At 41.4% G+C, this 144,179-nt stretch overlaps 1 protein-coding gene across 1 annotated transcript; it reads left to right on the forward strand.

Moving 5' to 3' along the window:
* The first annotated feature begins 40,415 nt into the window (after nt 1-40,415).
* On the forward strand, nt 40,416-115,703 carry LOC124775457 (arylalkylamine N-acetyltransferase 1-like). Its single transcript, XM_047250290.1, has 4 exons — nt 40,416-40,535; nt 70,894-71,098; nt 109,915-110,081; nt 115,542-115,703. Exons 2-4 carry the CDS (start codon nt 70,918-70,920, stop codon nt 115,701-115,703), a joined length of 510 nt encoding a protein of 169 aa, XP_047106246.1. The 5' UTR covers nt 40,416-40,535; nt 70,894-70,917.
* The last annotated feature ends 28,476 nt before the right edge of the window (nt 115,704-144,179 follow it).

Consider the following 144,179-nt stretch of genomic DNA (forward strand, 5'->3'; position numbering starts at 1 on the left):
AAGTTCGGGTCTGTTTGTTATCAGTAGGTCCAATATGTTATCTCCACGAGTCGGTTCTCTGTTTAATTGCTCGAGGTAATTTTCGGATAGTGCACTCAGTATAATGTCACTCGATGCTCTGTCCCTACCACCCGTCCTAAACATCTGAGTGTCCCAGTCTATATCTGGTAAATTGAAATCTCCACCTAAGACTATAACATGCTGAGAAAATTTATGTGAAATGTATTCCAAATTTTCTCTCAGTTGTTCTGCCATTAATGCTGCTGAGTCGGGAGGTCGGTAAAAGGAGCCAATTATTAACCTAGTTCGGTTGTTTAGTGTAACCTCCACCCATAATAATTCACAGGAACTATCCACTTCTACTTCACTACAGGATAAACTACTACTAACAGCGATGAACACTCCACCACCGGTTGCATGCAATCTATCCTTTCTAAACACCGTCTGTACCTTTGTAAAAATTTCGGCAGAATTTATCTCTGGCTTAAGCCAGCTTTCCGTACCTATAACGATTTCAGCTTCGGTGCTTTCTATCAGCGCTTGAAGTTCCGGTACTTTACCAACGCAGCTTCGACAGTTGACAATTACAATACCGATTGCTGCTTGGTCCCCGCATGTCCTGACTTTGCCCCGCACCCGTTGAGGCTGTTGCCCTTTCTGTACTTGCCCAAGGCCATCTAACCTAAAAAACCGCCCAGCCCACGCCACACAACCCCTGCTACCCGTGTAGCCGCTTGTTGCGTGTAGTGGACTCCTGACCTATCCAGCGGAACCCGAAACCCCACCACCCTATGGCGCAAGTCGAGGAATCTGCAGCCCACACGGTCGCAGAACCGTCTCAGCCTCTGATTCAGACCCTCCACTCGGCTCTGTACCAAAGGTCCGCAGTCAGTCCTGTCGACGATGCTGCAGATGGTGAGCTCTGCTTTCATCCCGCTAGCGAGACTGGCAGTCTTCACCAAATCAATGTGCTAGGACCAGAGTTACTTGACCAAGTCACCGTCTATGCTGATGATTTACTGATAGCAACGACTTCCTGGGAAGAAAATTTAACTCTCCTACAAAAGATCTTTCAAGATTCTCTGATTTTGGTGTTACCGCAAATTTACAAAAATCCAAATTTGCCAAGAAAGAAGTCAGGTTTTTAGGATATATAATTTCCTCGGAAGGAATCTCACCTGATCCCAGCAAGTTAACAGCAATAGAAAATTTCCCTGTGCCTTGCACTAAAAGGCAACTAAAAGGTTTCATTGGATTAGCTTCATTTTTCCGTCGCTTGATTCCGAATCAATCAATGAACAATCCCGCATTGTTAAATTTGCTCAAGAAAAACGTCCACAGGATGTGGACTTCTGAATGCCAAAAAGCCTTTGACAAGATCAAAGAAGCTCTTCTAAAAAGCAACATTTTACGTCATCCAAACATGAGTTTAGATTTCTGCATTTCTTGCGATGCTTCGTTTCAAGGATTAGGTGCATGGTTATTTCAAATAGACATAACTGATGGGCAGGAGGAAGTCAAAATAATCAGTTTTGCCAGTCGGGTCTTAACCGAATGTGAGAGATCATATTCGGTAACCGAATAAGGGGGATTAGCCGTTGTGTGGGCTTTTCGCCGCTTTAATTACTATATTTATGGTCACAAAATCGGAGTATACTCAGATCATCAAGCACTGAGCTTCTTACTCTCTTGCAAACTGTATCATCCTCGACTTACTCGATGGTGTTTATTTCTACAAGAGTATGATTTTGAAATTATTTACGTAAAGGGCAAGAATAACATTATTGCAGATGCATTGTCACGTATGCGGGAAGGATTGCCGGAGCCTAATGAATTAATAGAACAGATTTCTAATCACAAAATTCTTCTTATGAAAGATTCTCTACATCGGAGTTACTTTTTGCGTCTTTGCCGTCAAATGAATACTCTTCAAGACACAGATCGCAATTGGCTAGAAATTAAACAGCTTCTTCAAAACAACCCTGATCACTCGTCAAAATTTTATAAAGTACACAATGGAGTTTTGTTTCATCGAACTTCTCTGTTGGCAGGAAGGTGGTGTGTCTGTATTCCTAAGGATTACATTGAACATCTCATTTGCTACACTCACCTCTCCTGGGGTCACTACGGCCCAGAAAAATGCAAACGCGAGATTTCAACATACTGCTATGTACCTAATCTTCACAAGAAGGTGCACCAATTATTAGGAAATTGTTCCATTTGCCAAAAGGTGAAACCTTTCATCTTGTCAAATGCCTTACCTTTAAACCCGATACGTACAGAAAGACCAAACCAAATCGTCAGTTTGGATTATACAGGTCCACTTCCTCAGGGAAGAGGAGGTGTGAAGTATCTGGTCGTATTGTTAGATCTTTTTACCAAACACGTGAGACTCTATGCAATGAAGTCATCTAATATACTTCCACTAATTAGACGTATTGAGAAAGACTATTTTCCTCGCTTTGGCAAGCCTGAAGCCATGTTATCTGATAACGCATCAACTTTCGTGGGGAAACGATGGAGAAATTTCCTTGTAACCAACAACATCAGACAAATTTTGATATCCCGGTATCGACCGCAAAGTAATCCCACAGAAATAGTATTCAAAGAGTTCAATCGTTTCATACGAACGTATAATTCAAACCAGCAGACATGGTGGATTGATTTCGTCACACCCTTTGAAGAGATTGTTAATAATTTACCTCACACATCAACTGGTTTCACACCATCAGAACCAGTCTCTAAACGACTAGAAAGAAATAAATGGGTAGACCCCATCTCAAAATTACAACACCCTGAAGTAACATTAGACAACAAGTTAGACAAGCTCTCAAATCTTTAACCACTCATGCCAACCTAAGAAAAAAGGCGCATGACAAACACATTAGCAAAGTCTTACCGTATCGTACAGGGTGTTTCAAAAATGACCGGTATATTTGAAACGGCAATAAAAACTAAACGAGCAGCAATAGAAATACACCGTTTGTTGCAATATTCTTGGGACAACAGTACATTTTCTGGCGGACAAACTTTCGAAATTACAGTAGTTACAATTTTCAACAACAGATGGCGCTGCAAGTGATGTGAAAGATATAGAAGACAACGCAGTCTGTGGGTGCGCCATTCTGTACGTCGTCTTTCTGCTGTAAGCATGTGCTGTTCACAACGTGCAAGTGTGCTGTGGACAACATGGTTTATTCCTTAGAACAGAGGATTTTTCTGGTGTTGGAATTCCACCGCCTAGAACACAGTGTTGTTGCAACAAGACGAAGTTTTCAACGGAGGTTTAACGTAACCAAAGGACCGAAAAGCGATACAATAAAGGATCTGTTTGAAAAATTTCAACGGACTGGGAACGTGACGGATGAACGTGCTGGAAAGGTAGGGCGACCGCGTACGGCAACCACAGAGGGCAACGCGCAGCTAGTGCAGCAGGTGATCCAACAGCGGCCTCGGGTTTCATTCGCCGTGTTGCAGCTGCGGTCCAAATGACGCCAACGTCCACGTATCGTCTCATGCGCCAGAGCTTACACCTCAATCCATACAAAATTCAAACGCGGCAACCCCTCAGCGCCGCTACCATTGCTGCACGAGAGACATTCGCTAACGATATAGTGCACAGGATTGATGACGGCGATATGTATGCGGGCAGCATTTGGTTAACTGACGAAGCTTATTTTTACCTGGACGGCTTCGTCAATAAACATAACTGGCGCATATGGGGAACCGGAAAGCCCCATGTTGCAGTCCCATCGTCCCTGCATCCTCAAAAAGTACTCGTCTGGGCCGCATTTCTTCCAAAGGAATCATTGGTCCATTTTTCAGATCCGAAACGATTACTGCATCTCACTATCTGGACATTCTTCGTGAATTTGTGGCGGTACAAACTGCCTTAGACGACACTGCGAACAGCTCGTGGTTTATGCAAGATGGTGCCCGGCCACATCGCACGGCCGACGTCTTTAATTTCCTGAATGAATATTTCGATGATCGTGTGATTGCTTTGGGCTATCCGAAACATACAGGAGGCGGCGTGGATTGGCCTCCCTATTCGCCAGACATGAACCCCTGTGACTTCTTTCTGTGGGGACACGTGAAAGACCAGGTGTACCGCCAGAATCCAGAAACAATTGAACAGCTGAAGCAGTACATCTCATCTGCATGTGAAGCCATTCCGCCAGACACGTTGTCAAAGGTTTCGGGTAATTTCATTCAGAGACTACGCCATATTATTGCTACGCATGGTGGATATGTGGAAAATATCGTACTATAGAGTTTCCCAGACCGCAGCGCCATCTGTTGTTGACAATTGTAACTACTGTAATTTCGAAAGTTTGTCCGCCTGAAAATGTACTGTTGTCCCAAGCATATTGCAACAAACGGTGTATTTCTATCGCTGCTCGTTTAGTTTTTATTGCCGTTTCAAATATACCGGTCATTTTTGAAACACCCTGTATAAATGAACGACTGCTATTAAAGACCCACTTCAAACCATCTTCCATTCATCATAAGAATCGCAAGTGGCAGCACTTGTATGAAGGACCATATAGTATATTAAGAAAGCCGCACATTGGTTGCTATCTATTAGCTGACCCTGTATCTGGACGAATAAAAGGATTGTTTCATCACGCAGACTTGAAGAAATACGGAGTCAACTATTGAAGATATCTGTTAAGTTAAGCTGCTAAAATAAAATATACACACACTATAAGTTGTCATACTATGTGTGAAGTACCAACGTATGTAAGAGTAATGCACAGGACTAACACCCTGTTGACCTGCCACAACAAGATAAGTAATTTATTTGAGCACCTTAAGTAAAACACATTTATTGTAAGAGAGCAAGATTTGCCTTAGATGTAAGTTAGTTTTAAGTTAATTGAGCCATGAACGGCCACAGCCGAAAGAGCTGACAAATAAATATTATAGTAGGGACGTGCTAAGTGCCACCTGCTACCACTAGTTTTAAGTATAGCAAAGCTCTCTCCTCTTGATTGAAATAAAAAAAAAGTAAGAAAAAAATTGATTAAGGTTGGTTACTCTAATGAGGTAAATATTATGTTATGCATAAGGAGTGTGTGACAACAAATTTTATGAGACCACCTAAGAAACGCAGCAGACAAAAATCAGCAGCTTAGCATATAAGAATCAAGTAAGTCAATAACGATCCAGGTAGCAGGAAAGAAGTGCGCAACTCAATTATTTTATTATAATACGGAGAACACCGTATACGCTCATAACAATTTTACGGCACAGTGCAGCTGAAATACTTACAAAGATCAGGTCCTCAAGATACGACGTTTTGTTTTTTAGAAAACCAATTTTACGATACATGGAACAGAAGATAGTTAACAGACACAGTTCACTGCTAATGCATGGTTTAAGTAATTTTAGATAGGCCTATGCATAGAAAATTGCTTAGAGAGCTGGATCAGACGACACTGAAACTACTGTATCGATTTAATTATACTATTTGTCATGAAAAACTAAGGTGATAATAATTTATGTTAAGCTCATCATATAATACGGCATTAACACTGTGCCTTCAAATCTCTTCACTCCATAAAAGTCTTTTGTCTTTTCCTCTAACCAATATCCTTACCATCCTACCTTATCCAGTAGAGAAGTGAATTTTACGAGCTGGTTGCATGATTGATACATACAGGCTATACGAATGGATGGTCGTGACACATTGGTTGTCGACGGGCTGTGATTATTCTCCGCAAATTGCGAGTTCAGTTAAGATTTGTTATGTGCAATTGCACGACAGGGAACACCAAGCTTCCCAATTTCCCTAATGGTAGTTTGAACACGAACTGTTCATCACGTAAACGAAGCCACGTTGACTATGTCTTCAAACTAACGATGTAATAGAGAGAAAATAAAAGAGCTGAACTTGAGAAAAGAGTGACTATTGTAAAAAGAAAAGAATAACAAGATTTCGAACAAAGTGTGAACCTAAAGTGCCTTGGAAGCACAAACTACGAACAAGAGACACGCTTTTCGTCAGGCCTTGTAGTCACAGAGACTAAATATTTCTTTGTAAATAATTTTTAGACATGATATATACACTAAACGTTAACTGTACTGTGTAGTAATAATGCAGTCAGTAATAAATGGACACGTATATGCTGCTGCGTGTGAACCGACTATAGACAAGTAATTAATGGACACGTACAAAAGTGGTGCGTGTGAACCTTAACATGACGACCAAATAAATGTGAACACGAACTAATAATAACGTGTGAACTGAAAAGGTGATAACTCCAAGGACACGTGTGAAATACCCTGTGTGAAGTAATGTTATAAGTACTTGTACCACGAAACCACGATGTAGAAAGCCGAAGAGTGAAAGTGAATAAGTGTTGTACTTACCCCAAACGGTACTGTACGCCTTTCCACGGACACATTCTTCGAAACAGCTGCGGGAGTTGCCGCATCTGGCTGCTTCCGTAAACTGTGTAAAAACTCACACCACGGCTAGTAGACACCAAACGCTCTGCTTCTCGCAGAATACTGCTGCTAGCGTTGTGGAACTGTCAAGTTGTTATCACGTGATTGTGACCAACGGACGTAACACTGTGTACGCTGAGCGCTCAACAATCAATTTTTCTTTGCACAACGAGCGCGGATGCCAAATGTGTTTGAAATGCATTCAAAATTAAACATGATAAAGCAATGAATTAAGCACTCATGTACCTTGTGAAATTATAAAGACACTAATCGGAAGAGTCTTAAGCTCGATTTTGACAATTGCTACCGAATTTACTGACCAGGTCGAGTAATGACGAAAACGTGTCGAAGCAAATAAAACCAGAAAAATAGATAAATATGAGAACTAAGCATTCCTAATAAAATGAGACCTTATGTACATAAACAATTCTTATCCTTACCTAACCCAATTTCCTTTTAGACTAAGTTATTAGTAAGTAAGCACATTCTAATACAGAATTTTTTCTGTATTTTTCATGTACGAAAACATAAATGGAAGCACGGACATGTGTCAAGTGAAATAGAGACCGCCACCATACGGCTCAACATGTTGCAGAACCAATCTTCCAGTTCCTGACCCACGACGTATTTCCAACGCAGCATCACACCCCGACAACTACTTCAACTTCCACAGTGAAAGTGATGCCCTACTTTTCCTCCACTGTGAAAGTGTAATCAATTTCCCCACTCAAGTGCAGTGCTATCATTTATACCCGAAGTTCTACCACTCCCAGTGCAACTCATACCTACCCAAGTGTAGTGAAACATTTTTTTTTGCCGGTCATGAAAGCCACAAATAAGTAAAGTGCTACGTATTTACTGCAAGAAATCTTCGACGAAACAACGACAAAAATATTCCTGTAATAAGTCATTGTAAAACAAGAATGTCAATTTTTTGTAACATATTTTTTCCACGAGTGCACACAGCACCCAGACTTCCTGCGAAGTCAAGTAATTTATTTCTTTGTTATTTTATAATGTTTATTATGCCATGTATAATGTATCTATGTATGTGTATCTTTATCTTAATTTCATTATCTTTTACCGAGAAATGAACATTTGTTATCCTTGTACAATACATTAGAAAGAGCACAGTTCAATTGTCATGTAGTTACCCTATTGACAAATTGCTATCAATTTCAGTCGTACGAATATACTTTCCTGATACTCTGTATGTTAACGACTTTGCCTGATGTAGTGTGTAAAATCTATTGTAAAGAATTTTTGCAAGTAATACTACCTTGTTTCACGAAAGCAATAATATCACGACTACGCGTGAGTCGCGATGATCCTGACGGAGTCATCGCTCCTCACGCGGGAAGCAATGTGATATTATTGGATTTCAGACATTTTGCATATGAGAAAAGGACAGCCACCGAGCTGTAGTTTGTAATGATACTAAGCATGACAACGTGAGAGAAAAAGAAACGAAATCTGTTTATAACGTGCGCCTATACCAAGACGCGCGGCCTGCGTTTATAAGGTACTTTTAAACACTATGACTCGCTGGGCGCAGATATTTAAAATCATTGCCGCAGCGCAATGATAGCAAGAAGCTGCGAAACAGAAGAAAGAACAATTTATCATTCGTTAGGAAAATTCTAGAGCCTTTATAGTTAGTTGTACTTCTGGTCGCCGATATGTTAACATGTACTTCATTACCTTTGAGGTTTGGTCGCCGACTTGTTAAGACGTGTTGTGTAGCACCGCTACAAGTTATATTTCATTTTGTGTGAAAAACCACGTTATCACCAAGAAAAAAAACCCTTTTGTAAACCTTGTGACGATAAAAAATACTTACGCGCACGCCAGGACATTTAATTTTTCCAAAATATCACACATACAAAAGCAGCGGTTGTTGGACTGCTCCATGTGTGAGAAAAACATAGAAATGTAAGTTTTGTATTCATTGTAAATTTGTTAAGGTTTATAGTTTAACGCCTTTGTTCTTTAAGAATATATTGATGCTTCACTGTACAGAAAATCTATGCTTATTCTTTTCTTTAAATTAACCACAAATAAAGTTTATGTTTAAGTGAACTTTGTTACAGGTTCGCTCTTTATCACGGTGTCTCGATTGTATTTGGGAGACCATTAATGTGTTCAATTTCCGATCTGACAACTTTTTTTTTACAAAATTTCACTGTTTTGCTTTCATTTCCACTTTTTTTAATTATTCAGATAGGTCCCTTACGTAATTTCATTGAAGAGTCTGCTTGCGTGAAAGCAATCCGGGTTAAGAGGTCATTTGAGAAACTATTCTCGCGCAATCAATCTGTACGTCTCCCGAACAAGATCGAGAACCGACGCATCGGCGATCATTCATTAATTTTTCTCTCTTTCCAAGTCGTACCAAAAAACGGCCAAGGAGAACTGCCGTGAGTACGCAGTCTAGTGTTAAAGGTTGCATTCTTTATCTTGTCGGCAAACATTGCCATAAATTATCATCATCAATGTTATATTTGGTTAAATGTGAAAAGCAAAACCTTTTAACGCTAGAATGCACAGCAAAATTAGTTACTTTGCATAGATTAAGTCTCTCACTACTAAACACCTTTTTACTTAGGATGAAAATTAAATGGAATTCACTAACAGATTACTTCTCACTGTTTTTTTAATAAAGAAGTTACAGTTTTCATAGATAGTTGTCTTTCTGTTAATCGTTATATAGCATGAGCACAATAGACAAACTATGGATCCTGTTACAACATTAATATGCACTCTTAATACAGACGAGGTACCCAATATTGTACAGAATTTAACGTGAATTAGCAAGAGTAATTGAAATTTTCTATAATTAAGTAACTTTGTGCATTTGAGCTACTTTCAATGGGGGGGCGGCTTAATCTTGACCACTGTAGCAGAGCAAACTAAACACACTTCCATTAGATCAGTGAAGAACTTAGCAAGCATGAACATATAACTCTCAACAGTTGCAGTTCTGAACTTTTACTGCAGTGAAACACAAAATTGAGATATTTGTTAGCTTGTATCAACAAATATTATCAATCTCACCACATTCTATTGCCATATTAATTTTAATATGCTGTCAATAAAGGACACTCAGTAATTATAGTTCAAACGGAGAGGAACCTGAGAGGTGTTGTGATAAGGAAAAAATCAAGGTAGGTACATAAATTCAGTTCTAAATTACATTATATTTGAGCACATTAACACATCCAATGTGCTGATCCTTCACTGAACATTACTATAGTGTTCCATTACAGTGATTGCACAATGTGGTGGCAATTGCATTTTGGTAGGTGGTTTTGCAGGTAGAACTGCTGGACTCCATCATTTCTTGGTGGCGATGATAGATACGAATTCCAGAATAGTTCCAGCCCTTTATCCATCCATTCGAGGCATTGGAAAGCCCCTGGAAAAGCCTCTCTCGGAACCAGCACAATACACAACTTTTACATGAGCAGTTGATAGTTTGGTAGCTCATCTCCGACTGACTCTTTGTTCCACCTTTTCTACCTAGGCCAACCACAATTTGTGCACGCTACACAGTTCCGTTCCCGAGGGGAACCACAACACCTTTTACATACTAAATAACTAAGAACCCTAAGTGGAGGTCAGCAGTTTACATAACAGCAAACAAACATTTTAAATAAAACAGAACATTTTCATATATTGGTATTTCTACACAAAATTATTTAAATAAAATTATTTAATTTTAAAGATAACCAAAGAGATTATATGACGAAGACAAAACATATAATTTGCTCAAATTGTATATATTACAGAGATTACACTTCCTACACTCTAAAAGACATCAAAGTTTTTACAAAGAAAGGTGTATACAATTTTGTGTTATTAATTCAATCAAACACATTTACAGAGGCTCAATGATGTAACATTAAGTAAAACAAAAGGCAAAATAAATCAATAGAGCATTAGAGCTGTGGTGTTACAAGTTGCAATGATGTTTATTGCATATCTTGATTTTGGTCATTGCATGTCCACCTTCAGTGCAGAAGTGTAAGTTAAAACAATAAAACCACTTATATGCACATGCACACTGAGTGTGAACTCAACCTCTAACATGAGTAATCCAGTTGGGACTACATGCATATACAAGTGTTTTCACGTTTTAACTGACACTTACTGTACTGAAGATCGCCACACAGTGGCCAAAATCTAGATAAGCAATATATATCATTGTGACCGATTACTGTACCCTTTACTGCTTGCTATAAAAATTAAAATCGCTTGAAGGGTGGGTAGCTGAGCTTGTGCACCATTGGCTACTACGCACTGTTATAACACATTTATAGCCATTTTTGTTTAAGGGGCAGTCTCATGGTGATATTATATATTAATAACGCGTAGTTATGCATTTTGGTAGCGATAATTTAGTCGTTACACTCTGATAGCTGCTCAGTGATGGAGTATTTGTAAAAATCACTTTAAATTAAGGTCAATTATACTGGGAACTGGAGTGCCTGTAGAAAGAATACTCAATACTTTGCATATTGGTAAATTGTAGAAGTGGCTGACTGGCTTGTAGCAGCCACATGTCTTTACTGTGCGGCATTTGTGTGGGCGTATGCACTGTGTAGGTCAGCAGAAACATGAAGACCTGCTGAGTGACAGTGCCAGAGAGCTGTGCAGGTGAGCGCCCGGCAATGCTTCTAAAGCAGTTGTGTTTCTTAATTTCATTCAGATGGGATATAAAGTTATTGTTATTAATATTATTATTATTACTATTATTATTGAAAATATGGTAACAATTTTCTCACCTACTTCGTTAGGAGTTTCTGGAACTCATAAATTGACTGCATTTCATGCTGGAAGCTGATAGTTACAGATCTGTCAGGAATTTCCATAGACTGTCGATCCTGCTTAAGTAACATCTGTTGGTAGATCGACATGTTAATCTGATTGCATATGTATAGTAACATGCTTACTGCAACACAGCCCACATTCCAAATGTGTTGTAGATATAAAGTTCTTGACAGACTGAAACCACTGAACAGATAGTTGTAGGCTTTTTTTCATAGCTGCAGGCTCTATAGGAGTTCAATGTATCACTAATCATGTGTAGCGCTGTTTGTACTATTCCATGGTAATAGACCCTATAGTTATAAATTTTGCATAAAAGAACATAGCATTTCATTGTTTGACAACAAGCTTTATTTTATTCACATTCATTTTATCATAAAGAAATATCACATATCCACCATAAGAGAAATCTTATGATCAACAATCACACCGCTAATGCTCAAACAATATCATATTTAGCTCAGCAGTCACTAATTCATATTTTTCAACAGACATTTTCACTCAGAGTGTACGGAGTGAAGAGCACCTCTTGTCCCCAAGATTATAGACATCATATTCTGGTAACAAGTCATTAACCAACTTCACTTTCCCTGAGCTCTTCATGAAGACACACGTATTGGCTGAAGTAAGAAGGTATGTACAATTCTGCAATGTCTCCAATGGCATCCTAGCTGAGTCCATACTGAGCTGCTGATGCTTCTCCATTCATCATTTTCTGTAATTTACATCGAATTCATAGTATGGCATTGTTAACTCCAGCATAGAAACATCCAGAAGCAATCATGCTACTCCAACCACCACCCAACGTCCGAAATGCTATTTGTATTGAAACAATCGATTGTCTGTAGTACAGAATCCCTGACAATCATGTCGTACCTGGTGGATTTTTCTACTTAGCTTCCAGATGCGGCCATGTACTTCATGCCAACCAAAGATCTCTTCCTATGAATGAGAAAAGTATTGTTCAGCAAGATTTCCGACAGAATTGCTATCGACTTTCAGACTAACACTGACGCTGATGCTGCTGCTGCTGCTATTAGAGCCGGAAAACTGGATACATCTGCAGTGTATGCAGCACAAGACTAACAGGAATCGTAGCTGGGTAAACATATCTGCTCCATATTGGCTTATAAAAACGGTGAGAGGCATTTCTCCCACATCACCTGTATCCCGAGCTAACCACCTTGTATCCTAATGTCTTGTATCTCCATTTTGAATGACTAGGTGTTGGATAGACATAATTTGTTTTGCAGACAATTAACCCTCCTCCAGTATATGACAAATTCAGCTTGTAAGCATTTAATACTTATGAAAGTGGTCGAAACCGACTTTGGTGCTGTGTTTGTATTTACACACAATGTCATCTAATTACTAGTCAGAAGTGATGCTTTGATTCTTTTTATTATGCATATCTAAACACCAGCAAAATCACAGTATGTTACAATATGCTGTACTTTGCACCAATCACCTGCTTGTCATGTTGTAAATTATAATGCACATTCTAACAAAGATGAATGGGAGTACAGGTAGTGTTGAAACTACACATAGAACGTACTTCTTCTAACAGCTCACTAAGAACTCACAAGCTAATTTGTTAAGTTATAGTTCAACTGCTAGCACACAGGTTCGTTGGTAAGTAGCTATATATTTGAAAAAATAATGTAGATAACTGGATATGACATGGGGAAATAACCACAATCGGTTATTTACTTATATACATTTGTTAAGAAATGCATTGTGCACTACACAGATGTCTCAGTATATTTTGTAAGAGAGGATTGGTTTCAGTCTACAATAAGATCATCATGGTGTCCAAAAAACATCTCAGCTATGTATTTGCGTAACTGGAATAATAGTTATCAGATGTATATTGTACCATCACTAATAGTAGCTGTATATACCATATATGTCCATCTAATCTCAAATGCTCAAACGTCTTTGAGGTTAAATGGAAATATATGTGACATATATATTACTACTATTGGTGATGGAGCAATATACCTTTGATAACCATTATTAAAATTACTCAAAAGCGTAGCTGAGATGCTTTTGGACCTAATGATGGACTAATTGTAGACCAAACTTGATCATCTATAATAATAATACTGATACAGCTGTGTATTGCATAATGCAGCTCTTAACGTTCATTAAAACTGCACAGTACTTCGTCCATAATGTATGTATACATTTATTTGTATGAAGGGTGAATCGCTTAAGACTTGTACCACCAAAAATTACAGAAATGGAACGTCCTATTGAAGTGCAGTTTTCACAGAATTGGTTCTCAGGAACTAGTATTGTTAGCCAATCAACAGATTGTAATAATACTTAGAAAGTCTATTTTTTGTGCAAACATTCACAGTTTTAAATGACAAAATTTCATTCATACTCTCAAACTAAAAGTAGGGTAAATCAGAATGTCAGTGGCGTTTTCTCCAGGATTCTAGTGCTAGTCGTTTGCGAGATATCGTATTTTGAAGAGTTTCGACACCGATTCTTGTACAATATTTGTGGTAGCACACACTAAAGAACAACACAAGTGCATAGACTAGTTACGTGGATCTTACCAGCAACGAGACAACTGACCATCACAGGTTGTATTAAAATGACCACTGGCAGTGGCAATACACACTTCCAGTCTGGTATGGGATTACTCCGTACATGCTATCATTTCAGCATGGATTTGCGGGCGGGCTGCTGTATTACGTCGTTACATATCAATGGATTTAGCTGGTATGTCCTTGTACACAGCGTCTTTCACCTATCCCACAGGAAAAAGTCTACAGGTGTCAAATTCAGGAAATGAACAGGCAAATGTACAAGTCACCTGAATCCAGTCAAACGATTTGGAAATAATTCTTGAAGACATGCTAGAGTGCTTTGTGTGTTATGGGTTGGACAGCCATAACGTTTGCACAACAGGTTCCTACTAGTCTGCATAGTAACATCTTCTAGCACGAATGGAATATGGTCTGCTAGGAGGTTACAATACTTGTCAGTGTTCAATTTTCTGATTATGAAAAATGGGTGTTTGGACTGATGGTCACTATCCTATGCCACATATTTACACTCCATGGATGCAGACGCCCCAGCTGATGATGCCAATGGAGATTGTCAACAGCCCAATAGTGTGTGCTTCAGCAGTTTACCAGGCCTTGATTGATAAATGTGGCGTCATCACTAAACAAGATACATCTGGAGTATCCTGTCTTTATACCCATGTATGACAGTTAACACGACTCTCATAGCCCTTTCCATGCAGCTCTTGATGGGGAGAGATGTGATGGGGACGAACCTATGTCGCTGAAGAATCTGTGGGACAGTTGCCTGACTCCCACCAATTCCTCGTGCGATTGCACTGGAGCTAACATGTGGATCAACTGCAACAGCAGTAAGAACGTTAATTTCCGCCTCTTCTGTCGTCACTTTCTTGCTTCTGTTACGTTGTCTAGCTGTTACACTACCACTTTCACGTAATTGGATGAAAGGGTTGACAAATAATTGCCAAGATGGTTGATGTCTGTTGGGATATCCTGCCACATACAACATACACAAACAAACTGCATTCTTCCTATACTCTCCGTACACCATGACCATGCTGGGTTTCTCTGCTTCGGTAAATCCCATCATCCGCTCATGACCTACTGCATGGACTGTCACACAGCAACTAGTAAGTCACAGTGCACTCACGGAACACGGAAGCACACTGTAAGCAAACATTATAACATCATATCTAGCAGCTGTGCAGCTTGAAGGGCACAGATGTATGTCAGTGTGGAAACTTTTCAAAATACAATGTCTCATAAATAAACCGCACTAGAATTTTGCAGCAACCATCACTAACATTCTAATTTATCCTACTTTTAGTTGGTTTCTGTCAATAGGCATTGTTCCATTTAAAAAAGTGTTTGTCTGCATAAAAACTACACTTGCTAAGTATTATTGTAATCTATTTTATTGGCTAACGATACGGGCCCTTAACTAGCAATTCATTCTGTGAAAACTACATGTCAATAGCACTTTCCATTTCCCCAATATTTGCGGTACACGTTTTAGGTGTTTCAACCTGTATACATGTTTATTTACAGTCATAAATTGTATAATAGTATTTCGTAAACATCTGTCTTATGTAAGCCATAAATTCAACCTGTAGTGTATAAAGTCTAACAGGCATGAGCACATACACTCAGCCATCATGGACTTGATAGGTTCGACGCTTTCACACTTTATCTTTGGGAATACAAGCATTTATGCATTGCTGCACTTCGTCTATGTTTATGCTGTTGTAGTGCAAATACTCAGCAAATTCATAGTATGTCCCCTTACTTACGGGCGCCAACGGCGCACAATCTATCTGCAGCAATTGCTAGTGCAAGGTACAGATCATCTAAATTCGCAACAATCGAATGTTTTAGGTATGTGTTCATGTCCCATTAGGTTAATTCAAGCACTGTCTCTCTGTATATATCAAATACTCATAACTTTATTCGGTCTTCACCCTCCTCTTTATAAAACCCATCATGCTGCATAGGTAGTCCCACTCGTACCATGAACACTGTACTTTGGCACCGATACATTGTGGTGTATCATGTTTGGTAGCTGTTGTGACTGTGCTACAGCATAGTCGAACGACGCCACGACAAATCGACAAGCCTGCCCATTCCTCCGACTTAAGTCACATATTCAGCAAGTGTGGGATGCACTGAGGAGATCTATTGTTACACGACTGCATGCAGCAATTACCATCCAGCAGTTGTCAACCACGCTGGTGGAGGAATAGAACGCCCTATCACAAGAACACCTTACTACCATGTCTCCACTATTGGAGCACATTGTAAAGCATGTACTGCCATCCCTGGTGATCACATACCCTATCAAGAACTATGCCCCTCCCTTTCTAATGTCCAAAAGACAATCATAAATCCATAAATCGCAGTGACTTCAGTGTCTTTGAGTAAAAGTGTCGTGTCTGTTCGTCTCATTACGTATTTCTTTCAGTTTCTTCCTGTACTCTACTGTATCAGATCTTCCAATGCATGGTCCAAGCTTCATCGAACTGTGTTACTTAGCAGCGGCACATCATGACATCATGATTTTGTCGTCAATTTTTGCACCCCAGTGTATTACTTCTTACCACGTATGTTTCTTGAAATGACCACAACGAGAAAACCAGGGCAATTATAGCTCACACAGAGAATTCTCGACAACATTTTTTTCACACGGCATTAGCGAATGGACCAGGGAAGGTGGATGAGTGGTACCAGGAGTATGGTACCAAGACTACCCTCCGCCACTCACCGTAGGTGGCTTGTGGAACATAGATGTAGATGCCTAAATGGGTATGTAACATAAATGAAGACAGAAGCGTGTAATATCAGGAATATTAATAGCGATTATGATAAAAACATTTACAACAAACATACCACGACTTCTAAATTAGCAAAAAAATGTTCAAATGTGTGTGAAATCTTATGGGACTTAACTGCTAAGGTCATCAGACCCTAATCTTACACACTACTTAACCTAAATTATCCTAACGACAAACACACACACCCATGCCCGAGGGAGGACTTGAAGCTCCACTGGGACCAGCCGCACAGTCCATGACTGCAGCGCCTTAGACCGCTCGGCTAATCCCGCGCGGCAAAATTAACAATACTAGAAATTTCACTAAGACTTTGAACAGCAACTGAAGTTAATATTCTCCTCCAAATCTTTGTTCCAAAGGCTAGCATGGGAAAACAACACATAATAAGCAAGAAAACTGTGACATTTTAGCAAAGTATTCTGAAAATTTTCTAAAATACGAATGTACCAAATCAAGATTTAACTGTAAAAAAATATCGCCACAGTACCTAAAGTCGCATCTACGAACAAAAGAAGAAGTCATAGAAATCATCAAATCCCTCAATGAAGCTTTGAGGAAGATTGGATAACTGCAGAACTTTGGAAATATTCGAATGACAAATTTCTTGACAAGCTAACCGAAATCGTCCCAAATATTTGGTTAACGGAAGAGCTTTCTGAAGATTGGAAGACAGCATTGATCCACCCACTGCACAAAGCACGTGATAAAATCGAATTGAATAACTCCAGGAGCATTTCTGTCCTACCGGTTAACCACAAACCCAGCAGAAATGTTATGGTACCAACTGGGGTGGGACAACCAGTTCCTCGAATTGGTGAACATCAATGTGGTTTCAGCAATTTAAAGTCCATAATAATGTCTGTGAAAAGAAAATCAATAGTTTCGTAACCACTTCTGTTGACAGCAGAAAACATGACTGAAACTGTTTTGCACAAGTTGTGGAAAATGTATAATTTATCAAATACAGCATATTTCACGACTACAATAGCCCACTATCAAGTGCTATAAAACAAGGAAACACAAATCATTACTTCGCATTACTGCACAAACCAACATAGATATAATGTAAATCTATTTATATTGCTCCATGGTATACCTTACTTTAAAGTTAATATTCATCAGGCACAGACAAAAATAAGAAGCAAGCAGGGAACATGCATTGTCAAACATGTAAGACTGTACCTTTTACATCTAATGTTGATGCATAACGCTCTCTCACAAAGCGCTGCTTATTGACTAAAGTCAACTGTCCTCATGTGCGAAACATTGTACTACCATGTTACGTAAAAATCATAGCCCCCAACGACGTTGCTGTTGACAGTACAATCTTTAAATGCTGTTGTGTCAAGTCGTAGCAAATCCTAAAAATAATACTGCAGCTGTTTTACACAGTTTGCATCTATTGAGAACAACCAACAGGAAACATTGATCCTTAACAACTGCTAAGGGGATTAGTGTGATGTGCGTACTGTAAGACCTTCGGCACATACACCATCAGATTAGTTGACTTGTCGCTCTAACGAAGTAGGCGAGTGTCAGCAATATGTCTCATGGTCTTATTGTGGCGTGTTTATCTTCTGCCGTTAGATCAGACGATAGAAGTGCCACTTGCACGCTTAGAGTAGCAGATTGACGGTGACCAACTTTAAACAGAACTTGATTAATTTTCACACACATTTATTAAAATAATAAAAATCACAGATATCACGTAACTTGATTCGGGATGCTGTTTACAATTGACAATCTGAAGTCCCTTTGGGCTTGGTACGTTAATCTTATTCTCACATATCTCTGATACTTGACAAAGTGTCTATACATTTCTCTTCATGACTTTGTACAGGAATATGATAATCTTATTAGGCGCAAACTGAAACTTGACTACAGACTAATGCACACTAACGCAGACTAATGCAGACTAATGCAGACTGGCTAATCGGAGGTCTGTACACTCGTTATAATACCTCGAGCGCTCAGGTATCACTGCGCGAGTGTGATCCGTGAGGAGAAAAGGTTCTACGTTAGCAGCAATCTCATTGGCTGCGTTACATATTAATACGCGGATCGGCGGAAGCAGAATTTGGTCCGTCTCTAAGACAGCACCATCTCGTAATGCGGAGACGGACGAGCGCTGCGCCTGCGCTGTTGTGCTTAGTGGGGCGTGCTCTATTGGGAAAGTTGTGTACGCGCTGACTACGCGGAACTATGTACACAACAATTAGGTTGGTGGTTGTTTCTCATGAGAACGCAATGTGCTGCTTGTGATACTTCCTATCGAATGCTGTTCATTCTGACGGCCCTTTGTTTACTGCCGATGAACCATTCCCCTTATTATTACCCTCTTAAAATCTTATTTTGATGTTTCTTCCTGTCTGACCTGCATACTTCATCTCCTTATCTTGACACTTTATTTCATGCACTACCGCTTTCCCCACAATCTCTCGCATTTGTCAGTCTTATGCTTCAACTTCTGCTCCACTTTGTTGTCCGTTCGCGATGCAATTCTAACTCACTTGTTGAATAACTGCGTCATTTTATACGAGACTAGCGAACCCACCAATGCTTTGCTGTTGCTAAATATGTATTGGGGTTGGATGTACGTCTTGATTTCCCTCTCCTCTTTCTCTGTCCATCTCCTACTCGCCACCTCTCTCTGTCCAGCTCTTCCTCCCCCTACCTCTCTTCTCCTCCTCCTCCTCCTACTCCTCCCCCTTCTCTCTGTCCATCGCCTCCTTTCCATTCTCCCCCCGCCATCCACACCTTTCTGTCCAAATCTGGATTGGGAACTAAAGTCGGTTGAAATAAATGCGTAAATCAGTTTAAAGACCTCTTCTACCGCTAGATCTGTCAGGATAGTAGCTTCTGCGACAGTATTTTTCATAGTTTTAATCTGCAAAAGGATTGCAAAGTTTCGGACGATTCAGATTCCATAGTGGTATTCTGATCGTAAGCCGATAAGCCATAAATGTAACTTCACTGGTTCGTGTTATAGTAGAACCGACTACGAGAAAGAAAACAAAACAGCACAGAGTTGTGTATACAATTTATGTTTAAAATTATATTTAATGAGAAAGAAAATAAATGGGAGAAACAATTTGTCATACACTCACGCTCATAAATTAAGGATAATGCATGGTGAAACAACGCTCTGGTGGGCGGCTTGCGGGTTTAAATCACTTCGGGGTATGACCATGCGGTGCATTTGACCTGCGGTCGTCGCACGGTGGCGCTGGCAGCAGTCCACGTACGCAGAGGTGTGTTGGTGCATGTCAGAGTACGGTGCCGCGAGTAAGTGTGCAGACGTTTGCAGGCGTGCTACTGGTACCTGTGTGTTGAAAATGGCTCAAAGAACACATATTGATGACGTTATGAGGGGTAGACTACTAGGGCGATTGGAGGCTGGTCAAACACAGCAGGTCAGAGCACGGGCCCTCCGTATGCCACAAAGTGTGATCTCAAGATTACGGCAACGATTCCAGCAGACAGGAAACGTGTCTAGGCGCTACAGTACTGGACGTCCACAGGGTACAACACCACAAGAAAACCGATACCTCACCATCAGTGCCCGCAGACAGCCACGGATTACTGCAGGTAGCCTTGCTCGGGATCTTACCACAGCCACTGGAACAGTTGTCTCCAGACACACAGTCTACAGACGACTGAACAAACATGGTTTATTCGCCCGGAGACCTGCAAGGTGCATTCCACTGACCCCTGGTCACAGGAGAGCCCGAAAAGCCTGGTGTCAACTCAGTAGATGGTAATTGGAACAGTGGTCCCAGGTTATGTTCACAAAAGAGCCCAGGTATAGTCTGAACAGTTATTCTCGTCGGGTTTTCATCTGGCGTGAACCAGGAACCAGATACCAACCCCTTAATGACCTTGAAAGGGACCTGAATTGGGGTCGTGGTTTGATGGTGTGTGGTGGGATTATGATTAGTGCATATACACCCCTGCATGTCTTTGACAGAGGAACTGTAAAAGGTCAGGTGTATTGGACGTCATTTTGCACCAGTATGTCCGCCTTTTCAGGGCTGCAATACCATCTTCCTCTCGATGGGTGATAACGCACGGCCCCACCGAGCTGCTATCGTGGAGGAGTACCTTGAAACAGAAGATACCAGTCGAATGGAGTGGCCTACCTGTTCTCCAGACCTAATCCCCATCGAGCACGTCTGGGGTGCTCTCGGTCGACGTATCGCTGCCCGTCTTAAAACCCCTAGGACACTTCAGGAGCTCCAACAGGCACTGGTGCAAAAATGGGAGGCTATACCTCAATAGCTGCTCGACCACTTGATCCAGAGTATTCCAACCCGTTGTGCGGCCTGTGTACGTGTACATGGTGATCATATCACATATTGATGTCGGGGTACATGTGCAGGAAACAGTGCCGTTTTGTTGTACACGTGTTTCGTGACGGTTTTCTCGACCGTGGACTTACAGATCTGTGTCGTGTGTGTTCCTCATGTACCTCTGCTATTAGCGCCACTTTTGTGTAGTGCCACGTTGTGTGGCACCACATTCTGCAATTATCCTTAATTTATGAGCATGAGTGTAGTTCAGATGCCCTGTCGTCGCACAGAAAGAAAGATAACGAAAGCACATTTGTTCACGTTCCGATAGGCGCGCCTTCTAGTCGGACAAGGGCGGTCGCTCGTATCTCGCAGGTACCATCCGTTGTTAAAAAGCTTTGTCTTTTAAACGCTATATTTTTATCATAAAAGTAATATTAGGTATTATTCATGGGTTATACAAACAAAAGCAAGGTAAAAAACTATTTAAAAATAAAGTTATGTTTCAAAACAAACATTTTCTTCCCACAGTTCCTCGAGGTACTGATACTTACTTTTGGTGTACGAATGTCAAATTTATACAGGATTATGCTTGAAATTTTGGTTTCTCAATATACTAAAGTTTTTTAGAAGTCGAAATACAATCGATGCAAATATTTCTTGAATGATGTAAACAAAACATACCGTCTATATACCTCACATTTGAAACGGGTGATTACTTAGAAGCTGAAATACAATGATTGCAAACATTTCTTGAATGTTGTAAACAAATAAACTGTCCAGATACTTCACATCTGAAACGGTTGATTCGCGTTTTCTTACTAACTAAACATGGCCTACATCTTTTCTTCAGAGGCTCCTGAGGTTCGTCCGCTTCTACTCTTCCTTGCTGCTGTTGGTGTTCATCTTCTGTGTGTGACGCATTTACAACATTTGTACCGAGGTGTCCAGTTACTTTAGTACTTCTCCTTTTTACATGTTCCTGCACAAGGTCCTTCGAAAATATCTGAGATATTTACTTCTCTTGAGATTATTGCTGGTGTCGCCTTTCCACGTTGTAAATGAATTTATGGCAACAACATTCATCATCGAAAAATTCCACCGGGGGCTATCACTATGTGTTTCCCACAACGTTGAAAGACCCACAAAGTTTGTCGACAATGTCAACGCCTCCTTTTGTGTAATTGTAAAAAGTTATAATTTCTGGTTTCTTGAAATCACCTGTTCGTTCATCGATTTTTCCATCGTTGTTAAAGCTGGATGTCAACAAAATATTCTTGTATGTTTTTGGCACGTATGAAACAAGTACTGCCTCTTTGCCAAAACCACACCGACTTGACTGGTGCTCTCTCTTTCTGGTCGCTGTGAATTCTGGAATAATCTGAGGCTTATTTTTACGTAAGGTGCCAACATATGAAATTTTTTTATGCCAATTCCTTTACCAAATCGTAATCCTTAAATCAATTGTCGGCCATGATATTTCTCCCACTGTAAGAAATGGGTGCTGCAAACCTTTATACAACGTAAGATGGTTTATTGCTTACACTAAATGGACCTTCTGGTTGGGTTCCAGCGTGTATTTCCGTATTATATGTACAATATATCCGAGAGCTGACCACAGCATAAATTTTATCCCATATTTCCTTGGTTTTTTGGCATATATCGTATGACATCCTTGAGTTTTTCATCAATTGTGACAGTTTCAGCAAGTGGATAGCATTTGTGACAGTTCACAAAAGTCTTATAGCAGCTAGGCGGTCAGTTTTGCTTCATTTTCCTCGTGTTTCCACATCATCAAAACGAACAGATCGTATTAAAAACAGAAACCTTTTTATACTCATGACGGTTAGGAAGTCATCCTTCCACCCTAAGTCGTCGAGATTCAGACGATTCGCGTGGTACACCCCAGCGAGGTAAAGCAGCCCGAATAAGACTTTCATTTCCATTGTGTCTGTCTGTTGAGCTTCCCTTGAACGAGAATAGTTATCTTGTATTGTAAGAATAAATTTGTCTGTATTTTCTTCAATACGTTGAATCATTGTGTCAGAGACATTTCCATGAATGTGCAGCAAATGTCTGTCCGAATGTTTGTTAGAGTATCGTTTAAAAATCTGAAGTAAACTGTGTGACGTCGCGAGTTAATGCGCGATAACAGTTATTGCAGTAAGCTACATTGCAGTAAAGCCCGCAGTATTGGAGCCGGAGGCTGTGAAGGAGACCGCAAGTTGTGTCCTATGAAAAAATCGTTCAAATGGCTCTGAGCACTACGGGAGTTAACATATGAGGTCATCAGTCCCCTAGAACTTAGAACTACTTAACCCTAACTAACCTAAGGACATCACACACATCCATGCCCGAGGCAGGATTCGAACCTGCAACCGTAGCGTCCTCCTCTGAGTCATATACACATGCTGCTACTGCAGTGTGAGAACGGCTCCTGTGTCACTTCGAGCGACTGTATATTCATGCCACCTATGAACCTAAATAAATGATATTAAATATTATTCAATCATTTTCAAAATCCGTACACAACCTTTTGTTATTCAAGCGAAGACTGTATAAAAATTTCAACATTGAAACTATCATAGTTTCGGAGATAAAAAAATTGCTAAAAAAGTCAAAAACCGACACTTAGGGAGCTGAATTCAGATAGGAAATATAATAGTTTACGTTTTGGTATAATTGGTACACATAAACAGAACTCTGAGTCATCAGAATTAATTAATTGAGATTTTCAATTATAACTTTAACTATTTTTCGTTTTCCTAATATGAAAATGAGACAAAATTATTATTTGTGTCTAATATTGTTGTAGGAATAAATGTGAGTGTGTACGTGGGACATTCGTCAGATTTAAATGTTGCATTATATACCATCTTAAGTAACCTGCAAGAGTTCCACAAGCCTGTCGTGGGAAAATGATCCTAGGGAATTTACCCACTTTGATGATGACGTATGTGTAGGTGTGATTGCTACTGTAACAGAGCAGCCAGAAAGTCAACTGAAGTAAAATCTGTATCTAAAGAATATTTTCAGAATTATTGCCTTTTCGTTTTCATTTATTAAACATTACTTTAATATTTGCATGTCAGATTGACGCAAATGCGTCTGTGTATAAGGATTGGTGTAGGTCAGTTTTGGCGCGAGGATGATCATGAGCGAGCATTCTGATTTGCAGCAAGTATGACCAGCCAATCAGAATTGAGACGGTTCCTGATCGTTACCTGTTAGTTATACTGGGAGTGAGGCGGCGAGAAGGAAGTCGCTCGCCAGTTTCGGTCGTTCATTATGTGTAAAATGAAGGAATATTGAGTTCCTAGCGTTTGATACATGTCGTGACTAACGATGATGTGGTTATGGACAGTTTTGTGAAGCTTGGAAGTTTTGGAATTGTTTTGTTGGAATGATATTCGCGTGTGAAAATTTGTCCTTCATTGTATCTGCGTGGGCATGTTTCAGTATTCAGCCACTGTGCATTTTTGGCGAGCATTTTCTTTTTATTAGAAATCCACAAGAAGGACCGAATGTAATAACTCATGATAGTGGTGGAATTAATGACTGTGAAAACGTGGTTTAAATCGGGTCGGGTTTGGTCAGATTTCTGACTGCTGTGCATGTGAAATGTATGTATGAATCAAGAACCGGAAGGTAATAGTCAATAGTTTAAGTGTGGACTGATTAGTACCGTTTCTTTGGCTATATGGACAAAATAAACATTTTTGTGTGGAAATTTTGGACATTATTTTCCAGAAGCTAATCCATTTTCTTACTGCCCGATAAAATTTTAATGACAATTTTTTACAGAACTTTATTTCTTTACTAGAGTTGCGCAGCCTCAGTAATTGTAGATATTAGATGTTTTTTTATCAACGCTGCTCTTACATCATCTTGTAAGTCTCTACGTTGCCGAGTGGAGGGACATCGAGCTGACGCCGTTCTGAGGTAGATGAATTTTAATGTGCAGCCTGCACAGAGAACAAAACCCCGCCCTGCCGTAATTGGTGCTTAATCAGCCGAGAAAAACAACAATGAAGTTCGAATGTGTAGGAACTTTATAAGAGCAGCAGTGTCCATTGAACTCGTGAAGTTTTCAGACATGAAGAACTGGCAGCCAGTGGAACGAGGTGGCAGACTATGTTGGTGACCACAGAACTTCGAGAGATGTCATTGCAGCTGCAGCCGACTGGCATCTGGAGCAGTTGGAGCCCTGGCGGAAACGGTGGCCCATAATGTGGTCAGACGGAAGCGGAGCTTGGACGACAGACCCGCTGTTTCATCTCGCTGCGCAGTCAACTGGACGAGGCCAAAGACAAATAGTGTTCCATTTAAAGTTTTGTGCGTGTGTATGTCAAGAAACTTTGCAGAATGGATGAGAAACTGAAGGTAGATTTAGGTAATGTAAATTATGAAAATGATTCAATGATAGGTAATTTCACTTTTGATGTATCGCAAATAGAGGACAGTGGTTTACCTGAGTCAGTATAGTCTTACTACGGGGTAGATAATGAACTGAGTGCGGTAGAAGCCAATGTTAAATATATACCTGTTCCTGTTAAAGGAATGAAACAGGAACGAATGTCAGGGGCTTGTGAACCAAAAGATCGTGTTTCAGATATGTTTGTGAATATTCTCAAATGTATGAAGGAGTTGGGGTCAGATATTAAATCTTCAGTAAGTTCTGATATTGACACAAAAATTAATAAAATGGGTAATGACATTGATACCAAAATGAATACATTAGGTATGGATATGGATACCAAAATGAATAAATTAGGTTTGGAAATAACTGAGTTACACACTGAAGTTGATCAGGGATATACTAACTTGTCAGTAGAAATGGAAGCTAAAATGGATGATGATGATGATGATGATGAGATCCCATACTCCGAGGAGCGTAGGGGACGATGCGAGGGACCCACACCACTGTACTACGCAAGGTCCTAGTGGAGTTGGTTTGCCATTGCCTTCCTCCGACCGTAATTGGGATGAATGATGATGACAACGACACAACACCCAGTCATCTCGAGGCAGGAAAACATCCCTGACCCCGCCGGGAATAGAACCCGGGACCCCGTGTGCGGGAAGAGAGAACGCTACTGCAAGTTGCAAAGAGAAAATAGAGGATAAAATTTGAGATGCTTGGATAAATGACCTGACTTTGTTGAGTAACAATGTTAAAAAGTGACAATCAGGTCAGACGAGAATGTAATATTGCTATTGTGACAGTGAAAACTGAACTAAGTACACAGATCGGGCAAGTTGCTGAGGGCAACCAACAGTCAAAGCAACAGTTACGTTTAGAATTAGCCAAAGTTAATGAACAGGTCTATCTTGTAGGAAAGCCCTGTGAGAAAAGTCACACTATGTTAGAAAGTCAAGTCAAAGATGGAAAAGATGTATGTGCGACGTTTCTCGTGCAAATAGCGAGTAAAATTACTAACATTGAAACTAACCTCCAACAGTTTAGTACAGGTGTGAATGAGCAGTTTTGTGAGCATGAAAGTAGACTAACAAAAGTAGAACGAAAAGCTGTCAACCATAATGGCTGTATAGTATCTAACAGTGTTGTAGATTCATCTGAAATTGCTTATGTTACTCATCGCCAGTATTTACGATTTGATCCCCTTAAAAACGTTCACACTAAAGACTTTTGGAGTGATTTTGATGAGGTTCTGCCAAAAGAATGGAGTGATAAACAGAAGATTGGATTCCTTACTTCAAATTTGATGGGAGAGGCGAGAATTTGGGGAAACTTGGCCTCAGATAAATACAATAAACTAGCGGAATTTAAGCAAACCTTTTTTTTGAAGCGTATCTGGTAAAACGGAAACAAATGGAGGTTTTAAATAAATTTTGGTCAGGTGAAATGTATGATCCAAAGAGAGAGGACATTAAAAGATTTGTACAGAAATGGGTAACTACTTTGTTATATTTAAATGCCAAGGTTGAAACAGAACAAATTATTATAGGAATTGAAAACAAGTTGCCGTTGTATTGGAGGAACAAGATAATATCGGCACCCAGAGATGACACTGACCGGTTTATCTACTATTTGGAAAGGGTGGAAAATATTTTAAAAGAGGAATAAAGTACTAGAAAAGATTTTAGGCCTCCTGCTAGACCAAATGACAATAGAGTCGAAGTTAATGTAAGCAGAATAGGCATGCAGCGTACGAAACATTTATAGAGGCAGATACAGGGGGAGAGAGGGCTCTGTTGGAAATAGGTTCAGTAACCGAGTACAATACTTTGATTGCCGTCAGCTGCTGTCTAATGACGTAACGGGTAGTCGAGGCCCGAAAGGTGACAGAAACGTCAGAGGCAGTGACGTCACACAGGAGGGAAACTGAAAGCAGTCTGTAATGGCGCTAGCCTTTACAGACTGAAATCCCGATAGCGACACCCTTTATAAAGAAGGCACCAAATAATCAGCAGGGGGTGGTGTCATAGAAAACAGTAGGCAGGGGAGAGTGGCACTGTAACAAATATTGTTTATTTAGGAAATGAAGTAGCATCTTGTGAAAGGAAAAGTCAAAATAGAGATCGTAGGAACCATATTAGTGAGGAACCAAGTACAGAAAGCGAAGATTCAGATCCGGAGGTGGGGGTGAATCAGCACTGCAAAACAGATGAGAGGCCTACCAGAGACGGTGGAAGTAGCATTATTATCGGGGAAACAGTTGTCGAGGTACCCAAGGAAGAATATAATAGAGCATAGGAGATTGTATATAGATTGAATGAATTAATTTCAAATACTGAGGAAGAAAGGTCATAAGAAGAGGAAGGAGTAAATGATTTTGAAAATTCTGACAACGCGTTGGAGAGGGTTGCGGAATTAGAGGTTATTAAAGAGGGTGAGAAGCATGAGAAATATTTTGATTTATCAATGGTGAACAGGATAGTTAAAACTGCCACTACTAACAAAGTGAAAGAGGACCCAGTTAAGGTATGTGTACTTTCCACACAAGGGGTAGGTTTTGAGAGGCGTTAAGTATAGTGCAGGATTTACTCGATGAACCTGAGTCTGTAGTCAGAAAAGAATATATTGGACAACGTATAATTGAGGTGACAGTGTTTGAAGAAAAGGTTCCTTGTCTAATTGATACTGGTTCTGCAGTTTGTGCAGTGTCCCAGAATTTTGTGAATGCTCTCCCTAAAAGTAAGTAAATTGTTATAATGCCTATGAGTGGGCTGAAAATCGTGGTAGCCACTGGGAAAAGTAAGAAGGTGGTTAACCAGGAAACATTGCTACCAATCAAAGAATCAAAGTAAGTGGAGTACAAATAGAATCAAATTTTTTGATTATTAATGGCCTCATTGTTGAAATGTTGGCAGGTGTTGATTTCTTACACAAATATGAAGGGTGGGTTAATTTTGGGACTAACGATGTGATTATTTGAGTACATGAAAAATCTGTAATTACTCCATTCATTGGAAAAACACAAAGTGTAAACAAAGAACAAAGTAACATTCCAATACGGTACTGCAGAGCAGTTACATTGATCGAAGGCTATAATGAATATGGTAAAGAAAGGAAGTGGATCCTTCTGAGCTAGAGAGTGTCAGAATTAGGACTGAGGAGAAATTAGACGAACTTACAGATTTAACTGACGTACAGAAGGACGATGGAGACAGCAGTAACTAGGAAGCCTCTGAGGGTGTTGCACTGTATGCAGTGATGAGTGTTTGACGAACACTAGGTGCTCGAGTTATTGACAAATACTATTTACATTTCTTTTCATATTGTCAATCTTTCTCTTCTTCATTCAGAACTTTGACTATCGTCTTTCCTTCTTCCCTATGAGTAAATAGTGTGCTAAAGAAGAACAAAGTGTACACAGAGCGAGAGTCCCAGTAGAAACTAAGAAGTGACTAACAAGATGAGAGAGAATTGCCTATTAATGACAGAAAACATTACTTTAAGGGTGACTATACGGTAACATGAAGAGTAATATGAAGGTTTTTGTAACCTGTAAAAACGTTGCAGTGTAAGAAATATGTTTGAGGCAAGAGAAGGCCTGTTCAAGGAAGTAAAGTCTAAAATGTGATGTGTTTTGAAAGCCACAGAGGTGAGCTTAAGATGTTTAATTTTCCCGACGTTTTATGTAACTGGTAGAAATGTTGTTGTAAAGTTAATGTGTTCAGAGGCTCTCTGCCTAATGGATAAACAGAAGTTTTGTATTTGACATGACTTGAAAGCCACTGAGGTTGGCTTGTTTCAGTAGTATGTTTTCTTGAATATAGTGAATGAGGTGTGTTGGAAAGCCACACAAGTTGACTGGAGTTAGTTTCAGTAATGTGTATTAAAGAGGCACAGTAATTGGCCAGTAGTTTCAGTACTTTACTATAAGGACTTTTTGTATTTTTCTTTAATATTGTGTACAAAAAGTACAGAGCCACAGAGGTGGCATGAGTTATGTTCAAATTTCTTATACAAGGACTCTTGGCAGTATTTGTCAGTACGGTAATTTACATACTTTATAAAAGGTGTGTCTAAGGTGTATTGCTGGAAGCCACAGAAGCTGGCGTAAAGGATTTTCAGTCTGTTACCACAATATGGTAAATTTTGAGTATAGGATAAACGGAGGGACTTTGCTCAAGCCACAGATGATGGTAAGGATATTTTTCAGAGATTTTTATGAGGACTTTTCTATAGAATAGATGTTCTTTGTAAATAGTGTTATGTAAGATGTGAGTAATATTTCAGTGATTTCATAAAATTGTTTTTCTCTTTTTGTAAGATGTATATAGAAGGAGCAGCAGGGCTGCAGGAGTTGGGCTGAATGATTTTCAGTGCGCAATAATTTTGTATTTCTTTATGTAATGTGTAATGATGTTTTTCAGAGCTGCAGGTGGTGGCGGAGATGATGTTGTATAGTCAGCAGAATTTGTAACAGTAACTAGCTTAATGATTAAAACAGAGTTTGGAGAAAGATTTCAGTAGTAGTGCCAATACTGGGTACTGTTGTTGTTTTGAGGGACAGTTGGCTCTGAGCACTATGGGACTTAACATCTGTGGTCATCAGTCCCCTAGAACTTAGAACTACTTAAACCTAACTAACCTAAGGACATCACACACATCCATGCCCGAGGCAGGATTCGAACCTGCGATCGTAGCAGTTGCGCGGCTCCGGACTGAGCGCCTAGAACCGCGACACCACCGCGGCCGGCGAGGGACAGTTCATTCACTTTTTACTGAGACGATTAATATTGAATTTAACTATTGTATATAAGATGTTGAGTTTTGATGAACTATAAAATTGTCTGAGAAAAAGGCTTTGTGTAAATAAGAAGTAAAATGTGGAGTACAGTAAAGTTTTCGATAAATTTTTCATGGATTTCTTTGCTTTTGAATTGAGAGCAGCAACTGCTGACTCAAGTATGTATGTATGTTAGGTTAGGATGTAGATACTAAGCATGGATACTTAGACATGGTTCATGGTGTGGGTTCCTGTTGTCATGTCCTAGTTCATGAACCACGGGCAACGTATGAGTGGCCAAGTAAGTGGTCCTGACAGTCAGGATACCAGTTACTTTGGAAAAAGACTGGGCATCTCGGACATATTCTGAGTCGTGATCACCTTTGTGCTCAGACGGCAAAGACTACCAAATCCACCGGTTCGTCCTTCAACCGTTAGGGGTAAAACCCAATAGGACCCGGGACAAGTAAGGCTAGCAATCTGCTTCCCTGGTACTTTAAATATGATGCTGGCAACAATCAGAGCAAAATGCCTCGGACCTTTGGAGGTGACGGAGCCCCACCTCCAATTGACAAACCAGGGACTCCTAAGATACGACTCGGCAAACGAATGGTAACGAGATGGGGAGCTATTAATATCAATGGGGGCTACTCTGGGAAGAAGGTAGAGTTAGCAGAGGCTGCAAGTAAGATGGGGTTGGACGTTTCAGCTGTTAGTGACATTCGGGTAAGGGGTGAGAAAGAAGAGGAAGTGGGAGAATACAAGGTTTACCTGTCAGGAGTCAAAGCAGGAATAGCACAATGGGGTGTAGGGAAAGAAATGGAATCCAGCGTAGTTGCAGTAAGATACGTAAACGAACGACTGATGCGGATAGATTTGACAGTGTCTAACAAGAAAATTAGGATTGTGTCAGTATATTCGCATTGTGAAGGGACGGATCAAGATAAGATGGATAGTTTTTGTGACGCACTCAGTGATATAGTTGTTAAAGGACAAGGACAGTGTTTTGCTCATGGGTGATTTTAATGCCAGGATTGGAAATCGAACAGCAGGGTATGAAAAGGTTATGGGTAAATTTGGAGAGGATATGGAGGCCAACAGGAACGGGAAAAAACTCTTGGATTTCTGTGCCAGTATGGGCTTAGTAATCACAAACTCGTTTTTTAAACATAAGAACATTCACCGGTATACTTGGGAAGGCAGGGGAACCAGATCTGTCATTGACTATATAATAACAGATCAGGAATTCAGGAAGGCTGTGAGGGACACACGTGTATTCAGGGGATTCTTTGATGACACTGATCACTATTTAATCTGCAGTGAAATTGGTATTGTGAGGCCGAAAGTGCAGCAGGTCAGGTCCATATGTAGGAGGATAAGAGTGGAGAAACTTCAGGATAAGGAAATCAGGCACAAGTACATAACAGTGATCTCAGAAAGGTACCAGTTAGTTGAATATAGGCAATTACAGTCATTGGAAAAGGAATGGGACAGGGACACAGTACTAGAAGTGGCTAAAGAATGTCTTGGAACAGTAGTGAGTAAAGGTAGGATGAAGCAAACAGTTTGGTGGAATGACACAGTCAAGGCAGCCTGTAAAAGGAAAAAGAAGGCGTATCAAAAATGTCTACATACTAGAACTCAGGTAGACAGAGAAAGGTATGTTGAAGAAAGAAACAAAGCCAAACAGATAATTGCAGCATCCAAGAAGAAATCTTGGGAAGACTTTGGAAACAGGTTGGAGACTTTGGGTCAAGCTGCTGGAAAACCATTCTGGAGTGTAATTAGCAGTCTGCAAAAGGGGGGTAAGAAGGAAATGACAAGTATTATGGACAGGTCAGGAAAGCTGCTGGTGAATCCTGTTGATGCCTTGGGCAGATGGAGGGAATATTTTGAAGAGTAGGTGAAAATACGATGAGTAATGTTTCAGATTTCGAGGTAGAATGGGATAGGAATGATGATGGAAATAGGATCACATTTGAGGAAGTGGAGAAAATGGTCAATATATTGCAGTGCAATAAAGCTGCTGGGGTGGATGAAATTAAGTCGGAACTCATCAAATACAGTGGAATGTCAGGTCTTAAATGGCTACACAGGATAATTGAAATGGCGTGGGAGTCGGGACAGGTTCCATCAGACTGGACGAAAGCAGTAATCACACCAATCCTTAAACATGGAAACAGAAAAGATTGTAACAACTACAGAGGTATCTCTTTAATCAGCGTTGTGGGTAAAATCTTCTCAGGTATTGTTGAAAGGAATGTGCGAGTATTAGTTGAGGACAAACTGGATGAAAACCAGTGTGGATTTAGGCCTCTTAGAGGTTGTCAGGACCAGATCTTTAGCTTACGGAAAATAATGGAGCAGTGTTACAAGTGGAACAGGGAATTGTATCCATGCTTTATAGATCTAGAAAAGGCATATGACCGGGTTCCTAGAAGGAAGTTATTGTCTGTTCTACGAGATTATGGAATAGGAGGCAAACTTTTGCAAGCAATTAAAGGTCTTTACATAGATAGTCAGGCAGCAGTTAGAGTTGACAGTAAATTGAGTTCATGGTTCAGAGTAGTTTCAGGCGTAAGACAAGGCTGCAACCTGTCTCCACTGTTGTTCATATTATTTATGGATCATATGTTGAAAACAATAAACTGGCTGGGTGAGATTAAGATACGTGAACACAAAATAAGCAGTCTTGCATATGCAGATGACTTAGATTTGATGGCAGATTCGATTGAAAGTTTGCAGAGTAATATTTAAGAGCTAGATCAGAAATGTAAGGACTATGGTATGAAGATTAACATCTCCAAAACGAAAGTAATGGCAGTGGGAAAGAGATATAAACGGATTGAGTGCCAAATAGGAGGAACAAACATTGCATTAAAAAAAGCGTTCAGTGCATAGTGCTGTGGAATGCAGAAAAAACAGCAAACTGACGCTCATAGGAAGAAGAACAAGACCAAAAATGCAACAGGAGCATAATATGTAAGAAACTGTCTACGCAACCTGCCACTGATGATGCCTTGCAGAAAATAAAGGCGAAACGCGTATGGCACTAAAATTGTGTTTTATTCAGTTGCTGTCAGACGGTCCATAAGTGAAAATCATCAACATACCGTAGTATTACGCGCAACTGAGGAGAACAGGACCAAAAAATTGAAGGAGGAACAAAGTTAGAATAGGTGGGCGGTTTCAAGTACTTAGGATGCATATTCTCACAGGATGGCAACATAGTGAAAGAACTGGAAGCGAGGTGTAGCAAAGCTAATGCAGTGAGCGCTCAGCTACGATCTACTCTCTTCTGCAAGAAGGAAGTCAGTACCAAGACTAATTATCTGTGCACCGTTCAATCTTTCGACCAACTTTGTTGTGTGGGAGCGAAAGCTGGGTGGATTCGGGTTACCTTATCAATAAGATTGAGGTTACGGATATGAAAGTAGCCAGGATGATTGCAGGTACTAGTAGATGGGAACAATGGCAGGAGGGTGTCCACAATGAGGAAATCAAAGAAAAACTGGGAATGAACTCTATAGATGTAGCAGTCAGGGCGAACAGGCTTAGATGGTGGGGTCATGTTACACGCATGGGTGAAGCAAGGTTACCCAAGAGACTCATGGGTTCAGCAATAGATGGTAGGAGGAGTCGGGGTAGACCAAGGAGAAGATACCTGGATTCGGTTAAGAATGATTTTGAAGTAATAGGTTTAACATCAGAAGAGGCACCAATGTTAGCACTGAATAGGGGCTCATGGAGGAATTTTATAAGGGGGACTATGCTCCAGACTGAACGCTGTAAGGCATAATCAGTCTTAAATGATGATGATGATGATGATGATGACTTAGACATACTACATTTTGAAGGTACGGAAAAGCTGTACAGAACCCGACACAAGACTGGGTGAGACTTCCCATCTGTAACTAACAGTTGGAATTATCTATCCCAGCGACGAGCCATGATGTGACCCATATGTAAATGTTGATTAGAAGAGATCCGAACCCATTTTGTTCATCGGAGACAATTCTCAGAACCCCATCGTGTTGTCAGAGAAACGTTAGGTTAAACGATGACCCCCATATCAAAGTGAATATATTCTGTTAAGGTTCAAGAAAGGACACCCTACACAGTGCCTAAATTGTATTTTAGTAAATTTTTGAATGTTGTTGAAGCGACTTAACAAAATTACTATTTTTGCTTAAAGTCAAAGTGAAAGGTCAAGTACTTTGTTCAAAGAAGATTGTAATTTCAAGAAAAGTTCAATGTAAATAGTTTGCTAATTTAATTTAGAGAAAAATGTGATTTTGAAGAAAGATGGAAATTTTCTGAAAATTAATTTGATTGTATGCTATTCAGTCCTAGCCTTTGATATTCGATGTAATTGTATATAATACTGTCATGAAGTTTAGACATTTGGTTAATTGAGGAAAACAAACTTTGATTAACAGTGTCATGGTAGTTAAAGATTCAACTTTTGTTTGCAATAAGAACCATTAAAAACGCTCAGAAGAAATTTTAGGTTCTTAGTGGGTGTGTGAGGTTGCGAGTTAATGCGCGATAACAGTTATTGCAGTAAGCTACATTGCAGTACAGCCCGCACTATTGGAGCCAGAGGCGGTGAAGGAGACCGCAAGTTGTGTCCAACTTATGAGTCATATACTCCTGCTGCTACTGCAGCATGAGAACTGTTCCTGTGTCACTCCGAGAGACTGTATATCCATATCACCTATGAACCTAAATAAATGATATTAAATATTATTCAATTATTTTCAAAATTGGTACACTACCTTTGTTATTCAGGAGAAGATTGTACAAAAATTTCAACATTCTAAGAAAGTTTCGGAGACAAAAAAAATTGCCAAAAATGTCAAAAAACGATACTTTGGGAACTAAATTCAGATAGGAAATATAATAGTTTATCTTGGGTATAATTGGAAAACAAACAGAACTCTCAGTGTGCAGAACTAATTAACTGAGATTTTGATGTTATAACTTTAATTACTTTTCGTTTTCGTAATATGAAAATCAGACAAAATTAGTACTTGTGTCTAATATTGTTGTGGGAACAAATGTGAGTAAATGAAAGTGTGTATGTGGGACATTCATCAGATTTCAACGTTGCATTATATACCGTGTTAAGTAACCAGCAAGAGTTACACAAGCCCGTCGTGGGAAAATGATCCTAGGGAGTTTACCCACTTTGCCGATGACGTATGTCTAGGTGTGATTGCTGTTGTAACAGAGCAGCCAGAAAGTCAGCTGGAGTAAAATCTGTATCTAAAGAATATTTTCAGAATTATTGCGTTTTCGTTTTCATTTATTAAACATTACTTTAATATTTGCTTGTCAGATTGGCGCAAATGCGTCTGTGTATAAGGATTGGTGCAGGCCTGGTTTGGCGCGAGGATGATCATGAACGAGCATTCTGATTTGCAGCGAGTATGACCATCAAAACAGAATTGAGACGGTTCCCGATCGTTACCTGTTAGTTATGGTTCAAATGGCTCTGAGCACTATGGGACGTAACTTCTGAGGTCATCAGGCCCCTAGAACTTAGAACTACTTAAACCTAACTAACCTAAGGACATCACCCACATCCATGCCCGAGGCAGGATTCGAACCTGCGACCGTAGTGGACGCGCTGTTCCAGACTCTAGCGCCTAGAACCGCTCGGCCTTATTAGTTATACTGGCAGTGAGACGGCAAGAAGGAAGTAGCTCGCCAGCTTCGGTCGGGGAAGCACATGTTAAATGTGATGCTCATTATGCGTAAAATGAAGGAATATTGAGTTCCTAGCGTTTGATACGTGTCGTGACTAACACTGATGCAGTTACAGGCAGTTTTGTGAGGTTTGGAAGTCTTGGAATTGTTTTGTTGGAATGATATTCACGTGTGAAAATTTGGCCTTCATAGCATCCACATAGCATATGTCAGTATATTCAACAACCGAGCATTTTTGGCGAGCAGTTTGTCTTCTTTTTTTAAAAAAAATGCACAAAAAGGAGCGAATGTGATAACTCATGTTCATGCTAATGTTCCGCTCTTCGTCGTTCATGTTTAGGGGAGTTTTATCAGCATCGTATTTTATTTTTATTTTCTAGGTCATTGCCGCTCCCATCATTTAAAATTTTTTTTAAAAAGATTTTTAAATTTTAACTACCGCTTTCACCAGATCACGGTATATTTGATGTGAATGGTGGGGAGTAGATACAGGGCAATGTTCAACGTTATTACGTTATAAATAGCGTATGTGAGTACTTTCTTGTTTCATTCAAAAAACTGGCTATTTAAAAGTTTAATTTATACCTCAGAATTGGGGGATCGAATAGTTTATATGAGCTCTTATTATATTATTTTTTGTACAGATTGCCTGAGGATGCACCGATAAGTGGTGCGAAACCGGTCGCAGATTTAATAAAAATCATTCACACATTTTCTTTGAAAAAATGGCTAAGTTTGGCTATGGTTGTCCGCCCTACAAAACATTAAACAACAGCTTGTCTTTATACAGTAATATCGATAGTTTCCCAATATGGCCTGACACTATAATTCTTTCCATTTTTCTCGTTTTTTCGGTTTCTGTGTCTTGATACAGCACAAACGTATTTGTTAAACTTGTTTGAAAGCCACTTTCTACCGCTATCCGTCTGTTTTCATTGATTCTTTCTTATTCTTATAGCTTAATGGGGTGGTATTAGTCCAATACACTGCCTTTTTATGAATGTTAAAAATCGAGGTCATTTAATAGTCCCTCTTTTCCTCATGCTCTACTGTAAGTACGATATTCTTTTACACCTTGTTAAGGTCCGTAACCATTTCATTTATTTCTTCCTCTGATGCTCGAGATACTATTAGTATTCTGGCAACATAGCTTCTGTACATGCGTAGTGTATAGCTGTACTTGGTATTTTTCAATAAAAATGCTCTTTCATTGGTGTTGAAAAAGGTGGCAGTCATCTGCAATGCTTCTGCTCAACATATTGACAAACAACTTTCTTGTACGTAAGACTTTAGTTTAATGATAAGACAAACTTTAACAGTTCTATAAACCGATATTTTTCCATGCTCACTTAAGTTGATTTCTGTAATGTCTATCATTTCCTCAACCACCGAAGATATGCGAGCAGACAAATTTGTTAGTTCTAACGAAGCCAGCCTTGTAGCCCCATTTAATTTGCGCCCTTGTATTAATTTGCCACCTCCTGTTTTTAACCAAAAAGATTTCACTGTAGAAATATCATTTACGAAGCATCTCTTAATCGTTTGATTAATTTTGCTCCAGGTACAGCAGAAACTCCTCTGATAACCGTAAATGTACTGTAAACAACTCATTGCTTAACATGGAGTGCTTACACAATGCTCTAATTTCGCTGGATGATAATATTTTCCAAAGAATTATTAAGTGGTTGTCTGAAAATGGACTTCCCTAAATTGTGAATAAACGCACTATATTCAGTTTTGTGCAACAAATAGAGTGATACCAACAACTGATGCAGCACATGAGCCTGTGTCAATAAATGGGGCAGAATACTGCAAATTTTTGTGTGTACATATTGAAGAAAACTTGAACTGGAAGAAGCATATCACTGAGCTTCACAAACCATTAAGTTCGGTTACCTTTGCTCTTCGCACAATTGCTAATCTTGGAAATAAACGTATCAACCTTCTGATATATTTTGCATATTTCCACCCAATAATGTTGTACGGAATGATTTTCTGCGATAAATCATGATTTAGAAAGGAAGTATTGATTGCAAATAAGCGAGTAGTAAGAATGATATATGGTGTTCACCCACGGACGTCACGTAGCTCTTCAAAGAGCCACGCATTTTAACTGCTCCGTCAAAATACATCTATTTTCTAATGAAATTCGTCATACATAATCTATCACAATTTGAGAAGAACAGCGATGCACATACCTACAAAACTAGAGGAAAAAATAACGTTTATTACTGATTGTTACAGTTGTCAGTGGCTGAAAAGGCGTTCAATATGGAGCAACAAAATTTTTTGATCATTCACCCAATAACATAAAATAAAATGTCTGACAGACAGCGAAGCAAGTTTTAAATCTAATTTTATACAATTCAATCATGTTTCCAAACACAACCTGTAACATTTCTTCCGTAAGAGAAGCAGTGAAAGTGGATATTGCAGTTTTCAATTCAACGATCGATTTTGGACTGTTTTTATAGACAGTTGCTTTCGCTGCACCCCAGAAGAAAAAGTCAAGTGGTGGTAGGTCAGGCGATCGTGGAGGCCAAAGTCCCTGTGAAATCATGCGATCACCAAAAACATCAGCAAGCAGTGACATTGAATGGCGAGCTGTATGCACGGTTCCACCATCTTTTTGAAAATAACCGTTCAGTATTTCACTTAACACAAATTCTCCTATGAATGGGTACAGAATGCCACTGCAGTATCGTTGTGCGTTTATTGTTTCGTTGAAAAATATGGGACCCACAATCCGACGTCTAGAAATTGCAAAATTGCAGTCCAGACTCCAGTTTTCACAGAATGAAGTGGTTCCTCATGAATACACAATGGATTTGCAGTACTCCACATACGAGAATTTTGCGAGTTCATGTGCCCGGATAAATGAAACCACGCCGCATCAGTGTAAAACGTTTCATTAGCAATATCCCTTCCATTTTCTTGAACGAACCATTGACAATAATGCAGTCTCTTGCCCTGGTCAGTATTTTTCAGTTCTTGCACGACTGTCACTTTATATGGGAAAAGCTCTAATTTTTTTCCTTACAGCTATATGGGCCGTTCTGACACTATCATCGATTTCCTGGGCGACTTTTCTTACAGACTCGTCCGGACGTATGGGAATTTTATCGGAAATATCGAGCAGTTTATCCCCAGACAAAACGCTAGGACGACCACTTCTGGTGCATCTGTCACTGAACCCCTACTTCGAAATTTGTTAATCAAATCTCGCACAATATCGCGATGTGGGAGTGTTGTCTCTGTGAAAACTGAATTAAATATTTGACGAACTGAAACTGTGTATTTACCGCCAGCTTTGAACAGTTGTTCGACTGAAAACACAACGTTCTGCAATGGTTAGCATTTTAACAGTGACAAAAACGAAACAAAAGAATAAAGGAACTAAACTCAAACGTTCACGTCACCACGTAACGACACACACCAAGGACACTACTGACGCTGGCTGAGATAAACGAAACAGTGGAATGTTGGGAGAGTCCACTTGAAGGGAAGTAACCCAGGCAGGCGAACAATCATACGGCACACGCGGCTAACAATCATACGGCACTGCGGAGACTCTTATCCAACCTTCCAGTGCCCTCGTCCTAAAAGGCAGTGGTCTGTCTGTAGCTCGTTGCCGGTGCCAAAATGTTGTCTTCATAGCCAGCGGTTCACGTAAGCAAAAACAAAACTCACTGGGAACCAATTACGGGCTGTATTGTCGGTAATCAAACACTTCCCGTCGAAAACGTCTCAGGAGCATCTTCATTTCCCCTGCAGAGTGCGAGCGAGAACTGTCATGAAGAAGAAAACGCATGACAGCCACGTTATGTGGGTTGAATAGCTAGGTGGCACTTTTCTCTGGACCTCTTTACGTGTTCACTGAGCGCTCAAAACTGAAAAGAGCGACTTGCGAGCGACGGGTATACTAGAGACACTAACATCATGTCGATAAGAAATCGTTCGAATGACCTTTGGAACATGTAACTAACTACGCACATTTTACAAAACATTTTATCCAACCTACAACTTAAATTGCTCTTTACATCCACAACTCCTGTTACGGCAATTTCCACACGTTGTTTCTTGATGTACTTCATAATTTTGTGACGTAGACGAAAATGCCTGTTTATAATTACACGTATTTCCTTGTCGGAAGTAATAAGCTTCGTATCTTGCAGTCGCTCCACTTTTGAGATAGTTTGTTAATGGTGTGTGGTCGGCTCGGTATATTCCAAGTTATCTGTTGTGAAGCCGTCCGTTCAGCTTTCAAAACATAGTCAGAAAGCAATCAGCCGACGATACAGGTGGCGGAAAGTTACTCACAGAAACTACACGACGGAGTCGGTTGCGTTCTTTAACCAACGTTCCCCGTCGTGAAGATAACGTTTGTCACTGCATTTCAGTTTAGTACTAAGCCGTTTTTTTCTTTGTTTTTTTGTTTTGTTTTGTTTGATAGTGGTGCCGAAAGCGGCACTCGAACGTTATTAGCTGTGTGACCACTGGTCAGCTGCGCATTGTACGACGAAGAGCAGACAAATATAGTAGAGCACCCGATATATGTACGTTTCATTTCTTCCGTTGTCAGCACAGCTACAGAAGACGCGGAGATTACAGACTCATTGTTTCTGCCTGCTACGCTCGACGAGTGCCGAAGGAAAAGTTACTACTCTAGATTTGTCTTTGAGAGTGGTAAGTAGCTTGCGCAAGTTATTACTCGCGCTGTTTGTTTAATTTATTATTATCTCATAAGCTTACATAGCTAATCCAACATCGTAAATGGGAAATAATTTGACACTTAATACGAGTGTAGTACAAGAGGAAGAAAAAATGATTGTTTCGTAAAGAGCTCACCTTATTTCTCGATCTGGTCTCCTTTGAGGGACATATACTTCGTCCAGCAATCCTCCAATCGGAAAAATAGGTTTACTCGTTAACTACAGCTATCTCTTGCTCATTTGATGAAAATTTCGTCCCAGTGAGCCAAACTTTCAAGTTAGGGAACTGAAAGAAGTCACTTGGGGCTAAGTCTGGTGAATGGAGGAGGAACCAATTCAAAACCCATTACACGCGCTCTCGCCATTGTTATCGCCGATGTGTGGGATGGTGCATCATCCTGGTGAAAGAGCACTTTTTTGCGTGCCAGCCTTGGTCTTTTTCAGCAAGTTCGAGTTTCAAAAAAACCAACAATGAAGCGTAATAGGATCTAGTTATGATATTGTCTTTGTCTAAATAATATATAAGGATTATTCCTTGGGTATCCCAAAAACGGTGGTCGAATGGTTCAAATGGCTTTAAGCACTACGGGACTTAACATCTGAGGTCATCAGTCCCCTAGACTTAGAACTATCTAAACCTAAGGGCATCACACACATCCATGCCCGAGGCAGGATTCGAACCTGCGACCGTAGCAGCAGCGTGGTTAACAGAGTCACCACCTCACCAGTTGACAGAATGGTCTTTGTCTTCTTCGGTGCACTTTCACCAGCCTTTGTCCACTGATTTGACTATGATGTGTAGTGCTGAGTCCAAGTTTCCTCAACATTCACAAATCTGCGCTAAAGGCCTTGCAGACTGTGACTAAAAATCGCCGACATTGTGTTGAAAAGCTGTGCCGGATCCGCTTTTCGTCGACTTTGGGCAATCGCGTCACTTTTCTCGCACACAGCTTTCTCACACCGAATTCTCTGTACAGGATATTATGCCCTCACTCAGTTGCGATGCCTGTTTTTATTCGGCGGTCTTGCATTACCTCAGCACGTACTTTGTTAGTGGTTTCCTTTGGGTCACCTTAATTGGACGACCTGAGCGCCCTCCGTCTTCGATGTTTGTCCGACCTCGCCTAAATTCATTAATCCAAAAGTAAATGATCTTCAGTGATGGTGCAGAGTCCGCATTAACTTCGTCCAGTTCTGTTTTGATTTATGTAGCAGTCCAGCCCTTCAAATAAACATGTGTGATAACAACACGAAACTCGGTCTTCTATTTTCAATCACAGTCGATGCGCCGACCAGTTGAGACTGCTGTCAAGAACGACCTGCATGCTGTACGTTGTTGAAATTCTTTATACGGTCGTTGGAATTATTGAACTTACCAATCATCAAGGGGCAACAAAAACGTTGCAGTCTATCACGGAAATTTAGCAGATTTGTCAAACCACCCTCATACAGTTTACTGGGAGTCCTCTTTAGACTGGCTGTTGTTGCGCCTTGATTTTGATAGGAGCCCGCCTATTTGCTGTTGTTAAACAGTTTTTTTGGCCTGTCAGGTTGCCGATACTCACCATTATTGTTTTGAACGGTGCGTCTAATGCTGTAATTAAAAAGTCCATTAAAATTCCTTCTTATTTTGGTATTTTCCGTGTCTTCTCATGTTGACCCCATAGACAAATTAAAAACTGTAATTTCTCGTCCGCAGCTCGTGGTCTTGCGGTAGCGTTTTCGCTTCCTGCGGACGGGGTCCCGGGTTCGATTCCGTGTGTCGTAGGTGGTAGATGGAGTGCTCTGTGTGGGCGGCCAAACACGTGATGACAGATCTCTTGCAGGCAGGGAACAGCTTGAAGCCTGGTGTCGTGACTGTCGTTGCGACAGGGCAGTGTGGCGTGGTTCTGTTTATCAGACTGTTAGTTCACTGGTTTTTCCAAAGGTCTGCGACCGTCGGACACAGAAGCATGTGCTCCAGAACGTCCAGATCCCTGTGTACGACGCAGACGTCTGTCCTGATGAGGTGTGCGTCTCGCTACTTCTTCATAGGTTAGAGTCGTCCTTGTATCACGTGCTGCGCACTTCTGATGATAAAAAACGCGCCGAGACATTTTGCCATACCACGTTCTCCCGCTTACGCGAGAATCTTGAGTCAGTGTCATTCCTGAGTGGAGTGCCTCAGAATGCGTTATGTATTTTCTTTGCACTCTTCTATCTGAGACTGAGGGCGCTTTTTTGTGGTCATCAGTCTTCTGACTGGTTTGATCAGGCCCGCCACGAATTTCGTTGCTGTGACAATCTTTTCATCTCAGAGTAGTTGAACCGTGATCTATTTTCAAAGACTATTCTTAAACATTTATTTTATTTACTAGCGATTCATAAAGAACATTATGTAAGCGTGGAAGTAGTTGCCAGAGAGTAACTGATGAAATTATAACCAAATTCCTTTTAACAAATGGGAATTTTATTCACTTTAAAAGTGCCTAAAAGCATTTATAAAAGAAACAGATTTAAAATTATAAGCAGAAAGCATCCTCTAAATATCAAGTTACAATTTATTCAGAGGCAGAAAGAAACAAGTGTTGACTGAATGAGCTCTCGGGCAGAGAACCTTGCCGCTCCGTTTTGACACGGCCATAGTTATGACCGCTCTCAACAGCCTCTGAAAGACTACACTGGTGCAAATCTGCAACACACCAGATTACTTTAAACTAAAAGTTTTAACAATTTACACAAGCACACAAACTAAGCACCCCAGTAGGAGGGATGGAAATGGTACAAAACACTAAAAATTAAAATATTAACTTTGCCACCGAAGGTGCAACTTGATTTTAACTTCTAACAAAAGTCTTACGGTGAAAGGGTGGCAGCTTTATATACTAAAACGATCATTTAAATAAAAGCCCATAAAATGCAATCTTATATAAAATTCTACAAGGTTGGCCAAACAATAGTTAAGATACTCTACAGTACACAGATACCGCCTCTCAAGGTCATAGGCAATAATATCAAAGTTTCCAAAGATCAAAACATATTTCAGGTATTAGGCCGTTACACTCCAAGCAATACATTCGTTAACACACCAAATCCGACAAACATCACAGAGATTACCGAACAAACCGAACCGCAGGTTGCTCTAACCCGCCCCTACTCCACAAGGGAAAAACGGACCACCGAATTTAGAAACAACCACCTTCCCGCGGATGGGCAAACGGAGAAGAATGGTGGGACGACCCCAAAGCAAAAAGGCTGGTGACCTCACCAAGAAAACAAGTAAAATTTAACAAGAGTAAATCAAACAAGATATCACCAATCACTTAACTTCTAATAAACTGCGATTTCTCGAGAAGACCTGGCGCAGCACCCCCAAATCGCTCTCCCGAACCGTCTGCTGCCAGCCGCTTCAACGGACGCAGCAAGGCGCGCCGATCTCCCGTCTCACGGCGTCGCAGCTCGCCCCGGCCAGCCCGATGTCGTGGTTTCGCTCCTGTTGCTCTCGTGTCAACCGCGAAGCCACTACCCCTTTCTATACGGCGCTGCCCACTGGACCCACGTGGGGACCTCACATGCGCCGACGCTCAAGGCGGACAAGGCATCTCGGGTCTCAGTGCGCGACCGACCAACCGACAGATCTAACCGCCAATGACCGTTCCTGAGCAACTCGAGCAGACTGGCGGCCTAACGCGCAGACTCAGATGCAGGAACGAAGCCCCGACCGGGCGACCACTCGCTGAGTTCTCTTACTGGCGGAGTGGAAAGACTCTCATTATGCTGGCTTTAAAGGTTGATCCGCACGAAAGACATACTAGCACTCCGGACGACAGACAGACACTAACTGCCCCACAAGTCCGGACGAGAGACAGGCTAGCAAGCTGGGGACGAGAGGCTGACCCAGACTGACTCGTCGGCGAGCTCATAGCGCCCCTAAAATGCACGTGAACAAGCTACCTTTCCCTTTTCCCACCAGAGGGAGACACCAAAGCTGCGATTGCCACAGCGGTGCCACCGCCAGAAACGGAGGGCGACTGCTTCACAGTACGCGCTTCGGCGCACTCTTCAAAACAGCAATTTTTACCATGGCTCAACAGTAACTGCAACGTCCTCAGTTACTTTCTGGACGTATTCCAATCTCTGTCTTCCTCTACAGTTTTTATCCTCTACAGCTCTCTCTAGTACCATGAAAGATATCCCCTGATGGCATAACAGATGTCCTATAATTCCGTCCGTTCGTCTTGGCGGTGTTTTTCCACATATTATTTTCCTCGTCGATTCTACGGAAGACCATCTCATTCATTACCTCATCAGTCCACCTTATTTTCAAGATTCTTCTGTAGCCCCACATCTCAAAGGCTTCGATTCTTTTCTGTTCTGGTTTCATACGCTCCCAAAAAGTGCTGTGTCCATAACGTACATTCCTTACGTTAGGACCAGTAGACTTCCCTCGCCGGGAACCTCTTTTTCGTCCGTTGCTAAAGTCCGGTCCACGAACCATGGCGGTCCGCGCATGTACAGGCGCGGAGTAGGATTAGATTGTTGACGATTCCAAGCGACAGTTGCGTTACGCACATGAGCTTGCTTTCCGCTTTCAGCTTAAAGAAAGCGTTTATCCCGGAAATTATGTCTCTCCCTTGCTTGTGCGGAATGTATCACTTACCACAACCATCAGCGAAGATAACTAGCGACAAATGGAATAAAAATTCACTGAACAATTCGCCACGATCACGTTTAATGCTCATCTTAGCTACGGCATTCAGAACACTCCTGAACGTTCATTGGCTGTCAAAGAATGCGTGACATAGGTGCGGAGAACGAGCCTAAACTGGACCGCCATCGTTCGTGACTCCAGCTATAGTCTGCTTTTTACGTCCTGCTTGTTCCGTCCGTCATTGGTTATTTTGCTGCCTACGTAGCAGAATTCCTTAAGTTCACCAACCGTGGTGTTTATCACTGTTCTCATTTCTCCTAGTTCTCATACTTCCGTCTTTCTTAGATTTATTCTCAATCCATATTCTGTACTCATTAGACTGTTCATGCTGTTCAACACATTCTGCAATCCTTTTTCACTTTCACCCTGAATTATAATCCCAGATTATACACGTTTCCTTAATTTCCGTCACTGTCTCTTCGATGGAGGCCTGTAGATTGAACAGCAGGGGCAAAAGACTACATCCCTGTCTTGCACTCTTTTCGATGCGAGCACTTCGTTCTTCGTCTTCCAGCATAATTATTCCCTCTTGGTTCTTACACATATTATGTATTACCCGTCTTTCTCTATGGCTTACCCCTATTTTTCTCAGAATTTCGAACATCTTGCACCATTTTACACTGTCGAACGTTTTTTCCAGGTCGACAAATCCCATGAGCGCATCTCGCATATAGCCAAGTCCAAATGGAATCTTTGTGTGGTCTACGGGTGCTGTTTGGGACTCTGGTCAGTAATTATGGAGCAAGACCGCTGTCGGACTGGCCGGACTGTTTTCTACAATTTTGGGTGTCCTGTGCTTCAGCAGAGCAACGAACTTCGACCAGAAATCGACTAGGCCGAGAATTACTCCCCCTGGTTTTAGAGTTCATGTCATGTGTGTAACCTTAAAAATTTGTCCACGCCACAGCAGCCAGGAGACAGCCGATATTATAGCTTGACCCATTCTGTGGACAGGTTTAGAATTGGAGCCATAAACCAAGATTTTGATAGTAAATACTGGGTGATCAAAAAGTCAGTATGAATTTGAAAACTGAATAAATCACGGAATAATGTAGATAGAGAGGTACAAATTGACACACATGCTTGGAATGACATGGGGTTTTATTAGAACCAAAAAATACAAAAGTTCAAAAAATGTCCGACAGATGGCGCTTCATCTGATCAGAATAGCAATAATTAGCATAACAAAGTAAGACAAAGCAAAGATGATGTTCTTTATGTGGTGTCACCGCCAGACACCACACTTGCTAGGTGGTAGCTTTAAATCGGCCGCGGTCCATTAGTACATGTCGGACCCGCGTGTCGCCACTTCAACGATAGCAGACCGAGCGCCACCACACGGCAGGTCTAGAGAGACGTACTAGCACTCGCCCCAGTTGTACGGACGACGTAGCTAGCGATGCACACTGACGAAGCCTCGCTCATTTGCAGAGCAGATAGTTAGAATAGCCTTCAGCTAAGTCAATGGCTACGACCTAGCAAGGCGCCATTAGCCTTACATAGCTTGTATCTAAAGAGTCTCACTTTTATCGCCACAATCTCCAGATGTACCACAAGGATGGATTAAAGTTAAGTATTCCAGAAGCTACGTACTTTTCTTTATAGCGCGTGCCTTTCGGCTTCCTCTCATTGTGTCTAGGCTGTCTTGTCTAGACACAACACTCTACAGGAAATGCTCAATATGTCCACCACCATTCCTCAACAATAGCTGTAGTCGAGGAATAATGTTGTAGACAGCAGTGTGAAGCATGTCCGGAGTTATGGTGAGGCATTGGCGTCGGATGTTGTCTTTCAGTACCCCTAGAGATGTCGGTCGATCACGATAGACTTGCGACTTCAGGTAACCCCAAAGCCACTAATCTCACGGACTGAGGTCTGGGGACCTGGGAGGCCAAGCATGACGAAAGTGGCGGCTGAGCACACGATCATCACCAAAAGACGCGCGCAAGAGATCTTTCATGCGTCTAGCAATATGGGGTGGAGCGCCATCCTGCATAAACATCGTACGTTCCAGCAGGTGTTTATCAGCCAGGCTGGGGATGATGCGATTCTGTAACATGTCGGCGTACCTCTCACCCGTCACGGTAGCAGTTACAAAACCAGAATCAAGCATTTCCTCGAAGAAGAAAGGCCCGGTAACGGTAGATGTGGTAAATTCAACCCATACCGTGACTTTCTCGTCGTGCAATGGAGTTTCCACGACAGTTCCAGGATTTTCGGTAGCCCAAATTCTGCAGTTGTGGGCGTTGACAGATCCTCGGAGCGTGAAATGAGCTTCGTCGGTCCACAACACGTTACTCAAACAATCGTCATCTTCCGCCATATTTTGAAACGCCCACAGCGCAAATGCGCTCCGCTTTACTAAATCGCCAGGGAACAGTTCATGATGCCGATGGATTTTGTACGGATAGCATCGGACGGTACGCCTAAGTGCCAACCAAAAAGTAGTGTACGGAATGCCGATGCGACGTGCGACTGCTCGAGCGCTGACTTCCCCGTGCATAGACGAACCTGCTACAGTCTCCATTTCTTCCTGAACTGTCTCAGCAGCATTACGCCTTGTGCTCGGTCGGCGACTACGAGGTCTATCGTCTAAACAACCCGTGGCTTCGAACTTCGAAATCATTCTCGCCACAGCTGCATTTGTCAACGGACCTTTACCCGTTCGAATCCCCTTCCTATGGCGATAGGATCGTAACGTTGAACTAGCACATTCCCCTTTCTGATAATACAGCTTCACTAAAAGCACCTTTTCAGGTAACGTCAATATGCTGCGATTGCTGGCGCATCTGATTCTCTCTGTCATTACAGTCCCTTTTATTGACAATTGTCATGTGCAGTCACTGACATTTTGCTGTCCAGCGCCATCTGTCAGACATTTTGTGGTGCTCTGATAGAACTTAGTATTGTTCACCAGTTGCAAGATGTCAATTTCTGAATACTAGTTTGGATATGCACTCTGAGGATTTTATGAGGGGCTTTTGATAAGTAAAGCAATACTTTTTTTATTCTGAAAGCAGAGTGGTTTTATTCAGGATTCCAAAACGCGGTGTTACTCCCCCACTCCTTTGGCTACAAAATCCTATTTTTCAACAAAATGTTCGTTCAGTCCAGCGGCCTTACACCTTCCTGGGAGGGCCCGTACGCTCGCACGTTCCGGCTCTGATGCCCATCGTCGGAGCCAACGTCGCGCTGCACCAGTAACCTCCCCATCATCCACGTACTGCAACCCGCGGAGTGCGTCCTTCATCTGGGCAGACAGATAGAAGTCGGAAGGAGCGAGGTCCGGGTTGTAAGGTGGATGAAGGAGAAGAGTCCGGTGAACTTCTGTGAGCTCCTCTCAAGTGCACAGGCTTGTTTGAGGCTTTACCTTGCCGTGGGCAACGAGACCCCAAGACTGGCTAAGTTCCACGAAAGCTCGAAATTTAGGCTGCACGTCAATGAGAGATGTATTTATAGTTTCCACAGTGAAACATTGTCTCAAAATATGGTAGAAAACCCAAAGAGATTCTGATCGTATGTAAAGTACACCAGTGACAAAAAACAGTCAATACGGCCACTGCGCGATAGCGATGGAAATGTTACCTATGATGGTGCCACTAAAGCAGAGTTAGTAAATACAGTTTTCCGTAATTCCTTCACAAAAGAAGATGAAGTAAATATTCCAGAATTCGAAACCAGAACAGCTGTTAGCATGAGTGACATAAAAGTAGATATCTTAGGTGTTGCGAAACAAATCACTTAAGAAAGGGAAGTCTTCTGGTCCAGATGGTATACCAATCAGGTTCCTTTCAGAGTTTGCAGACACAATAGCGCCTTTCTTAGCAATCATATAAAACCGCTCTCTTGACGAAAGGTCTGTTCCTAAAGCCTGGAAAGTAGCACAGGTCACATCAATATTCAAGAAAGGAAATAGAAGTAAGCCATTGAATTACAGACCCATATCACTGACTTCAATTTGCAGTAGGACTTTGGAGAATATACTGTACTCGAACATTATGAATCACCTTGAAGAAAATGACTTACTGATACATAACCAACACAGATCCAGAAAATATCGTTCTTGTGCAACACAGCTAGCTCTTTATTCCCATGAAGTAATGAGTGCTGTCGACAAGGGATCTCAGATCGATTCCATTTTCCTAGATTTCCAGAAGGCTTTTGATACCGTTCCTCACAAGCGACTATTAATCAAATTGCTCGCATATGGAGTATCGTCTCAGTTGTGTGACTGGATTCGTGATTTACCCTCCGAGAGGTCACAGTTCGTAGTGATAGACGGTAAATCATCGAGTAGAACAGAAGTGATATCTGGCGTTCCGCAAGGTAGTGTCATAGGCGCTCTGCTGTTCCTGATTTATATAAATGATCCAGGTGATAATCTGAGCAGCGCCCTTTGATTGTTTGCAGATGATGCTGTAATTTACCGCCTAGTAAAATTATCAGACGATCAATTCCAACTACAAAATGATCTAGAGAGAATTTCCGTATGGTGCGAAAAGTGGCAATTGAAAAGTGCGAGGTCGTCAACATGGGTACTAAAAGAAATCAGATAAATTTTGGGTATACGATAAATCGCACGAATCTAAGGGCTGTCAATTCGACTAAATACCTAGGAAGTATAATTATGAGCAAGTTAAATTGGAAAGACCACACAGATAATATTGTGGGGAAGGCGAAATAAAGACTGCGCTTTGTTGGCAGAACACTTAGAAAATGCGACAAACCCAAACTGTCTCTTGAGAGAGAGCCTACATTACATTTGTACGTCCTCTGTTGGAATATTGCTGCACGGTGTGGGATCCTTACCAGGTAGGATTGACGGAGGACATCGAAAAAGTGCAAAGAAGGGCAGCTCGTTTCGTGTTATCGCGCAATAGGGGTGAGAGTGTTACTGATATGATACGTGAGTTGAGGTGGCAGTCATTGAAACAAAGGCAGTTTTCTTTGCAGCGTGATCTATTTACGAAATTTCAGTCACCAACTTTCTCTTCCGAATGCGAAGTTATTTTGTTGACACCCTCCTACGTAGGGAGAAACGATCATAACAATAAAATAAGAGGAATCAGAGCTCGAACGGAAAGATTTAGGTGTTCCTTTTTCCCACGCGCCATTCGAGAGTGGAATGGTAGAGAAGTAGTATGAAAATGGTTCGATGAACCCTCTGTAGTGTGAATTGCAGACTAATCATGTAGATGTGGAATTTTCGTGGCGACGAACACGCGGAAGTCCTTCTCCAACTTCCTGAGGGTAACGCAATACACTTCAGAGTTTATAGTTGCACCATGAGGGAGGGCACGAAACAGAATAACCCTTTCAGCGACCCAGAAGACCATCTTCAAGACTTTACCCACTGAGGGTACGGCTTTGGAATGTGTGGCACCACTCCATGGATTGCCGTTTTGTTTTCGGTTCGAAGTGATGAACCCATGTTTCATTGCCTGTGACGATATTCGATAGAAATTGTAGCGATTAGCCTCTTCGACAAGGAATCCAGCAGAAACACACCTTTAAATACCCCAACTGGTGCACGAGTGTGTCAGCACGTGGGTCCTGCATGACCGAGTATGCGAGCACAGAATACGAGATGGTGCGAGCACACCCTAACTGGATAGGCTGCCCGCACTAGTTCTAGTGACCGAGCATAGAAGCCGTGACCGAATACGTAGCACGTAACTTCAAACACATTACAAGTGTCCGCGTGAGACTGCAGCCAGTACGGGCTTCTCATTTGTGGTGTGTCTCTCTCTCTGTAATCATGCAGCGCGAGGAAGCCAGTGCTGTAAGACCTAAGATAGAAACCAATGTTTACACACTGAAGGAACGGCAAGCTCTAAAAAGCCAAGTATGGAGTACATTTCTGTTGGTTGTAGACGAAAACAGTGCGTCATCTGGGTGCGTATCGTGCATAAACTGCTCCACAGTATTGTGTTTCCTATCGGGAACTATTCATTTAAAGAAACACAGTTGCAGGAAACCTCACAAAGATACAGCTCCTTCAGGGATACCGGCAGTAATAAAAAATAGTACTACAGCAAAATGTGTTGCAATGTGTGCTAAGGATGTGAGACCTATTAGTGCTGTTTCCGGTGAAGGTTTCAGAGAACTAGGCCAAGAATTAATAGATCTAGGTGCGCATTAGGGAGAAGTTAACGTGGCAGATGTCATGCCACATCCCTCTACTATAAGAAGAAATGTCAAAGAACAAGCTGATGCAATGCGAAACAGCATAATGCCTTCTGTTATTGCGGAAGTTATTAATAAAACAAGTGCTGCGACACTTGATAGTCCGCAGCTCGTGGTCGTGCGGTAGCGTTCTCGCTTCCCGCGCCTGGGTTCCCGGGTTCGATTCCCGGCATGGTCAGGGATTTTCTCTGCCTCGTGATGACTGGGTATTGTGTGTTGTCCTTAGGTTTAAGTAGTTCTAAGTTCTAGGGGACTGATGACCATAGATGTTAAGTTCCATAGTGCTCAGAGCCATTTTTGACAGTTGATATGTGGACTGATTCGCATAATCAGGTGCACTATTTGACGCTTACAACTCATTAAATTTACACAGATTGGTCTCCTGTGAACAATGTTTTATTTACAACAAAATTCCCTGGCGTTAAGAAGACGGGAGTAAATATTATGAAAGGAATTGAAATGGCTGATTGGGACATATCGCCGCACATGTTGCACAGTTTTGTTTTTGTCTCCGACCAGGTTGCCAATGTAATAAAGGCTTTGGAAAATCACGAAAGGATTCCTTGTGCTGTTCATTGTATAAACACACCACTTAGCCATACTTTCGATGAAGATAACTTCTTGTTAAATCGTGCCCCGAACATCGCATCAACTATAAATACTGCAAAATGCATTGTAATTGAGATCAAGAAAAGTGGCCCCTGCTCGTCTTTGAAATCATCGTTGAAACAAGAGGTCTGCACACGCTGGAACAGCTTGTACACTATGCTGGAATCCTTACACACTCAGTATAACAAAGTTACTGCTTTGCTGACGGAAAAGGACTCCGCTTACAGATGAAAAGGATATGATAATGATGATAATGAGCTTCCAGGAAAAACTGCTCATTTTCTGAGACTATTTAAAGAGGCCACAGCTAAATTAGAAGGCGAAAAAGAACCGACAATCCAGTGAGTTCTTCTTTGGTTTCACAAACTGCAACAAATTTGCAGTGTCAATGACACTATCTTCCAGGTGAGTAAATACTGCAATTAAAAGCACTGTTTCATTATGATACGCGATAGATTTATAATTAACTAGCGTAATTAATGTATACTAACAGATATGTATTTTTTATCAGGAAGTACAAAGGATTAAAAATTGAGCCTTGACTTTCGTTTGTGAGAAGACTGTGATCACTTCCAGACATAAAATTGCTACGTCTTCTATCCGCGATTGTACTGGAATATCATTTTACTTTCCAAGTGCTTTATGAATTTAGCTGTGTCACGCACTCGCTCTTGGAAACGTTACTTTTGTATTGAAAGAGAGAGAGAGAGAGAGAGAAAGAGAGAGAGAGAGAGAGAGATACAGAGATAAATATATGGTGTGTGTGTGTGTGTGTGTGTGTGTGTGTGTGTGTGTGTGTGTGTGTGAGAGAGAGAGAGAGAGAGAGAGAGAGAGAGAGAGACAGAGAGACAGAGAGGCGTTGGATTTGTACAGTACAGTGCTGCGAGCCGGGGCGAGGCGTGGCGAGACGTCAGCGGTGACCGGTCATGCTCGGTTATCCGCGTGTCCGGAATCCGGACAACAGACATGTGGCGAGTACGTGACCGAGCCGAGTCGCGTGGGGCCGTACACCTGCGGCTCGGTCCCCCCTTCAACAGTCGATCCGTGACCGGACAAACATTGAGCGTTGCCGCACTCTACCAGCACTAGCCAACAGAGACATCCACTTGAGCAGTGCGGGCTTGATTGTAATGCGTCACCAAAGTCTCCGCACGTTCCAACATTGCAGGAGTCACAGCTGTGTGCGACCGGCCGGCACGCGGGAGGTTGGACAGGTTTGCGCGGCCTCGTTGCGATAATGATAGACGCCTAACCCAACGAGTTTTCTTCAGCGCTAAGTTTTCGTAGGCAATCTGCAAGCGCCTATGAATATCAACGACGCTCTGGTTTTCCGCCAAAAGAAACACAGTGACAGCTCTCTGGCTTGAACGCACCTCCGTTAGAGATACCATATTGACGGTTACGAATAGCGCCACCACAGATCAGAACTTCGTGAAACTTCATGGGCGGAAGCGGGATTATTATACGAAGTCCCATTACAAATTGCGCACTTTTGCAACCGAAATTGGCAGAAAAAAGTGCTGCATTACTTACTGAATGCTCGTTGAATGTTTCTCTTTTATTATGAACAAAGGCCCCTTGCTCTTGTCTTGGGTTTGTCCATATGGGTATGAGCACAAGGTTCTTAGGGTTTATCGTTGCACCAGATGCTCTTTCGTTTAGACATAAATCTGTCTTTAGTTTGGCCAAGTCTTGTGCATCTATACTGATAATATATACACTGTGATCAAAAGCATCCGGACACCCCCCAAAACATACGTTTTTCATATTACGTGCATTCTGCTGCCACCTACTGCCAGGTTCACCGTATCAGCGACCTCAGTAGTCATTAGACATCGTGAGAGAGTAGAATGGGGCGCTCCGCAGAACTCACGCACTTCGAACGTGGTCAGGTGATTAGGTGTCACTTGTGTCATACGTTGTACGCGAGATTTCCACATTCCTAAACATACCTATGTTCTCTGTTTCCGATGTGACAGTGAAGTGGAAACGTGAAGGGACACATGCAGCACAAAAGCGTACAGGCCGACATCATCTGTTGACTGACAGAGACGGTCGACAGTTGAAGAGGCATCACACAGGAATTCCAAACTGCATCAGGATCCACTGCAAGTACTATGACAGGCGGCAGTTGAGAAAACTTTGATTTCATGGTCGAGCGGCTGCTCATAAGCCCACATCACGCCGGTAAGTGGCAAACGACGCCTTGCTTGGCGTAGGGAGCGTAAACATTTGACGATTGAACAGCGGAGAAACGTTGTGTGGAGTGACGAATCACTGTACACAATGTGGCGATCCGGTGGCAGGGTGAGGGTATGGCGAATGCCCGGTGAACGTCATCTGCCAGCATGTGTAGTGCCAACAGTAAAATTCGGAGGTGTGTTCATGTTTTTTTTATTTATTTTTTATTTTATTTTATTTTTTTTTATGGAGGGAGCTTCCACTCGTTGTTGTTTTGCGTGGCACTATCACAGCACAGGCCTACGTTGATATTTTAAGCACCTTCTTGCTTCCCACTGTTGAAGAGCAATTTGGTGATGGCGATTACATCTTTCAACACCATCGATCACCTGTTCATGATGCACAGCCTGTGGCGGAGTGGTTACACGATAGTAACATCCTTGTAATAGACTGGCCTACACAGAGCCCTGACCTGAATCCTATAGAATACCATTAGGATGTTTTGGAGTGCCGACTTCGTGACCGGCCTCACCGACCGACATCAATACCTCTCCTCAGTGCAGCACTCCGTGAAGAATGGGCTGCCATTCCCCAAGAAACCTTCCAACACCTGATTGAACATATGCCTGCGAGAGTGGAAGCTGTCATCATTGCTAAGGGTGGGCCACCAACAAATAGAATTCCAGCATTACCGATGGTGGGCTCCACGAACTTGTCTTTTTCTGCCAGGTGTACAGTGTATGCGTCACCAAAGTCTCCGTGTCTGTCTGCTTGTCCTTGAACATTCTAATCTCCAATACTGCAAGACTAACTTACATGGGGTTTTCGCAGGTAACTTGAGTATAGATTGGGGCAACATGTCGGCTTTATTTGATAAAAGTCCTGCAAAATCTTGTTCCCGATTACGAAATGGCACCTTGTTGTTAGAAACAGTCAGTGCCCTCCAGGCACAAAAATTGCTGCGAACTTCACTGCTACACACCTTCCCTGTCCGGGTGGAAGCGCACCGCACTTTAAATTCATCACGCGGGGTGGTTTATACACGCTCCTTCGACGGATTGCCCGACGAGGAAATTCAAAACTACCTGTCTGACCAGGGCGTAACGGCTGTACATAGAATCATGAAAAGGGTTGACAAGTACTTGGTTCCAACCCGTACTATCTTCTTGACATTTGACAGAGTTCAACTTCCATCGAACATAAAAGCGGGCTATGAGATAATTTCCATTCGCCCTTACATCCCAAACCCTACGCGTTGCTATCGGTGTTAGCGGTTCAATCACACCAGCCAGTCCTGTTCCAATCCGGCCAAATGTGTTACGTGCGGCAAGGGTGCCCATCAGGGGGCTTGTCCACTTCCGTCCCCTCTTTGCATCAACTGTATGGGTCACCACGCTGCTTCCTCTAGAGATTACCCCATTTTCAAAGATGAACGGCTTATTCAGGAAATCAGAGTGAAGGAAAAGGTGTCTACATTTGCTGCTCGTAAGTTAGTCGCCAGTCGAAAGCCCATTGTGCCCCTAGCGGGTAAATATAGCACTGTTCTCGCATCTCCTCGGCCTACTAGGGAGGTAGCCACGCAGGCTTGTGATCTCACCTTTAGTGCCAGATCGGCCAGCACAAAGATCGCCCGTTCAACCTCCCCACTATCACCTGTTCACTCTACGGCTCACACTTCTCTCAACTGTGGACTGTGAGACACCTTATACTTGAGTGCCCCTATTTTACTCCGTTACGCGCCCGTCTGCAGCTTCGACTGATATATCTTCCAGATGTCATGCGCTCAGCCGATCGCGTCCTCGAGTTTATTAGTGTCAGTAAGATGCCGTCGGTCATTTGAAGCTCTTTTTGGGGAAAACAGCCCCCCATTCTATAGTGGTTTTCTAAGCTTTCCTTCTGTTTTTAGTTTCCCCACTTTTTGAGTTTCGCTCCCATTGCTGATGATTTACAATTTTTTACCTAAGCCACAGACCGGGCGCTAATGACCGTAGCAGTTTTGCGCCCTAAAACCATAACAAAAAAGCCATATAAACCAGACAACATCATCGCTTACTACATTTTCGCTGTTCATTTTCGCATCAGGCATGACGTTTTAATTTCTTATTTCTTTACTACTATTTGTATTCGCAACACATTTTGCAGATAGTGTTCACATATACCACTTAATATACCTGCAAAATTAAATCTTTGTACGACAAATAGTTCAAGATATATATGACGTCATGAACACTGATATACGTAAAAAACTGCTTCATCTTGCATGACGTTTAAATTTGTTAGTAACCCGTTGTACCGATTTAGATGAAATTTGGCAAGGAGATAGCTTGAACCTTGAGGAAGAACATGACCTACTGTAGGAATTGTGTAATGCAAGATGCTTATTGATTTCTACATCTTTCTCGGGATAGTTTACTTCATTCTGCCAGTTCCGTTCCTTCAGTATCTCTGTGACACGTTGCCATGGATCAGACAAACCTGTGACCATTCTTTCTGCCCTTCTCTGTATACGGGCATTATCCCCTGTTAGTCCTATTTGGTATGGGTTCCACACACGTGAGTAATATTCAAGAACGGGTCACACAGGTGATTTGTAAGTAGTCTCATTTGTAGACTAACTGCTCTTCGCTAGTACTACCAATAAAGTGAAATCTACCGCCTGCTTTAGCCATAACTAATCCTAGGTGATCATTACATTTCATATCCCTACAGTCGGCCCCGATAGCTGAATGGTCAGAGTGACGGATTGCTGTAATACGGGCGCAGGTTCGATTCCCGGCTGGGTTGGGGATTTTCTCCGCTCAGGGACTGGGTGTTGTGCTGTCTTCATCATCATTTCATCCCCATCCGGCGCGCAGGTTGCTCAATGTGGCGTCGAATGTACAGGGTGATTCAAAAAGAATACCACAACTTTAAAAATGTGTATTTAATGAAAGAAACATAATATAACCTTCTGTTATACATCATTACAAAGAGTATTTAAAAAGGTTTTTTTTTTCACTCAAAAACAAGTTCCGAGATGTTCAATATGGCCCCCTCCAGACACTCGAGCAATATCAACCCGATTCTCCAACTCGTTCCACACTCTCTGTAGCATATCAGGCGTAACAGTTTGGATAGCTGCTGTTATTTCTCGTTTCAAATCATCAATGGTGGCTGGGAGAGGTGGCCGAAACACCATATCCTTAACATACCCCCATAAGAAAAAATCGCAGGGGGTAAGATCAGGGCTTCTTGGAGGCCAGTGATGAAGTGCTCTGTCACGGGCTGCCTGGCGGCCGATCCATCGCCTCGGGTAGTTGACGTTCAGGTAGTTACGGACAGATAAGTGCCAATGAGGTGGCGTTCCATCCTGCTGAAATATGAATTGTTGTGCTTCTTGTTCGAGCTGAGGGAACAGCCAATTCTCTAACATCTCCAGATACTGTAGTCCAGTTACAGTAGCACCTTCGAAGAAAAAGGGACCAAAAACTTTATTGGCTGAAATGGCACAGAAAACGTTCACCTTAGGCGAGTCACGTTCATACTGAGTTGTTTCCCGCGGATTCTCAGTGCCCCATATACAGACATTGTGACGGTTGACTTTCCCGTTAGTGTGGAAAGTTGCTTCATCACTAAACACAATCTTTGAAACGAAAGATTCATCTGTTTCCAATTGAGCAAGGATAGAATCACAGAAATCGATTCTTTTAATCTTATCAGCTGCAGACAGTGCTTGAACCAATTTCAGACGATAAGGTTTCATAACTAACCTTTTTCGTAGGACTCTCCATACAGTTGATTGTGGAATTTGCAGCTCTCTGCTAGCTCTGCGAGTCGATTTTCCTGGGATGCGAACAAATGCTTGCTGGATGCGTGCTACATTTTCATCACTCGTTCTCGGCTGTCCAGAACTTTTCCCTTTGCACAAACACCCATTCTCTGTAAACTGTTTATACCAACGTTTAATACACCACCTATCAGGAGGTTTAACACCATACTTCGTTCGAAATGCACGCTGAACAACTGTCGTCGATTCACTTCTGCCTTACTCAATAACACAAAAAGCTTTCTGTTGAGCGGTCGCCATCTAAGTATCAACTGACGCTGACGCCTAGTCAACAGCGCCTCAAGCAAACAAATGTACAACAAAATGAAACTTTATAGCTCCCTTAATTCGCCGACAGATAGTGCTTAGCTCTGCCTTTTGTCGTTGCAGAGTTTTAAATTCCTAAAGTTGTGGTATTCTTTTTTAATCACCCTGTAATAAGACCTGCACCAAGGCGGCCGGACCTGCCCCGCAAGGGGCCTCCCGGCCAATGATGCCAAACGCTCATTTCCATTTCAATATACCTACAAAGTGTTACTCCCAGGTATTTGTATGAGTTGGCCGATTCCATTGACAGATTGATATTATTACAATTTTTTTCTTTTTATGAAGTGCACAAGCTTTTGCCAATCTCTGCACCACTTTGAAATCTTATCAAGAGCTAACTGAATGTTTATGCAGCTTCTTTTCAAAGAGTATTTCATCATATATAACTGCACCATGTTTAAAAAGCCTTATGTTACTATGAATATTTTCTACAAGGTCCTTAATATAGAACATAAACAGGGAGGGTCCAACATAGTTCCCTGGGGCTCACCCAGTTAATCTTACATCTGACCATGACTCTCCATCCAAGATAACATGTTGTGTCCTCCCTACCAAAAATTCCCCAAATTCAGTCGCAAATTTCACCTGATACCACATATGACCGTACTTTTACCAATAAGCATAGGTGTGGTATTGAGTCAAACGCTATTCGGAAATCAAGAAGTACTGCATCTATCTGATTGCCTTGATCAAAACCTTGCAGTACCGGTACGTCATGTGAGAGAAGTGCGAGATAGGTTTCATATAGTGAAAGTTTTTTGAAACCATGCTGATTGGCACTGAGGGGTCATTCTGTTTAAGATACCTCTATATGACTGAGCTCCGAATATGTTCTAAGTTTCAACAATAAATCGTTGTCAAGCCTACTGGACGGTAGTTTTGAGGATCGCTTCTATTACTCTTCTTGTAGACCAATGTGACCTATGCTTTTCTCCAAGAACTAGGCGTGTTTTTTTTTCTTTTTTTTTTTTTTCTTCGAGGGATCTACCACAGATTATAGTCAGAAGAGGGATTAACGCAACCGCATATTCAGTATAGAATCTGACAAAGATTTCACCAGACGTTGGAGTTTCGTTCAATTTTATCGATTTCCGCTGTTTCTCAAGAAGAACATTATTACGTGTATCAAGGGAAAACATTTGCCCTTTGGTAGTTACTTTCTTAGAGTTACGATAAACGAGAATATCATCATCATTAGTTTTCTGCTATTTTAGCAGGTCCTTTGCATCTCCATTTCCTGCGATCCATTGCTTCCTTCTTAAGCCTGCTGTATGTTGTACCGTCCATCACGTCATCCAGTATCTGAAATCTCCTCCTTCCTCGCTTCCTTTTCCCTTCTACATAACTTTCTAAAACGATTTTTGTCAGTCCGTCATTCTTTCTTAATATATGCCAAATCCAATTTCTTTTTCTTCTCTTTATTACATCTACTAACTGTCTTCTCTCTCCCCCACTCTTCTCAGTACCTCTTCATTTTTTACTCTGTCCATCCAACTCATTCTTTCCATCCCTCGCTATGTCCACATCTTACAAGCCTCCAGCCTTTCTCTGTCTTTCTTCCTAAAAGTCCATGTTTCAGTGCCATACAGAAGAACACTCCATACAAGACATTTTATGAATCTTTTCCTGAGTTCTCCGTCCAGACCGCTGCAGAAAATTCTCCTTTTCTTATAAAACGCCTCTTTTGCCATTGCTATCCTCGTTTTAATTTCTGTGCTGCACTTCCAGTCGGTGTCTATCCTGCTTCCAAGATACTTGAAATTTTGCGCCTGTTCTAGTACTTCTCCAGTCAGCATGATTATTTCCTCCTAGTGCCAATAATTTTGTTTTCTTTGTGTTAGTTTTCATTCCATAATTTTTTCCGTTAGCTTCGATGGTGTCCACCAAATCCTGTAATTCTTTTCCCCTGTTACCAGAAGGACCACGCCATCAGTAAACCTCAAACACCCTACTCTTCATCCTCCAATTTCTACTCCTTTATCATCTAATGTGCTTTGCTCAATCATAATTTCAAAGGAACAATGTCAAATATTTACCGAAAATTGCAAAAAAATATAATATATAATAAAAATGTGCCATTCGATATAGATATACTGATGTACCGATGAAAGAAACATGTCTTTTATCTATAGATATATTCGTGAATAAATATCGATTTGTCGATGTATCTATACTTTATCAACAGCTCTAGTTCTGGCGTAGCAGCAGTAAATGGTACAGCTGTGTCTTCGGGAGTGATCATGAAACCCTCTGTGTCACTCGGTGCTGTCGGATCGCCTTGTGTCGGTGTAGAATTCACAGATTGGTATTGTGCCAGTTGCTCCATGTCTAGATATGCTGGCTTTAACCAGATGAAAGGCATGTGTGTGTTAATTTTTGTAGGAATTTTTCTTGGTCTGATTGTCTGAAATCACGTTCGTAAGGTTTGAATTGCTTACAAGGAGAGATCCTCAACAGGGCAATCGAGATTTGAAACTGTCTATACGGTGATATAGCTTAAGAACCCAGGTACCACTTATCATTCTTTTTTCAGTCGGATTTTTCGTGAATATGAAATTTCTATCTCTCTATTGACCTTCAATTATTTGAAAACTCCGATCTATCAGTTAAAAATCAAAAGACGAAATAATCTATATTTGTGCAATGGTGTAAAAAATGTATTTTTGTTACCAGCTGTGCAATTTTTTCGCATGGTAATCGCCACAGAAACATTTAAAACGTTACCCAAGTACCTATTGCACTATGGACGAAAGAACGAAGCTGAAAATTTAATCGAAAGACTCATTTATAAGTAAAACAAAATTCAAGCAAAATAAGAAGTACATATAATGAATGCAATAATATGACTGGAAAAACAGGGTGATAAAACATAAGAAATAAAATCGAAACTAATAATTAAAATTAATTAAAAATACATGAATAAAAATTTCAGGTGAAGAAAGAATGCTGGAAATAAAAATAAGAGCAATTGAAGTAGTTGATATTATGATTAGAATAATGTGACAAAGAAATAGAACTAAAAAATTACATTTAAATAAATTAACTGAATAAAAATGATCAAATTCACCTACTTCAAGATTTAAAAATAAAAAAAGCTATTTTCATCTGATGTGTTTCTGACCTACAACTTGCTGCATGTTAAGTTGCTATCCTATTTAATATACGACGCAACCCGACTTCTTAATACACCTATTTTAACACCATTGAGTGTCACACCAAATCTCGAACTTTTTTCCATCAGTTAGTCGCAAACGAGGGCCCACCAGGTGAATGGCTGCAGTGTGTGATACCTGGAATCTTAACCTAATCACCGTGTAGATAGTTTCAAAAAATTTGTCGCACCACTTCGGACCCTTCCTTGTTAGACATGCGCGCAGACTCAACAGAGATGCTACGCCGCATACGGACGGGTTAGAGGTGATCTTTGCACTGTGAAGGTGCACACCAGATTTACCTGTTGATCGCGAGGAGATAGGCGATGCAGACAGTTGAACTTTGGTGTTAGGTGTGAACAGTCTGTGACGTTACCACCGACCGACGCTACCACGATAGTCGATGCTCACGTTATACCTCTGCAAGGTATTTTTGAAAGTTGTGACCGTGAGATAACCTAATGGAAACAGAGCAATCAAATTGGGATTCGTTTCCGCCATTCTCCAGCAGAGTATAAACAATAGTAAACTGTGGGTCAGGAACAGACGTTCTCCCAGTACAAAAGCAAGTTGTAACATTACATATTAAAACCGGTCGCCAGCCTAATTTGGCATTCTTGTGTCGAGAGAAATGCTAAAGCAGAAGGCGGTGCTAATGCTAACCTAACCTTCCTTGACATACACACTAAATTCTTTCTTATATTTGTTCGCACTACAATGCAGTAACCCAACCTTGCAGGTATCTGTCCTAAATAGTAAGTCTGATAAGCAAATGGCCAATAACACAGTAAACAGCAATATATGTCTCTCAACAACACGTACCTTAAATGAACTAGGTGCAACAGTTTATGAAACGAAATACCATCTAGTAGCAATACAGAACAGGGAAAAGCTTTAAATGATTCTGATTTTAAATCATGGGGTCTACTGATGATCATAATCTATAACTTCATTGCCTAATACAGGGTCTCTATGCCTGTGTACTAACCAACTTACATTAGAATAAATAACACAGTAAACAGTTCTTTCTTAAACTTGGTTTGAAGCAAATAAACAGAATGCAAATCTAAATACGCTGGCTCTGAAGGAGTCTTTGCACTGCTTCATTAAATAACTAGGCTGGTCTATGAAGACCCTTAAATTTTCAAGGTTTGAAGAACTGTACTCATTAACATACCTACACCAGTATGTATGAGGCAAGGTAAGTATTCTTATCATTAATCACTAGTTAAGTAAAGCACAACAAACTAAAACTCTTTAAATAACAAATGTGCTTTCATAAACAACCTACTCAAAACTATAATTGGCTATGTAAGAGATAACACAACATTAAATACAAGTTCAGCCACTTTCTTATAATAAATTAAGACACTCAGAATTAAATTCACTAGGATAGGATTTCTGTCCAGGTTTGCGATTTGGGATAATCATGGCTGTAAGGTAGTGTTTAGTAACACCACAGTTATTATTAAAACTAAGCAAATTTCACAAATACCTCATCCATTTACAGAGTGCCAAATACAAAGCAATTTAATGGAAGGCAGGTGGCACTGGTGGTGCAATATGCAATGGCTGTTAAACTGGCGGCGATGCAGTTATGACAGTACTGTTGGCCTCGCCCCATTGCTGATCTTCTTGGCGTCGAAATAATTATAGGGCCAAAAGACTATGCCATGATAATGGTATCACCAAATTCAGCTTCCGAAGCCAATAAATACTGCCCTTATACTCTTCTGACCCCAAAACTCCAGGAATAGGAGCCACAATGATCTGCTACTGCAAGCGAGGTGTTAACCACAGCACTCCTCAGCTCAGACTCCTTACTCGTCACAAAGGGCGAGTCGCCACTTGCGCCCCAACCACACCTTTTCCACTCCGCTAGTCTACTTCCGTACCTGCAGAGCTTCCCTACATCTTTTACATTGAACCTTACGTTCCCTAATTATAGACCAAGTCATTTATGGTACTTTACAGAACAATCATTTCAGTAGTTATTTAAATTATCAAGCGTAATTTAAACAACATCGTTCAAAAATCCTGTAATTACCAAGAATGATTGCGTATCAAAGTCAGGGGGTCCAAACGATAAATATCGAACGTGCGATCCTAAATCGATCACGCGACTCTGGTGGTGGGCGTTATAAGTATGTTTACGGTGGTCACTACCATAGAGTAAATATCTCTGGAGTGAGTATTCTCATGCGCAGAACAGATTTTGTGTTGTCAACATACATTGCCGCCCTGCTCGCGTGTTCTCGGGACGTCGTGTGTTTATCCGTACAGCGCCCTGTGTATTTAGAATGTCGCTACATCCCTAGTACAGACGGATTCTTTTCGTACGTGTCGGGGATTATTTATATATGTTGCCCAGACAATTTAAGAGTATCCATTTGATACCGGAAATATACCAGCTACGTAACCTTTAAGGGCAAGTGATATTACATCCTGCTTATTTGCGATAGGTGTCACAGTTCAGATGCCCTCGATTTTTGGTAGTTTTCGGTATGATACGTCACTTTATACTATTACAGAGCCTGACTTACATTTTTCCAGTGATAGTCTTGCAAAACGACTTGACACACATTAACGATTATATCCCTGCCAATTCGTCCTTTTTTCTGCTATTTCTGCGTATTTATTTTCTCGTTTCTGCGACCTAAAGCACAACTATTCTTACTGGTGACACTTTGAACTATTTATTTTACACATTTTACGTACTTGCTCCCAGTTCATTAAATAAATAGTAGACTGAGTAATCTATACACATAATCGACAAGTCACTGATAAATGCATGGAGGATAGTATTTGCTGAAAGAACAAACCATTCCCTTTCCTGTTCCACTAGCAAATTTACGAGAGGAAACGATTGTTTGTATGCTTTTGACGATCTGTAATATCTATTTTATGGTCATAAAATCGTAGAGAAATAGGTCTACAGAATCAAGCCTTAATTATAATGCGCCTCAAAATTTTTAAACATATACAGTGAATCTTACTAATATGATAACTATAATTGGAGCTACATGGTATGTACCCATGAAAAGTTACTATCCCTCGTTTCACATATTTTTCTTTGCATCTGTAGCAACAACAGTAATTCTCCATCGCTATTACACTGTCAACAAACGGTGAAACACAACAAAAACTCTTGATATTATAAACTTCTAACTCTGCGCAAAGCACACACGCACAGCGAAGTCCCGAAAACTCGTGACAATCCTGGTTTAATGCTGACAACATGCGCAGAACGCAATGCTCACTCCAGAGATATTTACTCTATGGTCACTACAGCAATGACAAAAGAAGACTGTTACAAAAATACTTGTAATTACAAAGTAAATGACCTTCCTGACTCGTCGTCGGTGCTGTCCTCATGTGAAAGTACATGTAATGTGTACGCTACAGGAACAATTCCCTTTTTGCCATTAATTCACGGTGGTATGTAACTTAAAGCAAGTAAGGGAACGACGGAAAACAGATAAAAATGACGATCACAAATAATTGATCATAACACCCACCACCCGAATCGCATGATCGATTTACAACCGCACGTTCGATATTTATAGTTTGGACCCCGCGACTTCGACAGGCAATCGTTCTTGTAAATTACCAAAAATTCACTGAAACATGTATACATAGTCAAAGAATTATACAACATCATACATAAGCCATACTACAAATTGACGTAGAAATACCGATAGAGATACAAAATAGGTCAAAAATAGGTGTTACAAGTCGAGTTCCGGTTTAATAGCAGCAAGGGACAAACAACGGAGATTTATGGACTTGTACTATGAATCAGCAGAAGACTTATTTTGGAGAGAAAAATAATTGATTTTTACATTCACATATTTGTGAAGAATGGATTACAGGTAATGATTAAGTTTGTTTTCTTGGTGGTAGCTGTTTGATAATGCGACATCCTTTGTTTGTCAGACATCTACATCAGGAATCTCTTCACTTTTCACTTTTTTGTTAGGATTTATCAGTCATTGAAAAAGAAGTGAATTTAAGAATTATATTTTGGAATTTAATTTAAGAAGAGGTTATACATATAAAGTCCATTTTTTAAAGTTCAATTATTATAATTCTTGCATTATTGTTAGGTGGTTTCAGAGAAAACTTAAAGTATTTTTGAACTTTAATTAAATGCTACGAGTACTAAGTCTAAGGGACTGGAATTGGAGTTTGTTTCATTTAGCCCAGAGTCTTTGTCCACATCCGAAGAGTCAGTTAATTTTCAGTTATTTAAAAACCATTATCAAAAAATTATGACCCAAGAATGATAGCAATGTTTTTCGAGAACGCATGGCACCTCTGTGTATCTCCGTAGTTAGATTTTGCTGCGCTGTTATTGACACGTGCTGTAACTAGAAGATCAGTTTGCACCCAGGTAACACAAATTGTGTAGTGAACAGATTCTTTCTTTAATTAAATCTCACAGGGATGAACTTTAATTGCAAAGTAATCAATTTTGTTTATCCAAGTTTATAGTCAGACCTCGTGATTACAATAAGTTTCTGACGGCATGATGTTCCTGAGATTCTCGCAATTAGCTTTATCTACACATTTCTGCAGTTGAACTTTGTCACCAACATATTAAGTTTCACTTTAAGATTCACTTTCACTCACCTTAACAAATCGAAACAGGTATGTTTCACTGTCGAAGGAGACTGTTTTGTGTCTACCGTTCTGGTCTATTTTGAAGGTGTTTTTATGCCTTGAAAGTACCTTGTACACCGAAGCACTCGTATGTAAATAGGCAGATAACGACGCTGCGCTTGGCAATGCCTGACAAGTGTATGGTGCAGTCGTTAGATCAGTTACTGCTGCTACAATGGAGGGCTATCAACATTTAAGAGAGTTTGAACATAGTGTTATAGTCGGCGCACGAACAATGGTACACAGTATCTCCGAAGTAGCAATGATGTGGGGATTTTCCACTACAACCATTTCACGAATATACTGTGAATATCAGGAATCTGGTAAAATATCAAATTTGTGACGTCACTGAGGCCAAGAAAGGATCCTGCAAGAACAGGGCCTGGGACAACTGAAGAGAATCGTTCAGCGTGACAGAACTGCAACCCTTCCGCAAATGTCTGCAGATTTCAATGCTGGGCCACTGAAAGCATCAAATATGGGAGGTCTTTAATTAACTATATGTAATAACCTCTCATTTTATTTGTGGCATCCAGCTGCCATGCGCTATTGCCATTTTTCGGGGTGCACTCAGCCTTGTGGTGCCAATTGAGGAGCTACTCGACCGAATAGCAGCGGCTCCGGTCAAAGAGAACCATCATAACTACCGGGAGAGCGGTGTGCTGACCACACGCCCCTCCTATCCGCATCCTCACCTGACGATGACACGGCGGTCGGATGGTCCCGATGGGCTACTTGTGGCCTGAAGACGGAGTGCTTTTATTTGTGGGGTCCTGCCCATTCGCCTCTTATAGGGTGCCTAAAGGATGTTGCTTTCTTTGATAGGCTATACAATAATTCAAGCAAATCACATTAATCGTTTTTATTTCAATAAAGCAGATTGACAATACTTAACTTTGTATGTATAAGAAAGTGTCGCAAGCGATGGCCGACATGCAAACAAGTCAGTGTCCTTCACTATATACAGTGTCCATGTAAGCAATGCATATGGATCACTAACAACTGTTCTGTTAGTGCCGTCATAGTCAGCAGGCTATTGGCTGAAGTCGTTTCACAGCCTTCTCTGCTCTTGCATTCTTCATCTTCGTGCTGGCAGTTGAGGTTACACTGGAACATTATTATAACAAACTGTACCCGAAACGACGCGTTTTCGACAGACCCCCAGTGTGTTGGTTCTTCGAAACAGCTTATATTCATACCACACACACTATAATATCACGCGGCTGCTACAGTCGCAGGTTCGAATCCTGCCTCGGGCATGGATGTGTGTGATGTCCTTAGGTTAGCTAGGTTTAACTAATTCTAAGTCTATGGGACTGATGACCTCAGATGTTAAGTCCCATAGTGCTTAAAGCTATTTGAACCACTATAATATAAAAACCACCAAATACAGAATTCAGCTCAGTATGCCTTAATTCAAAATGGCGTTTGATAAGTTATGTTTGTGACGTGCGTGCTTGCGTGCGTGCGTGCGTGTGTGTGTCTGTGTGTGTGTGCGTGTGTGTGTGTGTGAGGGTGAAACTTTAGTTTTATAGACTGTAAGACAAAATAGGACGCACCACGAAAGAGTTATACAGACAGCTATCGATAGCTGTGATGTACACATTGTTGTGTTATCAGAAGAGCCAACACCGTGTTACGAGAGGAGGCCGAAATGCACGCGTTTTAGCTCACGCAGGCTGGCGTGAGGTGGGAAGAACTATACTGACGTGAGGTCTGGAACATGACAAGGAATGAGAATTCAGAAAGCGGACGTAATTAGTTTGATACTTAACTTTAATCCATTAATGATGAACGTCGCTCTTGACGGTACATGATTCACAATATTATCTGTTTAGAATAGTAACTGAATATGGCGCCTTGCTAGGTCGTAGCAAATGACGTAGCTGAAGGCTATGCTAAACTGTCGTCTCTGCAGACGAGAGCGTATGTAGACAGTGAACCATCGCTAGCAAAGTCGGCTGTACAACTGGGGCGAGTGCTAGGGAGTCTCTCTAGACTAGACCTGCCGTGTGGTGGCGCTCGGTCTGCAATCACTGATAGTGGCGCCACGCGGGTCCGACGTATACTAACGGACCGAGGACGATTTAAAGGCTACCACCTAGCAAGTGTGGTGTCTGGCGGTGACACCACACACATAATATAGACAGACAAATGATTACAATTTCAGAAAAATTGGATGATTTATTCAAAAGATAGAGCTTCACAAATAACGCATTGCTCCGCCTTTGACCCTTATGCAAGCAGTTATTCAGCTCAGCATTGATTGATAGAGTTGTTGGATGTCCTGCAGAGAGATATCATGCCTAATCCTATCCAACTGGCGTGTCAGATCTTCAAAATCCCGAGCTTGTTGGAGGGTTCTGACCATAATTCTCCAAACGTTCTCTACTAGGGAGAGATCTGGCGATCTTTCTGGCTGAAGCAGGGTTTGGTAAGCATGAGGGCAAGCAGCAAGGCAAGCAGTAGAAAGTCTCGCAATGTGTGTTCGGACGTTATCGTGCTGAAATGTAAGACCAGGATGGCTTGCCATAAAGGGCAACAAAACTGTTCATAGAATGTCATAGACGTACAGCTGTGCTGTAAGAGTGCGGTGACCATCACTCCTGATTGTCAGCCCAGGTGGCGAGTGACAGCCAGGTTGGTGTCCCTCCGCTGTCTGGGGCATCTCCAGACACATCTTCGTTGGTCATCAGGGTTCAGTTCGAAGTGTGTCTCATCACTGAAGACAATCCTACTCCTGCCATTGAGATTCCAGGCTGAAGATTTGTCTGGAGATGGACCATTATGGAGTAAGGGGAGTAGCTTACAATTGGTTCGCCTCTTACTTAAAGAACAGAAAGCAGAAGGTAATTATCCGCAATATTGAGAGTGGTAGTCCCAATGGGGCACTGTTAAGTGGGGCGTTCCCCAAGGGTCGGTGCTGGGGCCACTGCTGTTTCTTATTTATATAAATGATATGCCTTCTAGTATTACAGGGATTAAAAAATATTTCTGTTTGCTGATGACACCAGCTTGATAGTGAAGGATCTTGTGTGTAATATTGAAACAGTATCAAATAATGTAGTTCATGAAATAAGTTCATGGCTTGTGGAAAGTAATCTGATGCTAAATCACAGTAAGACTCAGTTTTTACAGTTTCTAACTCACAATTCAACAAGAACCGATATTTTGATCAGACAGAATGGGCATATTATAAGCGAGACAGAACAGTTCAAGTTCCTAGGCGTTCGGATAGGTAGTAAGCTGTTGTGGAAAGCACATGTTCAGGATCTTCTTCAGAAACTAAATGTTGCTTTATTTACCATTAGAACAGTATCTGAAATACGTTACACTTCAACACGAAAAGTAGTCTACTTCGTGTATTTTCATACGCTTATGTCATATGGTATTATTTTTTGGGGTAATTCTTCTGATTCAAAAAGGGTATTTTTGGCTCAAAAACGGGCTGTTCGAGCTATGTATGGTGTAAGTTCGAAAACCTCTTGTCGACCCCTATTCAATAGTCTGGGAATTTTGACATTGCCCTCACAGTATGTATTTTCTTTAATGTCGTTTGTTGTTAGCAATATTAGCTTATTCCCAAGAGTTAGCAACTTCACTCAGTTAATACTAGGCAGAAATCAAATCTGCATGTGGAATGCACTTCCTTGACTCTTGTGTAGAAAGGAGTGCAGTATTCCGCTGCATCCATTTTCAATAAGCTACCACAAGAACTCAAAAATCTTAGCAGTAGCCAAAACACTTTTAAGTCTAAACTGAAGAGTTTCCTCATGGCTCACTCCTTCTATTCTGTCGAGGAGCTCCTGCAAGAGCTGAAAAATTCATCAGATTCCAGTGTTACATTGTAGATTTCCTTTATTTAAACTTACGGATTGTTGCCTGAATATGTTACTTATATTTCATTTTACCTGTTTCTACTATCGTGTTATAATTTCATGCATTGACTCGTTACATGACCATGGAGACTTCTTCTTACTTTGGTGCCACGGAACAATAAATATGTAAATAAATAAGAGATGCCGCGGACAGCAGTGGGAGACCAACCTGGCTGTCGCCCAGCAAACGGCCCGACAACCAGGAGTGGTGGTCTGAGGTGCCATTTCGTTTCATAACAGGGCGCTTTGGTGGGTCATCTGTGGCACAGCGCTACGTTCACGATATTCTATGCCCAGTTTTTATGCCCTTTATGGAAAGCCATCCCGGTATTACATTTCAGCACGATAGCGCCCACCTCCATGGGGCAACGGTTTCTGCAGCTTGTCTCTATGCTTGCTGAAACCTATCTAGGCAAGCTGTGTTGTAAGATCATCTCCCTAGATGAGAATGTTTGGATCATTATGGCCAGGGCCCTCCAACTCTTTAGAGATTTTGATGATCAAACGCTGCACTTGGACAGAATTAGGCACTGTGCCCATCAGGAGGACAGTCAATGGCAAGCTTAATAACTTCTTGGGTAGGGGCCAGAGGTGAACCAACACACAATGTTGAACAAATAATCAACCTTTTCTGAAACTGTAATCATTTGTTTGGCTGTAAATGTACATCATATCTACCCATTTCCATCTTATTCGGATGGCTCCTTACTGGTGCGTGATTTTCGTATTTTTTTTATTTTCGTCAGTGTATTTTATTAAACTCCTGACTGAGTTCCATCACATTCAACACAGAATGTTTTTGGAGTTACCTCCATTTCTACAGCTTTTTTCTCTATGTACAGGAAGCTCGCAGTGCTACCTGCAACATGTCCTTGGTGCCCTACGCCATCCGGCCGCTGACGGCTAGGGACAGCCCACAGCTAGTGGACTTTCTACGTCGGTTCTTCCTGAGGGACGAGCCGCTCAACGCAGCCATGGGCATCATGGCCAACGGGCGACAGTCCTGGCCAGAGCAAGAGCGTTTCCTTCTCGAGCCCCTGTCCCAAGGTACACTGCGGCATATCAGTCTGTTTTAATCCATAACAGTTCAAATGAGTGTGAATCTGTAGGGTTACGTCATCGGTACCTAGATTTACACACTACTCGAACTAACTTATGCTAAGACCAACACACACACACCCGTGCCCAAGGGAGGACTCGAACATCCAGTGGGAGGGGCCGCGCAGTCCATGACATGGCGCCTCCAACCGCCTGGCCACTCCACGCGCCGTAATGGTGAACCAGCCCCTATGGTTCCAGAGAATTCACCATACACAGGTGTTTGTTTTCCCTTGAGACAACTAAATACCCCGAAAACGACGCATAACACAAAAAAATGTTCAAAAAAAAAAGCTGCTACTGGCTACCTCCAAACCATGCCTCATGCATGGAGGGTCAACTCTGTATTTTAAAATGGGAACTCCCCACACATTTTACTGGATATTAAGATACTATGCCAAAAAAGGCGTACGATTTACTCAAACCATTGTATCCCATTCGTGGTAGATGGCGCTGTAATCCACAAATATCAAGTGTGCCGGAATCTGCAATTAATAACAGATGCATCTGATCCTATATTTCATTTATGTCAATGTATACTTTTGTATTCTAACAGTTCCTATTGTGCTGTTTAACATGAGCTTCTTAGTTCACCATGTATGTCGACAATTTTAATCTCATACAATTTATGTGCCGGCCGCGGTGGTCTCGCGGCTCTAGGCGCGCAGTCCGGAACCGCGCGGCTGCTACGGTCGCAGGTTCGAATCCTGCCTCGGGCATGGGTGTGTGTGATGTCCTTAGGTTAGTTAGGTTTAAGTAGTTCTAAGTTCTAGGGGACTGATGGCCACAGCTGTTAAGTCCCATAGTGCTCAGAGCCATTTGAACCATTTTGAACAATTTATGTGACTTCCTTATGAAGAAGACATCCTTAGTGGTATCGAAACCTGATCATGGTATTTACATTGAACTTATGTATCCTGTTGGGTGCATACTTTATATATTGAGTTCATATTTGTGTTCGAAATTTACTGTAGTCTTGCACATTTAACATTATAGTACAATATGGTTACATGTTTCAATGACTTGTTAGAAATTATGTTTAGCATGACCCAGGAACAACAATGTGGATGTAACAGTTTCTTGTGGCCACCAGGATACCTTATACTGGTCAGTCCCCTTGCCTTTCACCATTTGCATGCTTGGTTTCAGTGAGTCCTCTAGCCTCTCACCACTGGGATGCTTCATTTTGGTGAGTTCCCTTGCCTCTCACCATTCGGGTGCTGCTTGCAGCCTTGCCATAAATTAAAATTATTTCGGACTTCTCTGCATCAGATGCAACATCCATTACGTAGCTTGCCAGAACAGCTTCCAGATCGGAGTAGTGTCAAGAAGTTCGCTGTTCATACTATAAACCCCCCGGCGCTGCAGTGGCATATCATGTGGTGGGGCACTGAGCATTGAGGTGAGAATGTGAGTGTTTAGACGATATGTGTGTATCCACGGTGGGTGCGCCATCACTATCGTTTCATGGACATTATTTAATGGTTGTGGACTGCATTCCACCAGTGCGATGGTTATGGTGGTTGGATGGGGACAAACAGCGAACTTAGTGAACCTTATGGTGGATTCGAGAGTGGCTACCAAAATCAAGCATTCCGATGATTTGGGGTCTCACCACAATCAACCCTGTAGAGAACAGAAAACTACGTTACCATACATTGTAAACGTAATGTAGAATCAAATACGTCGGTTGAAACACGAAAACAGGCACACTTGATATTTGTCGATTACAGCGCCATATACCATGAATGGGCAGTGATGATTTGAGTGAACTATACACATTTTTGGCATAGAATCCTAATACATAATACAAATGGGAGTTCCCATTTTTAATTACATTGTTGATCTCGCCCATGTACGAGGGGCTGGTTAGGAAGTGGCCACTTGCAGCACAGACAGATGTTCTCTTTACTGACGTTAACTCTTCACCTACAAAAATTTTCTGTATGGAGCATAATTTTCGAGATATTTAGTTGACTAAAGTTAAAACAAACACCATATACATTAATAAACAGTTAAATCAGACACACAGTCACTGATGAAACTTCCTGGTTGTATGGTCATGAGCACTGAAACCTTTCCGATCCTAACGTTACGTCCACATCTGCGCTCGACATCTTCAGAGCTGCTTGTGGTTCCGCAGAGTCTTATCATCCGATGGTTCGCGTGCATGATCAGCTATCTGCTCTTCCTGGGGATGAAGGACGCAAGGCAGTGTTTGCCCTGGGGCATTTACTGCAACAGCAATGTGTATTACTTGTATTTATTACTTCCATGTGTTGGTGAGTCGTTTAGTCAGCGATAGTGACATGAATTGCAGGGCTGTAGTAAGCTGGCCTTACTATCATTCAAATAAGGCCACTGGCCGCCAAAATTGTTCTCTGTCGCTATTTAATCGGTCGAGTTGGTGGATGAGCCGCCAGGGGGATCCCTTGTCCTTTTGTGCGTCCTGCAGGCATAATGTTAGAATAGGCCAGGATCTCCGTTACTTGTGCTGGGTCGTGCAAGGGTTGTGCCAGAAACCACCGAGGTACAGTGGAAACTCGATTAACCGTCATCTTCGGGACCGTGGTCGTGACGGTTGAGCGAATAGACGGATAACAGAAACACTGTATTCCTCCAAAACATAACCTCAATCAATTATTTTATGTATGGACACATATCTCTCTCACAGTAATATAATAATATTTCGGAGCGAGAACAAATTAAACACGATTGTAATAGCAAATAAAACTATTTATTACATGATAAAATCATCCGTACAGTAGCTACAAAAGTTGCAAAATACGTAATGTACAGTACTGTACTGTACTATAAACTTACAAGTGAAATAGTTTATCTAGCTTGGAAATAGTCAGTCAATTTCTTCTGCCTTTTCGATGTTCGAGCTCTCACCGCGGCAATATTTCGTATTTTTCTGAGCAGTAGTTCCTGCGTTGCATTAGCCTCTTCTTGACTTTCAAACCATTCTATACACTTGGTCAGCATTGTTTCGGCCTCTGAATGGCTAATAGTTTGTTTTTCTTCATGGTTTGAACACTCGTCATCATCAGCCCCTTCTTCTTCTTCTTTGGCGATACTTACGCTGGCAACAATTTCGTCCATCACTCAAAATTTGAAAACCCCCGTCCACTTTGTCACACTCTAACCACTCTGATTGTGCTGATTTGTAAATTATTGCACAAATTGACCATCTCGTCAACTGTCACACACTCAGGTTCCTCCGATTCCTCACCTGTAGGTTGAGGCCAAAGTTTATTCCAGCCATTCTTGAGGTTTGACACTGACAAATCACTCCATGCACTGGCAACATTGAAAATGGCATCTTTGATACTGTAAGACCTCCAAAACTGTTTTACAGATGTTGATTCATCAGATGAGAGCAAAGTTTCGATAAATATTTTTATATAACGACGTTTCACGTTTTCGATGATTCCCTGATCCATGGGCTGTATAAGTGGTGTTTGCTGGAAGGAAGAGACATGTTATGTTGCCGTCATCACTTTTCATTTCACAAGTAGGGTGCGTTGGGGCATAGCCTAATAGCAACAGCGCTTTCTGTGGCAACTTTTTTTCAGCCAAATGTGCTCTAACATGAGGTACAAATTGTTTGTGAAACCAGTCATAAAAAATTGATTGATCCATCCAAGCACTCTTCTGGGCGTAGTATTGTGCAGGGAGAGCATTCAAATTCAAATTCTTGAATGCACGAGGTTTTCTTGTTTCACAATCACAAGTAGGGGTAGCCTATGATTGCCGGTAGCATTTGCGCAAACCATAGCAGTGATGCGATCTTTTTGTACTTTGAAACCCGGAGCAGCTTTTTCAGAGAGTGATGCTAATGTCTTTTGTGGTAAAGCCTTCCAATGAAGCCCATTTTCATCACAATTGTAAACTTGCTCCCTAACAAGATTCAATTCAGCCATTTTTTCTTTAAATTGTTCCCGTAACTCAGCAATTACAGAGCTATCCGCGCTGAGTTTTTCTCCACTGATATCAAGTTGGCGAATGCCATGACGAAATTTAAACTTGTCGAACCATCCGATACTTGCTTTAAAAGACGAGTCACCATCAAGTTTGTTGTTCATTTCAACAGCCTTGGCCATTATTATAGGCCCTGAAAGTGGAATCCCCTGACTTCTTGCTTGTATAAACCATCGGTACATTGCAGTGTCCAATTCATCATATTTTGCAGGTGTCATTGTCTTTCTTGTTCGCACATCTCCATCCATGCTCTGCATTGTTGACACATGTTATTCTGTTTTATCAGCATCACGTTTTATATCGTTAACTGTTGTTCTTCCAGTACCATAAATCAGCGCTACACTTGTCGCAGTTTCGCCCTTTCTAAGCGTTTTACAAAAGTTTTTGATTAAGTCCTAAAACAACACGTTTACGTTTTTCAGACATTGTATCAAGTCACTGTATCACACACACCTGCACTAAGTACGGTAGTGTAAAATATTTGTCAATAAACCTTATTCAAGTGGAAAACACGTAACACGGCACAGCCCGCTAGATACATTGCGACAATTGGAGTCTTCTCGCCACAACTGGAAACCGATCCAGTGGTGATTGTTGACTCACAAGTGAGACAAAGACAAGAAAAGTGGGAGATCTGTTAGCACGTGAACTGAAGGTCATATTTTGTGTACCATTCTACGGCGGGCGGGTACATTCACTTCCCACTAAAATAGAGTAAATAAACAAAGCGAACGCGTCACTGCACCTTAGGGCATTCTGTTATTACAGTATTATTATGCTGTTACAGCAGTGACGGTTAACAGAAACTGACGGTTTAAAGAGTGACGGTTAATCGAGTTTTTACTGTACATGAAATATGCTGCACGGTGTGACGTTCAACGTCTGCTGTAGGTATCACTGGTGGTAGTTGGCCGGAGAGCCCCAGGCCTCACACACACACAGTCCATGATCGGCCCCACACGAGCCCAGAAGAGTGTGAGGCCACAGTCGACCGGCAGGGTGGATCCTTCACGCAGGAGCTGGCAGTGTGCGCCAAGTCGTTGCTGCACCTTGCGATCAACACTGTGTATGTGCCTTTGCCAGGTGAGCGTAGGGTCAAAGGTGACATAAAGGTACTTTGCATTATCGGTCCATGGCATAGTCTCGCAGAAGAGCTGCAGTTGTGGCCTCATTGGACAATATCTCTTGGCGAATAGTATTGCTTGGCTCTTAGTCGCTTTGAAGCCTATCCAACACTTCGCTGTCCAATCTTCTAGGTCAGATAACACCTCCTCCAAATGTCGGCGAATGACCAGCGGCCATCTCGTATGGAGGGCAGTGTCGTCCCCAATAAATTGCCTAATAACTTGAAGCACTCTGCGTAGGTCCAAGGTTTACAACAGGTAGAGAACCAGCCCAAGGATAGATTATTACGGGACACTTGCTTCGATGCACTGGATGATAAGAGGTGGCATCATCTGCTAGACTATGAATATTCTCCCTCGGAGATAACTTTCCATTAGCTGAACGTGGTGGCCATGAAACGAAACACGAAAGGTGTGTACAGTAAGCCTGGATGCCAAATGCTGTCAAACGCTCGGTTCACATCCAAAACGAGGACTCTACAATATTCCTTACAGTTGAAGGAAGTAGTGGTTTCTTCAACCACTCGAAAGAATTGGAGTATACTTCAGTGTCCTTCTCTGACCCCAAGCTGTTTCACAGGTGTAAGTAAATCTTCAGTAATTGTCTGAGAGATATTTAGCAGAAGGACTCGTTCAAAGACCTTGTGCAGAAAGGGAAGTAGCCTAATAGGTCAACATTTCTCAGTATCAGCATTAATTTTTTGCCTGGCTTCAGAACACAACAATGAGAGCACGTTTCCGTGGCTGAGGGTACATCTTACTATGGATGATGCAAGTGGCCATATCTGCAATTAGTGTCAGCCTCCCTCAGGCCTGACTCAGTACTGCATCATGTTCACAGGCCTTGGAGAGGGGGAGAAGCAGAAGACACGATTTAACTTCCTGCAGAGATAGATTCGGGACGATGGCCTCAGGGCTGCGATAGGGCCTTCAAGATCGGCATCGATGGTATCTGCTCCAACAAGGTGCGTGGTGAGCCTGCCCTCAGTCATTTGTACATGTGGAAAATCCGAGGTGGCTCGTCCATAGGGTGACAGTTGGCTTCAAATATGTGTGCAGCATCATTCATCTTCTCCTGTGGCTTGTAGACTGGCCAGCTGGCGTCTGAAATGATGAGAGGCGTGGGTTTGAGCACAGGAAGTAGCGGACCATATCCCAGGATGTGGCGTCACGTTTCAGATAAGCACCCTTGTCTTTCCATCGATGGTCCCTAACATCTACCAGGGCGACCTGTATCTGGTGGCGCAGGAGACTAGTCCGCCTGTCAAAGCCATCCGATCGCATATGAGTCGCCAGTCCTTGTGGAGACGGTTCCTGTCATGAGTCATGGCGAGAATTTCGTGTGACAGCGATGGCACTCAGCGGTCGTATCTTCTCGAGGAGCATCGTTGCAGCCGTTAGCACATCTCTGATAGAGGCAGTAAAGCTGGTCACCATGCCATCCACGTCCTCAGCGTAAATTCGCCGTCACTCCTCGATGTTGCGGAGGTCATCTTCACGAAAACAGTTAGTCTGTCCCCTTGAGATCGAGACGACCATCCCACAGTGCAGGCTCTTCAGCGACTCAGAAGACCACCAAGGAAAAGGTGGTGACTATAGACGTTCTCCAAGTGGAAGCTCCACACCACATGTTTGACATTGAAGTCAACTGCAGCAAACAGTTGCTGTGCTGCCAGGGCAAAGTTCACACATCTTCCAGGTAGCCGGTAGACAAATAGTAACGTCACAGTGCCTAAAAAGGTCATCAGGTCTACTGCTGTAGCCTCTATCACTTGCAAGTCTGGTGCTGGGGCAGCGAAGTGATGTAGTGAAGAGATTAGCTGTACCAACACCTGTTGTGAGTTTTTCGTTGTGAAAGCAGATGTAATATGCAAAACTGGCATGGATACCTCGCTTGAGATATGTTTCTGTCACCAAGCATATGTCGACGTCATGCTTCTGTAAGAAATGCTGAAGGTCCAAAAGTTGTGGATAGAGAAACTTGGCATTCCGCATCACTATGATGATGGGTTCATCCAGTCGCGCGTTTCTTGGTTTGAGCGATGTGGTTCATCTGCAGGCATGGAGCGGGCTGCTGAGTGCCACCCGAACAGCTGAAGTGATGGCTTGTCGAATAATGTGGAGGGGAGGCATCATACACCTTCATGGCGTCTGAGGACCTGCCACTGACACTGTAATGTGAGAGTACTGGGGCAGATGGGGCCAAGTATCAGAACACTGGGAAACTTCTGGTTAAGACAGTCTTAGGAGCTGTAGATTGGCATCTCATGGCAGTGGCTGCTCTCTTCTTCTCAACTTGCAGTAATGGAAGTCCTTGCATCCAGCATCTGGCATCCTTCTAGTGTTGGTATCCCCAGTAGTTTGCAGGGTGGGGGCCACCACAGTTGTCACACTTCAGTGTGCGTCTTGAGATGTCCCTCACCGCGCTGGCCCTTGTGGCCGAGCGGTTCTAGGCGCTACAGTCCGGAACCGCGCGACCGCTACGGTCGCAGGTTCGAATCCTGCCTCGAGCATGGATGTGTGTGATGTCCTTAGGTTAGTTAGGTTTAAGTAGTTCTAAGTTTTAGGGGACTGATAACCTCAGATGTTAAGTCCCATAATGCTCAGAGCCATTTGAACCATTTTTGTCCCTCGCCGCATTTAACACATCGAGGCGGCATAGTGCATCCACATGGGTGACTTGAGGAAACTACTGACACCCGATAACATTACATGTCTCTTGTAGCTCCGAGTTTCTCAACTGCAAGCACAAGGCAGCCAAGGTGCATAATCTGGAAGATCTTTTGGTGTGCCTTAGTGCCCTGCAGTATGACTACTAACATCAGAGTGAGCTGTGTTGCTCTCGGTGGCGTGTTAGGTGAAAATACTGGTAACTAAACTCATGCCTTCCAGGTCCTCTTTTTTTCTTGTTGGTGAGGGATACTGATATGCCATGTATGATGGCTTTGATGAGCTATGGGTGGACTATGGGGAAGCTGTAATTAGGTATGCCAGCTCTGTCCAACATTACCATGACCCTCAGTAGTCCAAATGGCTCTGAGCACTATGGGACTTAACATCTGAGTTCATCAGTCCCCTAGACTCAGAACTACTTAAACCTAAGGACATCACACACAGCCATGCCCGAGGCAGGATTTGAACCTGCGACCATATCTTCAGCAGTCCTGGGTGGTGGTGAAGACCAGCTTCATCTTATCACCACACGCTTGTTTCACCATGAAGGGTGCTTGCAGTTATGAGTCAGCCAATTCTTCTGCTTCTTGTATCTTTTTGGGTAGCGAATCACTATCGGTGGGAGTTTTTCTTGTGGTGGTGGTCAGAAGATCTTTCATGGTCAGTGGATCATCCACTGCAGTGACGCTGTAATCGTTGCTGAACTCTAGTGTGGACAGTACAGTCACCTGTTTTGGTCAAGAGAGCTTCTTCTTATCCGGTTTGGTGAAGCTGCCATCGCTAGTTTGAGGACGGATTGTATCACTAGCTGTCTGAGGCACTGCCCTTTTGCACTCTTCTGCAGCAGAAGTCGCATCGAAGCCCATGTTTTTATCAGCCAAGTTCGTATTGTAGTACCAGTCATTGTCCACATTCATGTTGCCACTCAGGTTCCTCTTGCAGTTGCTGGGTCGTCTAAGGGGGCGGCCAATGGGGAACCAGTGGGGTAAGCCCCACTAGTCAGCTATCAGCCACCTCCAGCGCAGGTGGGTCATCTACCTCTGTCGCATGAGAAAAACATGTCTGCTCACTCTGAAATCGCAACTCGATCTCTCGTCCACTACTGGCTGTTAAAACGTCAGAAAGCAGCATAAATCTCCTTCTCCTTGTCCTCCTCCTCCTCCTCCTCCTCCTTCTCCTTCTCTTTCTACGTGATCAGGCCCAGTGGACTGCATGCTGCTACAAGTTTCCTCCTCCATTGTATTATGTCCATTCCTGCTATTCGCTATCCATCCACAATTATTGATGATTGGCTTAAATCTTCATGGAGGCCATCCCTCCAACGCTTCTTGGGTCTTCCTGGAGGTCACTTTCCTGTAGATGTGAAATCCAGGAACTTCCGAGGCTGTCTGTGACCTTCCATCTGGGCCACATGGCCAGCCTACTGCATTCATTTGGCTTTGACAGTTCCTGCTATGCTGGGTTGCTGGTATAGTTCAAGCTCTTGATTGTAGTTGATCCTCCATTCCCCTGTGTCTGCATCCAATACTGGACCAAAGATCTTCCAAAGCACTTTTCTCTCAAAAACGAGGAGCTTATGGAAGTCCTGTACCCGGATAATCCATGTCTCACAGCCATATAGAACAACTGACTGGATCAGGGTTTTGTACAGTTGAACTGTCTGGAGAGATATCTGGACGGAAGCAGTTGAGCTAGGCTGTGGTAAGATCGGTTTCCTGCTTGTATTTTGGCATTGATCTCTGCTTCACATGACGAGTTCTCATTGAAAAGTGGCCATAGGTATTTTAATTCACGCACTCTCTTGTAGGACTGGTCCCCAACCTACAGTGATTGTAGATGACCAGCAGTCAGACTTTGACCATACATCATAACGAGGTACCCTGTTTTGGCTTCATTTATGTTTAGCCCAAATTTTCTGGCAGCCTTAAACATTGAGATGCGTGAAAAACTAGCTTTTTTTAAAGTGTAGCGCAGAATTTGGGTGGAGTGCGGTTTGGGCTGGGGGTTTTGCACGTGTAGGCTCTTTTGCACAAGGTGTTGGTGGTAAGTTTTCATTGGACCAAACTGTTAAGGTCATCGGTCTCTAGGCTTACACACTACTTAATTTAACTTAAACTAACTTACGCTAACGACAACACACACACACACACACACACACACACCCATGGCCAAGGGAGGACTCGAACCTCCGATGGGGGTAGCCGCGCGGGCCGTGACAAGGCATCTTAGACCACACGGCTACCTCACATTGGCACAAGGGATTAATAGAGAAATGATAACATAACAGTACTTAATTTACCACCCAATGCAGTTCTTGAAGGTATGGCTCCACAAGACAATAATAACAACATAAAACACCTTCAGCACAATGAGCTGAAAATGCAAAAATCTTCTTCCCAGCAGATAGAATAGGGCTAACAACGATAACAGCCAATAGCCCCTGGCCACATGGCAGTAAAAATGAAAACAAGACTAGTTTATGCAGTTAACTGCATGGCAACAACCAGAAGACAACTCTCTGACTTTATTAAGGCTACTTACGTTAGCGTTCAACTACACACAGAGTTATACAGCTGCTCCTGCCGACCAGTTTTGTGCAACTATCAATGCATTCACACACCAGGTGAAGGATTTTCATATTTTGTCACTCGCTACGATCAAAATTTTAGTCCTACAAAAAAAAATGAACATGACCTTTATGCAGGATATTTAATGTAGTTAAATTATGTATTGGGATACGTTTCTCTAGAGGCTATAGTTTTCGAATTATTCAAGAAAAACCTACAAAAGAGACTTTCAAACGCGGTTTTCTTGAGTAACTCGAAAACTGTTATCCCCTCGAAAGCGTACCCCAGTGCAGAATGTAACTCCATTATATTCCCTACAAAAAGCGCCTGTTCATTTTTTATGTAGGACTGACGGTCTCCGCGTACTGAGTGGGAGAAAGTGCAGGTCTCACACATGATTGTTGAAGGCGTTGCAGGTTGCATAATTGTATAGAGATAAGAGTACTCACATCAATAATTAGCCAATAAGACAAAGGTACTATCAACCATCTACACGAATGCCTATTCAAATTTCCCAGCACAGTCTCCTGTACAATACTACATAAAAAATAGATCACTGTCGCAACGGAAAAGAACCAAACAATTTTCGGTAGAATGGCAATAGCAGAATCTGTCACATCAATGTTATTCTTTTACCCCCTTGATACTAGTACATACTGAGTATTGACCACACTTCCATGCAGCTTACAACTACTGTTCTGAGAATTTGAAACATTCAGTAATATTTTATACTGTCAAACACTTTTTCTATGAGGATTCTTCAGAAAGTAAGCAACGATAGGTCGCAAAATGGAAACCACAGTGAAAATCAAAACTGTTTTCTTTGCACATTTAGCTACACCTTCCAGGTACTTATCTACATAATCGCCACTCCGACTCAGACATTTGTCGGAGCGTTATACCAAATTTACAACACCATCGTCATAGAAGGCAGCCGCCTGTGCTTTCCAATAATTCTCGACACTGGTCTATAGCACGTAGCCTGCACCTAAGCGTTTCATGTGAACAGAGATGATACTCAGGACAAATCAATTAGGGCTGTGTTGTGGGTGATCGAACACTTCCCATCGATAAGGCTGCAGGAGCGTCTTCACTGCCCCTGCAGAGTGCCGCTTAGAATTGCTATGAAGAAGCAAGTGCGTGGCAGTTGTGTCAGGTGGGCTGCATTCATTAAGGCGAAGTCTCTCAGCGGGTCCTCCTACTTGGCAGGAGACATTGTTGTTCTAGGCACGTTTACTCGCTCACAACTGAAAAGAGCATCTTGATGCGATCGATGGGCATACTAGAAACACTGCCCAAAATGTCTGTGAAAAGCCTCGTTGGATTTTCACAGTGGTTTCCATTTCACGACCGATGGTTCCTCCCTTTCCAAATAGCCATAGTACGTCGACAAATCCTATGAACACGTCGTGATTTTTCTTAGGTCTTGGTTCCATTACCAAGCGCAATGTCAGAACTGCCTGACACATTTACCTTTCCTAAAATCAAACTATCGTCACCTAACAGACACTCAGATTTCTTTTCCATTCATCTGATTACTCATATTGTCAACTTGTATGTATTAGCTGTTAAGCTAAATGTATGGTAGTTCTTGCACGTATCTGCCATTGCTATCATTGTGATTGCGTAGATTTTAGAGAAGGTATTTGATTGGTTGATTGGAGGAGGGGACCAAACAGCGAGGTCATCGGTCAGATCGGCTTAGGGAAGGATGGGGAAGGAAGTCGGCCATGCCATTTCAAAGGAACATTTGGCTGAACAGATTTAGGGAGAAGACAGAAAATCTAAATCAGGATGGCCAGACGCGGGTGTGAACTGTCGTCGTCCCAAATGTGAGTCCAGTGTGCTAACCACTGCGCCACTTCCCTCGGTCAAGATATTTCCGAAATTCTGATGGTGTATCTACATAGTCAAATATTCTGCCAACCATACTGAACTTGAATTTAGTTTGTCTTTTCAAGCATGATTTTAGCAATTCCAAAGGAATGTTACCTATAGCTTCCGCTTTATTTCACCATAAGTGTTCCAAAGCTCTCTTAAACTCTAACACAAAGTCATTGATGGTTACAGTGTCTGTGTTTATACAGTGTCTGTATCTCCACATTACAATATCCTTCAAATGCGCTTGCATGTCTGAAGGACATTCTACTGTGCAGACACAGACACTGTATAAACATGTACATTGCAATCTTCAATGATGTATCCATGCCTCGAGTAGCTAAAATGACGCTAAAATACACCGACCAGTCACAGTAACGTGAGCGCTTTGATCACCACCTTTTGCTGTGCTGAGAGCCATATAGGAAGAGAGTCGATAAGCTTCTGGAAGGTATGACAGTGGAGCCATGCAACTTCCAGTGCGACAGGTTTTCCAGCTGAGGATCCACGGTAGGAGCAGCCCAGTCGAGATGGTCCCTCAGATTCTTGATTGGGATTTAATGTGTTTGGTGGCCAGCGGAGTACAGTTAACTCATCCTGGTTCTCTTCGAACCCCCCACGTACACTGTGAGCTGTGTGACACATTGCATTGTTCTGCTTGGTAGATGTCATCTTACCAAGGAAAAACAAACTGTATGTAGGATACAAGCATACTGTGTAGTTCTGTTGTGCCTACCAGAATGACGAGATCACCCAGGGAATGAGCTCAGTCCTGGATCCTTCAAATGATTGTAGCAGGGTGTCTGCTTTCAGACATTTCATGCTGCACAATGGCCATCTGTCCGATGGAGGATAGAACGTGATTCTTCTGAAATTGCCACCTGTCGCTAACCAGTAGGCGTCCCTCTGCAGTACTGGCGTACAAATTTCAGCCTGCGTCTCCGATCAACAACAGTCAGAATGCATGTATGGGTCAGGTGCCTGCTGCAGAAACCCATATGCAGCAATGTTCGCTGGACGATCATTGAGGAGACACTGTTGGTATCTCATTGGTCCATCTGGACGTCAGTTGTTCAACAGTTGCACACCTATTCACCAATACACATCTTCAGTCGTTGTTCACCTTATGTCAGTTATAGCCCAAGGTGCTCCACAGTTGCCACTGTCTGATTTTGACTAGCACCAGTTTGCCGTGCACGGAATACTTTCACCACGGAAGCATGCCAACAGTTTACAAACTTAGTCGTTTCACAAATGATTCTATCATTCATCTACATCTACATCCATACTCCGCAAGCCACTTGACGGTGTGTGGTGGAGGGTACCTTGTGTACCTCTATCGGTTCTCCCTTCTATTCCAGTCTCGTATTGTTCGTGGAAAGAAGGATTGTCGGTATGCCTCTGTGTGGGCTCTAATCTCTCTGATTTTATCCTCATGGTCTCTTTGCGAGATATACGTAGGAGGGAGCAATATACTGCTTGACTCCTCGGTGAACGTATGTTCTCGAAACTTCATCAAAAGCCCGTCCCGAGCTACTGAGCGTCTCTCCTGCAGAGTCTTCCACTGGAGTTTATCTGTCATCTCCGTAACGCTTTCACGATTACTAAATGATCCTGTAACGAAGCGCGCTGCTCTCCGTTTGATCTTCTCTATCTCTTCTATCAACCCCATCTGGTACGGATCCCACACTGCTGAGCAGTATTCAAGCAGTGGCCGAACAAGCATACTGTAACCTACTTCCTTTGTTTTCGGATTGCATTTCCTTAGGATTCTTCCAATGAATCGCAGTCTGGCATCTGCTTTACTGACGATCAACTTTATATGATCATTCCATTTTAAAATCACTCCTAATGCCTACTCCCAGATAATTTATGGAATTAACTGCTTCCAGTTGCTGACCTGCTATATTGTAGCTAAACGATAAGGGATCTTTCCTTCTGTGTATTCGCAGCACATTACACTTGTCTACATTGAGATTCAATTGCCATTCCCTGCACCATGTGTCAATTCGCTGCAGATCCTCCTGCATTTCAGTACAATTTTCCATTGTTACAACCTCTCGATATACCACAGCATCATCCGCAAAAAGCCTCAGTGAACTTCCGATGTCATCCAAAAGGTCATTTATGTATATTGTGAATAGCAACGGTCCTATGACACTCCCCAGCGGCACACTTGAAATCACTCTTACTTCGGAAGACTTCTCTCCATTGAGAATGACATGCTAAGCCTGAAAGCCTATGATTATGTCCTTTTAGTGCTTCATTTACATATTATGACTAAGAGTGCATTGCTTTCACATCCCCCAACACGCTTTATGTGCCCTCTGTTGGTAGTGCTGCCACATGCTCTCTCTGAGTGGTTACTGTACGTTGACATCTGACATAGGCGGTGACTGGATCACATACCAGTGACTGGATCAAATACCCATTTTATTTCAGTTATTATTCCTGAAACTGAGAAATACGTAAGGGAGGTTCTTAATCGTTCTGAAGAGTTTAATTGATTTCATTTGTATTTTATTTTATAAGCAGTTGTTTGCACAACTCACTGAAATGAGACTGTATACATATAGTGTTTGGAAATTCCCGTTACACACTTGAAGAGTGGAGTCAGTACATAATATTTTCGATGGGAATCCACGTCCGTAAACGTAACGATTCCATGCTACAGCCGTTTGAAAACATGTTTGCTAGGTGGGTTTGCAACAGGGTAGATATGCTTACGTTGGATTGGCTGATGTCATTTGACGTCTCTTCTACATCTCTCACCTGGTTCGAGTCTTTCACGTGTCTGTGAATATTAGAGTTGGTATGGGGTGTTGGAGGTGGTATGGAAATACGAGGGTTATTCCAAAAGTAAGGTCCGATCGGTCGCGAAATGGAAACGACTATGAAAATCCGATAAAGCTTTGCACAGATGTGTTGGGTAGTGTCTCTAGTATAACCCCAGTTAGCATCACGTCGCTCTTCTCATTTCTGAGCTCGCAGTGAGTGCGTAAAGATGTCTAGAAAATAGTGTCTGCCGCCAAGTACGAGGGCCTGGTGAGAAATTTCGCCTGAAGCTATGCAGCCAACATTACATAACTGTCGTGCTGTTTCGTCTTCACGACAATTCTCAGCCGCATTCTGCAGGGGCAATGAAGATGCTCCTGCATCGTTTTCAAATGGAAATGTTAGATTACCCACAATACAGTCCGCAATTGTCTCCCCCTGAGTTTCATCTCTGGTCACATGAACCGCTGTCTTTGACGACAACATTTTGACACAGACAACGAGGTGTAGGCCAGCGTGGAGAATTGGCGGAAAGCACTGGCGGCTGCCTTCTATGATGAGGCTATTGAAAAGTTGGTACAACGCTATGACAAAAGTCTAAGTCAGAACGGCGACTACGTAGAGAAGTAGCTGAAAGGTGTAGCTAATTGTTACAAGTAAAACATTTCTGATGTTCACTGTGGTTTCAATTTGGCAATCAATCGGACCTTACTTTTGGAATAACCCTCGTAGTTGTTGGTCATCCACAACATACCTGACGGTGCTGGAAGCTATATTCATTGCACGTACAATAGCTCGTGTACTCTTGACAGGTTTTTCTCAACATGATGTAGCGTCTCCTTGGAGCACCAAAGTCACGCCTGCTGACAGGAAAGGAGCTCCTTTCTCGAAGCCTTTACGTAATTGCGGCGAGAAGGGTATCCGATGGAGCCAGACGTTGTGCGTAAAGATCTTGATAAAGGTGACAAGCACCTCTTCCACTGCCGTGAGCTTCGCCATACAGACGGATCATGTCGGTATATTCTGCAAATGTGAGCTCAACCATGTTGCTCTGACACTCACAGACACGTGAATGTGGCTCAAACGAGGTCAGAGGTAGGATGGAATTCAAATGACTTCAGCCAATCAGACGTAAGGACTCCCCACCAAGATTACCCTGTTGCAAACATACCTAGCAAACATGTTTTGAAACGGCTGTACGTTTCCAGTCATGGGTTACTATTCAAAATACAGGGTATACCAAAGAGAATCATCCGATTTTTAAAAAATCAGTTATTATGTTATTTGAGATACGTGGGTGAACAACATACTATTGGAAAGAGCAAACTGTCGAGTTTTACACGATTCCCGCTAGGTAGAAGCAGTGTGCGCCAACTTCAGTTCTAGTAAAAATGGTGTCGGGACAACAGAAAGTGTTTTGTGTTCTACGTTTTGCGCAGTGCGGAGCAGTGATAACTGTTCAGCGTGATTTTCGTACTAGGTACTGGATCCTCCTATAGCACAGAGCATTAGACGATAGCATGAGCAATTCCGAACAGGTTGCTTGTGTAAAGGCAAATCACCAGGCCATCCCAGTGTGTCTGACACACGTCGAATGCATCCGCTGTAGTTTCACAAGGAGTCCGCAGAAATCCAGTTGTTGAGCAGCTCAACGTGTCCCCAATGTCAATCTGGCGTGTGTTGCGTCGACGACTACACATGAAATCGTAATCGTACAAAATTCAGTTACTGCAAGCTTTAAATCAAAGGATTACTTGATGATGGATCAGTTGAACTGGAGCAAATGATTCAGCCTTGCGTTGCTGGCCTCTAAGGTCACTGGACCTGACTGTATGTGATTATTTCTTCTAGGGGTTTATGAAAGATTCTATTTATGTGCTCCATTACGAAAATAGTGAATTGACTGAGACATCGTTTAACAGCAGCTGTGGAAGCTGCAACTCAAGACATGCTCGCTGCACTGTGGGAACAATTTGAATATCGCATTGACATATGCTGTGCATCCCAAGGAGGACATATTAAACACCTATGAAAAGGTATGAAAAAAACTTTGAGTTTCCCGTTCACCAAAAAGTAAATTCATTGTATATGTTTATTACTTTCAGAAATATAGACGTGCCAAATTGGATGATTCTTTTTGATACACATTGTACACAAAAGAAAAAGTTTTGTATCACTCCGGTTCCCAGAACTCCTGGAGATAGACGTTGACTGTGGGTATTGTATCACAGACACAGTCCCTTTGACTGTTCAGAGATGTAACTAAACCCGCCCGAAGATGCAAACAACCATTCATGAGCAGCGCCTATTAGATGGAGGGGGTCCGACAGTCGATCAGTTCCAGTCATTCCACCAGGAAGGAGGTGCACAGCTCGTGTTGCCTGTAGTTCAACCGTGCCTAGACGGTCAATACCGCGGTTCTATCGCATCTGCATTGTTACTTTGTGCCAGGAAGAGCTCTCAACAAGGGAAGTGTCCAGGCGTCTCGAAGTGAACCAAAGCGATGTTGCTCGGACATGGAGGAGATGCAGGAACTGTCGATGGCATTCCTAGTTCAGGCCTCTCAAGGACTACTACTGCAGTGGATGACCGCTACCTACGGATTATGACTCGGAGTAACACTGACAGCAACGCCACCATGTTGAATAATGCTTTTCATGCAGGCACAGGATGTCGTGTTACGACTTGAATTGTGTGCAATAGGCCATGATGCGCAACTTCACTGCCAACGTCCATGGCGAGGTCCATCTTTGCAACCACGACACCATGCAGTGCAGTACAGATGCGCCCAACAACATGCCGAATGGAGTGCTCAGGATTGGCATCAAGTTCTCCTCACCGATGAGTGTCACATATGCCTTCAACCAGACAATCGTCAGAGACGCGTTTGGAGGCAATCCGGTCAGGCTGAACGCCTTAGACACCTGTCCAGCGAGTGCAGCAAGGGAGGTTCGCTGGTGTTTTGGTGTGCATTATATGACGCCGACATACGCCGACGGTGGTCATGGATGGCGCCATAATGGCTGTACGATACATGAATGCCATCCTCTGACAGATAGTGCAACCATATTGGCAGAATATTGGCGAAGCATTCGTCTTCATGGGCGACAATTCGCGCCCCCATCATGCCACATGTTGTGAATGACTTCCTTGAGGATAACGACATCACTCGACTAGAGTGACCAGCATGTTCTCCTGACATGAACGCTGTCTAACATGCCTGGGATAGATTGAAAATGGATGTTTATGGACGACGTGACCCGCCAACCACTCTGAGGGATCTACGCCAAATCGCCATTGAGGAGTGGAACAATCCCGACCAACAGTGCCTTGATGAACTTGTGGATAGTACGCCACAACGAATACAGGCATGAATCAATGCAAGAGGACGTGCTACTGAGTATTAGAGGTACTGGTGTGTATAGGAATCTGGACCACCACCTCTGAAGGTCTCGCTGTATGGTGGTACAACATGAAATGTGTGATTTTCATGAGCAATAAAAAGCGCGGAATTATGTTTATGTTGACCTATATTCTACTTTTCTGTCCAGTTTCCGGAACTCTTGGAACCGAGGTGATACAAAACGTTTTTTGATGTGTGTATCGTATTATGTACTCACTCCCCTTTACAAGTTCTAGGGTGTTTGCAATGGGAATTTCCGAACACCTTGCACAGATTAACATCCTTATATTCGGCAAAATCGGAAATACCATAGACCCAGAATGTTAAGTTCTCCAGTTTTGTATTCTTTTGGATAATCTCTGTCCTTTACATCAGTTTCTAGTAATTTGATGAGGAGTTTCATGTATCCGTTTCCACCCGAACCCACACGATCGTGCGGTTTCGGTTTTTATTTTTTTTACAACAAACTGAATCTCTTGGCTTGCTTCCAACCGACCTGCAACGATCGTGCAGGTTGTGCGCTACGCGTTCCTCGTGTTTATGTTGCCATTCGGCGCCAACAGATTGCAGCACATGTTGTTTAAGTTGATCGAGAAGTGAGCATTATGCCGGCGGCTGGTTAGTAGCTCATAATTAAGTTAAATTGAATTGTTTCGGCGATTTGCTGGATCTGGTTATTTGTAGTAGTGTGAACAACGTTGTGATATTGATAATTATTAGTAACTTCATATCTTTGCACAGTAATTGTGCGTTAAATTTGTACTAGCACGATTGTGCGGGTTAGGTGTTGACTGTGTCACTTCATCCTCGAGTGGGTGTTGTTGATTATGTCATTGGCCTCCCTGTATTACTGCTTTTCATACAGTTTTGAATGGGGAAGTTTTTATGCGCATTCCCGTTATTGTATGCAGGTTTATCAGACAATCAAATCCGTTCTCTATTAGAGGATTCGGATTTGAGTGGCATTTCATCAGATGAAGACGACGAGTTTGTTCCTTCTCCTTCAAATATTCAGCTATTCAGCAGGCAGACGACTCGTCTGATGATGATTTGAGTGCCGAGGAAGTTCCTGAAGAGCGCAGGAGTTCACACAGTGTCACAGAAGGTGTCAGACCACTGCTTTTTCGGAGATCAAATTTTGTTCAGAATTTTCACCCATCAAACATTAATTACAGTGCTGTTGAGGTCAGTGACAAAGAGGTGCGATCTGAGCTACTTATTTCGTGTATCATCCCCATTTTCTTACTAAAATATTTTCTTTTTAATTCTGGAGTCCTTCACCAATTGGAACCAAGTGTTACCGAACGTGGTTGAGAACCAGAAAATGGACACTCAAGTGCTTGCTGCATTTCATAGACCTTTCAGTGGTCAACTGCTGGTTTCTCTACAGAGAGCACTGTCGTGAAAACCAGACTGCCAAAAAGAACATTATGGATCTGTTGAAATTTGGAATGTCTCTAGCTGAGGCTCTTCTGTCATGTCCAGGCAGAGAGAGCAGAGCTGAAGAGTTTGAAACACCGTTAGGCGATACGTTAAGTACCTCCAAAAAGGCAAAAGTTTACAAACCCCATCCGAAACCATGTTTGGACAAGCGATATGATGGGTATGATCACTGGCCGACAGTGGATGATATTTTGTCACCACGAACATGTCAGTATGAGCGCTGCAGTTCCAGAACAAAGACAAAGTGCATAAAATGCAATCAGTACTTATATTTTGCAAAAGGAAAGGATTGTTTCAAATCATTTCACGAAAAGTGAAGCAGTCTGAACCATGACTTTGTGTTGCAAAATAAATAAAAAAATTATTATTAATTTTTTGCCACAGAATATGATTTGCAATCTATGTAACATATTTTATAATAACTAATAAATAAAAGTAATGAAAGAATAATTTTTTATTCATAATTGTTCCCCAGGTAACTTATAATATCAAACAAATAGCAGGAAGTCAGAGAATAATTTTGGTGAAATAAAACCTGACCCCTCACTATTGTGGTCGTTGTTTTCCCGCTACGTTTTTTATGGAAGAGTTTTTTTATTATTTTTCCCAGTGTTTAGTATGCCCAAGTATACAGAGAATTCAACTTTATTCACCATTTTCAAAAGAAAGGTCTTCAGGGTGGAAAGGGCTATACCATCTTTTCTTTTGTTCAGATATCAGGCTCCTTATTTGTTGTACTCTTAAATAGCCATAACTAGGACATTTGTCCACAGTTTTGATGTACACTTGTCATAAATTCTTCTTCTCTGTTTCCGTTCGTCGACACCATTTCTTTACAGTGATGCGATCAGAAACCTTTTATCTAATAATTGAGGCTCAGCGCAGCACGTCTCAAATTTTTGTTCAAATAATCTTTAAAAGCTGCATTCCATATGTTTTCTCTTTGTCTGTAATCGTCTATAAATTTGTGATTGCACGGAAATCGCCTTCAAGCGTAACCTCGAGATACCACACAAGGAAACACAGATGCACCCATCTGCTTGTCGTCTCCTTAACAGCACAAGAGATTCCCACCGAACCTGAGAAGCAATAAGCTATTACACACGGCACCCATTTCCAGGAAATAACGCGTGCACGTTTGCCTAAGCGTAGTTGTGCTGTTGGGAATGTAAGCATATAAGCTAAGTTGAACCGAAAAGAAGGTTCCTGTGGACGAACTACAGACGCCGTGCTCGCCGAATGCCAGCGGGGAGAGCCGAACTGCGGGAGCCTGCTTCAAAGGCTCATCCAGGGAAACTTGGCAATATCGCGCCATGTCGGAAGTGATAGAAATATTCCTCGTGTAGCTCTGAAATCTGTGGCAAGAATATTACTGTTGCTTACACCCGTCGTCTAGTGGAAGCGTCTTTGAGTGGTAATCAAACAATCCTTGATGCCTTGTGCGATCTACATCTACTTCATACTCCGCAAGCCACCTAATGGGGTGTGGTGGAGAATACTTTCAGTATGGCTGTCTGATCCCTCCAACCCTGTTCCACTCGCGAACAGTGCCTAGGAAGAATGATTGTCGGTAAGCCTCTGTATTGGCTCTAATTTCTCGAATTTACTTTTTCCTCGCGGTCAATACGCGAGATGTATGTTTGTGTGTGTATGTGTGTGTGGGGGAGGGGGGGGGGGTAATATGTTGTCCAACTCTGAAAAGTGCTGTCCCAAAATTTCAACAGTAAATCTCTCCGTGATGCACAGCGCCTCTCTTGTAACGTCTGCCAGGGAAGTTTGTTTAGCATCTCCGTAACGCTCTCTCTCCAGCTAAAAGATCCCGTGACGAAACACGCCGCTGAGTTACATTTCATTAAGAGTCTTCTGATTAATCTGAGTCTTATGTCATCTTTTCCCACTATCTGTTTTATATGGTCATTCCACGTAAGATTGTTCTGGATAGTTACGCCTAGATATTTTGCGGCAGACGCTGTCTCCAGCTGTTTGTCATCAATAGTGTAGCTGTAAAGCAGTGGATTTCTTTTCCTATGTAAGCGCAATATGTTACATTTATTTACGTTCAGGGACAACTGCCAGAGTCTGCACCATTCATCAAATCTCTGCAGGTCGTTCCGCAAGTTCTTACTATCTTCTGGCCTTGCTCCTTTGGTATAAACAACTGCATCAACTGCGAATAGCCTTAAAGAGCATCCAATGTGTTCTACTATATCGTTTATATATATTGTAACCAGCAGCGGCCCTATCACACTTCCCTGTGGTACTCCAGATATTACCTTTACATCTGTCGATTTAGTTACGCTAAGAGCGACGTGTTGAGTTTCATCTGCAAGACTCTTGAATCTAGTCGCAGGTCTGCTCCGATACTCGATACTCGGTAAGCTCGAATTTTATTCATTAAACGGCAATGGGGGACTGTGTCAAATGTATTCGTGAAATCAAGGAACATGGCATCAACCTCAGCGCCATTGTCCACAGTGCTGTGGATCTCGTGGAGGAACGGAGCGAGGAACAGATTTTGTCAGGATCTCTGTTTGTGGAATCCATGTAGAGGAGATGTTCCATTTCCGAGAACATTATAATTCTTGAGCAGAAAACCGCTTAGATTTCGAACAAAAATAATCAGCAGTGGCAGTCGAAGATTTCCAGCGTAAGAAGTCACCCCTCATTCAGCCAAGGGCCTTGTCAAAGAAGGCGGTGGAGCAGACAGAGGTTCAGGGCACTATCTAGCCCTTGGGGTGGAAAACAGCCACTAAAGCCGGAAGAATCAGCAATGGTCAACGATGCTGGCATGGTAGCTGAACATGTTTGGTCAGAGGGTTAGCTGCCCTCTGTAATAAAAAAACTGAGTGAATAGATTAACTATGAACTTCAACGGGTGTCAGGGGACATCCGTCCCGAACAATCACAACGAACAATAACGAACACGATGAGATCAACCAAAGAAAGGCAGCAGCCTTGGTAGTCAAAACGTCCTCGGTTCCGCATTCAAACCCCGCCATCCGTTAGATTTTCAATAAAAATCGTCAGCATGGGTGGACGAAGGCTTATGGCATGAGGGGTCACCCATCATTCAGGCAACGGCCTTGTCAAAGTGGGTGGAGGAGTGGGCAGAGGGTCAGGGCTTTCTCTTGCCCTTGGCGTGGCAAACTGCCCCTAAAGGCGGAAGAATCAGCAATGATCAACGGTATCATGATGCAGAAGGCAATGGAAACCACTGCATTAAAGACACGTAATGTGTATCCACAGAACATATGGCCTGTAATTAAAAAAGTGACATAACGATCTCTCCATTATCAAAAGATTCCGGAATAGTTTCGGATCTCCAGAGGGGACTGCCATGAGAAAAAGACTTAATTTATTATAAGAATTTTTGTATCTGACTGGAGTGTATTGCTGTCTGATTGTGAGTTGTAATGTCTGGTAATCAGGTAGTGTGCTACATTGGAAAAGTAGTAGTTAAATTTATTAGTCACTACTGTGGGGTTGATTATTTTATTGTTGTTTTCATGAAGTTCTATATTTTTGTGGGCTAATGATGTAGTACCTGTTTCTCTTTTATGATACTTCAGGTTGCTTTGGACTTATTCCTGAAATCTTTTATTTGTTTGTCATTTTCCATTTTCTTTGCTTTTGTTATAACTTGTCTAAGTATTTGTGTACGTTGTTTAAAGTAGTTGATAAATACAGGATTTGTGGTTTGCTTTGAGTATTCATATAAGTTCCTTTTATTCTGGCACGATATTATAATTCCTGTTGTGATCCATTTATTTCGTTTGTGTACAGAATTTATAAGTGATGTTGGTTTAGGAAAGGCTATTTAAAAAAAATATTTGTATGTGGCCATACATTTATCAAACTTATTATCTGTGTTGTTTGAACTGTAAACATCAGTCCAGATTTCTCTTCTCAAGAGAGAACAAAAGTAATCTATGTTTCCATTATTAAACTTCCTGACAATAGCTCTAGTTTTCTGGTCTTTTGTGTTTCCTGGAATGGCCATTTTTAGTATTTGGGCATTGCGTTCACTGAAACCAGTGTTTGCTGTCTGTATGTTGCAGGTATATTTATCTGTATTTACAAACACGTGATCTATGGTTGTTGCAGAAGTAGTGGTTATACACGTTGGGTTAGTTATAGTTGGTTTTAGGTTAAAGGACTTCAGTAAATCTTTGATTTCATCTTTAAATTTACTGCGTTTGGAGAAATCAGCATTGAAATCTCCACAAATGATAATATTTTTTTTTGAAGGTGTTGAAATTCTCAAACAGCTCTTCCATATGATAATAAAAAACATTCACTATCTGGTGACCTATACAGGGTGTTACAAAAAGGTATGGCCAAACTTTCAGGAAACATTCCTCACACATAAAGAAAGAAAATATGTTGTGTGGACATGTGTCCGGAAATGCTTACTTTCCATGTTAGAGCTCATTTTATTACTTCTCTTCAAATCACATTAATCATAGAATGGAAACACACAGCAACAGAATGTACCAGTGTGACGTCAAATACTTTGTTACAGGAAATGTTCAACATGTCCTCCGTTAGAGAGGATACATGCATCCACCCTCCATCGCATGGAATCCCTGATGTGCTGATGCAGCCCTGGAGAATGGCGTATTGTATCACAGCCGTCCACAGTACGAGCACGAAGAGTTTCTACATTTGGTACCGGGGTTGCGTAGACAAGAGCTTTCAAATGCCCCCATAAATGAAAGTCAAGAGAGTTGAGGTCAGGAGAGTGTGGAGGCCATGGAATTGGTCCACCTCTACCAATCCATCGGTCACTGAATCTGTTGTTGAGAAGCGTACGAACACTTCGACTGAAATGTGCAGGAGCTCCATCGTGCATGAACCACATGTTGTGTCGTACTTGTAAAGGCACATGTTCTAGCAGCACAGGTAGAGTATCCCTTATGAAATCATGATAACGTGCTCCATTGAGCGTAGGTGGAAGAACATGGGGCCCAATCAAGACATCACCAACAATGCCTGCCCAAACGTTCACAGAAAATCTGTGTTGATGATGTGATTGCACAATTGCGTGCGGATTCTCGTCGGCCCACACATGTTGATTGTAAAAATTTACAATTTGATCACGTTGGAATGAAGCCTCATCCGTAAAGAGAACATATGCACTGAAATGAGGATTGACACATTGTTCTATGAACCACTCGCAGAAGTGTACCCGTGGAGGCCAATCAGCTGCTGATAGGGCCTGCACATGCTGTACATGGTACGGAAACAACTGGTTCTCCCATAGCACTCTCCATACAGTGACGTGGTCAACGTTACCTTTTACAGCAGCAACTTCTCTGACACTGACATTAGGGTTATCGTCAACTGCACGAAGAATTGCCTCATCCATTGCAGGTGACCTCGTCGTTCTAGGTCTTCCCCAGTCGCGAGGCATAGGCTGGAATGTTCCGTGCTCCCTAAGACGCCAGTCAATTGCTTCGAACGTCTTCCTGTTGGGACACCTTTGTTCTGGAAATCTGTCTCGATACAAACGTACCGTGCCACGGCTATTGCCCCGTGCTAATCCATACATCAAATGGGCATCTGCCAATGGGCATCTGCCAACTCCACATTTGTAAACATTGCACTGACTGCAAAACCACGTTTGTGATGAACACTAACCTGTTGATGCTACGTACTGATGTGCTCAATGTTAGTACTGTAGAGCAATGAGTCGCATGTCAACACAAGCACCGAAGTCAACATTACCTTCCGTCAATTGGGCCAACTGGTGGTGAATTGAGGAAGTACAGTACATACTGACAAAACTAAAATGAACTCAAACATGGAAACTAAGTGTTTCCGGACACATGTCCACATAACATCTTTTCTTTATTTGTGTGTGTGGAATGTTTCCTGAAAGTTTGGCCATACCTTTTTGTAACACCCTGAATACACAGATGATTACAGAATTTCTAGTTAGCAGTTCTACCATTGAGAGTTCTATGTCTCTTTCTTTAGACAAGTTGTCAAATTTGGTTATGTTAGTGAAGTCTATATCTTCTCAAACATATATGCAGCTACCTCCATGCCTGAGTACTTCTCTACAAAATGTGGCAGCTAATTTAAACTGAGGTAGGTGTGCTAGTTCTATCATGTCTTTATTTAGCCGGCACTCAGTAAAGCATGAAACAGAAATATCACTCATAGCATTTAACAAGATTTGTATTTCATTCAGCTTATTGGAAAGAGACTGAACATTCCGATGAAACAATTTAAAGTATGAAGCAGGGACTATATGTGTCTTGCTTGACCACTTACCTCTTTTTTACATCTAGTATTGTTAGCTTTAAAAAATCCTCCTTGTTTTGAGGTGTGGGTGGTGTCTTCTTGCTAGCTGGTTCCCTGGATTCTGGGCTCTGCCTTTGGTGTGCTGTGGTGCTTCTAATGGTAATCTACTTGTCAAGTAGCATTTGTTTCATTTTAGGCACTTGTATTGCACTGGTTTCCACATTGTATTTGTTTTGGTGAAACACTGATGTCTTCAGGTAGACTGGTTGATTCAGAGATAAATGCATCTGGTTTTTACGATTGTTAATTTTAATTAACGAAGACAGTCTATTGCATCCTTGCTCCTCCCCCTGTCTCTCCAAGTGGAATCTGTGATGTGTCCCGAGTGCAAAACTTGTAGCCACAGATATTCGTGTACATGTGTCAATTCGGGTGTAAAATGGAGCAATGGAAACTCCAGGTTGGCATATCAACAATATAGGAAAAGATAGAACCTCCAGGCTGGTGTATCAACAATTTAGGGAAAGACAGATTGCTACTTACCATAAAGATGACATGTTACGTTGGAAACAGACACAGTTGAAAGACATACACATAAGCTTTCAGCTGTAGCCTTGGTCAGAAAAGGAAAGAGAAACACACACCAGTCCTTAACACAAGCAAGCACACGTCATGTACATATGACCGCCAACTCAGGGAGCTTGGCGGTCATGTGTACATGAGGTGTGCCTGCTTATGTGAATGAGTGGTGTGTGTTTCTCTTTCCTTTTCTGGCACAGGTTGTGGATGAAACCTTAAGTGTAAGTGTCTTTTAATTATGCCTGCCTGCAGCTTAACAAATCATATTTATGATAACCAGCACTCTATCTTTTCCTACTTTGTTGAGTGTAAAATATGCAAGTACATACACAGCATATGTCACTCATTTTCAGACTCTGGCCTCCACGGAAAATGGCAATACACTTGTCGTAGTCAGTGACGATCTTTCTGCCCTGAACAAACGAGAAGAAAAACTGCTGCACATAAGTAAACATCACACTTGTAAGTATCCTGTGGCACTGAAGGAACAAAATGACATATTCAACTCTGAACTGTTGGGCTTAATGAATGAGATCTCTACAGCTAGTGAACCTTTGAGGTGTGTTGGCAGACTGGAGAGTCTACACAAGCCATACTGTCCTGTTCTCGATTGTGACGCCACCATCACAACTGCAGAGTTCACATTCGGTTGCCCTGGCAAGATAGCAAAACTAGGATGCCTGCCTCTCTTTTTGCCTGCACCACGATCACCCAAGTGGGGCTTCCATATGCCAACAATGTGGCCTGCTCCATCTCACATGATCACAGATCGTTAAGGTTCTATTTGCCATCTAAAGCTTTTACGTGTTTTGTTATGATGCTTGATACCAAACTTGGCCTATTTCATTTTTCCCACTGTCTCTGTCCATGTGTGTGCATAAACTCTGGCGTTTAGTTGCTGCAATTGCATTTACTGTTTACTTTGTTATTTGCAAGAAAACAGCAGATTCTACAGTTTTTGCCAACAAGGTAATTTCGTTTTTCACATGTGCACCAACAGCGTGGATCCGGCATTGGTTCATTGTTATGACAGCAGCAGCAGCAGCAGCAGCTTGAACAGCAGTTAGAATTGCTTCGTTAGTTGGTTACAATTGCCACAGTCCTTCCGGATCATCCCACATCCTCAGCTTTTCAACCCTGCTGAGTGCCGAAGGAAGAGTGGGAATTGTTTGTGTAGTATTTGCAACAGCATTACACAGTGCTTCAAGTAATGGGCCAACTGTGCAAATGTCCTTTTTTGCTAATCGAAACCAAAAAGCTTCATTTGCTTCAGAAAGTAGCTCCATTAACAGATCCATGTGACATTGTCATTTTTTCAATGTGTGAGTTATCCAGTGCTTACTGTCATAAACAAACCCACATTGTCGCTGCCTGTACTGAACCGAAAATGGGTCAGCCCTGTCAGGTATGATTACTCAACCTCCATGTTTTAAGTCAAAATTGAAATTTTACTTGTGATCATTACTACATTTGCATGCAACACATCTTCCAAAAGATGAAAACTGAATTCCGGAAACCATTTTTCACTGTCGTGCTTATATGTTAAGGTTTGAACTCTAAAGAGGATTTACTAGCCCAGTTAAATCCAGCATCTGGGAAACATCTTTTCCAATTTTTTATTTAGTCAGCACCATCACTGCTGCTCTTCACTTTATTGTCACTGGTAGACAGCTTCGTGCTGAGTCTAATATTTCTGCTTCTCCCCAGTAAGTCACTGCATCCATTTTAGCCGAATACTTTGTGAACAAGACATAACCTGGAATGTGAGCACATTTCAAAAATGATTGTGGGCTTACATGGATTGTCAGTGTGGAAAACTGGCAGGTGAAACAGATCTCCAGAATCAGATTAAGAGTGTTTACATGAACAACCAGAAACAGTATTCTGAAATCAGTTTAGGAAATCCAGTTTTGGAAGCCCAATATAAACATAATGATAGTAAACAGTCCTATGCCGACTTTCTAATATGTAACTTTATTGTCCATTCTGCTCCGAACAGAGATGTGTTTTGGGAGGTATTGCATTTAGAAGATCCCACAGTCGAAGTGGTCTCAGCTGGCACATGGCCGTTTACAGTGTCACAAGCTGCAACTGAACAGTTTGAAGATGTAGCAATTGTCGATCCCTGGAGCAACTAAGGGTACCGTACCTAGCGACTGGAACAAAGCACACATCATTCCCTATTCAAGATTGGCCTCAGGACAGATGCATACAATTGTAGACCTATATCTGTTGTAGAATTATGGAACATATTTTACGCTCAAGAGTTAATGATGTTTTTTGGAGAACAAAAATCTCCTCTATAAAAATCAACATGGATTCCATAAAGAGAGATCCTGTGAAACTCGGTTCACTCTGTTCCTCCTTGAGATCCATGGCTCTGTAGACAATGCTGCTCAGGCTGTTGCCTGGGTCCTTGACTTCAGGAAGCCATTTGACACCATACCACACTGCCATTTGGTAAAAAAATAAAATCTTACTATCAGACGAGATTTGAGACAGCATTGAAGACTTCCTTCCAGACTGAACTAAACATGCCATTCTTAATGGAACAAAAGTGACAAATGAAAAGGTATTACAGTGTAGTCCTATATAAATTATCTAGTAGAAAGCATTGAATGCCCTTTAAGACGGTTTGCTGATGATGAGGTTGTCCATAACAAAGTAACAATGCCGTAAGACAGTATCGATTTGTACAATGATCTGCAGAAGATTGATGAATGGTGCAGGCTCAGGCATTTGAATGTAAATGTAAATAAATGCAACATATTGGGCGTACATACGAAAAGAAAACTACAACTGTACCATCACACTATTGATGAGAAACTGCTGGAAACAGTATCTACCACAAAATATCTAGGAATAACCGTTGAGAAGGACCTTAAATGGAGTCAGACAGAAAACAAATAGTAGGAAAAGTAGATGTCAGAATTAAATTCATAGGAAGAGTCTTAAGGAAATGTAACTCATAAACGAAGGAAGTGGTTTATAAGGCATTTGTTCAACTGAGTCTTGAGTACTGTTCATCAATAGCGGACCCTTACCAGGTAGGACTGATAGAACAGGTAGAGAAGATCCAAAGAAGAGTGACATGTTTCATCATTGGTTCATTTAGTCAGCATGAGAGAGCTGCCAAAGTGCTCAACAAACTCCACTGGCAGACGTTACAAGACAGGTGTTGTGCATCATGAAGAGGTTTACTGTACATGGTGGCAGACAGTCAAGGAATATTTTATGGGATTGGTTTAAAAAATTTATTTCTAAGGCCCAGTCAAATGCCTCCCCCTGGAGGGAGGGGGAAGGAAGCCTTTTATATTCCAATATATTCTAATATGGCTACTACAGTCGGAATTTCTCTGTTGTCGCCACATTCAGCCTTCTGTGCTCCTCTAGCAGCATTCGTTCTGCACCCTGTCTGTCTTTAGGCTATGCATTTATTGTAATCAGAGGTCTAATCAGTATCATGCCCTTAGACTATCTACCCATTGCAATCCCTTGTATGGAAACATGTCTGTACCATATATAGTCAGGGATTTGATCAGTGATGATACTACTGCAGCAAACCCCCCCCCTGCCCCCTCCCCCCCACCTTCCCCTCCCTACTTTTCCCTGGTGTGGGGGTTAAGAACCTTACAGCACTGTTTCCCTCTACTTTTCCCTGGCATGGGAGTTAAGCAGAGCTGTTTCTCAACCAACAACACGAACATACATTCACACACTAGTAACTCCAGATATTTGCCACTGTCCTCCCACACTAACACGTCCTACTGTCGTGGCTATGTGACTTTCTTAGTCCCGGGCAATGAGATGCCCCACCTTAAAACCCGCTAGTACGAAGTTTGTGACTGATTTTACTAGATGGCTCACAAGCCACCCAAGAGGTTTCTTGAAATTCCACCACCCCTCTTCGTATAATATTAGTACGAGGGCTATCCACAAAGCACATTACGTTTTGGAATTAAAAATAAATAAAGTATTGGAAATTTTTTTTATTATATACAGATGAAAGCCACAATTAAATACTACTTTTCTACGTAGTTGCCATTTAAATTAAGGCACTTATCGTAGCGATGGACGAGCTTGGAAATTCCTTTGTCGTAAAATTCGGCCGCCTGCGCCTTCAACCACGTGGTCTTCTTTTGGGACAGAAAAGGTGGGATTTTTGTGGATTTCCTGGAAAGAGGCACTACAATAAACTCTCAAAGGTATTGCCAAACTTTGCACAACCTCAGAAGAGCAATACAAAACAAGCGCAGGGGAAAGTTGGGCTCAGAGATCTCGCTGATTCACGACAACGCCCGGGCCCACATGGCAAATGCCACTCGTGAAGTTCTCGAATCTTTTAAGTGGGAGTTATTTCCTCATCCGCCGTACAGTCCCGACCTGGCACTGAGCAACTTCCACTTATTCCCAACAATGAAGAAGTGGTTGGCTATGCAGCGTTTTGATGACGACGCACAGCTTCAAGAAGAGGTAACCACGTGGCTGAAGGCGCAGGCGGCCGAATTTTACGACGAAGGAACTCCCAAGCTCGTCCATCGCTACGATAAGTGCCTTAATTTAAATGGCAACTATGTAGAAAAGTAGTATTTAAGTGTGGATTTCATCTGTATATAATAAAAAAAATTTCCAATTCTTTATTTATTTTTCATTCCAAAACGTAATGTACTTTGTGGATAGCCCTCGTAATTACCTGTGCCCATCTCTCTTGCTTTAAGGACATCGCACCCCCTCCCCTCCCCAAGGTGCTACATACTCAATTCACTGCTGGTTAACTAAGACCAGACCTGTTCTGACCCACGGTAAACTTGGTTTAGTAGAGGCCAAATTTCTTTGACTCAGTTCCTTACTCTCCTGCTAGGCTGGCGGTAGGCAACCGATTCTGCTGTGGAAGTCCATGTGGACAGTATGCCTTACTGCTGTATCATTCGCTGCAGATATTTTTTTGCCCTCCCCATTTCTCTTACCCTACTGCCCCATCAACATTTCTATTCTGTGTTTTTCCTTTCTGCTGTCAGGGAAGTGATGCTTGGATATGCCTTCCAGCAGCACCACAAGAACTAATATAACCCTGCATATCAGACACACTTTTCCAGCCATTTTATAGAGATATCGCACGAAGCTACGAAATGACTTCCGGCTGTTAACCCCCAGAGGGCAGTGAGGTTTTGTTGACATGAAGTGATGTATGAGGTTGTTTTATTGAGGTTATTGGTGAGCAGTCAAAAGGTCCTGTGTGTGTTATTTTAAGTGATGTTAAATGGTCTGTTTTATTCTGCCACCCCAGAGGTCAGAGCAGAACCATTAACCATGATTCATTTTATCATACAGTGAGTTTCCAGTTGAGACAGTCTTTTTAGTTGTCTAAATTGTGGCCTATGTTCCCAGTGAACGCTTGCTATAAGCAGATACCACATGGCACAAACACGTGGGCTGGCACAGAGGTCGCCTTGCGATAGGCTAGTCACGCCCCCCGACGCTACCACTTCTCTCCCTATTCTTCTCCTTGTTTGCCATAATTGATTCTAATTCTCCTACGATTTATCAGTCATTTATTGTATAAGTTTTGAGTGACAATGTACGCAGAGTATTATATAGAGTATAGCTCTAAGAATACTTTCGAGCAACCCAGCCCTTCTACTTAACGGTAGTGGTTCACTATTTAATAGCTCTCCATGTAATATCACCACCCCACTGAGGAAATTATCTTTATTGGTTTATCACTATGAGCAGTGTTTAGAGAAGGACTTTTGGCGTGACTTCGGTCATCTCTTCCTGCTGTCCCTAAACATCAATTTCATGGAGAATACCATGTTAAGTTGTGAAATGCAAGCAAGAGTGTTCCTTGCTGCCCCCATATGATAGTAGTTCAGTAGAAGATAGTAATGAGTAGAAAGGAATAGTAAAAAAGTAAAATACCCCCAAAAGAAAAGGCATGGCCCTCCTTTAGATGTAAGTAACTATGTATGTGTATGAAGGCCCCCCCCCCCCCCCCCACCCGTGATCTATTCATCGCCCCTTCAGGAACCCCCCACTTATGGCTGCCTGTCACGGTCAGTGACCTCCGCCACTACCACCACTCTAACAGCTGATTGGTGCAACCAGTGCTGCCACTCGCAGTGTCCCTCACCACCACCACACCATCCACCATCTTCCAAATTTTGTCAAGCAAGCAAACATCACCCAATTATTGTCATTTTTTAATACAAATCTAACACAAAAACACAAATAATCAAAATGTATTGTTAAAATTATGTAAGGCTGTCCTTCACAGGAGCCCCTCTAGTAACTGTAAGTTTACCACCCCCTCTCACCCTCCCATGCTTCAATCCTGCGGAGGGGTGAAGGGTGTACAATGGGGGCCGTTATTGAATGAATTTATTAGTATAACAATTAGATTTTTATTTTTCACTTGATGTTCGTCAGTGCCTTCTGCCTGGCAGCTAGTTGCAGCATCTCAGTCATGTTGCCCAGAAACGGATAGAACCACTCTGAAACTCACGTGTTGAACCATCGCCAGCTAAATTCACGTGTTGCTGATGAGGTAATGCTATCGAACTGTCCGTCTTATGATCTGGCCGACCATTAGGGAGGCTTGGAGGTGGTCAAGTGGGGGTGGAAACACGGCCAGCTGCTGGGAGCGGACACGCTGTTTGCCCTCTTCTGCCCGCGGGCTCCAAACTGATCAGACTCCCACCTCTCCTGCTCTCTTTGTCGGTAGCCCATTCAGTTCCCATGGCTTCTCTAGGCCTGCCTGTTTATGGCATTAGACATTCCTGCATATAAAAAATGTGTAATTCTTCGCGGGTGCCTACAGTTTTCCCCTCCTGGCCAATCCTGACGCATTAACATTACTACAGAAATTTTGAGAGTAGTTTCCAGGATGAGTCAGACAACATACTACTTCCTCCCACATACATCTCCTGTAATGACCATGAACAGATAATTCGAGAAATTAGAGCCAATACAGAGGCTTACGAATGATCATTCTTCCCACACTCCATTGTTGTTGTTGTTGTTGTGGTCTTCAGTCCTGAGACTGGTTTGATGCAGCTCTCCATGCTACTCTATCCTGTGCAAGCTTCTTCATCTCCCAGTACCTACTGCAATCTACATCCTTCTGAATCTGCTTCATGTATTCATCTCTTGGTCTCCCTCTATGATTTTCACCCTCCACACTGCCCTCCAATGCTAAATTTGTGAACCCTTGATGCCTCAGAACATGTCCCACCAACCGATCCCTTCTTCTTATCAAGTTGTGCCACAAACATCTCTTCTCCACAATTCTATTCAATACCTCCTCATTAGTTATGTGATCTACCCATCTAATCTTCAGCATTCTTCTGTAGCACCACATTTCAAAAGCTTCTATTCTCTTCTTGTCCAAACTATTTATCGTCCATGTTTCACTTCCATACATGGATACACTTCATACAAATACTTTCAGAAATGACTTCCTGACACTTAAATCTATACTCGATGTTAACAAATTTCTCTTCTTCAGAAACGCTTTCCTTGCCATTGCCAGTCTACATTTTATATCCTCTCTACTTCGACCATCACCAGTTATTTTACTCCCCAAATAGCAAAACTCCTTTACTACTTTAAGTGTCTCATTTCCTAATCTAATTCCCTCAGCATCACCCGACTTAATCTGACTACATTTGATTATCCTCATTTTGCTTTTGTTGATGTTCATCTTATATCCTCCTTTCAAGACACTGTGCATTCCATTCAACTGCTCTTCCAAGTCCTTTGCTGTGTCTGACAGAATTACAATGTCATCGGCGAACCTCAAAGTTTTTATTTCTTCTCCCTGGATTTTAATACCTACTCCGAATTTTCCTTTTGTTTCCTTTACTGCTTGCTCAATATACAGATTGAATAACATCAGGGAGAGGCTACAACCCTATCTCACTCCCTTCCCAACCGCTGCTTCCCTTTCATGTCCCTCGACTCTTATAACTGCCATCTGGTTTCTGTACAAATTGTAAATAGCCTTTCGCTCCCTGTATTTTACCCGTGCCACCTTTATAATTTGAAAGAGAGTACTCCAGTCAACATTGTCAAAAGCTTTCTCTAAGTTTACAAATACTAGAAACATAGGTTTGCCTTTCCTTAATCTTTTTTCTAAGATAAGTCGTAAGGTCAGTATTGCCTCATGTGTTCCAATATTTCTACGGAATCCAAACTGATCTTCCCCAAGGTTGGCTTCTACTACTTTTTCCATTCGTCTGTAAAGAATTTGCGTTAGTATTTTGCAGCTGTGGCTTATTAAACTGATTGTTCGGTAATTTTCACATCTGTCAACACCCGCTTTCTTTGTGATTGGAATTAATATATTCTTCTTGAAGTCTGAGGGTATTTCGCCTGTCTCATACATCTTGCTCACCAGATGGAAGAGTTTTGTCAGGACTGGCTCTCCCAAGGCCGTCAGTAGTTCTACCGGAATGTTGTCTACTCCCGGGGCCTTGTTTCAACTCAGGTCTTTCAGTGCTCTATCAAACTCTTCACGCAGTATCGTATCTCCCATTTCATCTTCATCTACATTCTCTTCCATTTCCAGAATATTGTCCTCAAGTACGTCGCCCTTGTGTAGACCCTCTATATACTCCTTCCACTTTTCTGCTTTCCCTTCTTTGCTTAGAACTGGGTTTCCATCTGAGCTCCTGATATTCATACAAGTGGTTCTCTTTTCTCCAAAGTGCACTCCATTCACAACTGGAACAGGGTACAACCCCATGCAACCATTCTCAGCGAGTGTGATAGTGGCATGTGGAGAGGTCCCATTCTGGCAATGTTTTATAGTGGCACTGGTGTTACTGTGTGTGGAGTCACCAGCTATGACTTCATGAAATGGCTGGTAGTGAATGAGGGGATTCTGATGCCACAACTGTATGTCACAGACATCCTGCATTCTCATGTGTTACATCACATGCAACACTATTGTGGTGCCATTTTTTGCTAGCATGATGCTCATCCATGCATGGCACGTTTCTCTCTGAACTGCCTACATGATGTTGAGATACTCTTGTGGCCAGCTAGATTGCTAGGTCTGTCCCTGATAGAACACGTGTGAGACCAGCTTGGACATTAACTCCATCCCAGATCCAGTATTGAGGATATCGAGGACCAGTTACATCAATTGTGAGCCAACTTCTCTCCGGACACAACAGCTTTATGGCACCCTTCCCAACCAGATCAGTGCATGCATCAAGGCTAGAGGGGGTGTGACAGGATACTGACAAGTTGTTTCATACTGCCAAGTTCTTAGTAAATTTGACTCAATTTTATAATCATTTAAATGACATCATATACCCTCCCAACCCATGAAGTTTCATTCCTTTGCCTTCCTTCCTCCTCCACCTCCCCCTCCCCCATCTGAGTGCTCCACTTTTTTAGTCAGATGATGTACCTCAACTTGACAGACAATTTTAGTGTAGTTATTTGCATGTTCTAGCCAACAGCCTTGCTGCAGTTCAAAAATGGTTCTAATGGCACTGAGCACCGTGGGACTTAACATCTGAGGTCATCTGTCTCCTAGAACTTAGCTACTTAAACCTAACTAGTCGAAGAACATCACACACATCCATGCCTGAGGCAGGATTCGAACCTGCAACCATAGTAATCACGCGGTTCCGGACTGAAGTGCCTAGAGCCACTCGGCCACTGTGGCTGGCCTTGCTGAAGTGATAACACCTGTTCCCATTAGATCACCAAAGTTAAGTGCTGTTGGGCTTGGCTAGCACTTGGAGGGGTGACCCCCCCCCCCCCCCAGTCTGCCAAGTGCTGTTGGCAAGCAGGCAATTTGACTCACAAGGGGGCCTCCCCTTGTTGGGATGTTGGGATCACAGACCTACTTCAAGCTTTAGTAGGCCATTAAAAAAACATAATGTGAAAGTTGTTCGGTGCACTACTCTGGCAAATCTGAGAAAATCACAAGAGAAGTTTTACACGTCTATTATGTGCTTATTAATCTGTGCGTAGGTGCTGGGTGTTAGAATCTGTGGTGGTGAGGTGATTAGTGTTTGAGCTTCATAAGATGAGAGTGTATGACACGACGGTTTGACTCCCACTTGAACTTTATTATTAATCTATTTTTTCATCACTGGTCATATTTTTTAATTTATGTGACATTTGAGGGATAATATTATGAAAAGAACATGTGTATTTGCATGAACTTTCAACTTATGTTTTCTATGCCTGTATCACAAATATTATCCCGCAACATGTGATGTCAAGAGCACATCTGACAAGTAGTTGTTCATTACTCTTGTGCTCTAGCACATCATGACTTACTATATTAATGATTGATAATAACATCATTTGCATCATTATTTATCAAGGTTTGATTTGGGCTTTCCAAGTCTGTTCCTCATCCTTGAAAATTTAATTACAAGTAGTAAGGAGTCAAATAATATGGGATTCACTACAACTTCATGAAAATGCCCATGAGGTTTTTTCATTGTATTACCTCTCAAATGTAAAATAAATTAAATAATGTGACCAGTAAAGAAAAAATGTAGGTTAACAAGTAAGTGTTACCAGGATTCGAACTGTCTCCTCATCGATGACCCTCATGCAGTGTGCTAAAGCTAATGACTTTTTTTAATCTCATTTTGTTCATAATTGTTCATTGCATTTGATCAGGTTGGGTGATCCATCATGACACCTGTTCAAGAACATTGTTGATCCATTAACTCAGTTTTTCAATTATAGAAGGCAGCTAACCATCTGACCTAACACTTTGAGCTACTGTGCTGGCAACTACTTGACCGCAATGCCTTAGGCTTGGCACCTTCACTCAAATACATGTGTTACACAATAGACATGTAAAACTTCTGTTGCAGAACTGCACCTTATTACTTACACATTACGTTGTTTTGATGGCCTACTGAATGTGTACGAAGTTTGAAGTAAATCTATGATCCCAACATTGTGGCATCCCCTTGTGAGGAGTAGCAATTAAGGTCCTACAAACTGGCAATGGCGGGGAGAGCAGTGAGCTGGCGACATGCCGCTCCATATCCACATCCACAGATGTCTATCAGTTGAGGATATACGGTGGTTGGTCAGTACCGTTAAGCCTTTGGAGGCCTGAAACTTCCTGGCAGATTAAAACTGTGTGTCAGACCGAGACTCGAACTCGGGACCTTTGCCTCGTGTCTTGGTCCAGCACACAGTTTCAATCTGCCAGGAAGTTTCATATCAGTGCGCACACTGCTGCGGACTGAAAATCTCATTCTGGCTTCAGAGGCCTGTTTGGACAGAGTTTGGTTTTAATTTTTAGCTGTGCAACATAGCCCTGGGGTCTAAGGCATCTTGTAACAGTTCATGTGGCTCCCCCCATCAGAGGTTCGAGTCCTCACTCGAGCATGGATGTGTGTGTTGTTCTAAGCATAAGTTATAGTTAGATTAAGTCTTATGTAAGCCTAAGTACCGATGACCTCAGCAGTTTGGTCCCATAGTCTTTACCACAAATCTCCATTTTTTTTTAAATTTTTATTTTTATTATCTGATGTTCCATGATACACAACAGGTCTGTGCTAAAATTATGTATTTTATACCTACAAAATAAAAGAAATCAGATCTTGTATGGGAACATTTAGGTGTTCATATTTCCCATTTGCTAGTCAAGAGTGGAGTGACTGAAAAATAATCTGAAAGTGATTCTATGAACCTTCTGCCAAATACTTTAGTGTGGCTTGCAGAATAACCATGTAGATGCAGAGATGGTGCAGGACTATTTTTGGTGTGACCCAGTAACTAAAGTAAGGTACAATCTTTGTTGTATTTTATGATTTCTCACAAAGGTCAAAGGATATGACCTTTTTGCGCATCACTTTACAATTGGGCATTGCGTTCACCTGTTTGTGTAGTCCTTTTGTATGTTAAGTGAGGAGAGAAGTACAGGGGGGCATTAGCATTGAGGCCTCACTGGAAAGACTATAACAGGCTAGTTTAGAATTAATCTGATAAAGATGCAGAGAATAAAATCAAGATAGCTTGGCTAGGATTTAAACTGAGGTTCATCTTTTTAGACTCTGAAGAACATAACTTACAGACTCAGAAAACAACTTATGTTGACAGGTGTTTCTTTGCAAGCAGTCGATACCATGAGTGGCAAGATTATGGGAGTCTTCATAAACCACTTGCACCAACCTGGACATGAAGGGGAGGCTGCCAGAGAGGTTGAGACCTGTCCAGATCCAGCCTTCCGTGAGATCCTGCGGTTCATCACCTCTGTTGATCTCCAGGTGAACCTACCATTTATAAATGTTCTCATATAATGTACTAGTGAACAAAGCAATGATTCACAGATGCTAATTTTCATGGGCATTGGATATATGTCCTAATCTCCTTTTCCTCTATCTTTCTGTCCATCTCTTCTTCCCCCTATCTTTATCCATCTTATCCTCCTCCCCTCATCTCTGTTCATCACCTCCTCCCACCCCTTCCAGTCCATCTCCCCCTACCCTGCCCCACTCTCTCTCTCTCTCTCTCTCTTGCTCTCTCTCTCTCTTTCCCTCTCTCTCTCTCTCTCTCTCTCTCTCTCTCTCTCTCTCTCTCTCTCTCTCTCTCCTCTCTCACGTCATTCACTCTCTCTCTCTCTCTCTCTCTCTCAATCCCCCTCTTCCCATTCATCTCCTCCTTCCATTTCCTTCCCCCCTCCCCCCTCTCCATCCATTTCCTCTTCCCTCCTCTCTCTGACATTGAGCCTTGTTTATTGTTATTACAAACAAATCTTGATTGGGAGTTGAAGTCACTTCAAATGAACGGGTAAATCAGTTAGGATCATTGGAAAATGGGGTTTGTGAGAGACCTCTCCAGCTGCTAGATCTGTGAGGTTAGTGGCTAATTTTAATCTGCTTATGATTGGATTACAAAGTTGGCCATAAATACAACTCTCCCATTTTCTGTTAAAACTGACTGTGAGGAAGAAAACAAAACAGAACTTTGTACAAAATGTTTGTGTAAAGGAGAAATAATATATATGGGAGAATCAATTTATCTAATGGCTTAAATGTCTTTCTATCATAGTTAAAACTGACTGAGAAAGAAAATGAAACCACAGATTTTCACAGCACAACATAGATATTTACTTTATTGTAGTCAAGTTTTAACAGAAAACCTGTATATTATTGTCTAAAAAAATGTAGCCTATGTCCGTCTGAATTTTAAGTACATCAGTCAAGAGATTTTCAGGATATATGGTGATAATGTTTTACTTTGCATATTACTTGTGTATTTATATGTATTACAGATACTAAAAAATATATCCAGTCTACGTCTATGTCCATCCAAACATTTATTAAAGTACCATGTGAAAATTCTAATTAAATTGGTTAAGAACTTTTCTAGATGAGAGCTTTGTGTAAAAATTTGAAGTAAAGTGGTCAAGAATGTTTTGAGATTTTTTGGAACAACATTAATGATGAGCTATCTTTATATAACAGTATAGGTGAGGAACAAATACAATCCTCTCTTGCTCTCTCTCTCTCTCTCTCTCTCTCTCTCTCTCTCTCTCTCTCTCTCTCTCTCTGTCTGCAGACTCACTGAGAAAGAACATGTAAATAGTAGTAAGGAAAAGTGGGGGAACTGTGCACACTTAAGCAAAAGTTATTATTTTGGCGTATTTTTTGTAGGTAATCTAAAACCAACTGCATGTAAGATTACTATAATTTCTCTACTTTCAGTACACTAAATCAAGTTAACTGTAAATAACACAAATATGTGGTTGGTTGGTTGGTTTGGGGAAGGAGACCAGACAGCGTGCTCATTGGTCTCATCGGATTAGGGAAGGATGGGGAAGGAAGTTGGCCGTGCCCTTTCAGAGGAACCATCCTGGCATTTGCCTGGAGTGATTTAGAGAAATCACGGAAAACCTAAATCAGGATGGCCGGACGTGGGATTGAACCGTCGTCCTCCCGGATGTGAGTCCAGTGTCTAACCATTGTGCCACCTTGCTCGGTCACAAATATGTGATTATAAACCGTTCCCCACACCAAGTGGTAATTTTCTGCAAGGTTGGGGAATTATGCTATTGAGAAGGAAGCTTATATTACACATACATGAGTGAAAATAATTTCCACTTAATTTATCTGCTAATTTATGTTAAGAAATCAGAGTACTGAAATGTATTTAAACACTAACATGGAATGTTTAAGTACTTTCATTTTTATATTTCAAAACATTTTAGAATATCCATTTCTTGTGCAAGTAGTCATCATACACACAGTCTTGGGGTGTTCCTTTTCCAGTAAATGTGGCACAATTCCAAGCAGAGCACACACAGCCTGTACCAAGTTCTCCACAGCTGCAAAATAACTCATTCATTAGTTACCACATTTGGATAAGGAGTTCCAAGATCCAGTAAATTGGTTATTGTAGTCGTCATCATCCACATAATCAAAAATGTTGGGAACATCTAATACCTCTGATTACTCTAGTGTTTTATGCATTCTTCAGATTTTCTTTTTCTCCCCTCTAGCTGCTCAGTAAAGCACCCACATGCACTTTTCCCATTCTTGTTATTCAAATCAGTCTGCCAATTCCTTTGATTCTTTACTGTCTTCTTCATTTCAACTTCTTCCAACTTCTTTTTCATGGGATGCACACCTGTTCTCTTTTAGTGCACCATGACACCAGTGTGTCATGGCTAGTTCTGTATGTTAAACCAATGGCACAGCGAGGTTGACTCTCTATGCCAGGAGCATTTGGGTTCCATTGCTGATGACTTTATTTTCAGAATTTTAGCACTGACTGGCACCAAACCCGATAGCCAAGATGTTCTGGTTACTAGTCAAGAACATTGCATCTTTTTTATTTCAGTTTTTGTTTTTTACTTTTATTATTTATTTTTAATTTTTGTTTTTATTTTATTTTTTATCTTTCAGTTTATTTTTATAATTTTATTTTTATGTTTCTTTTTACTCCTACATCAGATATACCAAGAAACAAAAAATAAATATTTTCAATGCACGTATTTCAAAAATGTATAACTTTTTATTTCTCCTACTTAATCTTGAATATTTTTTTAATCTAGTAGTTTTTTAACATTTAGTCAAATATTAATGTAACACTTTATCCGTTAGGGTTATGGAACACTGTAATTGTGTTTCTTATTGAAAACCTTTAAACAATAATGTTCTTGAAATGAGCCCCTCTTATCAATACTTTTAATACTTCTTCTATACACAAAATTTCACATCTGTGGCTTCTGTATTGAACTGTTCAGCTTACTGCCTTAAACATTTAGAGGAAATGGGAGTTACTCCTACAACTCATTCTTCAATCATGCAATCCTGCTGGTATCAATATTTCCTGTACTCTGAATCAGTCATTGTTTGTGGTTTCTATATTGTGGAGGTCTGTGACTCTGCCACTATTGGGGTAAAATTCTTCAGATCCTACTGATTTTGTGACCATCATAAATTGAATGTTCCCTTTGCCATCCGCACCAAAAGAATAAAAGCAACACTATTATATCTGCCTGAATCAGTCTGCATGAGTCACTTGATGCGTTCACTTCGTAATGGAAGCTGCAAGTCATTGCCGTAAGTGTGATCCTCAGGTGGCTGTAAGCAGCAAAATCTTTAACCTTTGGCAAGTGAGGCTATGGTCTATTTGAACCTCATTTCATAAATTTGAATTTTTGTGTGAATTTTATGAAACTGTGAAAGACTAAATGGCATTATGTGCCTCATCCATTTTGGTTTCATGAGTTTTTGTGTGCCATGCATATCGACAATCATTGGCAAGCAGAGAATAGGACTTTCCACTTCCAGGTGAGCAAAACTATCACTGACTAAACTGGCCAATGTATAATGTAGGCAGAAACTATAGTGCTGAGGAAATAATACAAGTTGTATGGGATTTTATTGTTTCGCATGTGCAAACAAAAGGAACTATGAATACATGGAATAATTTCTTGTAACTGTGATGGTATATGTGTATTTTCCCCAGGAAAGCACAAAACAAGTGCCTAATAATGGCACACTTGCATATAAAATCCTCTTTACTACTTACAGTGGTGCAAACTGATGCATGGCTGTACATGCACTAAGCTCAGAGTACACTGCTTTCCTCTCAAGATATTCCACTCACAGCCCTCCTGTGATGATCAGAGAGTCTTATCTCCTCATATCACTGGTGAATTCTGCATATGTTTCTGCTGGACACTTTATTACTCAAGAGGTTTTTCACCTAAGGGTTATTGGAATGACAGCAAGCAGAAAATAGACTACAGGTAACTCTTTACAACTATTTTGAGGTTGCCTGTGAAAGCAGTTTATGGGCTCTTGTTGCATAGGCAGACCAAAGCATAGCAGTCACTGTTTGACAATGAGTCTGGACTTTTGCTCCACAAACTGAAATAACTGACACATGTTTTGCACAATCATTTTATCTGGCCATTCATTAGGCTTTCACTAGGTGGTGACACTTGCGTTAACTGTATTCTAGTGTACTCTACTGAGACATAAACAAACTTAGCATATCTTTATTACAGTGGCAGAATATCGGACATCAGAAACAAAACTGTTTCTTTGACACTACCAAAACATTGAGATTAAACATTACTTGAAACTTCCTGGCAGATTAAAACTGTGTGCCAGACCGAGACTCAAACTCGGGACCTTTGCCTTTCGTGGGCAAGTACTCTAGCAACTGAGCTACCCAAGCATGACTCACACCCCGTCCTCACAGTTTTACTTCTGCCAGTATCTCATCTCCTACCTTCCAAACTTTACAGAAGCTCTCCTGCGAACCCTGCAGAACTAGCACTCCTGAAAGAAAGGATATTGCAGAGACATGGCTTAGCCACAGCCTGGGGGATGTTTCCAGAATGAGATTTTCACTGAGTGCTTGGGTAGCTCAGTTGCTAGAGCACTTGCCCACGAAAGGCAAAGGTCCCGAGTTCGAGTCTCAGTCCGGCACACAGTTTTAATCTGCCAGGAAGTTTCATATCAGCGCACACTCCGCTGCAGAGTGAAAATCTCATTCTGCAAACATCCCCCAGGCTGTGGCTAAGCCATGTCTCTGCAATATCCTTTCTTTCAGGAGTGCTAGTTCTGCAGGGTTTGCAGGAGAGCTTCTGTAAAGTTTGGAAGGTAGGAGATGAGATACTGACAGAAGTAATGCTGTGAGGATGGGGTGTGAGTCGTGCTTGGGTAGCTCAGTTGCTAGAGCACTTGCCTGCAAAAGGCAAAGGTCCCGAGTTCGAGTCTCGGTCCGGCACACAGTTTTAATCTGCCAGGAAGTTTCATATCAGCACACACTCCGCTGCAGAGTGAAAATCTCATCTGTAAACATTACTTAATGGTGGATCAGAACATAATAGATACAGAGACAGAAACTGGAGAGTGGAAGTCCAGGCACTCTGTTTACTTCCATTCCTTGTACACAGCAGAAGTGGAGGTTGATGTAACTCCATTAGGCTAAGCTAGGTGAAGCTTTACAAGCCCATACGAGCTGGCCTCAGTACAAGCCAGGACCATATGCCTCTTCTACATGGAGGTTATCAGAATAATCATGGTGAGGGGTTCAAGCTAGCTACTAACTGTTAAGAAAATGTCACTCACCATTAACAGCTGGACCCTCTCAATCCATGAACTTCCATTACATTTCCTCCTCGGCTTTTGTGCACTTCACCTTCTTGGCAGGCAGTGTGTATTAGTTACCTGTGGAGTCTGGTATAGATGTAATGTGTTTTGCAGGTGTCTGAGAAATTGCGTGCCCTGTTCCCTGATGTACACCTTCACCGGTTGGAGATTGTAGCTGGGTCTGTCGACCCAGCTGCCAGGAATTGTGGAATTGGCATTGCCCTCATCGAGCACACCAAGTCAGTATCTAACATCTCCATCAACATCATGTGCTGAAATTTACTAGCAGATTAGAGGGTAAAGACTGAAAATTGTTGGAGTTATGCTGTGTGCCATTTTGAAAAATTGTATTCTGAGTAAAATGCATTTGAAGTTTTGAGATGTATTATAGACATGAACAAAAGGAGAAAATTCTATTTTTAGAAAACCCTTAGCATTAATCTGCTATCCCAGGAGTGGTCTGTCATAGTTTTGTAATTGTGATTGAAATCATATCCACTCATTTATCATACAATGATTGAAATATTGGTTGTGGCGATTCTATGAATGCACAAAACTTTACAGTCCTGTTTAGCCTGACTCCAAACAGGCACATTATTAGGATGATTCAATGACTGATTTAATATGCATTCCATATAAACTTACTACTTAGTATAACAACTGCTGTACAGTTTGAAAAAGAAATTATTATTGTGAAGCCTAAGTCTCCAGGACTTTGTTCTTGCAATGTGATGTCTACATTGCATGTTTCACATTTCATGTGTTGAGAAATAACAGAGAAAATGGCAGGAAAATTTATAATCCTACAGCTCGATCCATATTTCACATCAAAATCCTGGCCACTGTTATTCAGTTTCTCTGCAAAGTCAGTGACTCCTTTGAACTGCTTTCAGCCTCATATCTGTTCTTTGGTCACCTTTGACACCACATCAGATATGATATTTTTATACCCTTCTTACCTGATTACACTTTCATATCACTCATTCTTACATAAAAGACAAAGCTGTGTATTATAAGCTCACAAATAAACTATCAAAAGTCACACTGCAAACAAATATCGAGATTCAAAGCAAAAGAATTGTCTTCTTTGTGCACATACTGACGTTTGCTGATGCCAAGCTAATATACTGTTTACTGTGAAATGCATCTAACTATACCCAAACACTACAGGGGGTATTGAGTTGGCACAGGTATGCCATTTCAGGTCATCGAAGGCACTAAAGTGGTAGTTCAGAATTTCATAGAACAAATTTTTTTTCAGGGATTAGAGTTTTTGCCTCTTATTTTAGAAGGTTCAAAGCATCTTTTAAGCCATTAGAAAATGATTTTTTTTGTTCTAGTTACCTATAAGGGCTTTGTGCTGGACCAGGACTCAAATGCAGAAAAGCAAAGCTGTACCGGATGAACTACCCAGCATAAGTCACAACATACCCTCTTAGCTTTACTTCTGCTAGCACCTCTTGTATGCAGTAGAATTTGGGAATTAGTGCATTCTTAGCAAAGCAATGTTCTGCACATCACACAGTTTTGACCTGTTAGGAAGTTTTGTACATTTAAGTATATTTAAGCATATCAGAAGAAAAACAGCTTCACTGATACAGGCCAGTGGTTCTGCCCTTCTACTCCAAATGATCATGTTCAATATTCTGCACAAACATCTTTTAGTTGTCAGATTGGCAAACCCAAGAGCTGTTTAATACAAAGTTGTGTGCAAATTATTCTCCTTCTTCTTTCTGCATATATAAGGGATTGGTCTGCTGTGCCTTCTTGAGTGAAATTTTTGGTCTTTACGCCTTTCCCTTGGTCTTTGTGAAGATCTTCGGTACAGGGGGTAATAATTCACAATTACTTCATGTATTCTGCAGTCTTCCATTTTTATGACATTGTTCTTCTAGTTGTTGCTGTATTTCTTAAACTGCTTATTTATGCTTTAATTTGCCAGTACTTTTCCAATGCCAGCATTCCTCCTTCCTGTTGGATAGTATGCATCCGTCTCCTCTTCTTAGGCATAGGATCTCTGATGCTTGTAATCTTTGTTAATTTCTTTTTGTTCCAGTCCATGACTCACACTCATACTGACATTTTTTGTACAACTTCTAACCTCCAATCAAAAAACTATAAGCCATCAGAAAAGATCATTATTATTGCAAACATTGTAATTAAATGTAATAAAATAGACCAAAAAATCTGCTCACCAAGTGGTGGCAGTAGAAAACACATAAAAAAAAGATGTTACGTATGCTCCTTCTTTCATGCAGCAGGGTTGAAGAGGGAGGAGGAGGGGTAAAAGAAAAGGACTGGAAAGGTTTAGGAAAAGGGATAGAGTTCAGAAAAGTCACCCAGAACCCCAGGTCAGGTGAGACTCACCGAATAGGATGAGAAGGAAAGACTGATTTTTGGGAACTGCACTGGATGAAATTTGAAAACCTGAGAGCTTAAAGGTGGAAGATAGGGTATTATGCAAGACTGAGATTACTCCTAAAACATCATACGTGAGTTAATAACAGTGAAAAGCTAAGTGCATTATATGTGATAGAGGTGGGAAAAAATAGACAGGTCAGAAAATGAAAGATGTAGAAAAATAAAACAGAGTGAGGAAAAAATGTTTGCTATGAAGAGATGCTGAGATGAAAGAAATTAATGTAAATTAAAGCCAGGTGGGTGGTGAGACCCAAGGACATGTTGTAGCACCAGCTTCCACCTGCGGAGTTCTGAGAAGGTGGTGTCTGGGAGAAGAATCCAGATGGTGCGTGTGGTGAAACAGATTTCATGTTGTAGAGCACGCTATGTGACAGGATATTGCACGTTGTCAGAATACACCCTCTGCCTACCTTATAATTTGGTGGTAGTCATGCGAATTTAAAAGGCCAGACAGTGTTTATATAACAGCTAGTATATGACATTTGTCATTTCACAAGTGGCTCTTCCTTTCATAGTATACGTTTTGCCAGTTGCAGGGCTGATTTAGATGGTGGTAGGAGGGTTCATAGGGGAAGTCTTGCAGTGGGGGCAGTCACAGAGGTAGGAGCCACATGCTAGGGAGATCGGTGCAGAAGGAGCGTAGGGCCTTTATAATCAGCAAATTCAACAAGGACATGACTTCCTAAAATCATGTCCTGAAATGAGCTCCATTCTGTCTGAGATTTTGTCCATGACACCTGTAATGACTTTCCATCATCCTCCCAATCTCCACAATATCCTTCTCAGATGCTATGCTCCTTCTGCACCCATCTCCCAACCCTATAGATTCTACTCATGTGACTGTCTGCACTGCAAGACTTACCCTATGCACCCACCTACTACCACCCACAACAGCTCCACAACTGGCAGAATATATACTATCAAAGGGAAAGTCACTTGAGAAATGACATGTCATATACCACGTGTTACAAAAACACTGTTTGGCCTTTTACATCAGCATGGCTACCACCAAATTATCAGTAAGGATTGATGGGCTTAGGCAGAGGGTGTGTAGTTGCAACACACTATATGCTGTTGCACAGCACATTCTAACCAATGGCCTCGCTGCAGTGGCAACACCAGTTTCCATCGTATCACTGAAGTTAAGCACTGCCAGGCTGGCCCGGCACTTGGAGACTGCCCTGTTTGACAAGCACTGTTGGCAAGTATGGCACTCTGTCCTTGTGAGGCAAACTAAGGAGCTAAGTGATTGTGACACAGTGGCTCAGGTCTCATAAACTGACATATGGCCAGAAGAGCGGTGTGCTGACCACATGCTCCTATATATCCGCATCGAGTGACGCCTGTAGGCTGAGGATGAGACAGGGACCATCAGTACCATTGAGCCTTCACGGTGGGTTCAGGCAGAGTTCAGTTTGTAGAGTATGCCCTACAACATGACAGTTGTGATCTCGGTGCCTGTTTCTCCACACATGCCATTTGGGTACTTCCCCCCAGGCAGCAGTTTCTCAGAACTCTGCAGATGGGAACCAATGCTACAACATGTTCTTGGGTCTCACCACCCACCTGGCTTTAATTTAATTTAATTTCTTTCAACTTTATACTTCTTCACAGTAAATATATTTTCTCCATTCCATTTAACGTTTCTCCATCTTTCATTTTCTGACCTATCTATTTTTTCCCACCTCTATCGCATACAATCCACTTAGTTTTTCAGTTTTATTAACTCATGCCTAATGTTTTAGGAGTAATCTGTCTTGCATATTACCCTATAATCCACCTTTAAGCTCTCAGGTTTTCAAATCTCGTCCGTTGCAATCCCCGACTTCAGTCTTTCCACATTATCCTGTCCAGTAAGTCTCACCTGACACAGCATTCTGGGCAACTTTTACAAACTGTACCCATTTTCCTGAACCTCTCCAGTCCTCTTCCTTCACCTCTCTTCCTTCCCCTTCATCCCTTCTGCCAGAAGAAGAAGTCACAGGCTCAAAATTCTTGCATAAGTAATACCATTTCTTATACACAGAAGCACCAAAGAAACTGGTATAGACATGCATATTCAAATACAGAGATAAGTAAACAGTCAGAATATGGCACTGCAGTTGGCAATCTCTATATAAGACAAAAAGTGTCTGGCACAGTTGTTAGATCAGTTACTGCTACTACAATGGCAGGTTATCAAGATTTAAGTGAGTTTGAACATGGTGTTATTGTCGGCTCATGAGTGATGAGACACAGCATCTCTGAGATAGCGATGAAGTGGGAATTTTCCTGTATGACCATTTCACAAGTGTAGCATGAATATCAGGAATTCAGTAAAACATCAAATCTCCAACTTCGCTGTTGCTGGAAAAAGATCCTGCAAGAACGAGACCAAAGATGACTGAAGAGAATTGTTCAGCATGACAGAAGTACAAGCCTCCAGCAAATTGCTGCAGATTTCAATGCTGGGCCATCAACAAATGTCAGCATGTGAACCATTCAATGAAACATCATCAATATGGGCTTTCAGAGCTGAAGGCTCACTCGTGTACCCTTGATGATTGCATGACACAAACATGCATGTCAAGCTGGGGGAGGCTCTGTAATGGTGTGAGGCATGTGCAGTTGGTGTGATATGGATCAAATGGTTCAAATGGCTCTGAGCACTATGGGACTTAACTGCTGAGGTCATCAGTCTCCTAGAACTTAGAACTACTTAAATCTAACTAACCTAAGGACATCACACACATCCATGCCCGAGGCAGGATTCGAACCTGCGACCGTAGCCGTCGCGCGGTTCCAGACTGTAGCCCCTAGAACCGCTCGGCCACCCCAGCCAGCTGGTGTGATATGGGACCCCTCATCCATCTAGATATGGCTCTGAAAGGTGAAATGTATGTAAGCATCCTGTCTGATCACCTGCATCCATTCATATCCATTGTGCATTCTGACAGACTTGGGTAACTCCAGCAGGACAGTGGTACACCTCACATATCTGGAATTGCTACAGAGTGGCTCCAGGAACACTCTTCTGATTTTAAACACTTCCCCTAGCCACCAAACTGCCCAAACATGAACATTACTGAGCATGTCTGGGATGCCTTGCAACACGCTGTTCAGAAGAGATCCACAATCATACTCTTACAGATTTATGGACAGCCCTGCAAGATTCATGGTGGAAATTCCCTGCAGCACTATTTCAGTCTTTTAAGCTCCAAAAGAAAGCTGTAAGAGTAATAAGTGTAGTTGCTTACAGAGCACCATATAGAGGTGTCTTTAAGGAATTAAAAATCATGACCTTACCACATATATATATATATAAACTGTCCATTCACATGAATGGACACAGGCAGACAGTGTTTGTTGGTAATGAGGATCACCCTGTGGCTAAACATGCCTTGGTGCACAGCCAGCACATCTTGGCACAGTGTTACACCGTCCGGGTTATCTGGATACTTCCCACCAACACCAACCTATCCGAACTCCGGAGATGGGAACTTGCCCTTCAGTATATCCTCTCTTCTCGTCATCCGCCAGGCCTCAATCTCCGCTAATTTCATGTTGCCGCCACTCATACCTCACCTGTCTTTCAACAACTTCTTTGCCTCTACACTTCTGCCTCGACTGACATCTCTGCCCAAACTCTTTGTATTTAAATATGTCTGCTTGTGTCTGTATGTGTGGATGGATATGTGCGTGTGTGCGAGTGTATACCTGTCCTTTTTTCCCCCTAAGGTAAGTCTTTCCGCTCCCGGGATTGGAATTACTCCTTACCCTCTCCCTTAAAACCCACTTCCTTTCGTCTTCCCCTCTCCTTCCCTCTTTCCTGATGAGGCAACAGTTTGTTGCGAAAGCTTGAATTTTGTGTGTATGTTTGTGTTTGTTTGTGTGTCTATCGACCTGCCAGCGCTTTTGTTCGGTAAGTCACCTCATCTTTGTTTTTATATATAATTTTTTATATATAATTTTTCCCACGTGGAATGTTTCCTTCCATTACATATATATATATATATATATATATATATATATCTAAAAAGAAAGATGATGAAACTTACCAAACAAAAGCGCTGGCAGGTCGATAGACACACAAACAAACACAAACATACACACAAAATTCTAGCTTTCGCAACCAATGGTTGCCTCGTCAGGAAAGAGGGAAGGAGAAGGAAAGACAAAAGGATATGGGTTTTAAGGGAGAGGGTAAGGAGTCATTCCAATCCCGGGAGCGGAAAGACTTACCTTAGGGTGAAAAAAGGACAGGTATACACTCGCACACACACACATATCCATCCACACATACACAGACACAAGCAGACATTTGTAAAGGCAAAGAGTTTGGGCAGAGATGTCAGTCGGGGCGGATGTACAGAGGCAAAGATGAAGTTGAAAGACAGGTGAGGTATGAGCGGCGGCAAATTGAAATTAGAAATTAGCGGAGATTGAGGCCTGGCGGATAGCGAGAAGAAAGGATATGCTGAAGGGCAAGTTCCCATCTCCGGAGTTCTGACAGGTTGGTGTTAGTGGGAAGTATCCAGATAACCCGGACGGTGTAACACTGTGCCAAGATGTGCTGGCCGTGCACCAAGGCATGTTTAGCCACAGGGTGATCCTCATTACCAACAAACACTGTCTGCCTGTGTCCATTCATGCGAATGGACAGTTTGTTGCTGGTCATTCCCACATAGAACGCTTCACAGTGTAGGCAGGTCAGTTGGTAAATCACGTGGGTGCTTTCACACGTGGCTCTGCCTTTGATCGTGTACACCTTCCGGGTTACCGGACTGGAATAGGTGGTGGTGGGAGGGTGCATGGGACAGGTTTTACACTGGGGGCGGTTACAGGGGTAGGAGCCAGAGGGTAGGGAAGGTGGTTTGGGGATTTCATAGGGATGAACTAAGAGGTTGCGAAGGTTAGGTGGACGGCGGAAAGACACTCTTGGTGGAGTGGGGAAGATTTCATGAAGGATGGATCTCATTTCAGGGCAGGATTTGAGGAAGTCGTATCCCTGCTGGAGAGCCACATTCAGAATCTGATCCAGTCCCGGAAAGTATCCTGTCACAAGTGGGGCACTTTTGGGGTTCTTCTGTGGAAGGTTCCGGGTTTGAGGAGATGAGGATGTGGCTCTGGTTATTTGCTTCTGTACCAGGTCGGGAGGGTAGTTACGGGATGCAAAAGCTGTTTTTAGGTTGTTGGTGTAATGGTTCAAGGATTCCGGACTGGAGCAGATTCGTTTGCCACGAAGACCTAGGCTGTAGGGAAGGGACCGTTTGATGTGGAATGGGTGGCAGCTGTCATAATGGAGGTACTGTTGCTTGTTGGTGGGTTTAATGTGGACGGACGTGTGAAGCTGGCCATTGGACAGGTGGAGGTCAACGTCAAGGAAAGTGGCATGGGATTTGGAGTAGGACCAGGTGAATCTGATGGAACCAAAGGAGTTGAGGTTGGAGAGGAAATTCTGGAGTTCTTCTTCACTGTGAGTCCAGATCACGAAAATGTCATCAATAAATCTGTACCAAACTTCAGGTTGGCAGGCCTGGGTAACCAGGAAGGCTTCCTCTAAGCGACCCATGAATAGGTTGGCATATGAGGGGGCCATCCTGGTACCCATGGCTGTTCCCTTTAATTGTTGGTATGTCTGGCCTTCAAAAGTGAAGAAGTTGTGGGTCAGGATGAAGCTGGCTAAGGTAATGAGGAAAGAGGTTTTAGGTAGGGCGGCAGGTGATCGGCGTGAAAGGAAGTGCTCCATCGCAGCGAGGCCCTGGACATGCGGAATATTTGTGTATAAGGAAGTGGCATCAATGGTTACAAGGATGGTTTCCGGGGGTAACAGACTGGGTAGGGATTCCAGGCGTTTGAGAAAGTGGTTGGTGTCTTTGATGAAGGATGGGAGACTGCATGTAATGGGTTGAAGGTGTTGATCTACGTAGGCAGAGATGCGTTCGGTGGGGGCTTGGTAACCAGCTACAATGGGACGGCCGGGATGATTGGGTTTGTGAATTTTGGGAAGAAGGTAGAAGGTAGGGGTGCGGGGTGTTGGTGGGGTCAGGAGGTTGATGGAGTCGGGTGAAAGGTTTTGTAGGGGGCCTAAGGTTCTGAGGATTCCTTGAAGCTCCGCCTGGACATCAGGAATGGGATTGCCTTGGTAAACTTTGTAAGTAGTGTTGTCTGAAAGCTGACGCAGTCCCTCAGCCACATACTCCCGACGATCAAGTACCACAGTTGTGGAACCCTTGTCCGCCGGAAGAATGACGATGGATCGGTCAGCCTTCAGATCGCAGATAGCCTGGGCTTCAGCAGTGGTGATGTTGGGAGTAGGATTAAGGTTTTTTAAGAAGGATTGAGAGGCAAGGCTGGAAGTCAGAAATTCCTGGAAGGTTAGGAGAGGGTGATTTTGAGGAAGAGGAGGTGGGTCCCGCTGTGACGGAGGACGGAACTGTTCCAGGCATGGTTCAATTTGGATAGTGTCTTGGGGGAGTTGGATCATTAGGAGTAGGATTAGGATCATTTTTCTTCGTGGCAAAGTGATATTTCCAGCAGAGAGTACGGGTGTAGGACAGTAAATCTTTGACAAGGGCTGTTTGGTTAAATCTGGGAGTGGGGCTGAAGGTGAGGCCTTTGGATAGGACAGAGGTTTCGGATTGGGAGAGAGGTTTGGAGGAAAGGTTAACAACTGAATTGGGGTGTTGTGGTTCCAGATTGCGTTGATTGGAATTTTGAGGTTTTGGAGGGAGTGGAGCTGGAAGTGGGAGATTGAGTAGATGGGAGAGACTGGGTTTGTGTGCAATGAGAGGAGGTTGAGGTTTCCTGGAAAGGTTGTGAAGGGTGAGTGAGTTGCCTTTCTGGAGGTGGGAAACCAGGAGATTGGATAGTTTTTTAAGGTGGAGGGTGGCATGCTGCTCTAATTTGCGATTGGCCTGTAGCAGGATGCTCTGAACAACAGGTGTGGATGTGGGAGAGGAAAGATTGAGGATTTTTATAAAGGATAGGAGTTGATGGGCGTGTTGATTGGCTGAGTGGATGTGTAGGTGAAGGATTAGGTGGGTGAGGGCAATGGATTGTTTGGTTTGGAACTGGTATAGGGACTGATGGAAAGAAGGGTTGCAGCCAGAGATGGGAACTTTAAGTGTGAGGCCTTTGGGGGTGATGCCAAATGTCCACCTGTCCAATGGCCAGCTTCACACGTCTGTCCACATCAAACCCACCAACAAGCAACAGTACCTCCATTATGACAGCTGTCACCCATTCCACATCAAACAGTCCCTTCCCTACAGCCTAGGTCTTCATGGCAAACGAATCTGCTCCAGTCCGGAATCCCTGAACCATCACACCAACAACCTGACAACAGCTTTCGCATCCCGCAACTACCCTCCCGACCTGGTACAGAAGCAAATAACCAGAGCCACTTCCTCATCCCCTCAAACCCAGAATCCCCGACAGAATAACCACAAAAGTGCCCCACTTGTGACAGGATACTTTCCGGGACTGGACCAGACTCTGAATGTGGCTCTCCAGCAGGGATACGACTCCCTCAAATCCTGCCCTGAAATGAGATCCATCCTTCATGAAATCCTCCCCACTCCACTAAGAGTGTCTTTCCGCCGTCCACCTAACCTTCGTAACCTGTTAGTTCATCCCTATGAAATCCCCAAACCACCTTCCCTACCCTCTGGCTCCTATCCTTGTAACCGCCCCCCGTGTAAAACCTGTCCCATGCACCCTCCCACCACCACCTACTCCAGTCCTGTAACCCGGAAGGTGTACACGATCAAAGGCAGAGCCACATGTGAAAGCACCCACGTGATTTACCAACTGACCTGCCTACACTGTGATGCATTCTATGTGGGAATGACCAGCAACAAACTGTTCATTCACATGAATGGACACAGGCAGACAGTGTTTGTTGGTAATGAGGATCACCCTGTGGCTAAACATGCCTTGGTGCACGGCCAGCACATCTTGGCACAGTGTTACACCGTCCGGGTTATCTGGATACTTCCCACCAACACCAACCTATCCGAACTCCGGAGATGGGAACTTGCTCTTCAATATATTCTCTCTTCCCGTTACCCACCAGGCCTCAATCTCGGCTAATTTCAAGTTGCCGCCACTCATACCTCACCTGTCATTCAACATCATCTTTGCCTCTGCACTTCCGCCTCGACTGACATCTCTGCCCAAACTCTTTGTCTTTAAATATGTCTGCTTGTGTCTGTATATGTGTGGATGGATATGTGTGTGTGTGCGAGTGTATACCCATCCTTTTTTCCCCCTAAGGTAAGTCTTTCCGCTCCCAGGATTGGAATGACTCCTTACCCTCTCCCTTAAAACCCACTTCCTTTAGTCTGTCCCTCTCCTTCCCTCTTTCCTGATGAGGCAACAGTTTGTTGCGAAAGCTTGAATTTTGTGTGTATGTATGTGTCTGTTTGTGTTTCTATCAACCTGCCAGCGCTTTCGTATGGTAAGTCACATCATCTTTGTTTTTATATATATATATATATATATATATATATATATATATATATATATATATATATATATATAAAAATAGAGGGAAACATTCCACGTGGGAAAAATATATCTAAAAACACAGATGATGTGACTTACCGAATGAAAGTGCTGGCAGGTCGATAGACACACAAACAAACACAAACATACACATGAAATTCAAGCTTTTGCAACAAACTGTTGCCTCATCAGGAAAGAGGGAAGGAGAGGGAAAGACGAAAGGATGTGGGTTTTAAGGGAGAGGGTAAGGAGTCATTCCAGTCCCGGGAGCGGAAAGACTTACCTTAGGGGGAAAGAAGGGGTATACACTTGCACACACACACACACACACATATCCATCCGCACATACACAGACACAAGCAGACATTTGTAAAGGCAAATGCAAAGGCAATTTGGAATTTTGCTCAAATTTGTTGGTCTTCTTCATAACTCTCTAAACAAAAATTCGTAACTATAAACCATTCCTAAACAAAACTAAACTTCTTTCATCCATGTATGTATCTAATTATGCACCTAGCTTTGGTGCTGTATGTTACTATGCCCAGTTAAGTCAGGTACTGGTATTTAATAGCAACCAAGGGGTTTCGCTAGCTTTCATTATATCTGTATGTATGTGTGTAATTTTATAATCCAATTAAGCAGAATAATGTTTTTGTCATAAAGATTTGTTGATACCAATGATAAGATTTTGTACATGATGTAAATATGTAATATTTTATACTGTTCTGTACTCTGACAAGTCCAATATCATGAATGTGATAATACGGATGCTAAATAAATAAATAAATATTCACTACAAACTGACCAATTACATGTGTTTGCTCTTTGAAAAATATAAGCTTTTACTCTCTCAATGTTTTGTCACAAACTAAATCATCTCAGATAAAACACATGTCATCATCAATAACTTCATAACGCTTCTGTCGACAGACATCTTCCAACTATTTGCACCATAACTATGCTAATAGTACTGCTACTCTGTGACTCACTAATACACAAAAATCAACAACTGCAAAGATAAAATAGGTCACAGTTCAGAGATCATAGAGTACTTTATCTTTTACATCAAAAGTGTTTCTTTCATAACTAAATACTTCTTTCACAATTTTTTTCCAAATAAATCATAAAATTATGAATAATAACAATAATTTTAAATTATAGTTACAATTTCAAATTAACTTGGAAATAAATATTGTATTATTTTTATTCATTAGCTCTATTTATTAATAAGAATAATTCAGGGCTATATGTGAGAGAGATAGGAGCACTAACTAGTTCCATTACACTCTTCATTAGTTTTTCCTTTCATACTTTAGTTCTGATGGTTCTATAGATTGTTAAGTTAGTTATTATAGTTTGTTTCTGTCTTTTGTATGTCCATTTCTGTCTGTCTCTGAGGACATTAATGGATTATATAAATTAGCTGTTCTGGACAAAATATGAGCATCTGTCTGGAGTGTGTTCATGCTGTCAGCAATCATAATTTGATCAACAGGAGTCTGTCAGAATAATTACCTTCTTTGAAGGCAAAAGTATAAAACTTAATTTACTTACCTTCCTGTCTTATATTTTCGAATATTTGCATTGGTGATTTCTGATACTTGGTGTATGCTTTCTGCTGTCATTATTATTTTCAGAGGGATACCTATTTTGCTCATGATCTCCCTTAGCTTTCCTCTTTATACTTTATAAAAAGCTTTCACATACTCAATCAATAGTAATTTCAGTAAAATGTGCAGAATTAACATCGCGGATTTCAGTATTCTGAAAAACTGCAGGAATGGGTAGTAAAATACGCAGCCTTTTACTCTGAATATTCAGGAATTTTCAGTTTCCTGTGAGCTGTCAGCTAGTAACCATTAACACAATTTTATTCATAATCAAAAACCCTTCTCTGAACCCCAGATTGGGATGCATAGTTTATATGGAAATTATTTCTACATCTAGTATTTTGGTTGTGAATTGCTGAGCCCATCCAAAATTGGGATGTAGTAATTGAATGTTATTATCAATTCAGCTCAAACATCCACAGCAGTATAACATGTGTTTCTACTACAGTTATTTAAAATGGATGGCAGTTTGCACACTAGTATTACCAATTAAACATTTGTTTGACAGGGTGGCAGCAGAAAATAAATGTGTTAACAGTATAAGAAATAACAGATAACTTGTATTAGGAGTTTTGTTAGGAACTTTAATTGTTAGAAACTTTACTTAAGTTTTATTAACAGTTTGATGCATGACACCTGATGTTATATACCTTATACAGTTATGTTTAAATGACTTGTCTCTTTGGCAGTCTCTGATATTGTCATTGTGACTGAAAGTAATGATGCAGATATTTGTTTTACTTTATCTAGTTCTCCATAAAGAGCAACTGTTAAGTTGTAATGGTTATCTACTGGATGGAACTGGTGGCACTGTGCTCTGTATTGTGGTGAAGGAACAATACTTTGCGAGCCGCAGGCACTGACATGTAATGTCTGATTGCACAACTGGAACTGGATGAATGTCTACAGTGCCTCATCTCCTCTGTCTGTCAGTGGAAGGATTTTACCTCCACCAGTACTAGGGGGAAGCAATGTAGTCCCAAGTTGACAGTGGTCTCTTTTGTGGATGGTGGCACTATTGGCAGATGAATGTCATGTTCCAAAGGATGCGGAAACAGAAGCAGACAGTGGCCCTTTACAAACTAGTCACAAATGTTGTTTGATACCCTGTGTAATTGCAATTTTATTAATGAAAGCTGGTGTAGGACCAAATCAGAAAAGACTTCACACACATGATTCTTTTGATCTGTGGTATTTAGTATGCGTGTGCATTTTATAATACTTTAATGTACATATTTGATATGTGTTTCCCAAAAAAACCGACAACAATTAGTGTCATGCCAAGAAACAGTAGCCAGTGGATAACACTTGCTATCAGTGTATCCAGTCAAAAGATAAAACTTCTCAATCAACTGGGAAAAGACAACCATATTTGCAGAATATGTTAAGAAAATAATTAAAACAGCCAAGGCAATGCACAATGACAAAGTAATCATAGGGGCAGCAAACAAGTCAAAACCAATATGGAATATAGTAAAAAAGGAAACAAAACAAAAGTGTTAAAAAGCAAGATGACATATTAAAAGATGATTGTGGTGTGTTACTCAGTAATGGTACTCTAGCAAATTACATAAACGACTTTTTCATAAACACTCCAGTCAATCTGAGTAAAAATTTTGCTAGTAATAGTAGTAGCACAGTTCAAAGAGAGCACATATCATTAACAGAAGGGGAATTCCCACAGAGATTAAGAATTTCAAAAATAAAACCACTGTATAAAAAGGGTAATACTGGGTGATCAAAAAGTCAGTATAAATTTGAAAACTGAATAAATCATGGAATAATGTAGATAGAGAGGCACAAATTGACACACATGCTTGGAATGACGTGAGGTTTTATTAGAACCAAAAAAATACAAAAGTTCAAAAATGTACAACAGATGGCACTTCATCTGATCAGAATAGCAATAATTAGTATAACAAAGTAAGACAAAAGCAAAGATGATGTTCTTTACAGGAAATGCTCAATATGTCCACCATCATTCCTCAACAATAGCTGTAGTCAAGGAATAATGTTGTGAATAGCACTGTAAAGCATGTCCGGAGTTATGGTGAGGCATTGGCGTTGGATGTTGTCTTTCATCATCCCTAGATATGTCGGTCGATCACGATACACTTGCGACTTCAGGTAACCCCAAAGCCAATAATCGCACGGACTGAGGTCTGGAGACCTGGGAAGCCAAGCATGATAAAACTGGCGGCTGGGCACATGATCATCACCGAACGATGCACATAAGAGATCTTTCATGCGTCTATCAATATGGGGTGGTTCTAATAAAACCCCATGTCATTCCAAGCATGGGTGTCAATTTTTACCTCTCTAACTACATTATTCCATGGTTGATTAAGTTTTCAAATTTATACTGACTTTTTGATCACCCGGTATATATGAAGTAGGAAACTATAGACCAGTAGCTTTGTTATTTGTATTTTCAAAAATAGTAGAGATTGTCATGAAAAATATAATTACAAATTACCTCAAAAAATTCAGTCTTTTGTCTGTAAACCAACATGGTTTTCGCAAAGGCATGAGTAGAGAAACAGCAATTACCCAGTTCATCAAAAACATTGTAATAGGACTTGACAGAAATAACAGTACAGTAGGAATAAACTTGCACTTATCGAAGGCATTTGGTACTGTTGATCATGATATCTTGCTAGACAAACTAGAAGCTATAGGTATATGAGGAGTTGCATTGAAATGGTTTCAGTCACATCTCCACAATAGAAAACAGGGAGTAGAAATTACCTCAACAAACAATAAAAACGAAAGCATTGTGTACAAATTGGACATGCAGACTGTACCAATTGTAGCACCTCAGGGCAGCGTTCTAGGACCTCTCTTATTTCTTTTAATGATATCAGGATCCCAATCAGTGATACACACATAACTTTGTTCACTGATGACACAAATATTGTTGTAACAGACATAGAGTATTGCCAACATCTGCAACCATGGTTTTGGAATACATACAAAACTGGTTTGAACAGAAGAGGCTAACCTTAAATATTTCAAAAACTAATTAAATACATTACAGGAAAAGAAAATCTCATTATGATGAGAATCTCAAAATTCAAAATAAACAAATTGAAAGAGTAGCTGCCACAAATTTCTTAGGTGTGTACCAAATTGATGAAAATTCAGACTGGAAAGCCTACATTCTCTACCTCACTAACAAGTTTAGTTCTGCTTGTTTTGCATTATGCATAATTAGTACTGTGTGTAGCAGAGAGTGTAGCAGAACTGTCTACTTTGCTTACATCCATTCTGCTATCAACTATGGCTTAACCCTCTGTGGTCCTAATAAGGCAAACATGAAAACCATCTTCACCTTACAAAAACGAGCTGTTAGAATAATTTCAAACAGTAAAAGGCTAACACCTTCCAAACAGTTTTCAAACACCTAATTATTGTACCCTTACCATGCCTCTATATAAAAAAAGTGTTGTTGATATAAAAATGCACATTGATAATTACAAAACCAACTCAGATCTTCACTTGTACAATACAAAAAGGTGCAATGACATCCACATAAAAAGAGTAAACAAGGCTTTAACACAAAACAAACCAACATTCAGGGTACTATTTTGTACAACAAACTTCCAACTCACCTAAAAGAAATAAAAACATTAGCTACATTCAAGGAAGCAATATTTAAATTCTTAACGACGATTGCTATTATAGTGTAAATGAATATCTGCAGTAACCTTGTAGCAAATAACTACATTAATTTGCTATATGTTAATAGTACCACAAATTAAATGCTTGCCACAGCCTCAATGTTAATTTTTCTGAACAAAAGAGTTAAATTAATTGTTTGCTTGTCATGTATTTCATGTAAAAGGCCCCAAACGAAAGTGTTATATCAATTATTTACTTGTAATGTGTTTCATGTAAAACATCCTTCTCATACTTTTATATTATTACAGTAGACAAAGTTGCATTGCCCAAAACTATTGAAATGGGTACAATGAACGATTGTATTATGTAGGAAACTGTACACCCTTATCTTACTATGTTCTTTCACAAAATCGATACAATGTACATTGTCTACTACTACTACTACTACTACTACTAATACTACTACTACTATTGTGAGTTGGGTTATACATGACACATTTTTTTAATCCCTGCTGGTTGACATGGAGTGACATGAATGAGACCATTCTGTTTAGAGATACTGCATTGTGTTTGAACACAGAACATGTTCTTGGGTTCCACAACATGTGGGTGTCAGGGAGACTTGGCAGTAGTTTCACGGATCACTTCTGTTATCCTTCTGGTAGATGGGTCCTGTACTTTTTAAGACCAAATTTTTTCAAGGGATCTACAGTATATTATGGTAAAAAGGATCTAAATCGATTACAAATTTGCTATAGAATATCACTGGAATTAATTTTAGTGATTATAGCTGTTTTGCCAATATTATCTATATCACATCTTTTCTGTGGTGCAAGAAGTAAACAGACTCTCCTTCAATAAAGGAACATTTGAAAATGAAGTTCAGTATTTCTGCTATTACTCTTGCTACTCTCTTTCTCAGCTGCTATGACTTGTGTGCCTGGACGCCAACTTTGGTACCACTAACAGCCTTTATATATAAGAGGTATTTCTTTGGGTTTTGTGAGAGCTTATCCAATAATGTTCTATTATGTTAGCCAATGAAGGTTTCACATTTTTCCCTCACGACAACTAAATGTGTTACATTCAGCATCTTTCCATTTATACCCCTATGCTTCATTATACACCTGTTATGCATTAGTCACTGTTTGTTTAGACAGAATGCCATGGAGGGTCCCTCCCATCATGAACTGTTGAGTAGGTAAATAGCCATCCAGTGCGTGTTCAGCTATTCTTTTAAATCTGAGCCACAGTTCTACATTTTTACTATGATAGGTAAATGTTTTGACATCTTTCTTGAGAAGTGATATGACTTCTTCTTTGTTTAACTTATTAAATGCACAAATCTTCTTATTTTTTTAGCTGCTCTTAATCCTGTAGTAATTATTGTTTTTACAGATACCTTATTGTCAAAGCTACTGGTTTAAATATGAGCTTCCACAAAGATGTTAGGTCTGTTTGTTGCTGTTAGGTGTAGCATATTTCCATCATGAGTTGCCTTCCAATCAATCTCCTCCAACATCCACAATATGATTATTAAATATTTATACTAGCAAACTGAGGGTTTCTCTAAATTTTGCAGTAACTTTTGGGGGTGGATCTGATGGCTGATAGAAAGATACAATCGCAGTTTTACAATTATCCTTGACAATCTTGTCTAAACTACCTTGCATACAGTTTCAATTTCTACCTTGCGAGTATTAGTTTCTTATCTACTGCAACTAGTATATCATCTTATTTTACCATTAACCTATCCTTTTGCTATACAATCAGTTTATTTCAGATTTTACATATCATTTTTTAACTAGTATTACATAAGATGTACTGGCTTTTGGTAGTACTTCAAACTCTGGTATTTTTCTAGGAATCCTACATTAGTTGAGCAACAGAATTTTAGTCCTTTCATCTGTGGGGATCATGTCTCCAAATCTTACACTAATACTTGGTGTGCCCTACATCTCTCATTATTTGGCATGGCTAGAGAGATGCTGAATAAAAATAAAAAAAAAATAATAATATATATATATATATATATATATATATATATATATATATATATATATATATATATATATATATATATATATCTAAAAAGAAAGATGATGAAACTTACCAAACAAAAGCGCTGGCAGGTCGATAGACACACAAACAAACACAAACATACACACAAAATTCTAGCTTTCGCAACCAATGGTTGCCTCGTCAGGAAAGAGGGAAGGAGAAGTAAAGACAAAAGGATATGGGTTTTAAGGGAGAGGGTAAGGAGTCATTCCAATCCCGGGAGCGGAAAGACTTACCTTAGGGGGAAAAAAGGACAGGTATACACTCGCACACACACACATATCCATCCACACATACACAGACACAAGCAGACATTTGTAAAGGCAAAGAGTTTTATATTCATATATATATATATATATATATATATATATATATATATATATATATATATAAAAACAAACCTTGTGTGCAACCCCACATGCAGTTAGCTACCTGGGTAGCAGAGCAGCCTCTGATGTGTACTGCACCCCTGACCCATTTGGGCAGACTCTACAATTCTCAACTCCATAGCCAAGTCCACGAAGTCATCCAGGAAGTCACAGAACAGTTATCCACAGAATCTTGGATGTCTTTCCTGGAAGCCTTCTGCTTGGCTCAGACAAAAGGACCTCAAACTTCTCAGGACAAGCCACTGAACATTCTCTTTGGTCATAGGATCTTTTGCAGAACTCCATATTATCCACATTGACGTACTTTGACTCAAATCTTACTATGCACTCCCAAGCATGACAGCACTTAGTTATTATCTCTACTGATACCATTCATGATACAGACATTGCACTTCTAAAGTATTTTGTTCAGCTGCCCCATAAAGCAGTAAGAAGGCAATTAATAACTGTTGCAATACATTTTGATGGAGTGAATAAGTTGTTGTAATGTGACTCAAGGAGCGAAGTACATCCACAAACCCTGTCTTGTGGTAAATCCAAGGAGCATGTGTCACATTGTCACATAGAAGATAGTGTAATTAGATGAATGATGAACATTAACTTCACATAATGAAGATTTATTCAGCACTTCCATATACAAGAGCACAGAGTGATCTGCCTCCAGCCACACCACATACAGCATATTTATAGGTACAGAACATTCCAGTACAATGATGCTTGACATTTGCGTATACTTCTGGAATGTACTCAAACTGAATAGAGAAATTAAAATTGTACAGTACAGGTGAGTTTTGAATGCACAACCCTCTGTGCAACAGTTTAGCATCATAACCACTACACCATGGTGCTTCTCAGTTTCTTCTGTGACAATATTCTATTGTGGTAAGAAATTAACAAGTATGTGCACAGGATTCAATCTTGCTTAAAAATGTTCCAGACACGTTCTTAAGAGTGATAGTACTAACTGAGCTAAGACAGTCTTGTCATTCTATGGGCACATGCAGCATCTGCTTCAGGAGTGTTTGAGCATTGTCTGTTGAACCACATAAATGGGATAATTTTATAGTTTCATACAGTTTCTCAGTATTAACAGTGATATCACTGATTATTGCTCTCTTCTAGCCTGGAAACCTCACACACCCCATTATCTTACACTAGGTAAGTATGAGACACCAATGGTTGTCAAAACTGCACTAAAATCTTGTGAAAATAAAACAAGTTTTAGACAGGTTGATAAATGTTCTCTACACCAGGAAGACAAAAAAAGACTGAGAAGTAAATGCTGAGGAATAGACACTTTATTATTATGCCATTGGTAGACTAGCAATTTGTGATCTTGCTGTAAAAGTAACATATACAGCCTATGCAGTGTTGTGGTTCATTCAAAATTAAAATCAAAACTGCACATAAACCTCCTTCATATTAGTTGTCTTCAATTTATTTAGTAGTAGTTCACTGTTAAATTAGTCTAACACCTAAACACATCTGCTATTTTGATAGAATCATTTCATAAGTATGTGTCTTATCATTGTGTTGTTTTTCCAAAGAGGCATTCAAATATAGAAGTATTACTCTTTACTAGGAGCGTCTTGCATCTCTGCATGATACACGTATGATGTATCGTGCATGCACCAGGCAGTCTGATTAGTGCGAGCCAATCAGGTGTGTAGCTCAGGATTTTCAGTTGACTTGCAGAATGATTTCATTTGGAAGGCACTCTGAGGTGAATCTTACTCTGTTTGGACATAGAAACTTGTTGCTATTTTCATCATGCATTTCATATTCGTTGGGTGAGATCACTATGTGCTCTTGGCTTAAGCAACACTTTACACAAGTGTTCTACTACATTCCCATAAGGTGTGTTTGTTATCCAAAGACATGGTTTGGTTAGGTAAATTCTTGTACTTGTTGCTTTTTCCAATTGAAATGGAACTTAGCTTTTCTTTGTGATCAGTTCAGAATTGAATGTCTATGTGGCTAGCAATATCTACTTGTACTTTACACATCCATGAGCATTCATGCTGTTCAGCCCCCTCTCTCTCAACAACACAAGAACAAATTGCTTTAGTAATTTTGTGAATATAGTAAAAATGTGGTATATTTTGACCCTTTATGTAATGCCTGACATTGTTTGGAGATGCCTACACACAGCTGCCTATTCTGCACTTAAATTCATGTACATTAGGTGACCTCTAAAAAAATAATCTGTGTTTGTCTTCCTGTTATGTTGAGATTTTCTTTGTTAGCACTAGGAACCTTGTGGCTATGAACACCGATGTCCTGCACTCATCATATCACAAATCCTTGTCCTGTATATCAGCTTTGCTTTAAACAAATGATGCACTCATGTTGTCATAGCAAAGCATATTATCCTTGTATTTTACATAATACTTCAGCTTTTCAACAAGTATTTACATCATAGTTTCTTGATGAATGCAGTTCTCACAGCAGCTCTATTTTCAGGTCATTTCCCTTAATATGTTTCTTAAAGAAGTATCACTAGAATTCAGAGGTGAATATTTTTAGGTGTTTAATTCAAATTTCAGTGCTATTTCAACTTGCATAGACTGCATAGACATATGCATTGCATGAGTGTTTGTAAGTTGAACCCCCTTTCGCTAAGAGTCTATTGGTTTTGCAGATCTCCTAGATGTTCTTAACTCTGTTTCCTCTTGAATCATCTGAGCAAATTTTACTTTGCATTTTCTAAAAGTTAAACCTTTTCACTGAGCATTTTTGAGCCAGATTGTATTATCACATGGACTTGCCTGAAAATTGGCTATAAATCAGTTAAATAGTTGTTAAAGAACTTTAGTTGAACATTCAAGTTAAAGTTTGAAGACATCAGTTAGTGTTAACAGTCTGTGATATTGAGAAATATGCTGTCTGCCTGCATACTTCAGCTAAAATGTTATATGCTCAATAAAGAAATTCGTTGGCTACAATAGTTGCTGCTTCTAAAACCATGATATGTCAGAATTGTAGTATATTAATAATTTATTTCCATTGTGAGAAAAAACATATAGATCGCTGATGTCTGCAGATCCTACCCCAATGCTCATTTCACTTGCAGGGCACTGACTTTTTTTGTAATGTTGATCACAAAACATACTCTCTGTAAAAATGTGACCTGCAGCTTATTTGTTGTTTACCTATTTTTGTTCCAGGCAACTGGCGATGGATCGAGGTATACCATTGGTGAGAGCTGACTGCTCCAGTGTGTTCTCTGCAAAGGGCATTGAACGTTGTGGATTCCAAAAGATCTTTTCCATCAGATATGACTCTTATAAATGTGATGGGAAAGTCCTTTTCCCTCCTACAAAAGAGTCTGGTGATGAGTACATTACCTACGTCAAAAGGATAACTCCTAGGCCACATGTTATCCCATTACATGCAGCTGCTAACATGCAGTGCCATATTTGAATGATACACAGACGTTTAACTTATCTCTTTAGAGGCCACATACTGAGCTGACTTTCTTTTTGTTATTGGGATTTACCTGGCTCCAATGAAAAATTAAAAAAAATCACATTTGCTAATTCAATTGTCATCAGATCTCTAGATTGCCAAGGCAGGTCAGGCAGTAACTCATGTATGATGATTTTTGTAAAGTAAATTTGTTTGAGTAGTAGGTTTTACATAGATAGATAATCTATTGAATAGTTGTATCCCAAGTGATAACATTAGGACAGTGTATAAGTTCACAGCATTTTTTCATAAGTTTACTAAACACAACAGATGCTTGTAACAGAGACTTGTCATCAATAATATATCCTCCTACACTATTTACAACAATCTGCCAATGCTAGGGTACATTTCTGCTTCCACAACTTCAGAAATCATATGGTATTGAGGCAAAGAACACATCAAATCATGTTTGGAGCACATTTGCATCTGGAAAGGAAATTGCTTGAAGGTTGTTTGATAGAGAGCAAGAAGGGTGAGGGCGCAAGAGTGGGTGAATAAGATGGCTGCAAAATGACTTACCAACCCAACTCTTGAATAGTATTTGCTGCCAGTCTAACAGAATGCAAGCAGGCATCATAGTGGAGTAACATCACTTCACGCAGTCTTCATGGTTGTCGTTCTTGGACTATATCTGCAAGACATTGAAGTTGTTGACAATAAACATTAGTAGTAAAGGTTACACCTCGGGGAAGCAATTCATAGTACACCACACCATTTCTGTTCCACTTTATCTATTGTAGACATGCACAGGTCTTTGTACAGGGAGTTCTTGCTTCATTGGGGCTCCACGTTTCCCTTCCTTTCTTTTCCTTATGTTAGCATAAAGACACATTTCTCATCACAGAAATGATAAATGACAGGAATAGTCAGTGTTGTTCATGAGCCAATTGTGATGAAGAGGCAGAGATGCACATATGGCCAGCTGCTGGTTTTTGTGACTTTGGATTAGAGCATGTGGTACCTATACAGGAGATTTTTGAAACTTTCCCACCGCATGCAAGTGTCGCACAATGATGGAATGATCAGTTATTCACATTTGCCATTTCTTGAGTACACTGATGTGGGTCATTGTGGATTAATGCATTTAAATGATCTTCAGCAAATCCTAAAGGTCTTCTTGAATGCGCAGAGTCTACATCTACATTTACATCTACATCTACATCCATACTCCACAAGCCACCTGACGGTGTGTGGCGGAGGGTACCTTGAGTACCTCTACCGGTTCTCCCATATGTTCCAGTCTCGTATCGTTCGCCTCTGTGTGGGCTCTAATCTCTCTGATTTTATCCTCATGGTCTCTTCACTAGATATACGTAGGAGGAAGCAATATACTGCTTGACTCCTCGGTGAAGGTATGTTCTCAAAACTTCAACAAAACATCCACTGGAATTTATCTATCATCTCCGTAATGCTTTTGCGATTACTAAATGATCCTGTAATGAAGCGCGCTGCTCTCTGTTGGATCTTCTCTATCTCTTCTATCAACCCTATCTGGTACAGATCCCATACTGGTGAGCAACATTCAAGCAGAGGGTGAACAAGTGTCATGTAACCTACCTCCTTTGTTTTCGGACCGCATTTCTTTAGGATTCTTCCAATGAATCTCAGTCTGGCATCTGCTTTACCGCTGATCAACTTTATATGATCATTCCATTTTAAATCACTCCTAATGCATACTCCCAGATAATTTATGAAATTAACTGCTTCCAGTTGCTTACCTGCTATATTGTAGCTAAACGATGAAGGATCTTTCTTTCTATGTATTCACAGCACATTACACTTGTCTACATTGAGATTCAGTTGCCATTCCCTGCACCTTGCGAAATTCACTGCAAATCCTCCTGCACTTCAGTACAATTTTCCATTGTTACAACCTCTCGATGTACCACAGCATCATCCGCAAAAAGCCTCAGTGAACTTCCGATGTCATCCACAAGGTCATTTATGTATATTGTGAATAGCAACGGTCCTACGACACTCCCCTGCGACACAACTGAAATCACTCTTACTTCGGAAGACTTCTCTCCATTGAGAATGACATGCTGCGTTCTGTTATCTAGGAACTCTTCAATCCAATCACACAGTTGGTCTGATAGTCCATATGCTCTTACTTTGTTCATTAAATGACTGTGGGGAACTGTATTGAATGCCTTGCAGAAGTCAAGAAACACGGCATCTACCTGGGAACCCGTGTCTATGGCCCTCTGAGCCTAATGGATGAATAGCGCGAGCTGGATTTCACATGATCGTCTTTTTCAAAACCCATGCTGATTCCTACAGAGTAGATTTCTAGTCTCCAGAAAAGTCATTATACTCAAACATAATACGTGTTCCAAAATTCTACAACTGATTGACATTAGAGATATAGGTCTATAGTTCTGCACATCTGTTCGACGTCCCTTCTTGAAAACGGGGATGACCTGTGCCCTTTTCCAATCCTTTAGAATGCTACATTCTTCTAGATACATACGGTACACCACTGCAAGAAGGGGGGCAAGTTACTTCGTATACTCTGTGTAAAATCGAACTGGTATCCCATCAGGTCCAATGACCTTTCCTCTTTTTAGTGATTTTAATTGTTTCTCTATCCCTCTGTTGTCTATTTCGATATCTACCATTTTGTCATATGTGCAACAATCTAGAGAAGGAACTACAGTGCAGTCTTCCTCTGTGAAACTGCTTTGGAAAAGACATTTAGTATTTCAGCCTTTAGTGTGTCATCCTCTGTTTCAGTATCATTTTGGCCACAGAGTGTCTGGACATTTTGTTTTGATCCACCTACCGCTTTGACATAAGACCAAAATTTCTTAGGATTTTCTGCCAAGTCAGTACATAGAACTTTACTTTCGAATTCATTCAACGCCTCTCGCATAGCCCTCCTCACACTACATTTCGCTTCGCGTAATTTTTGTTTGTCTGCAAGGCTTTGGCTATGTTTATGTTTGGTGTGAAGTTCCCTTTGCTTCCACAGCAGTTTTCTAACTTGGTTGTTGTACCACGGTGGCTCTTTTCCAGCTCTTACGATCTTGCTTGGCACATACTCATCTAACACATATTGTACGATGGTTTTGAACTTTGTTCACTGATCCTCAACACTATCTGTACTTGAGACAAAACTTTTGTGTTGAGCCATCAGGTACTCTGAAATCTGCTTTTTGTCACTTTTGCTAAACAGAAAAATCCTTTTTTAATATTTCTATTTACGGCGCAATCATCGATGCAGTAACCATTTTATGATCACTGATTCCCTGTTCTGTATTAACTGTTTCAAACAGTTCGGGTCTGTTTGTCACCAGAAGGTCTAATATGTTATCGCCACGAGTCAGTTCTCTGTTTAACTGCTCAAGGTAGTTTTCAGATAAAGCACTTAAGAAAATTTCACTGGATTCTTTGTCCCTGCCACCCATTATGAACGTTTAAGTCTCCCAGTCTATATCCGCCAAATTAAAATCTCCACCCAGAACTATAACATGGTGGGGAAATCTACTCGAAATATTTTCCAAATTATCCTTCAAGTGCTTGGTCACAACAGCTGCTGAGCCAGGGGGCCTATAGAGACATCCAATTACCATGTCTGAGCCTGCTTTAACCATGACCTTCACCCAAATTATTTCACATTTCAGATCTCCATCAATTTCCTTCGATACTATTGCACTTTTTATCACTATAAACACGCCTCCCCCTTCACTGTCCAGCCGTCTCTGTAGTATACATTCCAATCTGAGTTTAGGATTTCAGTACTGTTTACATCTGGTTTCAGCCAACTTTCTGTCTCTAGTACTATGTGGGCATTGTAACCATTTATTAATGAGAGCAGTTCTGGGACCTTTCTATAGATGCTCCTGCAGTTTACTATTAGCAGATTAATATTGTTATTCCCTGTTGCATTTTGCCTACTCCTACCTTGCTGCATCTCAGGAGGCATCTTGTCGGGCCTAGGGAGGGAATTGTCTAACCTAAAAAACCCACATGTGCACTCCACACATACTCCGCTACCCTTGTAGCCACTTCTTGCATGTAGTGCACGCCTGACCTATTCAGGGGGACCCTACATTACTCCACCCGATAACAGAGGTCAAGAAATTAGCACCCCAGATCTCCACAGAATCGTCTGAGCCTCTGGTTTAAGCCTTCCACTTGGCTCCAAGCCAGAGGACTGCGATCGGTTCTGGGAATGATACTACAAATAGTTAGCTCAGATTCCACCCCGTGAGCGAGGCTTTCCGCCTTCACCAACTCCGCCAACCACCTGTATGAACTGAGGATGACCTCTGAACCCAGACGGCAGGAGTCATTGGTGCTGACATGAGCAACAATTTGCAGTCGGGTGCACCCAGTGCTCTCTATCACCGCCGGCAGGGCCTTCTCCACATCTCGGATGAGACCCCCGGCAAGCAGACAGAGTGAACACTGGCCTTCTTCCCCGACCTTTCCACTATTTCCCTAAGGGGCTCCATCACCCGCCTAACATTGGAGCTCCCAATAACTAATAAACCCCTCCCCCCGTGTGCCGCTACACTCCGAGGCAGCAGCCTGAAGACGGCTGACCACGGCCATCAACATGTTCAGCTGTTCGTGAACAGTGGCCAGCTCCTCCTGCATCTGTACACAGCAGTCACACATCCTATCCATCCTAAGAAATCAATTTACTGTAGAGAGTTAATTAACTTTTAACTAGACTGCTAATTCACTAAAAGCGGCTGATAGTTGACTAAACTGTGGTTACTAGATACTTCTTGTAGAAATCAATGAAAATAGCACTACCTGTCTCTGGACTGTATTCAATCTAATGTATCAATGATCCTTCTTAAAATGAGAAAACTATTTTCTTACCATGGTCTGTCCAATGGCATTATCCACATACATGGCGCAAATGTTTCTGGTTCCTTTGCTGTCACCGTTTTACTGATCTTGAACAGAAGCATATGTTGGAAATGTTCTGATTTCTCCATTTGGCATTTCATTTTCTAGTGTGTACAGCTCCACTCACTATCTCAAAATGACAAATTGACAATATGTAAACTCAAACAGCAACAGTGAACAAGAAAGAAAAAATAATGGCTGGTAAATAAACTCATAGCAACTGAATTACTAACGTGCAAAACAAAAACACTATGAACGTATGCACAGAATGCTTTTTTGTACATATTTGTATTGAAATGTCACCATTTACCCTTGTACTTTAACCACGCAGACTTTCATTTTCAATAATAAATTTTCTTTTCAAATGATTTAATTTTTGGTATGTATAAATACTTCTTGTATTTAATGTTTTGGTTTTATTTTTACTTTTTAAATTGTTTTGCATGATGGTTGTAGAAATAATTTTTTTTCTCCCTTGGAAATTACCTTGCCCTGAGGAAAATTTCCCAATAATAAGACATATAACTAAGTACAGACTGTATGTGAGAGACGTGCGCAGTGCTGACAGTTACGACATTTGTAAAGTCATACAAAGCTTTCTGGGGCAACCAAGTTTTGATAATTCTGAATTTATGAATGTGATTTCAAATGGTTTTGAATAATAATACCAAGAAATTTGATTTCAGTATTGGTCTCTATCCACACATGGTAGTTATTCCACACATTTATTCAACTGTGTGTGGATGATGATGGAGATCTTTTTGTATCAAGATCACCTTTACTTTGTTCCTGGTAAATTAGTCACAATTATGCATTTTATAAGTGATACATACAGTGAGAAAAGTATTGTCACCTTATTTTCCTATTCGATAACTGTATCAAGTCATCAGCACAAACATTAGGTATTGCTTCAGGTCAGTCAGTATTATTTTAAAGTCTACTGGTGTCCAGTATTCATCAGATCAAGTTCTGTTTCAGTTTGTATTACATATGATCAATTGCTTAAAGTCAGTCCTTTATTAGCATTCAGTAAACAAGGGTCTATGTCAGTCACTGCGTACTCAGCATTCATTATCGAAAGTGCAGGTTGCACACAATTTGATCATCATGATGTATGATAAACAATGTTGAAATGTTGATAAACACACATAAATGCAAAAATGAATTCCCTCAATGTTTCATGCAATTAATTTGGAAAAAAAAGAATGAACTTTCCAAACATGATTTGTAGGTCCATGAGCTTACAACTATTTCTAAAAATTTTCACATTTACAGAGTACTAGGAGCTTTCAGAAACAAATACAGGACGCAAATACCAAAAATGAAGCAGACTAACTGTAGAAAAGCATTTTGCTTTGTGTGAATGTGATCTGCAGCATACATGTGGACTCCATGTCTTTGTCCCAGGCAACTGGGAAAGGACAAGGTATACCACTGCTGAGAGCTGGTTCATCTATCATATTTTATGCAAAGGCTGCCAAACATTGTGTTATGAAAAAAATCTTTTTCCTTCAATATCACTCATAGAAACATTATGGGAAAGTCATTTTTGCTCCTTTAAAAGTGTCTGACGACTTCAGAATCCATGCCAAAAGTTCAATTTCTAGGGCTCAAGTTTACTCCAGCAGCATAATCTAGCTCCTAGAATGGAGCATATGCAAAATGAATTTAAGGTGAATCTTGTTACAATTCAGTGGCTCATTGTGCTTTGACACGATGCTGTTTAATTTATATTGTCAAAAGGCCACAAACTAAGGAGTATTTCCAGTTTTTCTAAATTCTTAATTTGCTCTATTTATTCTTTCTGCTTTTTTTCTTGGTATATATCTCTT

Source organism: Schistocerca piceifrons, chromosome 2 (genome assembly GCF_021461385.2).
Source record: "Schistocerca piceifrons isolate TAMUIC-IGC-003096 chromosome 2, iqSchPice1.1, whole genome shotgun sequence".
Classification (NCBI taxonomy): Eukaryota; Metazoa; Arthropoda; class Insecta; order Orthoptera; family Acrididae; genus Schistocerca; species Schistocerca piceifrons.

Bases quoted from the DNA above. Each gene is read 5' to 3' on its own strand.
- LOC124775457 (XM_047250290.1), top strand. From the start codon at position 70,918: ATGTCCTTGGTGCCCTACGCCATCCGGCCGCTGACGGCTAGGGACAGC. The intron at 71,099-109,914 runs GTACACTGCGGC...TTATGTTGACAG, and splicing joins TCTCGAGCCCCTGTCCCAAG to GTGTTTCTTTGCAAGCAGTC. The intron at 110,082-115,541 runs GTGAACCTACCA...TGTGTTTTGCAG, and splicing joins TCACCTCTGTTGATCTCCAG to GTGTCTGAGAAATTGCGTGC.